This window comes from Genypterus blacodes, unplaced genomic scaffold (assembly GCF_046128005.1).
Source record: "Genypterus blacodes isolate CSIRO-AG114 ecotype Tasmania unplaced genomic scaffold, CSIRO-AGI_Gbla_v1 ptg000058l_1, whole genome shotgun sequence".
In the NCBI taxonomy this organism is placed as follows: domain Eukaryota; kingdom Metazoa; phylum Chordata; class Actinopteri; order Ophidiiformes; family Ophidiidae; genus Genypterus; species Genypterus blacodes.
Window position 1 is genome coordinate 3,493,814 of NW_027466870.1, and position 121,896 is coordinate 3,615,709.

General features: G+C 45.7%; 4 protein-coding genes across 11 annotated transcripts in view; 1 reads left to right on the forward strand and 3 right to left on the reverse strand.

Annotated features, from left to right (window-relative positions):
* Positions 1-50,591, reverse strand: part of insrb (insulin receptor b) — a 68,865-nt gene extending 18,274 nt beyond the window's left edge. The window contains exons 1-5 of the mRNA XM_076153322.1: positions 49,432-50,591; positions 49,214-49,351; positions 29,519-30,067; positions 4,331-4,539; positions 4,098-4,231 (exon numbers count right to left, since the gene is read on the reverse strand). Of these exons, the coding sequence (XP_076009437.1) occupies positions 4,098-4,231; positions 4,331-4,539; positions 29,519-30,067; positions 49,214-49,301 (980 nt within the window). The 5' untranslated portion in view covers positions 49,302-49,351; positions 49,432-50,591. The remainder of the gene's footprint in view (positions 1-4,097; positions 4,232-4,330; positions 4,540-29,518; positions 30,068-49,213; positions 49,352-49,431) is intronic.
* A 12,858-nt stretch (positions 50,592-63,449) lies between these two features.
* Positions 63,450-67,427, reverse strand: use1 (unconventional SNARE in the ER 1 homolog (S. cerevisiae)). Its single transcript, XM_076152821.1, has 8 exons — positions 67,278-67,427; positions 66,663-66,712; positions 66,453-66,531; positions 65,896-66,048; positions 65,777-65,792; positions 65,491-65,521; positions 65,213-65,375; positions 63,450-65,133 (listed from the first exon to the last, which is right to left on the reverse strand). Exons 1-8 carry the CDS (start codon positions 67,374-67,376, stop codon positions 64,951-64,953), a joined length of 774 nt encoding a protein of 257 aa, XP_076008936.1. The 5' UTR covers positions 67,377-67,427; the 3' UTR covers positions 63,450-64,950.
* Positions 67,428-68,748: 1,321 nt separating this feature from the next.
* LOC143002619 (myosin IXB) lies at positions 68,749-115,719 on the reverse strand. Of its 8 annotated transcripts, XM_076152810.1 has the most exons (45): positions 115,301-115,719; positions 98,726-98,945; positions 98,357-98,576; positions 97,661-98,170; positions 88,648-88,742; positions 86,284-86,346; positions 84,933-85,032; positions 84,682-84,782; positions 84,063-84,192; positions 83,891-83,980; positions 83,530-83,646; positions 83,160-83,294; positions 82,651-82,772; positions 82,313-82,454; positions 82,001-82,196; positions 81,355-81,430; positions 80,739-80,831; positions 79,201-79,314; positions 78,380-78,419; positions 78,141-78,263; positions 77,947-78,027; positions 77,737-77,847; positions 77,479-77,601; positions 77,226-77,375; positions 76,948-77,108; positions 75,569-76,861; positions 75,380-75,461; positions 75,130-75,248; positions 74,879-74,997; positions 74,231-74,421; positions 73,974-74,081; positions 73,721-73,891; positions 73,590-73,631; positions 73,383-73,494; positions 73,201-73,274; positions 72,899-73,091; positions 72,669-72,797; positions 72,402-72,507; positions 72,162-72,293; positions 71,939-72,062; positions 71,539-71,589; positions 70,633-70,748; positions 70,381-70,520; positions 70,206-70,259; positions 69,854-69,889 (listed from the first exon to the last, which is right to left on the reverse strand). In XM_076152810.1, exons 2-44 carry the CDS (start codon positions 98,881-98,883, stop codon positions 70,246-70,248), a joined length of 6,567 nt encoding a protein of 2,188 aa, XP_076008925.1. In that variant the 5' UTR covers positions 98,884-98,945; positions 115,301-115,719; the 3' UTR covers positions 69,854-69,889; positions 70,206-70,245. The 8 variants fall into 8 exon arrangements, with proteins under 8 accessions (XP_076008919.1, XP_076008920.1, XP_076008922.1 ...); XM_076152804.1 differs by lacking the exon at positions 70,206-70,259 and having other exon boundaries at positions 68,749-69,889; XM_076152805.1 differs by lacking the exons at positions 70,206-70,259; positions 115,301-115,719 and adding an exon at positions 113,392-113,479 and having other exon boundaries at positions 68,749-69,889.
* Positions 115,720-119,126: 3,407 nt separating this feature from the next.
* Positions 119,127-121,566, forward strand: s1pr4 (sphingosine-1-phosphate receptor 4). The gene is made up of 2 exons (XM_076152820.1): positions 119,127-119,188; positions 119,779-121,566. Exon 2 carries the CDS (start codon positions 119,896-119,898, stop codon positions 121,093-121,095), a length of 1,200 nt encoding a protein of 399 aa, XP_076008935.1. The 5' UTR covers positions 119,127-119,188; positions 119,779-119,895; the 3' UTR covers positions 121,096-121,566.
* Positions 121,567-121,896: the final 330 nt, after the last annotated feature.

Genomic DNA, 121,896 nt, shown 5'->3' on the forward strand with positions numbered 1-121,896 from the left:
TATTCACAAATGGGCCCTTTTTTGGGAAGCCTCTTGAAAGACGGTAATCCCTTCGTTTAATTCCCCTTCCAGTCTTGCATCTCTTAGCACAAAGGTCTGCATTAGATACAGATTAACACACTATCAAGACGTTCACTCCTTCACGAATGCGTCCCTTGAGTCGCTTAAATGTGTACAAAAGGAAACAAGAGAGCCGAGTCAAAAATAAACATAAATTAAGATAGTGTTTTTCCAAAGGGTGAATTGTGATCTCATCAATGAAAGGCAAGCAGACAGGTCAGTAGAGAGAGAACGCTCCTGAGAGAAATGCAATTAAAGCTATTAAGATAAAACTCTTATGGGATGTTGATGGTATGGATATATATGGATATTGATTAGGATGAATCAGATGCTGTAGTAAGCATGTATGATTTGCATGTTGCCTCCTGGTTGTGCTCGGCTCAGTCTTGAGGGCAGAATGTTGTTGGGTCCAGACTCCGAGTCGGGCCGGGCCGGGCCAGGTCGGACTCGGGCACAAATTCGTCGGACAGGCAATCAGGTTCGGCGTCAAAACATGAAGGTATGTGTCGGGATGAGACGCACTCAAGAAGGCACTCTAGGGTTACAGGTTCGGAATGGGTTCAAAACATCAGGCTGGATTCATTCATACCTGAGAACAACTAACAAAGGCCGCTGTTGTTCACTGTGGGGGCCGAGCCAGAGCTGCATGAACTGCCATTTGTTAGCTCATCCTGTTTTAATTCTATGTTTATGCAGCTCTTATTATCCCTCTCACCAGGCAGCCCAGGCACACATGTGTACATAAGCAAAGCACGGGCACATGCGCGCACACACACACTCTTAATACATTATCACAGACTCTCACACCAATCGCGCACCTGCTTCCCCACCTAACACAGACAAGTGCTGTCATAAACATTCACCACAGTTGCATACAACACTGAGTCCCAGGGGTGCTCTGGGATCTACTCGCACAGTGCCAAATGCCCCATTACATGCTCAGCGACTCCTAGTTTCCATCTTATCAAGCTCTGAATAATTTACATCAATCATAGACCAAATCATTGTTTCCCCTCTCTGACTTCTGAGTGAGTGGAAACACACTGTAATGATCTCTGCAAAACAAAAGTGAGCACCAAAACTCTCTGCCCCGTTTCTCCCACATGGAAAATCGTATATTCAGCTCCTCAAAAGTAACGCTCTAGTTGCAGCATAGAAAGGGAGAATGTTTTGGTACGTTGTATTGAAAAACACAGACACACAGGCAGACAGGCTGGGCCCAGCAGCAGCAGCAGCAGCAGCTCTTAAAGGGACAGTGTACTGTGTATCAGTCTGGATGAACTCACTGACTTGGGCCACAGGATCTGGTAGAAGCATCTAGAACAGAGGCCACAGCTGACGCCTGGGTTTGGTTTGGTTTGGGGCAGAGGCACAGCAGAACCAAACCATACACGCGCATACACAAACACACACGTTATTGGTACGTTTCATGAATGATTCGGTATGTCCTGTAGAGAAATTGAAAGTCAATGGTTTCTAATTTAGCCACTTACTTCTTTAAGGGAGGATGACAATAATACTGCAAGGATACAAAGAGATTAAGACTCTAATGGCAAAAGCACCACTGCTGCATCGCTGACCCTTACATTCAGATCACATGTAATCATCCTCTTCCTTTTTACTACCAACTGTAGCAGAATTCATAATAGAAAAGTTTGTTATCTCGCATCATGTGTGCATGCGTGCACACACACACACGATGCCATATTGACTTCCGCCTCAGGGTGTTTGACTGAGACTTAAAGCAATGTTCTTTTCTTTCTAAGCGTCTGATAATCCCTGCAGGCTGCAGCCATCAAGCTCCCCCCCCCCCGCCACTGCCCTCTCAGTATTCTGAAGGTAGGGGGACTTAATGCATTTAATGCAAGACGTACATGAAATCACACCATGCATGTGCTCATGCACATCTATTTACTAAATATATAAATGTATTTATACTGCTCTCTATCTGGACACATTGGACATTTCCTTAGTCTGCACCTCAAAAAAATGAACACGGCCAATGGCCTTACCAGGAATGGGCTAATGTAGTCACCGACACGTTCAGCACACATACACACACGTAAATGCACAAATGCAAGTACCCAGCAATACCAGAAACACACAAACACCATCAATCATTCAGCCACCTGTGGCTAAAGCCTCGCAGACATCTGCAGCACAGAACCTGCTCTTATTAGAACTCGGACAAATACACCTCACTGTCCTTCTTTTCTCCTCCCTATTCTCGCCATCTTTCCTCCTACTACACCCACATTCATCATGTTTCCATCCGTCTTTTACAAAAAGTGATCTTGCACGCAATAAAGTGAACGCACCACTCCTGCTCTGCATTCAATCACTTCAGTGAATAGGAGGCAGACATGGAAATGAATGCAACTGTCAGTAATGTACTGCACCTCTGTATGCATTTTGAAAGCATGTCAAAAGGCGTGGTTTCGAAACAATTGCATATCCACCTCATTTAGCATCATCTACTGCTGCTAAATGAGGAAGACAATGAGGTTACAGTCCACATAATGTTATGAATCCTAAGTAAGGCATTGCCCTTGCTTTTGTGCATGCAGACAAACTTGTGGATTGGAGTCTAAATGAAAAGATTTAAGGTCTAGAATGTGGTTTCAGTGGCCTATTTCATGTGTACAGTGCATTTCTAAGTCTCTCTCTCATCCTGTACATTTATACTAACTAAATGGTCAAGCGTAATGAATGAGAAGTGGGTCTTTTGCACCTAACTGTCACTATTGTATGCATCATCCATCGTGCTGTGAAGGATCTCTGGTCTGAGAAAAGTTGCACAGGACACCACTGTTGTGTTTACTGCAGCTCTGGACAGCAATGATGCTGTGCTTAAAATAATCTCATGAGAACCACTCAACCAAACTAAGTCAGACAAACAAGCCACAAACAGACTCAAGATAAGTGCAGGGTGCTACTAAGTAATCGATTCTGTGAGAAGATGCTTGGCTCCTGGTTGCATAAAGCCTGGGTCACATTGCTCTGTCCCTGTTCAACTGTTGTGTGCTGGTGAAGTAGAGGTGAACGCAGATAAGAACCTGATTTGCATATGCAACACAGTATTCAGAACACCCTCAAGTAAAACCAATGTTTGCATATCATATGCATACTAAAATGCTTACAAAGCTTTTATAAACTGCTATGAAAAATAAGTCTTCTTCAAGTCATTTGTAAGTGATGACAGCTGTGTGATCACTGGAGACTGAATAAAAACACCTGGGACACCTTTTGTGTCTGGGCTGATTTGGTTATGGAACAATGCAGTGTCTGGTGGCTGAAGTTGGAGCTGATGAATATTATATTATGAATTTGATGTTAAGCAATTGGCAGGAGTGTTATCAGACCCTGTTTTCTTCAGTTCATATAATGTATGTGCTGCAGTGACTCATAAAATGAAGAGTGGCAGTTCAATGAGATTTAAAGTAGATAGCAGGAAAGAGTCAGTCACTACTAGAGTTGGATTGACCAGCAGGTAGTTAATTGTTCCAAAACACAGTTGAGGGTCACCGCCAGTGGCAAACAGGAGCAGGTGATGTTTTGCCCTTCTCTTTGATTTTCTATTACCATGCCTACATTTGTCCTCTGAAGCCCAGCTGCTTCCACGCAGAACAGAGGAGACTTTCCATAGTGGAAAAATACCTCTGTGTGTGTGTGTGTGTTGGTGTGTGTTGGTGTGTGTGTGTGTGTGTGTGTGTGTGTGTGTGTGTGTGTGTGTGTGTGTGTGTGTGTGTGTGTTTGATCAGTTTCCAAATGCCACCATCTCACGTGTGCAATTGTTGAGTGTGTTGGGTGTTTACAACCCACTTGTTCTGCTGGGGTCACAGTTGTATTTTTCCGATCATGTCACGATGACCTTTAACACTTCTGATGGTGGCATCACTCCAGCAGTGAAGGCCGAACATTGATACTTTGTCTGATAGCTGCATGTGTGCAAATATGTCAATACTGCACATTATGGTGCATCTTTGGGATGTGTGTGGGGTTGTTTACATGTGTGTGTTTGTGTGTGCTAAACATACGTAGTGGAGTTCATGGTGGTGTATCCAGAAGGACACTCTGCGATACACTCCCCGTTGTGGATGACGTATTCATTGCAGACAGACTCCCGTCCCTGGTAAATCTTCTTCGCCTGCTTGCACTGATTGTGAAGGTCCTGGATGGGAACATTTCACTCATGTAGGTTAACATCATACAAGTCTTTATGTGTACATCCAAGATCATCATCGTAACTCAGCATCCTCCTATAACCAACCTGGCAAAAAGCGAAGCTGATGCAGCGCCAGCCCCTGAAGACATAATATCCAGCAGGACACTTGTCCACACAGATGCTCCCATGCTGAAGGTTCCTGCAGGCCACACAGCTACTGGCGTTCCCGGGCTCTGAACAGCCACCCAGACACTGGTCGTGGCAGCACTGGCCCTGGAGGCTGCACGCACTGTGCTTACAGTTGTCCAAGCACACTGGGAAAAGACAAGAGAGGGAAAGAGGCGGTTAATATCAGACTCATTCAATGTGGACAGAATCTGTACAGTTTGTGTTTTCTTCCATCTTCAGGATCAGTTAGAGGAAATTGGCATACATTCATAAACTGCATGACCTAGGTGTGTTTCTTGAAGCTTCAAGCATCCCAACAAACCATCCACACATCTGTTTACTCACAAATTAATTGGATTCAAAAGCCGTGAGCCTGTACAGCAAATAGATCACTATATGGAGCTGTATGGATTAAACTAAACAGGTTAAGCCCTCCATGCATTACCTCACCTCTACATAGGGGTTAGGGGTTTTACTGTGCAGTTGTTGACCCTTGATGGTGAACATTTTCAATTGATTTCCAGTGATTGAACACAGCAGCGCCACTGAGCAGACTAATTAGCATTCAGGAATGTAAACTGACATGAACCGGCTGTAATTGGCATTCACACCTTGGAGTGGACATGGTAATAATTGCCTATCTGGCGTCCAGTAAGTATTTGACCACAACAGCCAACAGGGGCAACCTACAGCGCCATGGAAACCTAATTGCTAATATGTTGCACATTAGATGCTATTTGCTCATGTCAGGTTTCATTTGACCTATTGAGAAACACCATTTGTTGAATGAGACGGAGGTGATGATTGGATTAGCCATCAGCTTTGACCTGTGCCCTGTAATGATATGATAAACTAATAACACACGCTCACAACTCACCAAGCTCTGCTCTTTTTTCATTTTTAACCCAAAGCATACACTTAACAACCTGCTGTCTGCAAATACAATAGGATAAAATATCAATTATTATAGATTGATCAGTGACTGGGTTCTCCTGACAACAAAGTCTGACTCGCTTTCTGATTTTGTCATTATTAAATAGACATCTAAACAAACACAATACTCAGATTGTATCTAATCCATCTGTTTCCATCAAATCTACATGGAATAGGACAAGTCTAGAGGGAAAAGACCACAGAACACAGCAGAATATACATGTACTGTATATAGGCCATGTCTGACCCCTGACTGACTCTGCTGTTAGATGCAGAAGAAAGTGGTGTGTGTAGGACTGATGTAGGTCAAATAATAAGGTATAAACAAATCAAAAAGTATGGATTACCCTGTTTAAGGTCTCTAACAGAAAGGTGTTCACTTCCATTCAGTCAGGTCTACTGCTTCATAAATGAAAACAGCACTTATGGTAATATTATAAATTCTGTTCATTACTATTCATTACACTATCTTACACATGGAAGCCTGCACTGTATTTGAGCCTTTAAGGGCTGCCAACTCGTAAAAAGACATCACATGAGCTCTCACAATCAAGAATACACACAGGGTCCCCCCTCCCTTTTTTAAACACAGCAGGGCTGCCCCTTATGCTGCCTGAGTAAAAGCAGAGGGGACAGACGGGGCTGTAGCAGGGGGAAGAGAGGGGGGGCAGAGGGGTAATCAAGATGATGGAAAGAACAATTAAGAAGGGGGTCAAAAATGCAGAGCGTAAGACTAATGTAGAGACAACATCACGTCTGAGATAGTTCATGCAGCGGTCGCTCCACTTCATTTTCCTTACTATGAGTTAGTGAAACTGCCCCTGCACAAGTGTTCTTTGACCCACAAAGAAAAATGCAGGGCTCTCCAGTCTTTTCCAGCCCTCCCCCTCTCTCCTGTCTGCTGTGTGTGTGTGTGTGTACACGCTGTGACCACGCCGTCACATAGCAGCGCAGGGAGGGCCGAGACGGATTAGCAATCCAGTTCCTGCTGAGAATCCATGCCGGAGTGCCTCTCCAGCCCCAGATCCACCCTCAGCTTCAGCCAATGTGTTTGCTGGCTGGGGGAGGCAGCCATTCAATGGCCTCCTCCATGTTGGGGAGGAGAGACGCCCAGGGTTAACCCTGGCCTTGCTGGGGCAGACTGAGGGCAGACGCAGCCAAAGAAGCAGCATGTCAGAGAAAACACTACTGCTCCTACTGATGCTGCTCTAATTCACTCAAGAATTAGAGCAATCCTGCAACTGGAGCCGGGCCAGAACAGAGAGAGATGGCAGATTGTGCTTCAGCTTTATAGCATTGAGTGTGAAGGGCACAAACTAGTGTTGTTTGGTTTAATGTTGTCACCAAATTACATTAACACAAATACACAAACAGATTCACACACTGTCCTTCCTTTCCTGTCCCCTACACTTCTTTAGGGGTGTGTTTACAGCTCTTCCTCTCCTGTTTAAACCTGATCCCAGCACAGTGTTCTCAGCAGGACTCCACAGCAGCATAATCCTAACATCGCTACTGCAGCAGCACTCTTCCTTATTCTGCTCACGCCCGAGCTGGGCTGCATGAGAGCGCCGCTTTACCAAAACACGCTCCAGTCAGCTCGCCGACTCATTCATCCCCAACTCCCACTGTCACACTGTCCTCTTCTCTCCTCCATAACCTCACTCTGACTCGCACCACTATCTATCTATCTATCTATCTCTCTCTCTCTCTCTCTCTCTGCCTGCCTTTCTAGGGCACTCAGCCACTCCCACTTTCATTCATACAACGCCTTGTTTTGTTTTCATGCTGGGTGGATGGGGGATGGACGGAAGGAGGGAGGGATGGATGGAGGGATGATTTCACTCATGCTTCAACAACAAGAGGCGGTGGAGGCGGTAGCATCCTGGAGCCCTTATCACTCATTAAGCCGAACACACACACGCATGTAAACCTCACTGTGTCATTCAATAATTCACTTGCTGCTTCCCTAAACACACACACACACACACACACACAGAGTTGCAGTAAGGGTTTTAAATGCAAAGCCTGATCAAAGGTGTGTTGTTTACCTTTCATTTGGCCACGGCAATAAAGAGCCTTGGCTGCTAAGTCCCCGAGGAAGGAACACGGGAGAAGCCGGGCAGCCAATAGCATGCAGCCACACACGACAACACTTCCTGCTCTTAACATATAAAACCGCCCCTTTAATTGGCAGTGTTGTCTACAGGCAAAGTGCTGGGAACAATAACAAACACGTTTCTACCCTAGAGCCATTTACGCAGGAGGACACACACGCCCGCACACACACACAGGCAGGATTCACATTTACTATATTTGGACACGGCGGGAGTCCTAAGCTTCAAAAGCTTCACTATAAATGCTTCAAGTGATCTGATGTAACACATTCGCCCTGAGAGAGTTGAGTAGCCTAGAGGGGGAGGGGAAGGAGTGTAAACAAAAACACACGGATTTGTGGGAGGGAGCAATGCTGTCGTCACACGCGTCACCGTGCGTGTGAGTGAGGGCACACGCGATGTGCACACGCAAACCAAGGCAAAGGTCTGTTTGTGTTTACTATGATGGCTAGGAGACGAGGGGAGAGGAGGGAGAGAGAGAGGGAGCGAGAGAGCGAGGGAGCGAGAGAGCGAGAGAGAATGGAGAGAAAGCAGGAAAGAACAAAGAGTATTTGTAATGTTATAAAGCATATCCCATTTCAAATTCCACGCTTTTCCAGAGCATTATAGTTTGTTGGTGCCCACTGCTAGAACAAAAGGAAAAGGGGGGAAAAGAGTTCCACCCCATCAGAAAGCCAAACCACTTCCTAAATAACAGGTGCATAAAGCAAAGTATTCTGTCAGCACTTAAGTCTAATTCACAAATGGCCTTTGATGAATCAATGTCAAAACAAAAGCAGCATACACACTAGTGTTGCCTCTGAAAGGAGGAATCTGAAGCTGATGCTGGAAGTCAGCAGACCAGCTCAGTCTTCCACATCCCCGCATGCCAAGAAAGTATTTTCTGAGCATCACACACATCCTCCAAGTATCAAGATATTAATGTGTGTAAGCAGTTGGCAAGTAACACATTTACACACTGAGTCATTCGCTTTCAGCTGTTGTCTCATCCACTGTTTAATACATACAAGGGTTTTCTCAAAAACAGCTAAGTGGATTTTACACTCTCTAGCAGTTCTTATCTGAACTTCAATCGTGGAAACTATTCTAGCCCTCCTGAGCTGACCTAGCATCAGTTCCTTCACAACAACAGCCTGACCAGTACTGGATTTCAGAGAGGGAGAGTTACATCTAGAGTATAGAAATTACTTCAAGTCTAATTATTTTTTACAGAGGTAGGGAGATGCTGGAATTGGATCAGTATAGAATATGCTGACACTAGCAACAAAACAGGATTGAGTTCAGCCAATATGCTTAACACACAACAAGTTACAGCAGTGTTAAAATATACAAGCATTTTTCTAATAACTTTAAACAAACATTCCGATGCACTTTATGTGCAGATCTCAAAAACCAAGAAACAATCAAATAATCAATAATCAAAACAGCCACTCTCTCTCTGTGTAACAGGCATTCCCTCTCAGGCGTATTGACAAACAGATAAACACAGGAGAGGAAGATCACTCCTGAAGTGTGAGTATGTGTCTATCCAGCAACGTTGCTTCAGTAGTAAACGCGTGAAACTTACTCAACATTATGTTTTACAACGTGGTTCTAAAGTTGTTTGGGGCTTTGACTGCACTGATCTGATGGAGAAAGCAGGAGGATCAAACAGCCTAAAGCTAATATACTGCATACGACCCATACAAGCCCTCCAGTTGGTTGTGATGAAGGCAATAACTTACTAATAAGACAAAAGCAATAACTGTGAAGGAAGTTGTTAGGAATTGTTAACCATCAGCAACTGTGCAGACGTTAATCTGTGTAGTTTACACGTGAACCTGAATGTGAAGTATTCCAACTCTCACCACATCTCCGCCCCTTCTATCGTCTCTATTTATATAAGCCTGTTGCGCTGTCACCAAGACAATGAGGATCATGACGATTTAGGCAATGATCTTTAAAGGGCGTGCGTGACTCACACACGCCGATGCCCGAATCCAAAACAGTAAATGTTTAGATAAGGCATTGATGCACGTCCACAAGGGTTCAACGCCAACAAGCTTTGGGCCGGTGCTCATCGCTGAACATAGACATGCACACGCATCGCTCTGTAATGAGATTTGGTGGGATACTACGCCCAGACGTTTACTGCTCTGTTTTATGTCACTGGGTCATTCTGAGCACACTGTAGATTCAGGCTTGTAAGACACGGATGCACATGCACACGGACAACAGTCAATGTCAACTACGTTACGTCAAACTGAATTTGAAAACTCCTGCATTCAGGTGTTTTCCTCAAGCTTGGCTGCAGTGAATGCGAGTGAAAGACAGCAGAAAGACCTCTCCTCAATGGTATGCATACTTGTGTGTACGCCGACTCCCAAATTAAAGGGTTAGTGGTTCAATAATGCAATCACCTTAACATTAAAATTATACAATTGGGAATGTGAAAGACAAGTACACCACATTGGAGCAGATGCTTGTGTGCGTCCGAGACCTGTTGGGCTAAATGACCTTGACTTTATTGGGTTACAAATGTCTGGAAGGGGTTGAAAGAACACGGGTGGTCTCTGTCATCCACACACATGATCAAAGGAGAGAAGACTCCCTGTCCCGTGGAGGAAGAGGCCCTTGTTCAAATATCACAGAATCAAAATTGAAGCAAGATTTGTACATTACATTACATTACATTACGATCATTTGGCAGACGCTTTTATCCAAAGCGACTTACATTACATTACCACCCTTCGCAGAGGGCGGAGCAATTAAGGGTTCAGTGCCTTGCTCAGGGGCACCTAGGCAGGGGCTCAAACCGGCAACCCTCCGGTTCCCAAGCGGAAGCTCTACCCACTGAGCTACTGCCTCCCATCTGTACCATCTCCATCTGTCTCACACACGCTGCGTCTGAACAATCCCACCCCCCCCCCGCCTCCACATATCTGCATACCTGCCTCAGCCTGTCTCGTTGTTGACTTACATAAACAGTAGTGTGTCAATCTTCCCCATGTGAGACAGGCGAGTCCGTTCGTGTCGGCGGGGCTCTACTATGTATAGAATCTAGACTGTAATGTAAAGTAATCTTTACCTTTGACGTTGACGTAATCATGTTGTCATATCAACTCTTAAGACTGAGTGATGCTGTCAAGGTGGTAAAACCTCATAAGTACCTGGATGGCTGTTAGGGAGCAAATTAAGCAGCAGCACGCAGCTCCAACTGAGAGACGACACTTCACCTTCAGATTCTGTTCTCTCTCAGATCAAAGAGCAACAAAATCTCTCATTACCAAACAAAGAAAAGCACTGGAAGAGTTCTTAAAGCCAAGTTAATCCTCATTAGTCAGGGTAATTGTTCAAATGATAATCAATTATAAGAGCCAATTAGCTATATATGTCCACATCAGTATGAAACTATCTTCAGTGAGATGATTGAGCGCACACACACTCTTAGTTCTTAGCTTTGCATTGACACGATTACACACACCTTCCAGGTATGACTGTGTTAGACCACTGGTCACTGAAGGCTTGATGAGGGTTTCTTGCAACGCTCAAGGACGACGCCAACGTAACAGAGAGCAGAGAGTATTCATCAGTCATGTTCCCGAGAAGTTCAAGGATTCAAGCAAACCTCTAGTAAATATAAACTTTTAACTAACTTATAGGTGCGGTTTCTGCTGTTGTATCGATGAATACAAAGTGAGCACACGCCTGCACACACACACACTTCTAAAGACATGAAGACAAACAGGTGAAATGGTGAATCTGCCTTAATGAGCATCCTTTTGCTCTCTGCTTTGTCTGTGTGTGTTCATTGATTTCCTCCTCTTGTGTCTTCCTATGTGCTGGCCGGCCCTACTGGCCCATCTTGTTGCCATGGAGATGAGTCCAGACGTAGACTGTCTGCAGTAATTAGCAGCAAACTCCCAACAGGCGTTTTCTTAGATTCCCCTCTAGTCATCATTTGTTTCTTGTCCTTTCATCCTAAAACCACACACTCTCTCTCTCTTTCTCTATCCAGCTCTCTCCTCTTCCCCCCCTTCTACCCTTCTGGCCGTCCCAGCTTCGGCTCGCCTCCTCCCCTTTTCCCCTCTACCCCCCCCGCCCTTCCTTCTCCCCCTTTTCCTTCTCCCCTTATCCCACCCAGCCACAGTGTTTAGCCCCAGGTGATGAATCTGCTCCTCGGGAAAGCCACAGCCACTAGATCTCATTACAGACTCGCACAGCCGAGCCGCACAATCGATACGCCCCTCCGTCGGTCCTCCTCTCTTCCAAAACATCCTCCCTATTCCTCCTAGCCCGTATACCTACCTATCCTATTTCCTAACTCCTCTGCTACTCCATTCCTCTGCTCGCTGTCTGCCCCCCTCCTCCTCCCCTCCCTTCCCCTCCCTCTTCTCCCGCATCTTTAATTTTGTCACACTGCCACCAGCCACAGCCACATTTGCTGCTGGCTGCACTTTTTCTGACATGTAGACACAAACATGAAAAACACACAGACAAACAAAGACGAGCCTGGATCACACATGCACTCACACACACACACAGCTGCAGTCAATACACATTCAGCGTCTTTCACACACACACATCAATCCCAAATTAAAACAATACACACACCCACAAATACAGTCAAAGACCAAAGTGTAATCAGCTTAGGTTCTCTCTTTGACAGAGGAACACACACACACGCACATGGAAGTCCGGCAGGTTTTTGCTGACTGGACAGTTCAATGACAGCGGTGGGGTGATGGAGAGGAGAGGCTGGTGAACATCCATCTGGAGGAGGAGATGCCTGCATCACCAGCCTCATGATCTCCCATCACTTCACTGCCACTGAGAATCGCTCATTCTCACACAAACACACACACAGAGACAGGTGATGGGTGCTCAGACGTTTCCATCTACCTGTCAAAAACATACACAGGCTGCCTTCACATCAGGTATTCAGTCAGTTGTTCTGGCCTTCTAGACATCAAGTTAGGAACTTAGGAGAAATTGTCAATCATCCCAACGTAGTTCAACTTCTACTGCTGCTGCCGGATTATTGGTCCTCTTCTTCTGTGTCCCTCTTAGCCAATCAAACTCAAGCCACTGACCACAGGGAATGATGGCCCAAACAAATCCCACAGTGCGCTCCAAACTGGTTGAACTTTTCCCTGAATACTTTCTTCTGAATTGTCAGTAAACCACAGATTCACCCAAACTGTTCTCCTGCTCTGTTGCAGCAGCCAAGCCAAAGAGAAATCGATTGACGGGGAAAACGCCCGACTCCTCAAGACCGCTGCAACTTCTGCCACGTCACAGAGGGAAAATTAAACTCTATTTTCTGCAGCAAACCAGCTCTACAAATACAAGAACACACGCAGACACACACACAGACAGTGATGTGACATCTTTAACTGAGCACTCATGAGTGTGTTTTCATGGAGTTGTGCGTGGAGGACAGTGCTTCATCTAAGTGGCACTAAGAAGCAGCCTCGTCTGACTAAGGTGTTTTTAAGTCTTCCCTTTCTCCCTCAATGGCCCATTATGTCCTCATATTAGTCACAGAGAGACAGAGAGAGCTCAGGTCGCCCTCTTTCCTCCGTTGACAAAGAAAATGCTTATCAAAGGGCCGATTGTCACAGATTCGGACTCTCTCTTGCCTCAAATTGTCTCTCCTTCACCTTCGTCTTCCTCTACCGTTACGTCTGTCCCTCTTTCCTGTCCTCCTTATGTTTTGGGGGATTTTGAGTTCGGTGCTTGCCAGCGAGACCAGAACAGGGATCTAATGCTGTCTAATGCTGTCAGGCTACACACTGCTTTCCCTAACAAGCTACAAACCCTGAAACGCTGCCCAGACTCTTTCTTAGGCTGGTGTCAAAACACACGTGGAAAATCTCTCTGCTCCGGGACGGAACACAAGGTGAGCAATGATTTGTGGCATTTCCACGAGCTTACACACAACAGAGAACATAAATATGGAGCAGGGACGAAACATGTGCAGCTAGATGAACTCTCTCTGACATAAACACAAATACATGGGGAGATAAAGGGACGCAGACACGAGTAAATGTAACCGTCTTCCTACACACTGGAGCTCCGTGTTTTGTGTGTGTTGTGCAGGCTGGCCAGCTGCACTGAGCAGTAGGCACAGTGTGGAGAGCAGGGAGGGATGGCTGCAGTGCAGATGCTGGCTGCCCTATTTCATATTCACAGCATAACACTAAGCAGAGTTACGGTACACGGCCAAACAAAAACACATGCACGCATTCATGCACATACAGAGGAGCAGCTGCCACTCACATAATCAGGAGTGTGGCTGCTTGACAAAAACACTGAATGGTTCAATTTCAGAGGAAAGGAGAAGTAAAAAAAGGTCTCCAGACGTCGGACGACAGCGTTCACAAAATCGGCCTCATCTGACTGATTTGTCGCACACATACCTAAGAGGTCAGGACACTTCAAACGGTGTCAGCTCCGTGTGGACGTGTCAGGGAACGACACTAAACCGTCACCTGCTTCACCGTTTCACCTTTCTCATATTTGGAAAACATTTGAACACAGCTCTGATAGAAACATGTGCATCATCGTCACAAGGGGGGGAAACGTCAGGTCCACAATGTTCCTGTGAGGTGAAAAATAGGCCAGACGATGGAAAAGTGTTGCACCGTCCCATAAATAAACTGGGGAGAGGTTTGAAGAGCCTGTGGTCATGGAGGAGTTACACCTCCATAACAAACGCTTCTATCTAACCAGGTTATCTCATTTAAATAAGATTGCAAAGATGTGTCGGTGCCAAAGGTAGGTAGGAAGGTAAGGAAAAGTGCTGCTGATCGATTCACAGACAGTCTGTCCTCACTCAGGATGATCTTTCCATCGGCAGTGAAGTCGGCCAACGAAAACAGCCATGAGGACCGGCCAGGGGTCTCCAGGGCCGGTGTGAGGGGGGGGGATTGCTTATGGAGAATGCTAGTCATGAGAAAAACAGCTTCAAGTCAGATTCAAGCTCAAATGCCTGAAAGGAATTTTGGGGGGGGGGAACATGGGATTTCTGTAAGAACAGCAACCCTGGTCCTGCTTCTGTTGGCTGTACATCTAGTCATCCATCTTCTCAGATCATGTCCCCAAGCTCCTATGCTTCTGGACGGACGCTGGGGGGACACATGTCAAACTCACAGGGGAGTCTAGAGGAGCAGTTGGTGGAAGGGCCGAGGAGTGCGTGCTCATGGCGCTAACCCACACGGTGCCGCACACTGAGCAGCAGCCGCCAGAAGCACGCGCTGCACTGAAAAGCTTGAATGTGAACACGACCAGATCGGGAGATAAATGTCTTTAACACATACCAGGTTGATCTCAATCTCTGGAACCTCTTGAGGACAACTACAAATAATGGAAGCAGACAGACACTTTCCAACTCCCACTGAGATCATATTCTAACCAGAACCAATACAGGAAATGCTGCAGCGTATTATATTTGATCATCCCAATATCTCACATGGACAACTGCCAGGTCATTCATTCATCCCTCCATCATAATCCAGATCTCTTCAGTTACTTATTCACAGTACAAAGGCTTGCCACTCCTCATGTTAACTTCCTGTCTGCAGATGTGATAACTGTAATGCAGAAATACTGTGAAAACCTCTCCACATCCATTTGAACGGTATGTTTGATAGAGGGGAATGTGAGCTCTGTATCTATTGAATATTCAGTATATTAACTGTTTGTACTGAATCAGCACCGTCTCAACCACATGAAGGTGGTAGCTTCATACTTGCGGCCCTATCAGGCATCTGGCAGTGTGTTTATAAACACAGCTCCTATCTGAAAAATGCATTTCTAACCACCAGATCCAGACGTCACCTATTGATAAACGATCACGGGTCAAATACGGCAGATTTAGTTCCATTGAGGCTGTACTAACAACAAACACACACACATCCTTGGCAGATGTAACAAATGGCACATGTGTAAAATAATGCTGCATTCGTTGAATCTTTTCATATACATTATCTCTACATCTAGTCTAAGCTGATTCTACAGGACGAGTTCAGATGATGGCTCTCTGTCTGCCTGCCAGTCCACCTCTCACACGCACACACACACACACACACACACACGTGCCTGCTGAGATGCTAATGCAGCGTGTGCAGCTCCAAAACCTCCCCTAATTAAAATCTTGGTTCCAATAACTGCCTGACTAAAGAGATTTTTTCTCTCTCTCTCTCTCACACACACATACACACACAAACACACACTTAAATAGATTAATAGTTTGAGTGTGTGTGTGTGTGTGTGTGTGTGTGTGTGTGTGTGTGTGTGTGTGTGTGTGTGAGTGAATGCATTTGAATGACACAGACAAGCACTGCATATGGCCTGGATAGGGAGGCAGTGTTCCAGAGCGTAAACAAATGAGAAATAAGTACATTGTCACCTTCCAGCATGAGGACCAGCCTGAGAGGTCAATGTAGCACAGCAGAACACAGATACATGCCATGAAATGCAGTGATACAGACAGAATGAGTGGCGGATTGAAGGAAAGTTTAGTTCCCTGTCTCCATGTGGGGCTCAGGCAGCAGCTTCAGGGGCTTGACTGACAAACCCAGGCAGAGGGATTTACACGCTGGGTGTCTGGAGCCACACAGGTGGAATCATTTGCCTCTCCGTGTGTACGCACATACGTTACACTTGTACACCGGGATACGGGACAAAGGGATGAGGAACACAACACATACATGAGGAAGGGGCGTCAGGGGGCGTCAGGGGGCTAAAGAGGCCCTGCTTATCCTTGGGGGCGCAGGTGTTGTCAACAGAGGCTCCTCTGGGGGAAAAATAACCTTTCAGTGAAACACAGGAACCAGAGGTAAACGGGGAGAGATACGGCTCCACAGACCACTGAGTCCTCACGCCTACAAAACAAAATGTCACTCAAACTCCTATCTAATACATTCAAAGTAAATTAACTGCAGAAATCCTGATTATCTACATTTTCGTTCAGCCAACAGTTAATTGCTATGACAGCCCTGAGGATGTTTGGAGGAAAAGTCTTCTCTCCTATGTAGACGCATGCAGAATCTCCAGGCCTTCCCAGACATGGATTCCACTCCAATCAAACACAAAGGTTTTTGAACATGTATGTAATCTGCTTAAATGATCAAATAAAGGCTTCATGAACACATACACACACTAATGTAAAGACAATCAAAGCTGATTTAAAGCCATCCAGTAAATATTGAGAGACAGAGCAAAAACCTTTACAAAGCTTTTGTTGCTGCCAAAATAAGAAAAGAAAAGATGCTGCCTCTAGCTCAGCTGGCTACTGCAGTGCTGTTATTCTAAGAAATGATGCTGTTCTGCAGAACCGTGTGTGTGTGTGTGTGTGTGTGTGTGTGTGTGTGTGTGTGTGTGTGTGTGTGTGTGTGTGTGTGTGTGTGTGTGTGTGTGTGTGTGTGTGTGTGTGTGTGTGTGTGTGTGTGTGTGTGTGTGTGTGTGTGTGTGTGTGTGTGAGAGAGACAGAGGCAGACAATTCACTTGTCAGTTAAGCATGCAGTGGTTTGTGGTGTTGTGGCAGTTACTGTATATTTCTTTGACGCACAATAACAGGTGCCTTCCTGAGAATCTCACCTGTGCTCAGTGTTGAAATTAATGAGGAGAAGTTATGAAGCAACCATTGCTCTCACTAGCTGAACAACATGAACAAAACAAGGCAGCTACTAGGACTCTGCCAAAGGGCTTTTGATGGTAGAGGTACGATACCTACTGCAACGCCACAACAGCTCTGCATAACAGATGGGACTCTCTGCCACAGAACCTCAGACTGGGAGAGGTAAACAGGCGCGTATGTGTGTGTGTGTGTGTGTGTGTGTGTGTGTGTGTGTGTGTGTGTGTGTGTGTGTGTGTGTGTGTGTGTGTGCGTCTAATTTGATTTGAAAAAGAACAAAAAGGGCCAAATTGGATCAGTGCAGAAGGGCGAGCCTGTGTGTCCAGGGGGGGAAGCAGTTATCAGCAGACAGTAAACAGGTATCACCTGATTGATGCCATCAGCAGCCATGGCTGAGTCCTGGAAGAAAACAAGTGTTCATACAGCAATCTGTTCACACGTGTGTGTGGAGTGATGGCACAATGGTCTCTTCACGAGTACAAACTCAGACGGCTGTGTTGTTTTGATTTGGTCACTTAACTGCTGAACCAGTATTTACAATAGAGCCGCTTATCACCATGGGGAGGGAACAGGTTAATGGACTGTACAGGTAAATGTTAATTATGTTGACAAAATTTAGGTTTTAAGTTAATTCCCTGGTGTCCAAACGTTCTAAACAGTGAATAGTTGTATCAGCTAAAGTTTGTGCCCTCTGATCAGGCTGCTGCTGAAAACAAACCAGCCATCACAGAGCGGAGCAACTTGGCCAATGAGAGCCTGGCACCGCCACACTCAGCCAATGAGCTAGCACATGGGCAAAGCACCATGTGTCATCACAGCCACTTCTCCGCAGTCCAGGAAAGCGCTATTGGCACATTCATCTCTGTCACTGGTGCGTTTGTAACGAAGAGGCTGGAGCATCTGTCTCAATCTAAACATACACATTCTGTCCACAGTATGGAGTTCTGGTGCGTTAGACAGTCCCTCCTCCAGACATACGTCCCTTCAAAGGGAACTGGGAGCTCGGTTTGTCATCCAAGCTGTTGCCTGCATCCATCCTTCCATCAACGTTCTCCATTCCTCACAGGGGGGGTGGGGGGGAGAGGGGGGTCACACGTACACATTGAACGGACACATGCACAAAGCTGAGTGTTTGCTCCGGATTGCATCTACAGAGTCGCCAAGGACACATGGAGCTGTTGAGAGGAATACTGAGAAATCTAGCACGGATTCAAATATTCACCGACTTGTCTGCTGATGCTTCTACTTAGATATCCATCCACCCATTAGAATTGTTACAAGGTACCAAAGCACAATCAGGCCCTATTTTTGGGGGGGCTGTCCCATTCCTGACAATGTGACTGAATGATGGATAGTACATTTTTAATAAGTGTCAACGGATTTAAAGAACTACGTAACTTCCCATTGTGGCCCCATCCCCTTCCGTGGCTCGCATCTCCTTTTGTGTGCGCTGACCTCCTTCGCTCGGGCCTCTTCCCCTCTCTGCTAATGTTAACCCCTTCAAACAAGGGTCGCAATCCCACCAAGACGAGCACCGCCCAGTTCAACCTGTGGTGTTCCCATTCCTGCTCAGGGAGGGACCAGGGCATAAAGACACACACACACACACACACACACGAACATACGAACCAGCTCTGGCCCACCTCCATGCATACATGTCTGTGCAGGCAACAAAACACAGATACTCACCTCTGCTCACAAACTCCCTTCCACCCTCAAGCCCTTACAACAAATTAGGCTATTTTGCTGGAAGTAGCCAGATGGAGGTCCCTCCTCTATGTGTTCTGTCTTAATTGGGCATGGCTGACAGTGGGAAGAGAGATGGTGGGTGATATGTGGCTGTACACCAGCATTGCTCCCAGGGGGCTTGGATTTTATGTGGGTGACAAGCAGTGCCGTTTGTTATCTGATGTGTCAAACTCAGAAACCTGCTAGTTCTCTTAGTTCCAACTCCAATATCAGCGTGGTGTGTGTGTGTGTGTGTGTGTGTGTGTGTGTGAAAACCCACCACAAAGTAAATCTTGTTACTACCTATGAATTATGTCGCCGGTGGCTTTTCAATGGTTTCCTGCTTCAATGGCAACGACGCCTAGAGGAGAGAAGCCGATGCAATATGGTGGTTTGTGTGCAGAGTTGGCTGGAGGCCTGTGGATGGACTGGTGTTGTTGTTGTCGTTGTTGTGTGTGCTAATGTCCACTACTGCCCATTGGGATTGAAACAGCAAGGGCCCAGAGTTGTGGCATTCAGATGTCGACTCACACAGATTATTCACCTTATTTGTCCGTGTCTGATAGAAACCACAGATGGAGTATTTTGATCGTACCTAGATACACCTTGGGCAACGCAAAAACACCAGCAAAACACAGTAGCGCGAGTGGTTCCCTTGTTGCGTAGACGTGAGAGTGTGTAGAGCAGACGGGAGAGTGCGGTACGTCAGCGAGCGGAGCACAGGAGCACAACCTTTTTTAGTTACAAACAATGTCATTACAAAGCCCGGAGCAGCAGACACTGGAGAGAGGAGGCAAACGGCCGAGGCATGCTAAGCATTAGCCGGCTCGGACGTCATCCTGCCTGGTGATACACACACAAACACATGCGTTGCGAGAGTCTAGCTCACTAGCTCATGCTCTATATCGGGGGGGACAAGCTATTCAGTGTCATATTCAATATATTCCAGTAGATACTAATAATAGACAACTATTTTGTTTTAGAAGTAGAGGCTTTTCTCTAAGTACAGTGTCTCGCTGCCACAGAGAATAACAAATCCTTTCTTTTTTCTCCCCCCGCTCTCCCGTTTCATCACATGCAGGCTTATTCCATCACATTCCGCTATACGGTGAAAACAGTCCCCAGTTAAAGCGCTCATCTACACAGATCAGCGCTAAGCAGAGTTTGGAGCCGTCACCTCCTTCATCCTAATCAACGCCCATCTTCGTCAGCTCCATATCGGTCACATACTGTATGGCTGCGTTTCCTTTTTAAGCTTAAGGACGTATTCAGACCCAGCTGGGTTGGAGAACTTGTTCCGGTTGGTCTCTGCACGCTTATTTGTGTTGATGTGGCCAACCCCATGTTCCAGGTCATTTTCAATTGATCAAGTGCCTTAATTGTCTTTCTTCCTTTTCGTCCCCTCCACTCTGTTCTCCCCTATCATTGATTAATTTTCAGATATGTGTGAGTGTCTGAGAGAATAAACATTTATAGCCAGGCATGAGCGGCGGGGGGGCAGCTGTGACGGACGTGCTCTTCTTTCACTCACATGGAAATACAAAAACAGCAGCATGGCATCACACATTCTGTTTGTCCTCAAAGCCACACACACATTAGTGAAAGCAGTAGAAAGAAGTTACAGTTACATCTTAAACAAACTGTCGGCTGAAACTCACTGTTTCGGCAGCAACATGAGCTGTGGACAAATTTGCTATGACCAATCACGTGAGGAGTAACACAGGTGTGGACCAATCACAGGCACACACTACCACAGAGGTCATCTTTAAGAACAGGAGCCAGGGCTGACAAGTTTGGTCTATCATTTTGAGGCCCAGAAATTCCTGCATGTCTGCATACCACAGCGTACAAGTGGAAGGAAGAGGGGGAGAGAGAGAGGGAGAGAGAGAGAGAGGGAGAGAGAGAGAGAGAGAGAGAGAGAGCGAGAGAGGGAGAGAGCACAAAGCAAAGGAACAGAGGGACAGAGAGGGAAAAAAAAGAGGGAGTGCAGGGGGGAGGATCTTTCACACAAGGTGGAGCAACACAAGCAGGGAAGAGAAACGGAGGGAAAAAAGAACAACACAGGGAAAACATTTCTTCTTTCTCTGCTCTGCAGACTCTTTTAGTCGCGTCTGAAGCTTTTTCCAGGTTTTTCCACACACGACCAAACGTCTCCACGTCTCGATGGAGTGTTGGTGAAACGACCGACTGTATTCATTCCTCATGAGGACAGAGGGGCGATCAAAATGTACTCAGAGGAGGAGGAGGAGTGGCAGTGAAGGAGCAGCGAGTGCATATTAGAATCATGACTGCAGGGGTGCTTTCAGGCATGCACGTTTAAAACTATTTCCTGAATCGATTCAAGTTGAGGCATCCTATCAATCAACAATCGATTACTCATTAACACCGCGGCACAACGGGGGGGGGGGGGGGGGGGGGAGGAATGCAGCAGTGAAGAAGTTTCCTATGAGGCTTTCTGTGAGGCTGAGGAGGAAATTACTAATAACATTACCAGTTAAATGCTTTTAACCAGATAACCACTTCAGCCACCAAGCAGGGAGCCCGACTGGCACAGGCCCAGAATAATAACGGGCACCATGCAAGCCATCTAAATAAAGAACTGTGGGGAACAACAAAAGAGACGAGATGAGACGATGACAGCAACATTCAGCAGAGAAAGCAGCCTATTGTTTTAAGGAGCCCGTTTTATGAGGCAACCGCCACATGTAGCCCGTTATGGCACGTAAGAGTTTTATACCTTAAGTCCTTTGAGTCTAGTGAAGTAGGTTTCATCATTCGCAGCCTCGCCTCACGTCCACCAGCTCCCCACACAAAACCAAGGATATCCTGGGTGCTGAACCGTCGCACTTAAAATGATACACATTCAAAAGGCTACCCGATGTTGCTATCGTTACTATTATGTCTGCTGCTGACGGCGTGTCACTGCTCCCATAGCTCATAGTCATATAGATACTACTCCCGCTGTTGTCTGTTCGAGAATTCTCAATCATTTTGCTTTTGCTCTGTATTTCCCTGGGTAAAGCATTCCAAACCACACCTCACAATTTTTAGGTTTTGGATCCCGGTTGTCTATTTCATCGATGCAAATGTGTGTAGCTATGCCAATAGTGTGAGGAGGGTAGAGCCATTTCTTTACTGGATAGGATTCCTTGAGATGTCCTACCAATGTGATCCCCAGTGTAACTTGTTCCAGGTGCTCATCACTGGGAGGAGGAAGAAAAGCTGCTCTCGTCAAACCTTCATGACAAATTAGTCATCAGCTAGGGCCGGCTCAAACTATGCTTGACATGGGAGAGGCATGTTCGATTCTGTTCCAGGGCTGCTAGACAGTTAGACCTGATGGGAAACCGACACTGTTTCATAGCTATCAGCTTGCACAAGATGTTAAGTCTGGATGTGTTATCAGTGGAGACATTCAGGAAAGTCCTGCAGGAGAGGCGGAAGAGGGGAGGAATAATATTTCTCTTTCTGCCGTTGTTGCTAGGGAAACACACATTGCGCAGTTGTGAGCTCTCCTGGAATCTGTTTGTACGTGTGTGTGTGTGTGTGTGTGTGTGTATACACATGTATCCATGTAAGTATGCATATCTGTGCGTCACCACACTGTAGCTATTGCCAGCAAATGGTCGGCTGGTTTCTGACCTCCCTCCTTCTCCTCCCTCCTCCTCCCCCATCCTCTACGTGCACTCCCCCGACATGGGTCACACACACGTGGTCACATTCTCCCAATAATGTGCCATTGCGTCTGTCCACTCCACCCACCCTCACCCCCAAGTCCAGTGTCACGAGTATGGCCTTAAATAGACAAAGGTTCTCTGGGCTGCACCATTACTGCATGGAGAGGGGTGGACACATCAAAGTTCTGTTTCACTGAACACTGTGCTGCTTTCAAAGACACAAAGCACATTCTAGGAAGGGCTGCACTCCCCGGAGGGGACTGTGTGAGATTTGTGTACGGGGAGAAACCTAATTTTGAAAAAAAGGTTAGAGGAAAATAGCCATTCCTTGAAAGCCAAGGACATGACATTCAGGGAAGTGAGCCGGGTCTGGACACAACTATGTGGAAAGGGTTGGGTTTGGAAGCAACTTCAAGGACAGGGCGGACAGACGAGGGTGAACAAGTTCAACTCAGGATAATTCAAGTTCAGAAACCTGAAGCCGATATTCAACATTGACTTTTGGCTTAGCTTAGCTTTGTACAGGCGGGCTTTTTAGATTTAATGTAGAAATGATTTGCCTGTTTTTTCCTCATTATGGGGGAACACTCAGCTTCTCTCAAGGTGATGACAACATTCTTGACATTTCCAAATGTCCTAACAACTCTTGCTGACCTTGTCACAGGAAAGCCATTGTATCACATCAAGGCCACCCGCGGAATTCAAAGTATTTGCTGAAGCATGAGCATTAGATATTCCAGAGACAGTACAGAGGAGGTGTGCTGAAAAACACGTGTTGTGAGATTACCTATAGGAAAACCTGAAGTGTTCTCTATAAAGTAAGATCATGATATGCTTATTAATGCAAGGACATGCCTACTATATAACTATACTAGCAACTGTACAATTACGATGGGGCGGTTGGTGGTCAGCCTGCCTCATTACAGTGTGTGTGTGTACGTGCAGAGGGCTGATGGCAGAGCTGAGACTTGGCAGTCATCTGATCCGGCCTAGCACCTGAAAACAATCCCTGTTTCTCAACCAGAGGGAGGGTCGTCTTGTTTTCTTCCCTTACACACAAACATGTTATGCAATCCTTATAGTTCACCTCTACTCTGGGCCGCCTGTATCCTTACATCACCACCAGGCTGTCAGGAGAAAATACAGTATGTTCACATTTGGTGATGGATTTGTTTCAGTCAGATTCATTGGATCAGATCCATGTTAGAGGCTGTGCATGAGGAAAGTTGTGAACTCTCAGTCCATTTGTCTAACAGTGCTCTCCTTTCATTTTCCTCCCATGTAAATAATACTCCACCACTACACTTCTTCCCCCACCAGCCTTCCCTCAGGGCCCGGTTGTAGAGCTCCGTAGTAGGAAGTTCTTCGAACAATGGCAGGAAATAATGAGGAAGTCCTTTCAGACAGCTCGGGCTGCAACAACCAACAGCCTGCCAACAAGCTTTCCTCTTCAGCTCAGCTCACAGCAGCCCTATCACATGTGTAATCAAAGAGAGACACACTTCTACGTACAGATCTACGTGCACACACCAATATATTCCTCCATGCCAACACTACCTGGCCCACATATAGACAGGGTATTGAACTATCCCTCTGATTAGGAAGAGACATCAGTCTGCCTCTCAATATTGCTTTGTCCAAAGTAGTTAAATGTGTATTATTAAAAATGCAGGAGGATCTTATCCTCAAAAGACCTCATCCTCTCCTCACTCTGAGCTCCTTAAATCTCTATTAACAGCCAATCTTCTGCTTCAGCTAGAACAGCGGGCAGCAGTGTCAGCTTTGGGTACGTCTGTGCTCCAATTGGCTCTGTGGTCCAGTATTATGAATTGTGCGAGCGTCTATTTGCATGTGCGCTTTTACACACGCATACATATACATAACTGTACGTGCAGTTTGTGTGTGTGTGTGTGTGTGTGTGTGTGCAGAAGGGTGCAGGAGTTGCCAGTCCATTGATGAGCTGGAAGAGACAGGCGAGAGTGTTCCAAATCCCCCGGGGTGCTCGGCTAGCACTGCCCGCCTGCTACTGCACTCACAGCATGAATGGACTGTGCTGAGCTCAGAGCAGCACGCACACACACACTCAAACACACAAGTACATACAGCACATAGATACATAACTGATGCCAGCTTATCAAAGTTACTTTGGATTTGTTAACAAGGATGCAAGCTGCCAGGAAGAAAAACACAAGAACATGATTACTGCCTCTCCCCCTCCATCTGTCGCTTTCTATCCTTCCTTCCTCCCTTTCCTCCTTGTTTTCTACCCCTCTCTTTCAGTTTGTCTCTTCCTCTTACTCCCTGTCCCTTATAAGATATTCATGGTAATTCAAAGACCAGTGTGTGTGTGTGTGTGTGTGTGTGTGTGTGTGTGTGTGTGTGTGTGTGTGTGTGTGTGTGTGTGTGTGTGTGTGTGTGTGTGGGTGTAAGGCAAGCCGCCAGGGAGAAGCTTTAACTATCACAAATGAACAGCATCAGAGGAGGTTGCCCGTGTCTACAGCAGTGAATGAGAGAAAGACGAGAACAAATGCGGGCAGTTCTCTTCTGTGTGTGTGTATGTGTGCGTCGTTGTGGACGAGTGTATCACTATCAGGATCACATAACTTGAGCAATACACTCGAGTCGGGAACTGGAATGGCTGCCTTCGCGACCCCGACTGGAATGTGCCGAGGAAAATGGATGAAAGGCTGGACGGACAGAAACTCCCATCAAAGAGCAGTAACACAATTTAATAATAAATAAAATGGATCAATTGATTGTGGCCTATCAATGTTACTATCAGATCCAAAACATTTGTATTAAGCAACCTCAGGGGCATGAAGATAAGAGGGGAAACTTTAATTTACATCTCATTGCGGACAACAGCAGAAACAGAATGAAGGAAAGAAGAGAAGAGGAGGGAGAGAGAGAGAGAGAGAAAGTGGGGAAGCAGCCTGAGCGGAGACACTGACGCGGCGGCTAAGAGGCTGGGCTGGAGAAGTGTTGTTGTTTGGTTATGGGCACAGGCCAGTAGCACGCTCCACTGAGCACCTCTATCCTTAATACTGTCCTTTTCTTTCTCTCTTCAGCCCGCTCCAACTTGGCCACTACACCCTGGCAAAAGTGTGTACGTGCGTGCGTGTGTACATACGTACCTGGGAGCCACACTCTAAACACCCCGCCATGTTTGTTTTGCTCTGTTTGTTTTGTTTTTGCCCAACCCTTCTCTACTCCTCCTGCCTCTTTCTGGACTCTCTCCGCCCCCCTCGTCCCCCACCAGCCCTCATTTCACCCACATACACTCTCCCCACTCGGACATCACAATAAATAATACTACAGCAGATCATTACTAACATTACAATACAAACAACAAATTCTATAAACTATAGGCGAAAGGTCAAATGAAAATATTGACTAAAAACAATCAATGCAAACAACGAAGACAAAGGTCCAGGTAACGCTACCTTTGACTTTTGATCACGCATAATCGTTATAATGACGCTGGTAATCAACACACTACGGCTTCCTTAATGCTCCTATTAAAGGGCCAGCGTCTGCAAAGATCAGCCTGCAGTGGAACAAGCTGGTGAATGGTCACGTGTGGCATATATCACGTCAGAGGAGCGAAGAATTATATTAGAAGTGTATGAATGAAGAATACAAAGATATAATGACTGCGAGAAGCAACACCACCGCTACAAATAAGGCCAGAGAGGAATGCTGGCAGATTGTGTAAATGCCTAAATTAATATGATGACCTTGTTACTCAATGCCCTCTGAATTGCCTCTCCGGGCCCCGATGCCTTACAGTATTTATAATCCTGCAATCACACCAAGGTTTGTGCGTGTGTGTACGGTCCTGTGTTTAAGGATTATATATAAAGTGTACTGAGACGTTCATGTCAAATGCACTTACATTTAAATCGTTACTGTATGTTGTTGATTGAATATCATCTGTGATAAATACCTTAAACTAAGCATTATTCTCATCATTGTTTTAGTAGCCACCCGGCAGCGTGAAATGCACAGTAAAGCGAGTGAGAAGCGTACAGACATACTGTACGCCTTCCACAGAGAATCTGTAGCCTTGGTAAAAAATATCCTTGGGGAAATCAAGCAGATTTTGCCAGCATCTAAATATCCTCACCCTGTCATCATTAGAGATCTCCCTGTCATGACTTACTGCCTTTTCATTTTGTTATTGGTCTTTAAAGTTAACAGCCTCCCTAAACAAACTGATTCAGCATGATTAGAAAATAAAACACATAGAAATAATTCCTAATCCATACCAAGGACCACACAGAAACACTGGTGTGTGTGAGTGGAATACTCCAGTGTGTGGCACAACAGCCAGTGAGCATGAAGCAGACTTACTACGTGTGATCATGTTACACTGCTGCACCGCCACTGTCCAGAAGGAAAGCAGGCAACCACCAACATTCAATCAGGCAGGAAAGCCACAGCGACTGTGACAGCTTGTAAAAGCTGAGGAAATTGCAGCATGACTGAACTTGACAAAACCTACAACTGGACTGACATCCACATCCCTATGGCGACCTACACTCAGCTGTACACACTGACACACACACACAAAAAATACAGAATATGTATACCAATGTGTATACGCCAACATACACAAGGCTGCAAGGTCACACGCACGCGCGCACACACACACACACACACACACACACACACACACACACACACACACACACACACACACACACACACACACACACACACACACACACACACACACACACACACACACACACACACACACACACACACACACACACACACACACACACAGAGCTTGTAAGGGCCATGTGTAATATCAGTGGAATGAAGGCTCTCCCCTGGCTCTTACCTAAGGCAACTGTAACCCTGTAAAAAAGCACAACAAAAACAACCCCACAGTTTCCATAAACTTTAATGCCTCCTCTAATGTTCCTCCGCCCTGTGCCTGCGCCTGTGTGCGTGCACATGTGCATCAAAGTTTCTTAACTGTGAGTTTTGATTCGCAGAAGCTCTAATTAAAGAGCCTAGAGTTCACACAAACACACACACACACACACACACACACACACACACACACACACACACACACACACACACACACACACACACACACACACACACACACACACACACACACACACACACACACACACACACACACACACACACACACACACACACACACACACACACACACACACACACACACACACAGCATATGTTCCTCTGTAGAGCTCCGCACAGGCAAGCAGAAGAAACGCATTCCTCTTCTCCTGCTTTCATTCAAGGTTGACCTGTGAGGCCGATGAATGCCATGGATTCAGATTATATTATAGAGTTCAGTTATTTTATTTTACTCCATCTAGAGAAGCACTAGTTTCATTGCAGCAGTAGGATCAGAGCCCTATCTTACACTCTGACAGTTTGACTTTGCGTGTCTGTGGCAGTGTAGAAATGGACTTCTCTTCTCTGAAGGAGACATACTAAAGTGCACACATATCAAAGATAAAGCACCACTCAAACATTTACAGCACACATATCATCTCTATGTGTGTGTGCCATACATGCTCTCACTCCCTCTGCTGCAGGGAGACAGAGAAATTGCATCATGTCCTAGAAATGGTCCCCACTTTGACACGTAGCACTTGAACTGAGCCCATCACATGACAAGGAGCGCAGCATCACACTCTTTCCCCTGGTCCTCCAAAAAGCAAAGGAGACACGCATGTACACGCACAGCTCACCGTCACTTCGCTCTATCCACTTGTACACAATTCTACATGCCTTTGCTGTAAAACGACAACCCATAGGTTCTTTACCCTTCCCCTGTTATACCAAAAAAGGCAACTCTGACCACACTGCTTTACACCTATGTGTTTAAGTCTAAACTGTAAGGCTGTGTGTGTGTGTGTGTGTGTGTGTGTGTGTGTGTGTGTGTGTGTGTTTGTGTGTGTGTGTGTGTGTGTGTGTGTGTGTGTGTGTGTGTGTGTGTGTGTGTGTGTGTGTGTGTGTGTGTGTGTGTGTGTGTGTGTGTGTGTGTGTGTGTGTGTGTGTGTGTGTGTGTGTGTGTGTGTGTGTGTGTGTGTGTGTGTGAGAGAGAGAGAGACAGAGACACAGGGAGAGCCATTTCCTGTGTTGCACTTTCCCTTCCCGACAATCAGACCTGGCAGAAAATCTAGGAGCCAACATTGTAGGCGGGCTGCAACATGGCCGAGGTCATTACGCTTTGAACGCTAGCCTCGGTCTCAGACGCCGACAGAAGAGAAGAAAACAACACAAGCTATAATCGCCTTCAAATAATAACCATTCTCTCCATGTCTTACAACTGAAGCCATCCTCTGTGTTTATGCTAGCAGAGGACTGACTGACTGACTGACTGCTTTGCTGCACTAAGCAAACCCACAGGGCTCCTTTTCATTTTTTCTAAACCACAATAAAATCTGTACAATTCATAATAAACATGCGTCCAGTGACTCAACAGCACAGCTGAGTCACTTCACACATCAAGCGTATCCCCAGCCTATAATTACAGATCGCTAGCCCACAATGCTCCAGTCAATGAAAGCTAATCAGAGGGGCGGGGCATGGCCACGACCCCTGACTTGTTGATATTAATAAGAGCATTTCTCCGCATCAAAGAAATCTTTATAAATACCACATGGAATGGAAAACATCAGTCACCTCAATTGATTTGTGCGAGGAAAAAAAATCTCTGGTGCATAATTCTCATCATGCGTCTCCAGGGGCCGCTTTGGGAACGAGCAGGGTGATGGATTCAAGAAAAGTACGCTATAGCATGTCTGCACACAACAGCCACTTCATACGGAACGGGTTTCACTACTTGATTTGAAAATGAGTAATTAATGAGTAAAAGTCAGCTTTTCTTATTTATTTGTCTGCTTAGAGGAGCAGTGTGTGTATGGACAAGCTTTCACCCAGATGTGCTCAATGTGTGAGCACGGGGAATATCCACAGTATAGTGCAATACAAAAAGCCTTCCCTCGCTTCCATTGTGCATAACATGCGGCACACACTCTCGCAGACATTCACTTACTTCTTTGACAGTGGCTCTGTGACCAGCAGCGTCCCCTGAAGTGTCCGTTGATGGTGTTCTGAGGACAGGTGGTCTGACCCTCGGCTGTGCCGGGACACACGTCTCCGCACTCTCTGTCGTTCTTATTTGCCAAAATGTTGTTGTCCTCCACCGAGTCCAGGATCTTGGACCAATCCAGGGTGGCCAGGTAGCAGAGGTCGGGATTCTTCTCGACCCTCACGGCGCCCCGCGTGATGTTCATGAGGCTGTGAAGGCCCACTTCCTTCAGCTGGAGCATCTCGTAGATCACCAGGGCATAATTGAAGAAGAGGCTGTTGCCGCGGATTACCGTGAGGTTGGGGAAGAGCTCGGTGAGGGTCTCCAGGCCGTAGACTCTGAACAGTAGCACGTAGTCGGTCACCACTCTTAGTTTGGGGTAGCTGAGGCCGCGGAAGTCTTCGGGCTTGGTCTTAAACATGAGCAAGATCTTCAGGTGGCCTTCGATGATGGTGCAGTTCTCCAAGGACTGCAGGTTGGTCACATTGTTCCGGATGTCCTTGTTCGGGCAGACTGGAAGGACGGAGAGAAAATGTGATGTATTAGAAGTCAGAATAAGTGGGTTGTAGTCTGAATTACTACACTTAATGTGTGCCATTATCACAACAGAGCTCTGCTGTGGGCCATGAATGTTTCAGGGCCCATCAGCAGTGATTAGGGACAAAGTGCTGCACATTCATTTACCTCAAAACACATTTCACCACTCAGTAGGAATTACTTGCACAGAAAAGAAGGTGGAGGACCACCAACATGTAAATGAGCTGAGATTACTTTACTAGCGATGTGTGTGTGACTGTGGCACAAAGGCCTGACAGGCATGAGTCTGCCTCTATTCACTGCTGTGTTAAAACAACTACATCCAAGCATCAACACAATCCCCTTTCTTCCTTTAAGCTATGAAACCACTTGTGATTTGCATTAAGTAGGATGATTCACAAAAGCAGCCTCATTCAGTCCCTTCTCCAATCTGATAGGGTCTCTCGCTCGCTCACATGCACACACACCCACACACACACATACTTCTCATTGGCCTCAGTAGTATTTCTCCAGAGAGGAAATGACTCTGTCACTTTCTGATTTGAATGAAGAAGACAAGTGGGGGGGTTAACAGAAATGAAAGCCTAGAAGCAAAATGCTTATCCATGCTCATTCATACCCTGCTGCTGCTGCACACTTAACACACACACACACGCACACACACACACACACACACACGCCTGCATTTAAACCGGCAACCGCGTGCACAGACGCACACCCACGCTCATATTAGAGGAGTGGAGAATTCATTAGGCGACAGTTACAGTACTTCAGACGATGTACGGAGGAAAGGAGCATGCTGCCGTTTCGACAGTGGTGAGAAGGAAAGATGACTAAAAGGAGATTACACCACACACCACTTCATTCCCTACATGGCCTTCCTTTTAAAAGTCGGGCGTAACAATGAACCCATTAGTTTTGCTGCCATGTGATTGGTCATTGAGTCACGTATTCAAATCTGGTATGAAAAATCTAAGAAGAAACAAATTCCCTCTGGCAACAAAGTGTAAGCGATGGCCCGGCGTGTTTACTTTAATTATTTGTGTAAGGTTAAGGACAGGCAAAAAGGAAGCAAATCTTAAACCAAACAATAGCGCAGATTCATCACTGCGACCTTCCCCTCCTTCAAACTCTAAAAAAGGGCCGGAGAGCGTCGGCCCGTGTGGAATGTCCCTCTGCCTCACACGCCTCCTTTCCGTGTGTTTTCAGAGACTCCTACACCATTCCTGACACCGGAGTGAAAATAAACAAATAAGAAAGCTGCATCTGTCAACACCGAGCGTTTGAATTCCACGTGTTAAATGAACAGGTATGATTTTGGCTTGACACGGTGACGCTGCGTGTTTGAACACAGTGTGCCTCGATGCAAACATGCTTTTTTTTCTATTTTAACACAAAATCTGCAGTGTCAATACACCAATTCACACTCATTACACACTGGGGGGAGGGGAGGAGAGGAGACCTTAAACAATTTGTTCAGTCCGGTAATTTTCATGTCTGGTGACAATGACTGAACATGGCTTAATCATGCACGGTCAATATCAACCACACTGTCACTCTGATGGAAAACTGATTGAATTCAAATGCAAATTGTTATTGGAACTCCATCTTACTATCACCGGGCTTTGCATCGTTACTGGAATCATCACAGCTGCGAGAGAAACTGAATGAAAGTCCTCACACACACTGGCACTGAGAGAAGAGTGATGAAACACAGACACGTTCTGACACGGCAGCAGAGTTTTTATGATAAAATAATTGTCCAAATGGGATTTTAATCTGCTGTAATTAATCATAGCCCTCAATACACGGGGAAGAGGCAGACAACCTACGTGCTGTTGATTATTCAGTTACACGTGGGCCGGCCAGTCCAGAACTGGGCTACGCAAACAGTGCACATGAGCAAAATGTGAGTTTGAGTGTGTGAGGGACAGACGACATGAGGCCATTAGTCACATCACATTATTATTATATTGTCAATGCATTTATTGTACTTCAAGTCTCCTGGTTGGTGGGTGGTCCCGCCTGAGCACAGCTAAAGGAGCGTTTCTTTCATTTCTGATGGGACCCAGTGGAGATGACATCAGTCTTTAGCTATACCATCACATGCCTATAACTAAATACCAAAGACTTCCCATCTGAAAGTGGATAACAGACAGATTCAAACCCAATTATTAACCATGAACACCATGTCCACATCATCAAAAAACACTTGGCCACCCAACAAACAAAGTGAGGAGGGAAAGCTGCAGTTTCCTCCCAGGCTTCCAGCAAAAGGAGCACAGTGCAGTCTGCTCCTATAAAATGCTAATTCTGTCTCTAAGAGGAGAATAGGAAAACAGATGAGAAATGAGCGGCTAGGGGGCCGACATTAATCTGAGGTCAGAGAGGACCAGAGACCACAATGACAGGAAATCCAAACATGCATACAAATGTAGACACACAATCGCACACACACACACATCTGTCTACAGGGTCCCGCCAGTGTGTATCACGTGGCGGGAGAACTTCCAAGGCTGAAGCGTTCTCACACATACTCCACATAGCACACTTTATTTCCTCCCCGGGGACAATCACTTATTTTAGACTGGAGGAGGTATGGATAGTCAAGGGGGGGGGAAGGAAGAGGAAATTACCTATATTGACGTCTAATAGTCTGGATGGAGGAGAAAAGCAGACGTGGGACCACCGGCCTTTTACAAATCTTCATCTTAGCGTGTTTGTCTTATTGTCAGAAGACTGGACTGTATAGATGTAAAGTAGTGGTAAAGGTATTGTTAGCGTAGGTTAGCCGGGCCTTTATGACCCTCGATCAAATCAATATTTTATACTATACGCAGTAACCTGACACAAGGCAAAATGAGGACAGCACCTGTACGTCCGATTGGCTACAGCAAAGCACCAAACAATTACACGTAGAGCTGCAGGCGACAGATCTCAGGATGTAAACGGCGTTCGTTCACCGGCGCACGGACGCGGCCTGAGACAGCTCGGCTCTGCGCAAGAGAGTGTGTAGCCAGCCTCGCTACCAGCCAAAGCAAACTCATAAAAGCATGATGAATCCAATTCCAGCTGTTGTGCAGCTCACCAGATAAACCTTTCGCTGGGCTCCACACCAGAACACTGTGTGGGTAAACACGGATGCAAATTTAAAAAAAAAAAAGAAAGAAAAGAAAACTTACGACAACAACACATTCACACAATCTGTTCACTTCCCTGGCACTGCAGTTCAAGCGTGGAAGCCCTAATGGTCCAGTACTTAGTATGATTACACTGGGTAAAGAAAACAAACGGCATGTAAGCATAGTGGGAGTGAAATCAGCATAAATGGAAGGATTGTTACTTTGTGTAACAGGTCCACACTGACCCCTGCATGTTAGCATCACAGTCTAATGCTAAATCTGCGTGTACTTCCTGAATCACAATACAGACAAACATTCACATTGTGTGTGTGTGTGCGTGTGCGTGTGTGCGTGTGCGTGTGTGTGGACGGAGCCATTATTACGCACCGGGCCAGACTCTTTTTTTGTACTCAAACCCTGTAACACAAACACACTCTTTGCTCCTCTGCTTTGTGGCAGTAGGCTTCGTTCTGTGCGATAACGGCGACCTTACGCCTCTCTGGCTCTCCGGCCTTATCTTGTGGACATATCAAGTTGGGCTACAGGCCACCCACTCGCCGCCGGCCCGCAGCGCTAATCGGACACCTATTGTGCAACGCAACACAACACAAACTTTGTTACACAACACCTGCGGGGATACGGTGCCACTTCCCCTGTGTGCACAAACCTAACTTTTACACACACACACACAACATTTTTTGCAATGCAGGTAGAGTACGTGTTGTTCAAACTAAGGCTTTCCCTCTTCATACTGCACGCAGAAATGCAAGCACATAGGTCACAAGACACAAAGACATGCCGGAGGGGAAGCATTACACACTGCTGGTGGGAGTTCCCTTCGCAAAATGGAGTCTTGTTTTCAACTGACAGGAACGGGGGAGAGAGGGAAGGAGGGAAGGAGGGATGGAGGGAGAAGCAGGGGGGTTATGGGGGAGGCAGATGGGGGAAGATGGAATGAGGAGGAGGAGGGGAGAAGGAGCAGGGGGGGTGAGGGGCGGGGCTAAACTGTTGTGCAGTCAGGGGTTGGCTGAGAGAGCCACTGTGTCTTTAAAATAATGAGACATCTCCTCCCTCTCTCCTCCCAGGTTTGGGAGCGAGGGGACACAGGGGGGGGGGCAAAGGGGAGGGGAAAGAGAGAACGGGGAGACAACAGTGGTCGGGGGGGGGGGGAAGACTGGGTCTGAGGGGGAAAGGGTTGAGGGCAAAAAGGGGGACAGACAGGGTGGTGGGACACAGAAATGTTAGGAGGGGAGTTGGGGGGGGTGAAAGTGTAACCTGAGCCCCGGCAGGAAGGAAGACTGACGTAAGGGACCTCCAGGACGGTTGGTGATCACATGCATGAATGGAGGGCCGCTATGGATCGCTGTCACATGATGGGCAACACACAAACACACAGCTCCACAGAGGGAGGGGGGAGTGCTGGCGACTTTACGGCCACAAACAACAAGAATAAAACCAGAGTGTGTGTTTACCTACAACACAGAAATCCCATAAACTCAGTCTAGGGCTGGACTCATGTGGGGACAATGTGAGAGCAAGAGAGAGAGAGAGAGAGAGAGAGAGAAAGAGGACGACATTAAGAAGAACAGTGAGAAACACCTGCTGCACAGCTGATGTCATTCTAATTCCAGTTTGCTCAGGAAGTGCTTTCAAACAGCTTTCAAAGAAAGAATGCGGCGGCTGGACCGAACGTTCACACACTCTGGACTCCTGGATCTGACCCCAGCTCCAGTCCGCAGCTTCATACGAGACGATAGAAAAAAAAGTGTCTCAACATTGTAGGCTGGGGGGATCGGCAGACAATGAGTGTGACCCCTCTATAGGCCAGCCTCCCACTGAGGACCACCCATACACGGACGGTTTGCTGGGTATACGGGAGCTCTTAATTACAATAACAACCCAATCAGCCACTAATGAGTCTGGGGGGTGGCACGGCCTGTATAGGTGCAGAACAAAGAGTGGAATATCAGAGGACGGGCTGGAATGTACTGTACCAAACTGTGGACTCCTATAGGGAGAGATGTGGGCTTCAACCGCCCTCCCAGCCTGTTTGACACTTAATTTGGCAGCAGGAATGGGAAGAGAGGGAAGAGAGGGAAGGAGGTATAAAGGGGGCTGTCACACAGACAGAAGAGGAAGCTTAGAGATGCAGAGAGGTGGATGAGTTCAAGTCTCGGCTGGGAGATTAAGCAGCTCTCATTCAAAAATACAGACTTAATCTATGTGCAGTTAGACTTATAGAAACGGCTTCAACCGCACAGTAAATCAAGGCGCTGTGCAGTGGAAGGCTATGGATCACGCTGTGTGTTCACAACAATGACCCACTCACACACACCCCCCCCCTCCCACTCAGTTTCTCAGTGGCGTTCTCTTTTATAATAATGCTACAATGAAGGAACTTTAATCCTGGGTCCTGGGCTGTTTGTGATGTTTGTCATCTTAAAGCCCCTCCTCACACCTTGGTGCTAGATAAGGGCGTCGGCTACATATCTGAAGCATGGCCGTGTGCCACCGCGACATGTCATCCACTATCACGCTCTCATCTTCCCCCCGTCTCTCCGTGTCTAATGTGAGGCGGTGCCGTCAGAGCCAAGGAAAATTAATTGGACATTTGCACGTAACACGAGGAGACACCGCAAAGTGGCCTCATGGCATTAGCTCACTATGATTACATCTCAAACATCGCTTTGGCACCATGTGTGCAACTGAGGTCATAGCAATGTAGCCGCTATCTCTTACTGAAACTGCTACCTCTGAGTCCGCGCTCACAGCTGAAGCTCCCATTCTAATGGAGATACGATGCCAGACAGATTATTGTCTTATTTTTAGAGTCGTCTTCACTGCAGGGAAATTTAATGTAATAATAAATGTAATATAAAATGTGGCAGGCTCGTACAGTGCTGCTGGGCGTAGAGGAGGTGCAGCATAGTGTCGGTGTGAGCTGGGAGCCTTCTGTGGCCTCTGATGGAGGGAGCAACATGCCTCTGCCTCTCTCTCTATTAGCTTAGCATGAAACCAGACCTGTCCAGCCTGAAACCAGGTGGCAGCTAACTCTGGACGGTGAGAAGTTTCCTCCTCTCTCTGTCGGCGTAGGCGGTCATTGACTCTGATGAGGTGATCTGCTGATTATAGATTTGTCAACAGCCCAGTTGCTGAACAAACCCCAGGAGAGAAAATGTGCAGCCGCACCGCCGTGTGGGACTGCCAGTGGGAAAAAAATGCATTTGTTTGTTAATACAGCTGTGGAAAAGTCCTGAGAAGTGAAGCCAGCTCTCTGTGTGTGTGTGCGTGTGTGTGCCGACTGCCAGGCCGTGGCTTTCTACACTGAAAAACGATGCTGAGAAAGTGCATGAGAGGCATTTTGATGAACATGTACCAACTTGTGCCTCCAAAACAAAGAAAGTCAAGGACCAAAATAACAAAAAGTGAGCCAAGGAAGCAGAGGGGGGCAATTTAAACAAAGAGACGCGGCGTAGAGTTCCAACAAAACAGGCTCGGGCTGTTCCTCACAACAAAAAGGCGCAAGTGGTCAAATGTAAACATTCGGTTTTGACAAACGGGCACCGCTGACACGCGTGTCGTGACAAACCTGTACTTCCACATTTAAGGACACCAGGAGGAGGCGGGGCGGGCGGGGGGATCGGGAAGAAAGAGGCAGGAGGAGCAGAGAGAGAGAGACAGTGTGTGGGTTGGAGCACCTGTTCCTCCATTGCCTCAGCCTCCCATTGAGGAGCATGGCAAGGGGAGCTGGCCCAGCCTATTTATATACAACGCTGGGTCCCGTTACAGCTGTGGCAGCGGGCCAGGCTGTGGCAGATTTAAGCAGGGAGAAAAGAGCAACATGCAGGGCCCGGTGCTGTCAGATGGCCGGCCAAGAGAAGAGAGAGGCCTAAATCAGAGCGCAGTGGTGACTTTGGCCAGCCTCCTTTCCCTCTACCCTCCAGCGCTGGCAAAGGGGAGAGGAGGCAGGGGGCGGAAGGAGATGGGAAGGATAGGTGCAGACGGAGGGAGACGAGGGGATGGATAGTAAACACAGAGAGGAGGAGAGGAAGAGGAAGAAAGGAGCAGGCAGAGCGGTGGGTGACATGCTGGGTCACTCGCCAATTGTTTCTTATTCTGAGGAGGAGGGTGGAGAGAAAAAAGAAGAGGAGAAACTTATTTAAGAGGAGAGATCAGAAGGAATAACAGTTAGTGTCCTGCCTCTCTAACCTTTAGCACATTGAGCCTGACGCCATATTCAGAAACAGCAAACAAAGTCCAGGAATTCAAAAGCCCCGATCCTTTCCTATAGCAGACACGACGCTCATTGTCTTTGTATCTTGAGGTTTTTCTTTACTGCCCTGTTCCTCATTCCAATCCAAGCCCTTTCTCTGCGTCCTTCCCTGGACCTCACATGCCTGTACAGCATGATCTACTCTCTGAAACCAGAGTCACATGGAGGAATTTAATGCGCACAAGCCGACGAGTTGTACGAGGTAGCTAACAAACTATCAACAACATATATTTACTTTATCTATTGTTGTATCAACACTGAGTTGCTATGACAATGCAATCGACACAATTCCCTCCTGCAGCATCTCTTTTTACTAATACTGAAATCTTAATAAGCAATACGCAACATGTTCACCGTCGGGAGAATAATTGGCCGGCACACACACACACACAAAAACCCTTCTGGCTGCGTCTTGCAACACAGCTAAACCAGGTGGTGCTCCAAACAAATAAAAAGCACGCTGGGGGAAGCAGCATTCCTGACATACTCAACGCATTTGGAACAGACAGACAACTATGGAACAGGAGCAGGTAATCAACTGCAGACTGGACTGAGCTGGAGATACTGTATGGTGCAAGACAGACAGACAGACAGACAACACACAGAGAGAGGGAGAGAGAGAGACACACACACACACACACACACACGGACACAAAGTGAGTAATACAAAAAACATCTGATGTTCTTTTCATCTTCCCACGTTAGAGAGTGGAGTGCAGTGGAGCTTCTTGGTGTGGTGAGCCTCAGCCTGAGAGGCAGGCAGTCGGGGCTCCGCTCCTCTGCTTGACTCTCAGCCACACGGCAGCAGCTGCAGGGCCCGGCCCCACCGACGCTCTGACCCACAAACCAGAGCTACGCTGGAGCTGGAGGAGCTACGCCTGCCTGATGGCTTTGCCAAATCAGTCTCTTCCATCCCCTTCTTGCAAAACCGCCCAGTCTGCCTGCTTGAGACCGCTGCTATCTAACGCCACTCTGTTTCAACAGCTACAGATCAACTCCCCGGCACAATGAGATCCCTGCTCGCTTCACTACTGTAGATTACACTATCACCATGTAGAATATGAAAGAGTGGCAGCTGTGATGTGACAAGAAAGCTTCACGATTTAAAAGAAGCTAACAGTTTATCAATTTACTCTGGTAATCAGTTTTAGTTGTGTTAACACACTGACACAGTTGTGACCTTTGGCAGTAAGAGTTCAGGGGGGTTGGAGAGATATTCCCTGAATGGATAAGTGAGCTCATCCCAAGCATGGCAAATCCTATTGATTTGCCTGGATTATAGCGAGGATGCCAGCTCCAGCACAACTGAATCCTAAACTCCAAACAAACTTAAGAGTCATACCCAGAGAGGAGGAAATAGTTTGTTCCTAAACGCCTTGAAATGTGTCTAAAGAGGAGCGAGGGGACAAAGTTAATAAGCAGAGGAGAGAGAAAAAGGGGGCAGAGTTTGAGAGGTGGGGAAAGCAAAGTGGTGAAGGAGCAAACAGGGGAGAGAAGGGGAGGATTGACAGAGGGAGAGTTTACAAACGAAGACGGAAAAGAGGCTGAAGCAGGGTGGAGGGATGGAGAGCAGAGGGGCCGGTTCAGTTTAATGGCCCGTTTGTCTGTGCTGTTAGACCACCGGCTCTCACTGGCTGCTGCGGGGAAACCTCACACACACGCGCACACACACACGCCCGCGCACACACATGCACACATCGACACACAGCCTGCCTCTCTCCCTCTCTCTGCTTCCTTCTTTCCATATCTCTCCTTCCCTCTACCTTTTCCATTGCTGGGGCCTGTACACACTCCGGTGCCTCCTGTTTACCAAAGCACCAATATATTAAATGATCAGTAGAAAGGTCTTAAACACTCTTTGCCTTATCATGTCACTATCTTCATTGTATGTTGTTGATGGTATTACATGTGTGGCAGATGAACCTTGTATCAAACCTCATGTGCACTAAAGGTTTCTGATTAAGGATGAATCCCTCCCCCCGGCCTGAGTATTTGTTTTTCCATGAAAGCCTCTGCAGATTCCTAAAGATCCCAAATGTTGCCCGCCTCTTGTTGGTTTTTCCAATAGGATATCCATGAGCGTGTTGGGTACGGCACAGAGGGAATACTGCCTTCAGTTAGGTGTTCAAAAAGGGCCCTGGACCAACAAATCACTTGCTGTTACTAGGTCTCTTCCAGAAGGGAAACCCAGAGCGGAGAGAGTCTGGGTTCCATTCATTATGCGTTCATCTCACAGGAAAGCTCTGTAGGTCACACACACGCTGGTCTCTGACTTTAACGGAGCCGTGATGAAGCAGCGACACACTGATTAGCTCAAACACAAGATTGTCTATCTAGCAAAGTTTAGGTGTGGTGATGAGATGGATCAGCATTCATGTACGTCTCCTTATTGGCTTATTGATTAATGGTCGGACTCGTGGCGTAGACTTTGCCATCAGTCATGCACACACACCTTCTGTCTTTCACACACTCCCCTTTTCCTTCAACAATGTCCATCAAACATGGTAATGAGTTAAATATAAGCTCTGTATTAACACCTGGTAACAACACTACACACACTGACTGACACCACATCCTTCAACCAGACTATGCAAATGACGCCGCCGACACAAGAGGTGCAGCTAGAAAAGAGGAGGAGCGCCGTCGCCCAGTACCGATGCAGCTACTGCCGTCACCATAGTAACCCAATTCAGGCTAGTTCATCAGGACAAAAACACACACACGCACCATCACCAGACACGTTACACACACACACACACACACAAACATGAGCGCTCAGAGAAGCAGGTCCATGTGACTGGGTGTTGTTGTTCCCGACGTGCCGGTGTACATGTTAAGCATCACTTAGACTCAGCTGGAGCGAGCGGGGCCTAATAAAAGAGCAGGAAACACAAAGCAAAGGGAGGATGGAGAGGTGTCAAATGGATGGTGTTCACACCTTTAAGAGGTTTGAAAGAGGAGGCTTTCCCACCACACACAGAGTGGGATTCACAGGTCTGTGTGTGTGTGTGTGTGTGTGTGTGTGTGTGTGTGTGTGTGTGTGTGTGTGTGTGTGTGTGTGTGTGTGTGTGTGTGTGTGTGTGTGTGTGTGTGTGTGTGTGTGTGTGTGTGTGTGTAGGCAAAAGACAGGTCTGCAGGCATTGTGCATCTGCAGTGCAAAAGAAAAACAAATCAGCGGATGAGAGTGAACCCTCTTGCCCCTCCATGAATAAGCACAGAGGAAGGGAAAGAACAAAGGATGAGAGGTGGATATGAGAGGAGACAGTTCCAGCGTGCAGAGAGACACTCCAGCACGGGGAAGGAGCTGGGCCATATATAAATACTAATTAATGGACACACTTGAATCACAGACAGTGGTTGATGTTTATCTGATGGGTGAGAATCTGGCAAAAACAGGAACACAACCAAATCCGACACGATCGTCCAAATATTTGTGGCATTTTCAATTTCAAGTGTATTGATGTTACCTTGTCAAGGCCTCTCTCTCCTTCACTCACTCACTCACTCCCTCAGTCAGTCAGTCACACACACACTCACACAGCCACAGACTATATGAGGATATTTGCATTTAAAGTACACACAAACTGGAAAGTCAAGTTCTTGGGGGAGGAAATGGATTTGATCTGCTGAGCTCCCTGTTGCCATCATCATCACTTTACACCAACAAGGGAATCCATCAAGATAACCTGACGCAGGTTAAACGCCGTCCCATTGTGAAGCAGCCGCGAGCTCCATTTCCCTCCGACTCACTCCCCGAGCTTCCAAAGCTACTAAACAAATAGTTTTTACGCCCTATGAACTGGAGCACAACTCTTCTGTAATCCAATAAGGTAAACAAACCAACCCCACCATCCGCGTCCGAGTCGAATCAGTCGATTCATTTACCGCCCAGTACATTTAAAACAATCAATTACTCTCTAGAAAAACCTAATTAAGCAGATTCGGCGTAATGCATTCTCTACTCTGCTTCTTTCCCAACGATGGCACGGCCTGCATTGAGGAAACAGGAAGTGAGGGACAGAGAGAGGAGACTATCTACTGCTGTAAATGTCACAGGCAAGATTAAGGCTCACATTATTCTGAGGCTTACATTAACTTATAGTTATTTGTCATTACTATCAATATGATTGGTATGATTACTATTATTATTGTACATCCCTTCCCGCAGCAAACTAAACAAAGGCTTGTGTCGGAGAGATGTCGTGTCAATCTATGCGACACACACTGCCGTCTAATATCTATGATGGATTTCTGTGTCATATTCATCTGCAGCTAATATAGCTTTGTTTCATAGCAGGGATCTATCAGTGTCTCTGCTCTGGAACAGGCAGGACATTAACTGGAGCTCAACACTCTGTGAGAAATGTGTCCTCGTCCTCTGAATCACAGACATGGAGAGACACAATGTATAGCCTCAATCGCACTGTAATTGAAGTTTTAAAGTGTGTGTGTAAAGATACTGAGGGTTTCACATAATGATTCAGAGTATGTGTGAGTGATTCAATGTGTGTGTGAGGTCATTAACTACTGAGAGACTGACTGGTCTGTCAAAAGGCCATTCAGTCATATGACAGTCCCTCAAAATAAATTTCAGGTTCAGTTACACACACACACACACACACACACACACACACACACACACACACACACACACACACACACACACACACACACACACACACACACACACACACACACACACACACACACACACACACACACACACACACACACACACACACACGGTTTTGCCATGCGTAGTGTCGTGTTGCTCAACTTTCTATTACACATTTTTCAGCTGCAGTGTAAACAGGAAGCTGTTTCTTCATACTTCCTTGTAAGTCCCAAACTTACAAACAAACATGCTTGCGTCAGAGAGTTCAAAGTTCACAGTGGTCAGGGAGGGCCACCCCGAGGCAGCTGGGTGGGCGGGTCAGTGTCAGACATGTTAACTATTCAAAATTTGACCTTCAAACTATCAAAGTCTTCTGAACTTCCAATTCCCATGTGGTATATAAATGATGCAGCCATTTCCACACTGACGCAGACAGAAATGCTGATTTCCTGCCCTTTCAGACAGTTAAACGGTCTGCTGTTTACACTGACACATACCCATACACGGGCCAGTGGAGCAGCCAGCTCGCCACTGTTCTGACCCATTGTTTACAAAGCAAGAGTGAAGGAAAGTGTGCCATCAAGTTATTTTAGATATGTGGCTAGAGCACGGATCATGTGACCATCAAACGTCTGAGTACACGCAACAAAGCTCAATACTGTTGTATGCCAGCTCCATCACTCCTTTAATGTCCGTTTTAATCTATCGAATGCTGTGTTCCCATCAAATTTAGTCACAAAAACCATTTGTCTTTGTTAAACCAATGGCCCTGGGCAGAAACAGCTCCACCACTGTCATGTTTCTTCTTCTTCTGTTGAGTTTTGGCGGTTGGCAGCCATACTGTTGCATTACCGCCATCTGCTGGACTGTCTATCGCCCCGTCTAACCACCCACGGCCATAGCACGTCGCGAATAAGCTCAAAAGACGCGAGGCGGTATTTACCCAGCGTGTATTTGCATTTGCAAAAAAGTGAAAATCATAAGCGGCGCCGACGGGGTGGCACAGCATTATGCCATGATATATGTGTGAAAGGGGCTTTAGTGTGGACATGGTCTCAGCCACTGTCTGGCCCTGCCTGCCACAGGGCCCCACAGGATCCCTCTGCTGATCTCTGCATTACAGGGGAGGCTCAACTTGGATTTTGCAGCGTGAAGTCACCAACAGCTAAAATAGGGCAGAACCAAACAGCAACAAGAGCCACCAAATCAGATGGTCGCGGCGTGGCGTAACAGAGCGTGGTGTGTTTGTATATGAGAGCGAGAGCGAGAGATATCCTGGGTCCTTGCACCCTTCCCACTAGACTCCATGTCTGTACAGTGAGGCAGAGGTTTATGTAAACAGCCAGAGTTCTCTATCTAGGAATGGGATAAGCTCTGTATCGAATCAAGCCCTGCCAAAACAGAACCACAATCACGTGACGTCTGGGGGAAATCTAAATGCTATGTTGTCCTAAGGGCTCGTTAATGACCAAAGCATTTAGTGGCACTTTATCAGGCAACTACACTTTGGGACATTTTCCTTTCAACTTCTGGAAATTGTAGTCACTCCTACAAAACAACATAATCAAAAATGGCCACTACATGCGTGTTTGTAATGTCAAATTCTGGGTGAATCGGAAATATTAGTAATCAATTACAACACTGATTTGTAGGCGTGTGCCAATATATGAATCTCAATACATTGCAATTCCATTTTTTAACAATGTTGTATCAATACTTTAACAGCTAGTATGGATATTTAATTCAATCTTTACATGTCCATAACATTTCCTATATCTATTTTCTTTAAAAATGCGTTAAAACAGCAAGGAACTGGACATTACCAATGCATCGAGCAAACGGAGCAAACCCACATTATGATATTCTGGAAACACAACAAACCTACGGGGCACATCTGACGAGACACCGTCCCCAGGTAAACACACAGACGCCTGCTAAACCCGTTGATCCAACGCACCTTTACACAGACAGAACTCATAGTAGTAAGCATCAGGAAAAGAGCAAGAAAGTCACTAATGTTTGTTTCCTTAGCAAAAGATATCAGCATAATATTACCATCAAATTACTTATTTAAAAACAAGTCATATTTCTAATCATTTTCTCAAATCTAAATAATTTGTGCCACTTAATTTCTAAATGGATGATTTTCCCATAAATTGATTACATTAATGAGACCCATCTACGACAACTACCTCTCCTTATCTGGCAATTATACCATAAATATAATACGGGCAATATGACTAATATTACAAAGTGATTAATACAGATATATCAACTTTTTAATCTTTGTGATGGATCTGATAAGACAACCCAGAGAGTGTGTGTGTGCCAGCTGCTGTGATGCTGTGGTGTAATGAATGAAGTCCTTAATGAAGTTTCTAATGAAACTGTTTGAATTATGAAGTGGTCCGAGTTGTTTTCCATCAGGCTGGATGGATGGATGTCTTTGAGTATTCTTGAGATGTCTTCACAAACATGTTAAGTGCTGTCAAAGAGCGCAGCAGCTTTGTGAGAACAGCAGCTTCAACCGGTGACAACTGTGATGAAACCAAGATTAAAAGAGACGCACAGATTTGGAACTGAGAAAAGTCAAGATAAGCTGATATTTATCCAATTTATTCCTTTTTGTGTGTGTGTATGAACGACCACAACCGGAATTAATTTAATAAATCGATTTTTTAATGATTTTTGAATTGATTCCGCAACTTTGTTATTTTTCAATTACCACTGCTGATGGTTTGTTTTTCCACAGTGTAATTAGTTTGAGCAGGGGAATGTAAGGGAACGTGTAGAGCTACTGTGTAGCCAAGGAAGTGCTCACACTCACTTTGAACTTTTGCAGACTAAATTAAATACCGTTTAATATGAATACAGTGAATAAAAGATTGAGTTTTATTCCATCTACTATCAATTATAATGTGCTGCGTTAAAGTGCAGCATGTTTCCCGCATATGTCAACACTGTCTCAGGGAGAAAAAACACATTAAAACTGCTGATAAATATGAATCAGTCCTCTGAGCTAAATGCCATATTAAAATGCCTCTCCTCCTCTCATTTAATGATTAGAACATGAAAACAAAGATAGCGCGGCACTGAAGCGTTTGTAGAAATCAATGTATTTGCTCATCAGACACTCAAACAGGGAATTGTGGGAGTCAAAAGGTCAGTTTGTGTTTCATCATGTGCTTGTCCTGTATTGCTGTTAGGAAACACAGCCTGGAACAGACACAGACACGAAAACAAGTGCAAACAAGATGAGAAAAAAAAAGGGTGCATTGGCAAGGTTTGAGAAGTTAAAAAGAGTCCTTGGAAAGATAAGAGCAGAGGAGGAAGCACTTATGAAAAGCACCACTACAGTAAATTTCCTTTAGCGGTACGTATTGCCTTCCTGACTAACACTTGCAACGTGTGTAGCCTCATTTCACAAGCGCTTCATTGTCTGGTGGCTCTGTGGACACGGAATATCCAAACATACAATGGGAATCTACGATAAGAAGGTAGGATTGCATTGTGAGAGCCAGGATTCTGCATAAAGGCCGTCCAACATATCATAATGACTTTGTAAAAGAGAATAGAGAGGCACCGGAACACTAGAGCAGCTCTATGCCAGGGCAAACATACAGTATGATTGAAATTGCAGGAAACAACAAGATACTGAAACAGAAAATTAACTTAAAAAAAGGATTCTCTGCCATGTTTCACCTTCATATTGGCGACAGGAGGGTTAACAAATGCCAAGACATTGACATCATTTCTACTTGCGTACTACAATTCATGGTTTGTCACTTCTTCAGACCAAACATTAGAAGGGTTTTCATTGTTTACCATCCGACCTGAAGCGTTTTGCCGTTTTTCACCACAATGACTGAGAGACAAAAACACAGGCGGAGCTAATGACATCAATAGTGGCTGCATTCCATTTGTGTCTCCATGTGACTGAACTGTTATGAGTGACTGTACACCTGATACACAAACTAATGATTAGAGATGGGAGAAAGACTTCAGGTTCTGGCTTTTCTTTCTTCCACCCCATCGTCTATTCTAATATGCAGGACTCCATTACTGGTTGACATTATGTGATGGGATGATTTAATGAAATGGGCAGTGAGAGGGCAGGCACTGGAGGGGGCACACGGGGGGCCGGTATCAGCAGGTGCCTCTCCCCTGAGTCACTCTTAAGCCTGCCACTAGGACAGTATGTTCTCATATACTGCGTGTGTGTGTCCACATACACAAATGCACAGAAAACACACAGAGCCCAAAAGAGGGCAGGACAGGAGCAGAGAGAAGAGATCCTGCAGACAACACAGGCCAGTTGGGACAGACAGACAGACAGACAGACAGACAGAGACACACACACACACACACACACACACACACACACACACACACACACACACACACACACACACACACACACACACACACACACACACACACACACACACACACACACACACACACACACACACACACACACACACACACACACACACACACACACACACAGACCTACAGGGTGGGCCACTTCAAACGCATTCCACAACATGCACAGCATTGTCGGAAAATGCCACTGTGCACTTCAGTGAAGGGTGCCTGAGGATTCCAAATGGGCCACAAAACGCTTACACACCCAAATGGAATCCATCTTTACTGGTCTATCCCTTTGCTGTAACTATGATTTTAGAAATCATCATATCCCAACTTCTCAACAGTCCCTCCTGAGTAAGGCAGACTTGTTTTGGACATTAAGTTGAGATTGTCACTGTGGAATCTTCCAGGCTTTGATCTGTGTGACAGAGACAGTTAAAGAAGCACGTAGACTGTGGGGAGCGTATATAACAACATATGTACACACTCGCATACACACTACCCCTTTCCAACAGAGCTGCACTTACAAGGCTGAGAGGAACAAGAAGGGGGCAAGGCTCCCAGTTGCACAACTTGTTTTTCGCAAGATAGTCTAGGAGAAGACAACAGCTCAGCAAACGGTTTACTGATAACCTTCACACAAAAAGCTCTCTACGACTCGCTCAATCAAACTCAACTAACTACTGACTGTCGATTCTCAAGCTTACAGTCCGCAAGTCAAAGCCACAATGTGGTCAGAGTATCAATATGCTTCCCCTTTCCCAAGACTGAGGTGAGGTCAGGCACTGTGGGTTGAACAATGAATTATTTTAAGCATTTTGGCTGTTGTCCCCCCCTCAGGCGTAAACATCTCAAAGGGCCTAATACGGTAACAAACTAAGTAAATCAGCAGGGCCAAACAAGCATTTACATGGAAGAGAGAGAGAGAGAGGGGGAGAGAGAGAGAGAGAGTACCAGCAGCCCCTTCTCACAGCGCCCCCCTTCAGGGGCCTCTGCCTCTGTCTGCATATATGACCTGTGCAAAATAGCCAAAACACTTCCTTTTAACCTGGGGGCCGTTTCTAAGTAGTATAATTCAAAGTGGGACGATCATTAATCTAACTTAGCCGAAGATAAGAAACACTCATTACTTTTATCAATGGCTTGATGAGTTCTGTTTGGCTCGTTCTGAGCTCCCTCGCTCCGTTTCACATGGAGTCGCTCCGTGTAGTCAAACACTTTGGAGTTGTGCAATGCATCATCTGAACACGCCGAACACCAAACTCAGAAGCAACAAATATAGGCCGTAGGTTAAACCACAAATAAACAAATAAATTCAGCACTTTATCATTTTGGCAGAGTTGTCGAATTCCTTCCCAAAAAAGAAAGTAACAAAGACACGACACATGCTGCTATTCATTCACTCTCACATTCATTCAGACTAAGATAGCTCTAGTAGAGTAAAGGTTTTATCACATAGTCTAATGTTTCCTCTTCTAAGAATTCTCACATTCAATCAGATCCAAATGCACGCTGGGAATCATATGCAAGATTTAAATTCATATTTTGTTGCAATGTCATTCTATTGAGCAAAGAAGTGGGCAGACTTCTTTAAGCAAAACAACAACAACAAAGTGCGTTTCTATAGATTGATCCTTCACCACGCCGTTTATAACCTCATCATTTAGAAACTCAATATCATGTTGCAATTTATAATCAAACTGATGTCAACATAAACCCGAGCTAATTTCATCATTTAGAGTGAGATCATTGTGTCTGGCGTGTGTGTGTGTGTGTGTGGCGTGCAGCGAGGCAGAGCATCACTGCATTGTTTTGAAAAGCACGTTGTTACATTATTACAATGACGATCCCGGCTCATTGATAAAAAAACAACAACACGCCGCATAGTGAAGCGACATTCCCCGGTAAGAACACCGCCCATGTCCCCGTCTGCGCCTCAGCTCCGAGGCGGCGCAGGCCAATCCGCCGCTTAGGGAGCGACGTTTGGGCATTTGTTTACGTTCGGGCTGCAGCAGCGTCGTGTGTGCGTGCGCGTGTGTGTGCGTGTGTGTGAGAGAGAGTGTGTATGTCGCCATGAGGGGCCTAGATGTGCTCACAGGGCCAATCCTGCTGCTCCCAGTTTAGACTCGCTGCAGCAGACCACCCTCGTCCAGTAACAGCAGCTAATCTGGCCCTGGGGCCTGGCGGATCCGGCACAGGCCTCGGAAATGTGTCCCTTTAAGAGGCAACACACAGGCGGAACTACTCCTCCACAACTTCACCACAATTATTAACCATCAATTATTACTGCACGGCCACGCGAGGGCCGACAGGGGAGACGTTCACGTCCTCTGCGAAACTTTGGCAACAGCCCACCATAACAAGGCCACAGGCTGCCGTGAGAGCGTTTACCATCACAATGAGTAAACAATCGGCATCTTCTTAGCTCGTAACAAAACAACACCATTCCTAAAAGATCCCACTAATGCACCGATGGCAGTGGGAAGTTAGTGAGCTATTGCAAATGGAGCATTCCGTGTTTACACTGCATCACACAGCGCCTTGTTTACACCCACACTTCAGTCATGATCGTACACAAAACTATATGATGATAGCCATAATACAACAATTCTTCCTCTATCCAATTCACTTCTATTTGTATTTTACGACACTTTCTATTATCTGTACGCGGGCATATGTGAAATGCGATGGGGACGATATGTGGCATGATACACAATAATAAATAACAAAACAATACTCACTTTCTCCGCTTATTAGTCCACACTGGCACACGATGCAGACGGCAAAAAACACAATTTGTGCTCTCTGCCTCAGCGTCCACCGCCTCATTCTGACGTGAGGGTTAAGTTGTGTTCTCCTCTTGTGTGGAAAACTCCAATCTTTCGGGAGCAAAGTTCGTTTCAAATACGCTGGAATACCAAAAGTAATAATAATAATTTAAAAAAAGAACAATCTTAACTTGTAATGTAAGAGGCTGCAGTCAACGAATTCAAGGTTGCCCCCTTAAAAAGGGGCCAGGAGGGTTATAATTTATGAAAAGCGTCCCAGCCGAGCCAAATGTCTGATGGAGGTGAGTCCTGGGAAATGCAAAACACTAAATAATGTGATCTTGGGTCCTGGCAACACACGTACGAATAAAAATCGTCATTTTCCACGCGTGAATGCGACAGTCCACGTTCATCTGATCGGTTTTAGTGTCCCAATGAACCAGGAAAAATAAGAAATAATAGCCAATATGTGACTAATATCCCAGGCAGGGGAGGTCCACCAGCCCGGGGTTCATGTCTGCGCCGCTCCGCTCCAGTGACAAACACACGGATTTCGGTAGTTCAGCCCCGCGTCCTCTAATCTCCTCTCAGTCAACTCGGGCCGAAGTTACGATCTTCCAAGGAACCGGGTTCGACTGGGTCGTCGCCTTCTCCGCCGCCAGCCAGCTCACGGGTGCCCGTGCCGCTCCTGCTCGCCTGGATGTCCCCAGCCTTTTAAGAACAGAGCGGGGCTCATCCCAGGAAAAGCTACGTGCAGGAAAAACGTGCAGCACCACAGCTTTCCCCACTACGACCTTCCTCTGAACTCCTTCACCCCCGCTGACCACCACGCCGCCGACGAATTAACACCCATAAAACGACGAAAACGGGGGAGAAAGCGCGGAGGAAAACTTGCGAAGTGAGCCGTAGTCCCTTTTAACGCACATTAAGGGGCGAATATCGACAATAACGTCGGCGTTTAAGCAGCACGTTGCCGCGAAGTGAGCAAACTCTCCACCACGCCGCCCGTTCCGTCTCTCAGATTAACGCTAGCCGATGGGGGGAAAACAGCTAACGTTAGCTAGCTAATCCAAAACAAACGAGGTTTCAGGGTCGACGGTAGCTCGAGTCGAAACAAAAAACGGGAAAAAATGGACACAAAGTGTGGAGCCCCGTCTCCGAATGTGAAAGGCGATGAGGTAAGCGAACGTAAAAGACTTAAAAAGACGGGTCAAGTGTGGAAAACTTGGATTCCCGTTCCGTTTAGCGGTTCCCCCTCTTTCCGTCTCTCTTTCTGCGAGTCTCTCTCCGCCAGTAAACAAGCCCTGCCACAGCGCTCAGCTGGGCCACGCCGGTCGGACGGAAAGCACGGAGCGGACTACCTGTCGCGTCAATGCCTGGGCTGCGGATCTGGAGTGTCTGAGAGCAGAGGCGCACTGGTGCCCTTTGTGAGGGGGGGAGAGAGCCCCCACAACATGTTTTTAATGTGGAATAAGGCAAATAACGGCTCAATATATATATAATATTTATTATTATTATTATCTATGCCTCATTATAGCTGTCCAGAAAGAAAAATATATACATTTCTTAAGCATTGTAAGGACTTAAGCCAAGAAACACGTATATTATTAAATAGTATGATTAATCAATGTACAGCCAATTTGTTGATTAATATTCTGTAAATATGTTTTGATATGTTCAGAATTGTGTTTTTATATTTTATTTCATTTTATTGTCTGTTTATTTCCCTGTCTCAACTGCACAATAAAGTCCTATTCTTCTGCAGTCTACCGGTTTAATAGTGAAGACAGAGGTGAAGCATAAAGGTCATTCCTCTTTATACTCTTCACGCATGCAAACCCATGTAAGACCTGTTGACACGACTAACATTCAACAATTCTGTAATCTTTCTCCAAAAATTTCCCCATAGTTATCTTCACCTCGTTGTGAGCTAATGAGCCTGCAAGACAAAACAGTGTGACATTGTCTCAAAGAGCAGAGCAAATATAACACTTCCTTCACCCTGCAGCTAGGAAGCAAGAGACCTGCCAAGTCAGAGAAATGTACACATACGTACAGTTTGAACATTTTGCATAACAAATATCCTAGTGATAAAACCTGTCCTATTGATGGGAGTGTGTGCAGTTTGTCTCTGCCTCTTGCCTCAGTGTGCGTCTCGTGTTTACCTGAACTAATGAAACAAATTAAATAAAGAATAGAATAGAAACAGAATAGAATAGAACAGAAGACTTGTTTCTTGTTGTTTATCCTGTAGGTATGCAGTGTGTGAGTGTGTGTGTGTGTGTGTGCCGGGATGTGTACACACAGGTCGACACTCGGCTGAGAGGTTGTGAGGTAGGCTGGTTGTTAATCTGAGGAATGTTGTTACCCAGTGAACAGAGTAAATGAGGTCTTAGTGAGATTAAATGTCACAGGTCTGAAGGACTAAGAGCAGTGGAACCTAGTCAAAACAGCAGATCTGTGTGTGTGGTGGTCACACACTCTTCTCTTCTCTTCTCTTCTCTTCTCTTCTCTTCTCTTCTCTTCTGTTCTCTTCTCTTCTCTTCTCTTCTCTTCTCTTCTCTTCTCTTCTCTTCTCTTCTGTCGTACACACAAACAGCCCATGTGCAGCAGTAATGTCTGCCTCTTCATGGCTGTACTATGATTTCAGTTCAGTAGATGGCACTAAAAATTACTTCAACAATTTCATTCACTCCTAATGTCAAATAAGGACAAAGGGATACAGAATTATGAATAAGTAGGATTAAACATGAGCAGGAGGGAAGACTGGGGAACTTTGGGTAATGCAGAATAAATTAACCTGACATCTTTCTCTCTGCAGATACAGATTTTGTGGTTGTAAAAAAAAAAAGAAAAAGAAAAAAAAAGAATTCTAATGAAAATTTTTCTGATTTTCTTGACAGTGTTAATCAGGCATGAAGAACAAATTAAAAAAAAATATTGTATCACACAGAACATGCTTTAAATGTTCCTTCAAGCTCAAATCAACCAAACTGATGCTGGGTTACAATACAGAATAAATAAAACAGCAATATTAATCAACTAAGAAAACACCAAGACTGTGCAGTTTGATCGCTGTTACCTGGATTCTACAATAAATTGTGATTTTTCAATCAAGAAATAAATCCATAAACATGAAATGACCCTTTTTCAAACAAAGAAGGAGCCAGGAACAGAGGCTCAAAGGCTCCAGATTATTGCTGGAGTTGTGGTGTTATTCACTTTATTAAACAATCTGTATAATCTATATGTCGTAAATTTAAAATTTCCCATCGGTGTAAGTAAGACTCCAGGGTCCTATAGGGCTCCGGTCCAACTAATATCTGGAATAGTCATCAATATGATCAACCTAGGAGCTCTCAGACGCATAACAGCACCTGAGGGACCCCAGCTGCCTTCACTGCAGTTTGTATTGAATAAAACACAAATAAAGTCGTTCAGATCAGCTTCGTCCTTCCTTCAAGCTTTACAGCAAAATAAACTTCTGCAGCCGAGGTAATCCCGCATTCTCTCCCCTCGTCTCACACACACAAACGCACACGCACGGGAAAACAAACTCCCGCTCGTTCCCTCCACAGTCGCCTCTGCTTCGCCCTCTAAATGGAGGGATTAATATGTTTGAATGGAGAGAGTCTCCCTCCTTTGTTGGTGTGCAAGGCTCAGTAATTAGCTGCCTGGGGAGCCAGGAAGCAGGAGCCTCTGTTCAGCCGCTGCGTGGCCGCGTATGCAATGTGAGGGCATCAGAGTGTGTGTTTTGCGTGCGTGCGTGCGCGTGTGTGTGAGACACGGTACGTCCACCAAAGAGAGGGTCATGAGCTAAACAGATAAAGCGTTCCTGGATTATCCTCTTTAAATGGCTCTCTGTTAGTGATTTACACTTTTAGCACTTGCTGTTCCGGCACTTGAGGCCCTATAGCCTGCGGCTCAGACAAACAGAACAACAACAGCCTCTCTCTCTCTCCCTCTCTCTCTTGTTCCCTCACTTTCTCCCTCAGCAACACAAGACAATGCAATCACCATTACAGTCGTTTGGAGCTGAATCGAGTTATCGTGCGATGATGAGACTGATTCCTCTTCTGGGGCGGCTTGGCGGACTCGACTGAGTGGCTATCACACACTTTCTTCACACACATGTGACTCTAGGAAAAAGCCTCACACTAATAAATATATAACAGGAGATACGGCCGCTGCACCACACGCACACACACATACACACATTCATCTGCCTCAGAGGGAAGTTCTGTGTTTCAGATTTCGGGTCCATATGCAGAACATATCTGGTAGAAATCACTGAATTTCCTTTCTTTCTGTCTCTCAGGGGCAAATGAGCTTCAGCTGCGTTTTGCACACGAAACACTGTATTATCACACACACACACACATTAGGCCCACAGTGTGAAACAGGATCAGCTCATCTTCCTGTACAGATGAAGCATGTGGGGGTTTATCAGGTATCAGTATCTGATTAAGACTTCATCATCATCATCATCATCACCTTTTTGATAAAGCAGAGGATGAGACTTGTTTCTCACGTTTTCAACATAGCAACTGTGACATCATTGGTGAGAATGTCGATGATGATGTCATTATGTGGTTGCTAGGCTACTTCCATTCATGTCTCTCACTAGTCTCATTTGGTCGTGCAAATAAGAAATAAAACTGCAAATTTTATGGAAATTAAATGAAAAGCTCCTTATGCAAATGCAGGAGGCTTCAAGAAAGGTTTGGGCGAGTTTGAGGTGATTGGAGGACTGGTGCTCGTATTTACACACACACACACACACAGGCACAAGCACACAAGCTTCTCCGTTCCAGTTTCCTCCCACTCTCCAAAGCCCTGCAGGTTAGAGGTGAACTGGCGACTCCAAACGGCCGATGGGTGTGAATCTGACATAATGATAAGTGGGACATCGTAAACGGACGAGTGGAAACGGTCCCCGATGATCTAAATTGAAGTGGAACAACAGATCGTCCGTCTGCGTGAAACGATTTAGCTGAAAGTGAAACGGTGGAGGTGATGAGCGCCGGCGGCCACTGTGTCAATAGAAATCAGATTGAGCCATCAGATTGAGCCGTTGATGAGGGCGGATAAAGCTCTTAGAAAGAACATTGCATCTGGCTCAGGACTGTGATTACGATCCCTACGTGTGTCAAATCAGCCACAGCAACCACACAAACCATAATCCATGTTGATAACTGCTGCGTTATCTGTCTGTCTCTCTGTCTGTCTGTCTGATCGGTCACCAAGGTTACAGCGTGTCGCCTATAAAGCAGCTTGCTGTGCTGTGTTACCATGGATTACTCCGGCTGTCGGGCGATGAGAGAATCAGGACTCAACTTCTACTCCCTGCACGCGGTGACTCATCGCCTCGATTCAGGCAAAGTCGTTTCCAAATTAATATTAAGAGCTTGTCTGTCTGCTGCACTTCAGCCTGCCCCACTGAATCATAACAGACGGAGACAAAGTGCCCAGAGGAGAAGGAATCCTGCAGTATGATGCAGTAGTTTGTGGTTTTGCAGCATTGTAAAGTGTTTTGTTATTCCTGCTCCTACGTATCATGATCAGGGATTAACGCCTCGATTCCCTATTGTCCTGAGATGACATCACACTAAGAACAAATTGTACTTCCTTTAATGAGCTGAGGTACGGTTTTATACGAGTGTGTGTTCAGATCTTTACCTTTCCAATTCTTTCTGTGTTTCTCCACCAAACCATTTTTTTTATCCCAGGTTGTCAAATCTGTCAATTCTTCAATTTTGTTCTCATCTGTGTGTGTTGCTGACCGTGTCTACGTCCAATCAGCGTACAGATAAAGTATAAGCCGGCGTGTTTGCTGAAGGAAAGGTCTGTCTTCCTCTCTGAGAGTGTGTTATCTCCTGCCACAGTGTCCCGAACTCCAGGACCCTGGGCTGAACCCGGCCTCCCCTTCTCTGATACGCCGCGGCCCCTGGGTGTGTGTTTCGTGTCCATACGTGTCCGCCGTGGGTCAGTGTGTGAGACACTTAACCTCGGGTCACACGCACATCCCACTGAGCCTTGTTTTCCCACACATGGACCACAACACACTTATCTGTAAACAGATTAGGCTGTCAAGGTCTCTCTCTGCTGCCCACTCCTCTCCTCTCGCCCCCTCTTTGCTTTCCGAGCACAAACATTCCAGGTTGTTTTTCCTCTTTTCACCTCCAAGGCTGAACTCTTCCTCCTTATTCCTCTTCATTTGTCACTTTTCTCCCCTCCTCTCCTCCTTCTCCTGCAGGTTTTCAGCTTCTTCTCTCCCCTCTCTCCTGCCTTCCCCCTCACCTCGGCCTGTTTGTCCCTTCTCTCACACTGATGGACTGCAGCAGGGGCCGGGGAGGGGGGCACTCGCAGGGTTAAAGGATTAGTTTTGTCATTGACCTGGGGGAGACGGATGGCAGAGGCCGGTTTGATCCCCGGCGTCCTTGAGAGGATGTGTCAGTGACAGCCTTATCTACATATTGTTGGATCAGGAGCAAAAGTGATACGCAGGGAGAAAGACGATGGAGAGGACAGTCAAGGTCAGGTCAATGTCACATGCCCGCACGCCCGTCCCCCTACCCCCCCACACACACACACACACACACACACACACACACACACACACACACACACACACACACACACACACACACACACACACAGGGGAAAGGTGTGTTGGCTTCAGGAAGAACATCAAAGTCCGGCTCTGGTACTTCCTCTCACAGTGGGAATATGAGGACACTGTTGTTTTGTTGCTTCCTTTCACAAATCGTAAATCTGCGTGCACGTGTCTCGCTCACATGCATGACAGCGGGACGGTTAGAGACAAGCTGGAGACGGCCTGGACATTCTCAGCCCTGTGAAGGAATGAGACCCAACCAAAACCTGCAGCGCGAACCTGCACACATAAGGAATCTGGTTCCATGTGCAATTCATTTGTATCAGAAATGAGAAATTAGCATGAAAAATATGTTAAATCGAAATCAATCAATAGGTTATCATTCAATCAATCAATCAATCAATCAATCAATCAATCAATCAATCAATTAATTCATGCTAGAGACACAGATGTGATGACGTGTTTCCTCAGTGGCTCATATCATCGTCATACTAATCAATGCTTTGTTTACATGTTATTCTATAAGAAATCATCTGTTTTGAAGTTTTCGTTTTTCTTGTGTCTTTGAATGCAGCAACAGTGTGTGTATGTGTGTGTGTGTGTGTGTGTGTGTGTGTGTGTGTGTGTGTGTGTGTGTGTGTGTGTGTGTGTGCGTGCGTGTGCAGATCAGAGCCAGGATAAAAATTCCCAGAATTCCTGTGACACAAACAGTGGACAATGACCTCCTGTGTCTCTGAACGGAAAGATTTCTTAAGGATTAAAATATCCATCAAAGTGCAGGGAGGCCGATGAGCAAACAGGAATACAAATGTTTTATGACTAGAAGAGACTCTGACTGAGAACCTTATCTTATCACAGAATTACACAGAATTAAAGAAACTAACATGTTTGATTTGCCATGGAGGGGAAATGTCATGATTCTGTATGAAGCAGATTTGTGCGGATTGTCTTTGAATGCATCATATACATTGATGAAATGTGCTGCTTTCTCTCAGATTCATACTCCAAATCCCATAATCCACCATTTCAAATGTAACAGGGAAGACTTTCTGCATGAACATCCAGGAGAAGACACAGGTCACAGGTCACACTGAGACTGATCACTCTTATTGCTGATGGATGCATAATTGCACATTAAAGAGGAACATCAACAAAGCTGAGAACCAATTATCCTTCCCTGATGTGTGATGTAAGCAGTGAAGTACATTATATAATAGAAACGCCTCAAATATGACCTATGATCACGTGTCAGGAAGGAGAAGAAGTCAATCAGAGCGATGATTTCCCTTCAAAACAAAAGGTCAGAGTGTAATCTTTATTACTCTGTGACACCAGGGGCGAGCCGGAGAGACGGGAAACACTTCATCACTTCCCGTGAGCCAGCCGAGCGGTGGGATACACGCAGCGGCATTGTGTGTGAGTGTTTACACAGAGGAAGGTGGCTCCGGCCTCCCCCCCCCCCCCCCCCCCCCCCCCCCCACTTCTTCCCAGAGGATGAAAGACAGATTGCAGCACCATCGATTACAGGCTGTGTGTCGGACACCCCCCCCCCCCCCCCACCTCTCATAACTAACACGGCTATCAAACAAACTGACAAAATGCTTGATGAGTTTCCTCTTCCTCTTCCTTCCTTGGCTTTTACTATTGTTGCTGACTGGTTGGAGCCGAGCCAAAGTACAGGCTGGATCCTTCACTCAGTCGAGTTGTCAATGAGGCTTAAGAGTGCGAGTGTGTTTTACGTGTGTGTGTGTGTGTGTGTGGCCTGTTCTTTTCCATCCCGGGATAAGAGGAGGAGGAGGAGGAGGAGGAGGAGGTGAAGGCATCAAAGCCAGAACCGTTCCGTATTCCCAAGACCTATTTCCAGCCGCAGCCCAAAGGCAAACGGCTACAACATCCTGCAGCTCAGGCCTGACTGACCACAGCGACGCCACCGTGCACCGCGACCCCGAGGTCACGGCTCGGCACGCTGAGGACGGGAGGAGGAGGGGGAACCAGGGTGGGGGGTGCGAGGCATATTACGTCGCCAAACTTCCCAGAATGCACAATAATAAAAGCGGCGTTTGTTTATGTTCTCACGTGGAGAGAGATGAGGAAGTTTGGAATGGAGGAAGTAGGATGGCGGTGAAAGTTGAGCGAGGGGCCCGAGAATGTCAACAAACAAACTTATGCAAGCAGAAGCAGGAGTAATTGTGATGTTGTGTCACTGGCTTGACAGCGTGTGTGTGTGTGTGTGTGTGTGTGTGTGTGTGTGTGTATATTGGCACTATAAATAATCCCCGACGTGAAAACATGAGAGAAAAGAACCCAAATTAGGTCATAAAAATTCAAAGTGCGTGTAAAAATAAACAGTCCCATCCAGCATCCAGGCTAAGATTAGAACGGTGATGATCGGGAACATGTGGCTACTGCATCAGTGGAAGACGTCCCGGTGTGTGTGTGCGTGTGTGTGTGTGAGTGTGTGGCAAGAGTGTCAACTGTGGCTGCTTCAATAATGTCAATCACTCATTCATAACTGTCTTATCTGTTTACACGTCCTGAATATGAAAACATTTGTTGTTGCCAGATCCTCCAGCAGTCTGAGCACTAAAACAACAACAACAACATCGATTGACTTATTATGAACTCATTAAAATTTACAGCTGCAGACTTGATTGATTGAAACCTTTAATAATAACCTTACAACATTTATTGCTCTACGTTTTGGTTGATTATAATAAATCCATAAATGTGTTAAAAAAGGGGAAGGACTTTCTTTTCATAGCACAGTCACATTAGCAGCTGTTGATACTGTACAACCTGGCAACACAAGGTTCATATCGTTCATATCAGTGGGTAATTCTGGATCTACTGGATATAAAGCATTAAATATAACTGATTTAGTATCAGTAGAGCCGTCATAAACAACTTAGAACTGTCAGCTGGATAAACAACTCCTGAGATTGAACTTCACAGGCTTCAGAATAGCTATAGTCTTATTATATATATTATATATAGTCTAAAGTTCAGATGCTTCCAGCGACGCCACAGCTCTTGTTTATTCTCTAAATGATCTCACCTCCTTCTGCCATGGAGGAGGCATGGAGAGGGAATCGCCCAGGAGCTCTGAGACAGGGAACAGGTCAGAACTTCTCACAGTCTCTCTCTCTCTCTCTCTCTCCCTCTCTCTCTCTCCCTCTCTCCCTCCTGTGGGCCCTCACAATGTTTTATTCAGCTGTAGCATTTCTTTGCTGCGCTCCAGTGTGAGGCCAGACACACAAAGATGGAGGAGGGGTGAACAGGTGATATTGAGGGGAGAAGGCGAGCGATGCAGCTGAATAATAGATACGAGGAGATGAGCAGATGCGTTCAGGGACAGGAGAGAGAATAGAAGAAAAAGAAGAAGCAGAAAAAGAAGAAGAAGAAGAACGCTGGAATCATCCGGGCTCCCTCAGGCCGGTGTGACATCTATACATACACACACACACACACACACACACACACACACACACACACACACACACACACACACACACACACACACACACACACACACACACACACACACACACACTTTGCTTTCCCTCTTTCATTCCCTCCGATTTCCCATTTAAAGTAAATAATCTTCCTCAATAATTCCACCTTTTACTTTTGAATTCCAAACCCTGTATCTCATTTATTATTGTTATTTCTTCCAGCACAGCTGTGGTGTAAACAGTTTGTTGTCCTTGTAGATTATCGCTCCCTTCTGTTGAGAACAATACTATGTTGTTATTTCATAGTATTTTGTTCATGTATAATTTAACAGTTTGTGTTTTCTCTCAATAAAACCGCGGTACAAGGAGCCTGCAGCTCAAACATCTTCCCTCTGCAGGAGCGGTGAGATGGTTCATTCCCTCATGAACGCTGTCAAACGGGCTACAGAAGCACAACACAGCAGCACAGCCAGCACGGGGCTGTGTATGACACAAAAACACTCCTGTAAACACACTTCACCCCCCATCCACCTCTGTCCCGCTGGCTCCCACCGCAGCCTTGAGGCTCCGACCCCCTTCTCCCCCCTCATACAAACAGGAGAGCAGCTTCCCATCCTCTTCCTCTCTCTCTCCCCCTCGAGTTAACAAGGTGGAGGAAACGGACAAAGAGTGAGGATCGATAGTGAAACACAAAGACGTGGCACCAAAACATCCAGCGTCAATATTGATCTGAACTGTTTTGAAGACAGCGGGTTGGACCGGGAAGCATCTCGCACACACACACACACACACACACACACAGACACACACACACACACACACACACACACACACGCTCAGGTGCAGAAACAGGATGTGATCACAGAACACACCAGCCTCTCTGTTATTGAGATCACAGCCGTCTGTGTTTGGGCTGAGGTCTCATATTTGGAGCAGATAGCGCTGAAAGGCCGACATATTGTTCACAACCTTGAGGAAGAATTCTGCCAAAATCCAATCCTTTTATATTTAGCAATCAATCACTGAACCATCTGGTCGGCCTCGATGTTCCGAAAGGAGTGGACACAACATCTGAGGGCTGACGTGGAAGCTACCCTTGAGAGGAACCTTGGTCTCTGCCATCCACACACACACAACAAACAGCACACAAGGATCCGGTTCTTTCATCAACACACGGCAGCAGACAGAGACGGGAGTGTTTTCATACGGAAGACAAAAGTTATTCCTCTATTTTGACTCAAATCTGTGAGTATTGGCTGTGTTTCTACCAAAGATGCTCACTTTCCTTTGGTTTATAGAAGCTGGTGCTGGTGATGACAGCAAAAATAGAACAAAAACACACGCACACTGCCAACACACACACACACACAAGCTTAATCTGTGCTACCCTGAGGAGCCTCCCTTGTTACCGTGAGGGGCCCTGCACCTGCTGTAGCAGCTTGGGGCCTCCTGGGGGAGAATGTTGAGGGGGGGAGGGGGGCCCCCCTTCGAGGTCAGACTACTGCTTCCAACAGACAACAACAACAGATCACTTTGTTAAATAGTGCATTAGCCCGGGCTGTAACTCCACCCTGTCACCATCCTCCTCTCCTCCCCCTCCTCACCTCCTCACCCCCTTGGGGAGCTGCGTCACAGTCTGGTCTCGGTCCGGCCCCCAGGCTGAGCCCGCGGCCTCGACTCTGCTGCCTGGCGCTGTTACGCCGCTCACACGCTGTTTTCACCCGCAGGGGCCTCCTCCTCCTCCTCCTCCTCCTCCTCCGCCCTCCGTCTGAGCATCGATTCCCCCGGAAACCACCTCTGAGGCACCTACAGTATCTAACTTCACCATCTAACTTCAGTCCAAACTGTAGTAACGGCCCTGCGATTCCGGCCCACCGGGGAGAGACCCTGAGCGGCTCAGAGGTGAAAGAGCAGAGAAGCAAAGAAATGAAGCCTCTCAGCGGTGCTACCTGGGCTCCATACATCAAAGGCTGAGCAGAGGCCAGCGGGGAGGTTTTTCCTTTCACTGGGGACTCTTTCAGCGCCGCTCGGCCTGACAAATAGGCTGGAAGGTTCAGTGCATTAACCCACATGTTGACACTAAGGCTGGGAAACGTGGAGGGATGGAGGGGAAACGTTGCAGCCAATGACATATAGCTCAGGTCTGTAGGGGGCAATAAACAAGCGCTCTCAGGTGAAAACACGCATGGACAGGCCTCAACACACACACACACACATACACACACAGCTCAGGAACAAAGCAGCGGCGCTACGGTTGGTGGGTCTGCGTGTGATTGTGTTTGTGATGGATAATAAGTGGCGAGGAGTTCATTCCTTGGTCTCATTCCTCAGCCGTCACAGGCGAGCGAGGGGGGAAAGTGGCCCTTCAGCTTCAACACTCCCGTCAAGAGTGCCGTCGCCGCGACACCAGTGTGTGTGTGTGTGTGTACGTGTTCCAGTAGCTTTGTTGGAGAGGAGCCCTCATTAGAGCGTCAGACTGAGGGGGAAGAGACCCAGACACAACACAACCACGCAAAGGCAGACAGAGATACTGAAACACACACACACACACAGACACACACACATCCCACAGCACCTGCGTAGACCAGAGAGATTAAGAGGCTGGTGCAACGCTGATGAGACGACAACACACACAACAGGAAGCGTGAGAACAAGAACAGCGTGGAACAATTTACAGACAGAAACAGATCAAAACCAAAATCGGGTTTATTGGTTGTTGTTATCATCAGGATGAAATTAGGAACTACAGCTCGATCCTAACAGGAGAGTGAAGAAGAAGAAGAAGACACAAATCCTCGCTATGGCTCATTGGTCGTTGCTCTCTTTTGTTTATAGAGGGATGAGACCTGTTAAACACACACACACACACACACACACACACACGAATGTACACACTGGGCTTAATGTATGGACTCGTATTTCAAGATATTGTTATTATTCAGCGGTGGAGAGGAAAACGATCCGTCACCATCCTGCAGAAGGTTCCCATGGGAAAAGAGCGCGGGGCAGGAAGTCATCCAGGTTAAGCGGGTCAGAGGTCAAAGCCTGAGTGTGGTTAAAGTGGACACAGACGACCTCACACACACAGACAGAGACGCGTGATTAACTCATTGCTACGGTGACTACTGACGTGAGGGAAAGGTTTAGAATCACGACTAGAAAAGGTTTATTTTTAAAATGATGAATCAGAAATAGCTTGGTAGGTTTGGTAGCACAGATTCAGGAGATGATGAAGTCTCTGGAGCTCCGATTGGAGATTTCCACACTTTTCCCCCGCGATTGTAGCGCGGCTCCGCTCCAGTTCTCTCAGCTTTGATGGATGTCCTCTCCCACATGCCACTTTTAGCTCCTTCCTCAGACGTTCAGGCCGGGACACACAGGCAGCAGCAGCAGCCCAACGTCTTCCTCTCGTCTCCTCTCTTCTCTGGAGGTATGTTACAGGTCCTTATTCTGCTGGAGGACGAGGACACACACTGTTCCCACACACCTTTGGCTGCAAAATGTCTGAGGCTTCTGTAGAAAGATTGAAGCTGCAGCACCAGAGGAAGCAAACCCTCAACATGAGCCTCCATGTTTCAGAATGTTGACTGAGAACAATGAGACTTGTCAGCTCCTATTAGAGACTTCTGTGTCTTAGGAAACACTCTTGGATCTTCAGATCAGCTCTATTTTGTTCCATTGCCATCAAAGACACACAGCTGAACCTTTTTCCTAGACTTCTGCTTCATTATTTGGGTGAAATCCAACGGTAGCCATGGTGTTGGCTTGTGTTTGTGTGTGTGTGTGTGTGTGTGTGTGTGTGTGTGTGTGTAGGAAAGTGTCTGGCACGCTCTTGAGCTAATATGATAATGAACATGAAACCCTACACCTGTGATGAAGTCATGTAGTTTCAGTTCAAAGGGCAGCTTCCTCCTCCTGCGCGGCACAGGGCCGATCACAGCCAGACGATCGCTGGCAGCGGCCCGGAATGGAGGCGCAAACAGCTGTGATTCAACTGAGAGATGATGATCCTCCGCTGTGACACGACCTCATTTGGTCTCCCGGTGGCCTGCGAAACCTCCGGCTCCCGGCAGGCAGAATAACTACCCCCCCTCCCCCTGCCCCTCCCCCCCAGGGATCCTAAAATACCCAGCAGCCCGGGCCCAGCCAGCCGTGAGGTGGGGCATCAGCAGCCAGGGGAGACAGGAAGGGCCAGGAGCACAGAGGCAAGCCCGGGCACGCCGAGCAGCTCCAGTCTGACTTCACACCGACAACAAAGAAATGCCATTAACCTGCTCCTTACCTGCTGCACCGCCACGTCTCCTTACCCGAGCTCGTCTGGGTGGGGAAACACACACGTTTGTTGTGTTGTGATGCTTTCAGACTCAGTTGAGGGGGGGAGGTGAGACGCATGTGAGGCTCAGTCAGGGTCACATGTGGCTGAGCTCTTATTCTGCACCAAGCCGCCTTTATTTAGCCTCATGTCAGGTCTAAATGAGCAGCGGGGTTAAATGAGGATTCATAGCTCGTTCAGTCTGGCGAGGTCATGGAGGTTAGGATCCGCTCTGTTTCCAAGGCCGCGCCTGACATCTAGTGGACAGAGGCAGTCATTACACCACAGACAGACAGAGGGCGCTGTTAGTCTCATATACTGTCTGTTCTCATTGCTAGAAGGTGGAAGTTTGAGGTTTCGATCCCAAATTGGTGTTTGAGCCCTGACTGAACACATTTAAGGGCACTAGATGCAGATCTGACCTGGATCACACCTGGTCGGTCATATCGTTACACTCAGATGTAACAGGTTCTTCGCTGGTCGACGCTCAGCAGATTTCCTGCAGCTTTTCCAGTAATCTGACAGAACCAGCAGAGATGAAACTGGAGCTCCTTGGCAGCGTTGATAACCACATTATGAGTAATAAACGTGTTCATGGTGGAAAAGAAGCTAAATGAAGTCAGCGTGCAGACGAAGTATGGATCAATGGACACACACTTATGACCCACAATGCTATTAAACAAGGAAACAGAGAAACTTCCATCTGCACACCATGTCCTGTGATTGTGTGTAGGTGTAGTCAGTCACTCGCACACACAGCTCCTCTCCTTCAATCAGCCAGCAAAAACCACAATAACAGAGGTTGAAGGTCATTTAGTGCATCCATACTTTCTGAACCGCATTGAATTCCACACACACACACACACACACACACACAAAATAGTGATCAGTTACAGGACAGATTCTTCCTTCCTTCATCATCAAAAGCCGCTACACTTCTCACCATAAATACGACAACACCTAACACACACACATACAGACTGAGCACTGTCGCCACGGGCCGACGGAGCGTCCGGGTCAGTTAGGTATTGGATGTTCGTCCCCACAGGAGAACGGTGAGGAAGAGCAGCCTACCTGAACAGAGAATCAAACAAATCAGGCTCAGTCATGGCTGCCTGGGCTTATTAAGACTAAGTTTCTCCTCTCTAAGGCTCAGGTTTCCTGTCCTACTGTGTGTGCAGAGAGAATACTGATGCTTCAGACGGCTTCATGAGCTTTTTCAGAGGAATCACGTCCATCATCAAGTCCATCAAAGCGAGTGGCTGGATTGTTGTGCAGACGGAGGAGGGCAGAGCGCTATTGGATTCTACGGGACGGTGTTACACTGTCATCATCTGAGCCTGGGGAAGATTCTGATGAAGAGGATCATGCTGATGAAGGAGAAGGAGACCAGGATGAGCATCAGCCACAGGAGCCAGTTCACCGACTTTTTGGTGTGCTGCTCCAGTCGCTCCGACTCCGTCTTCAGCTTCTCGAAGTTCAGATCGGCCTGACGCATGGAGTGGCTCAGGGTCTGAGGAGAGGAGAGGAGGATGTAAGCTTCAACACAAACTCAGAGCTCCAACCATTCACCTCTCCATCCTGGTTCTCACCTGGTTGTCCTGTTTGATGATGTTCTGAGCAGCCAGCGTGTTGTTCTTCAGGTTCCTGGCCAGGCTCAGCATGTCCTCAGCCAGCTTCTCCTGCAGGTTGTGGTGATGCTGCAGCACGGCGTCCAGCTCGGTAGCAGACTGACGCTCGTCCAGGGGCAAACCTCTGCACAGCACAGGGGCGAGGACGTCACATTAATGAACACAAAGCTGAAGAACTCTTGCTAAAACATCTGAATAAATATAAATGCATTCAAAGTTAGACAGAGAAAACACTTCACCTTCTGTTTCGCAGGTCTGTGTCCATGGTGCCTGGAGAGGAGAGGGGAGGGGAGGGGAGGAGAGGAGAGGAGAGGAGAGGAGAGGAGAGGGGAGGAGAGGAGAGGAGAGGAGAGGAGAGGAGAGGAGAGGGGAGGAGAGGAGAGGAGAGGAGAGGAGAGGAGAGGAGAGGAGAGGAGAGGGGAGGAGAGGAGAGGAGAGGAGAGGGAGTCACCTGCTTCATGCTGCAACTCCTCATGATCAGGATTTGTGAAACATGAATCCATAGAAATACAAATGAATTCTTACCATTTCTCGACGACCCCTGCAATGACACAGAAAAAGGAAATGCATCAAATCATCATCCAAACTTTCATCAAGCCCTATTTAGGTTGTAATGCTTATTTATAAATATGCTAAAGTCTCACGGTGCCGAGCAGCTCGTCCCTCATCTCTCCCGTGCAGCGAGCTTTGGTCTGCATGTGGACCGTCTTAGTGGCGGGCATCCTCTCATTGGCTATGGTGGGCGTCCGTCCAGGAGCCAGGAACTGATTGGCTAAGGACTTCTCTGTTGTTGAAGTCTGAGAACGACACAGGAGAGAGGTTAGAGCTGAGAACAAGCGAGGGAGCAGCTTGATTACATTTGGGGCAGAAGGGAAGATTCCATTAAATGTTGGTGACGATCCAGGAATGGTTTTACATGAAGCCACAACGTTGCCGGTTAGGGAGTTTTCAATGTTTGTTAACTTCAAAATGAATCCTGATCAAAGCATATTCATTACAATTTCTTATTAAACTCTTATTATCCTGTTTTTTCTCTCTCTATTTGGGCTAGTAGATAAGTAAAAGGCCTTTGTAGTCCTTTCATGTTGGTAAGAGTTACAGTTAAATAACAAATAAAGCTAAAACAATGATTTCAGCAGATGAAAAATAGTGACATCTTTAAAAATAGTAGAATTATAAAACTAAATATATTCATACTGACCAGTTTTTCTGCGTCTAGAAGTCCTTTGAGGAAATCCACTTTCCTTGTGAACTCTGTCAGCACTTCAGGCGTGGGTTTGCTGGAGGAAGAAACAGGAACTTTACAGCAGCATCGACAGTTTCCACAACACAAAAAGGTCGATTATACTGTTTTGTAAAAGCTTTTTGTTTCATATGAACTACAGAGCAGGAGTGGATTGATTCGTGTTACCTTTGACTTTTCCTCAGAGCCACCAACATCTCCTCCAGAGCTCCAACATACTGCAGAGAAAACACACAAAACACTCAGAACACACGGAATTAAAATTAAATACTACTTTAACATCAAATACAAGACGTGTTATCTGGGACTTCTGAGCTTCTCTCCACACATTTCAGTTGTTTTGTTTGTCTGCAGTCATAATGCGTCACAAGTGCCACATGTGGTACACGGGGCACTGTTTGGGAACCTCTGATTAACAGGGTGTAAATGTGACGTATGTGTTATTAAATGGAACGTTCTAATTCATAAGTGTTCCCTTCTAATTGCATAAGTAACTTAAACGTATTGTGGTTAGAATGTATTGACTTAACACAAGTTGGTTGTTAGAAATGCTTCGCAAAGTTAACACACGCTGGTTAGTTTAACTTGAATCTTATTTAGGGTTTGGATATTTTATAGATTGCAGGAAAATCCGTTTTTATCTTCGCCTAGTGAATCTGCTGCTGTCCGTTCAGTGGCGACGTGGCTAACAGTGACTAAGAGCTAACAACAATAGCATAGTGCTAACAGAAGCGCCGGGAAAAGAGCAGAGCAGCGACAGTGACGCAGCATTTAAGTTGTTACCTTTTCTAGTCTCCATTCCTCTTCTCCTCTTTTCTCCGAAGCTATCGACTCGCAGCGGGACAGCAATCGGATAAAATTGATTTCTAACCTAGTAGCCATGTCTGAAAGTGACAGGGGGTCGCGGAGATATTACGTAGCCGTCACACGCCGGCGGAGGAGGGGAACGCGGTGACGTAGAAGGATCTGCGGTTCGCCCTCAACTTTGCCATCTACTGGCAGACGTTAGATATGCATCAATTGATTTATACTTGTTTTGTCGCAAGTTGATCGTATGTTTGAAAACTGGGGCCGATCCGGGCCTGATTGATTATAAATCAATACAGTTTTATCATTATTAGGGCTATTGTTGTTAAATTGAGCTGAAGTTATTTTGTAAATATAAATCTTAAGTATGTCCTGTGGGCCCCTGGTGGACGTGCTGATTTAGGCCTGTGCCCGTAATGCCTGAGATTAAATCTGGTTTGGTAACATAAATTATTATATTAGTGAAAGTCATAGGAGTTTGTCAGTTTCAGCTTCAGAAGCACACTGGCTTTTATGATGACTCCTTTCTTGACGGTTGTTAATCACACCACTTACCTTTGTGCATAACTCCATTACGTGTGTAAATGTAGTAGCTTATTAATTGTCAGTGATTTTAATTACCCATTGTCGTGTATATTGTAATGTCAATCATTTATAGACAGGCTAACTGACAGACACTTTGATGCGTCATAGTGGCAAAGAACAGGAGAGAGAGAGAGAGCGAGAGAGAGAGCGAGAGAGCGAGAGAGAGGCAGAGATTCCCTCGTGGTGGATTCATAAAACATTGAGGATTATACACACATTAAAGGTGAATGAAGCCTGCCCGATGAAGAAACAGCCACAGACATTATAAGAATCATGTTCTGTATTGTTCAGTTAATACTAATAACCATGACAACTCACATCATTCAGTCCCAACCATGCACTCCCATGTTTAACATTACACACCAGCATATCTTCCTCAGAAACCAGACAGACGATCAGCATTCAACAACAGTCATAGAAGAACATTAGTATTACATATACAAAGTCAGCAGTGGGATCCTGCGTAAAAGAGACTTCTGACTGTAAGGTACAGTACAGCCGAGTGAAGCCAGGTTCATTTCAGAGCCAGAGAAAGAAACATCAGAGCTTTGAAGACATCTGAGCGCGGGGGGGCCGTGTATCGAGAGTTGGGTTGGCGTTTCTTTGTTCCGAAAGGGGGAAAAAGTGGCACGTGCTGCTCCCCACTTTCCCTCTGCTGTGTGAAAGCGACTTGGGTTGGTTTGTATCCGTCTCGTGTTAGACTGACGGGGCAGAGAGACGATGGTCCACTGCAGCTGCTGCTACAAGGCACCAGAAACAACAGCCACAATGTGTGTGAGTGTGCGTTTGTGTCTGAACATACTGTATCTTAGAAGGAAAGTCCCCCCCCTCCCACCCTCACCCACCCCTGCCCCCGCCCTGTCCCACCCCTACAAGCACGGTTCCATAGCGGCAACATGCAAAATGAATGAAGCGAGTTTGAACACTGAGCAATGTCAAGGCACAAGCTAACGTTTTGAGAGAGCGCGCTGGGCTCATGTGCTCGTTTTGAGAACTCTAGACATGGAAAAGTGCAACTGGAACCGGCGTTATGTCCTTGAATTAGAGCAAAATGTATTAAAACAAATCAAATGAAAGAGAACAATGCTGGTCCATCGTCACAAGGCCGCTCAAAAACACAGCCTTTATCAAAAGTAACCACAATATAGTTTTAAAAAAATGATAGAAAAGGTGCTTGGCTACATTTGATTAATTCCCACTGAGAACAGCGACTGGAGCAGCCAGCATCTGCATCTGTCTCACTCCCATTCTGCATCGTTGGCCCACTGTGGATCCTGCACACACAGTTCCATTCTCTAATCTCCGCTCATTTCCACGGCGGTCCTTAGTTCTTTCCTACAATCCATCACTGTTTGTCTGTGATACACACACACACACATATTTTCTTATAGTCGTTCCTGGGAGATTGTTGCCCATCATCCTCTTCATGTCCCCGTCTTCTTTTCCCCGTCAGACATCGTCGTCCATGTAAGGTGCGTCTGGGTCAGAAAAGCGTCTCTGACCCTTTGAGACTTGCGTCCTGTGGCGCTGGTGTTGAGGAGAGGGTGCTACCATGGCGATAGAGGAGATGGAGGAGGAAGCGGAGCCGGGGCAGGAAGAGAAGGGCAACACCAGTTCACAGTCCGAGCCGTCGATGTACAGGGACTGGGTGCTGTCCTTCCGACGGCCGGGCTGATATCTCCTGATCAGGGATTTGAACGGCTGACCTGCAGGTGGGATGAATGAGTGAGGGAGACCCGAGGCCGAAGCCTGAGCTTGGATCCCCGGCGGGAGTTTAACAGTGTCTGGGATGATGGGGTTACGGCGTCGGAGTTGATGCCTGAAGGAGGCGCTGAAGGATGCGGAGGAGGAAGACGCGCAGCTGGACATGGAGGAGGAGGAGACGGCGGGGCTGAAGTTTGGCGGGGGGACACGCCCACCTGGGGCTTTGACTCGCTGGACCAGGTCCGGTGGTTTTGGTGGGCAGGCCGGTCTGTTTCTCCTCGGCTGGGAGCAACCTGGAGCTGAAAGAGAGACAAAGAGGAAGAGTGAGAAGAGGAGGGAGAAAAACACACATTTCTGCAAGATACTCCTGCGAATCACACAGGAATCCTGAGAGGATGAAGATCAACTGAAGACCATGCAACCAAAGTTCAGCGAGGCACATTGAAGCCATTTGGATTCAGAGTGTGCCAGGAGATTAAGTGATCATCTTAGTGCAAAGTGTCAGCATGCTACTGAGCCACACATGCGTTTACCGTACATGCATTCATAGATCACACACACACACACACACCCACACACACCCACACACACACACACGGCTGCTGTTGCTCCAACCTGCTTTGTTACAGAGCAGACGACACCGCCCCCATCACCATCATTGGTCCAGACCTGCACCACAAAAGACAGGAAGGGCCCAACCCAGCGGCCCCGTGGTCCGGTCAGAATCCCACAGGTGAGTGAGACAAACACGTAGCAGGAAGCAAAGGCCAGGCTGCACGTTCACACTGACCTTCAGGCTCCGAGCTGTGGGCAGAGGAGCGCTGCTGCTCGTCCAGGAGGCTCTCTGAGCTCAGGGAGTTTTCAGAGTCCAAGTTCTCCTGGTCTGAACCAGGCTGCTCCATCTCTGGCAGTCGGTAGGCGAGGTCTTCTCTGAAGGTGAGAAATGGGACGAGGTCAGAGAAGACAGAATGAGACAGAGCACAGCAGAGACATTTGAGTGTGATGCTGATGAGTGTGTAGACGATAGGGAAGTCATCCTTACTTCTCCTGTTTGATGGACTTGATGCGTTCAACCAGGTTCTTCTCAGCCTCGGCGTCTGAGTCCAGAGGCTCGTTCTCAGGGACCACGCTCAGATCAGAGCTGACCTTCTCATGCACCTGCAGGGAGGGACAGACCATCATACACTGATTACCTCACAGGCACACTGAGCTCGAGGTGAAGACTTGAGCAGATGTTGAGGTGTCTATGAACTACAGGATGCACAGAAATTGTTCCACACATTACAAATGGTTTTGACCCAAATGTGAAACCAAATGTTAGTGAGGAAAAGGAAGCGGCAGGTAGAGGTGACGCCTTTGGCTACTCATGCAACTGCACATCAGCATTCAGCACGTCTGTGATACAAAAGAACTTAAAGGGAAGGAAGGGAAATAAATGAGGGACACATTACTAACCACCCATAAACATGACAGTGGTGTAAGCATCAGTTCATTCAGAGCTAACACACATCACCACGATCTAAAACAGCCTCATCATTCCACAGGAGACACTCTCCTAGAACAAGACTTTCAGAGCTTAGAGGTTTTCTTTAAAAGGATGTGAATGCGTGAAGGTAAATGTAATGTCAAAGTATGAAGAGCAAAGAATTTCCCTCAAGCTTTGAAAGCCACACTGTTGAAGTCAAAGCACCAACAGTTAACTCACCCCCAAACATCTCGTCCTTACATGAAGAGAACAAGAATGAGAGCAACAAGCAGAGTTTCATCCTTCACATCACAAGCATCACCTAAACCAAACTTAATACAATCATGCAACGTTCTACCAGTTAGTAAGAAAGAATAAAAGAGATTAGGTTCACCCACGTGTCACATGCCATGCACGCACACTACTGCATGGCATACACACTACATCTACTGCAGCTACGGCACCGGGGCTTCAGATACATACCACCACTCCTTTGTAAGGAGCTGAGAACCTGAGAGGTAAATGCCAGCAGAGCTAAAGAGAGACAAGGAACATCGGCCATGTTACCCATGTGACTCCCAAGAACATGAAACACTGTTGTCAGGTGGGCATCATCACATGAGACGACATTTTCTGTGTTGCGATGGCATTAAAGGACCAAATCGATTGTTCATTTGTTTCTGTTTGGTCTGTGAATAGAGTTTGTGAAGTTTGTTGACAAAAGAATCCACAGATAAGGAACTGGAACTTCCCCTGGTGTTGTGGGCGAGGATGATGGGTTTATGTGCAGAAGGGCGAGGAAAACAGTTTTGTGTAAAGTGGATTCTCTAAGATCAGACTAAACTGAACAAGGAAGCACTGAGGCAAGCGTCCTGCTCCTCACCGTGTTCTGTCTCTTGAGTTTGAGCTGATTCACAGCCAGAGCCTCGGCGAACTCCAGCTGCTCGATCTCCTCCATCCTCTCGTTGTAGCATCTGATCTGCTCGTTGATTATCATCTCTACACACCTGCACAGGGATATCAACAAAGTGGAACAGAATGAAGACCACATTAACTGGTACATCTTTAGAAAAAGTGGATTGTTGTGGTCCTTCTGCTGGTCTCACGTTGTGGTCTTGGCTACATCCTTCATGCTGAGCAGAGGGTCAGCGGTGTCAGGGCAGCGCAGGATACACGGGGCAAAGACGATCGCCAAGGAGTTTGTAGACATGCGGTTATGTGCCTCCTCTTTACACACCCTGCATGAGAAGTGGGCAAACAAACGTGTAGTTCAGAGATACAACAGAACAAAAACACAAATGGTTTTCTTTACTCTGATACACCAGGTCCAGAATCAAACACTCTACCTGACGAGATGGAAGATGAGTCTCTCCAAAGTGTTGAAATGTGCGGCAGGAAGCTCCTCCAGTACCTTGTAGATGGTGTGAAGCTGCTCCTGCTTCTCTGGCAACTCTACACAGGAGAAACACCAAAACAGAAAACCCACAGTTACACATTTACCAAATTACAAAGTCTTATTCTGGCTTTACTAAGGACTTCACTGGCTTTTCAGTAAAGAAAGACAGCCTGGTATTGTCGTAATGTCGCCTCCTAGTGGGGAACAGCCTCCTTACCCACTGCACGCAGGAAGTCATTGTAATGTATGAAGGTCATGAGCGGGTCTGGCAGCTCCCTCAGCCACTGTTTGAGCAGGCCGGTCACTGTGTGGATGGGGTAGTCATCCAGGCAGACAGAGTGGGGCTCTAAACACACACAGAGAGTGTAACATTAACAGCAGATCCACAAAGGACGGTCAGCCAAAAAGAGACAGAACATCTGTGTCAGTTGGATGTAATCAGCTGACCGTTCTCTAGTTTCTGGTGCAGCTCCTTGATGCGATTGGCCGAGCCCGACTTGCGGTAGATGCCCTCGGTGTAGAGGCCGTTCATCTCCACGTGCTCCAGCATCATTTCCAGCACCATGGGCACCGTGTTCTTACTGCCGACCAGGTGACCTACACGGACACCAAAGTGCTGACCGCCACACTCCTCATCGCTCTGCAGATTCAGCAGAACAGCAGCAATGAGAATTCAGCTCGTCCCAACACATTTATGTAATACAACAGAAATAAAGTGGCTTGGCTGTGTCTTGGTTATAAACTTGTACCTTCTTGGCACAGAAGGTGGAGCAGTCTGTGACTATTTTGCAGACGCACTTCTTGTGACAAACCATCTTGCAATCTGAGAGACAAAGAGACAAAAACCGATTGATAGGTCATCACGTGATCCGCCAGTAAGTGAATAAGAACGTTGTTGTCAGGTAGAAGAGTTGTTTGGGTGCACACTCACAGCTGCACATGTAGGCCTTCTCCATGCCCCAGATGTAGGAGTTACACTGGTCACATGACTGCATGATGTTGACCTGATAGGTGCTGAAAACGTGATCCAGCGGGCTCTCCATCTGCCAAGAGAAGACACTCCATTAGTAATCCTTGTGCACATTAATTGAAATTAAACAAAAGAAAGCAAACAAATGAATCGAGTCAGAATACTTACACTCTTATCCTTTTTCCTCCTCTTCTTTCTAGCTTTAGCAGGCTGAAACACAGACAGGGAACACAGACGTGATTAGATTCTTATTTTTAAAAAGCTATTAGAGTATTGAGAGTAAACCTGTGTTGTCTCACCTTGGCAGGCTCCGCCTCCTCCTTCTTGATCTCTCCTCTGATGAAACCATCCAGCACCGACTGGAACAGGTTCACCACAAGCTGGACTTCACCTTTCTGCTTGTCACCAGCCAGGTGTATCACTTTATTCTGGTAGCCTTTCATCAGGCCTTTGTAGCCAATAGTGGGTTTCTGAGGTGAGGAGACAGGAGAGAAAGTGAGCGAGAGGAAGCATGTGGCTCTCTGAACCTACGCTGAATATGCAGATACTCACTGGCAGAGAATACATGGCTTTGATAGTCTCTCTGAACTGCATGGTGGCCGTTACAAAGATGCCCTCTGCAGCTGAGAGCGGCTTCCCCCTGGAGCGGAAATCATTGACCTACAGAAAGAACGGCAACATGAAGGTTGATCTCTAAAACACCTGCTCTCAAAAGAACTTCACCCTCGGAAATTCAGACACTCATTGTACGCAGAGGTCACACTTTTGTCTCCATGAAATCAAATCAAGTACATTTCAATTTTATTTACCTGGTTGCCCAGAAATTCATCCAGGTGTCTCAGCTCATTGGCGTTGGTTATCTCCCGGTCCAGCGAGGCGTTCCACTGCTCAGTGACCCGTGTGGCACGACTGATCTTTATGGTGGGGTTGCGGCCTAAACCTTTACCAGCGCGGTCTGAGTGGGACGAGAGCGGCCGAGATGGGTGACCGGCTGCTGAGGCTGAAAAACAGAATGTTTGTGTTTATTGGAGGAAACGTGAGAATACGTCTCTATCTCTTTCCTTCAACCAAACTCTACTAACACAGAATCCACGAGCACCATGGTTGACACAAAAACCCCAGAGTGAAGTTACTGTGTTCGCACTGAGCCTGAGCCTGAATGGGTCACTATTGACTCAGAAAGCAAACAGCAGGATTAGTTAAGCCTTGTGAATAATAATGATAATTCTCCTGTGTTTTCTCACTCAAGTCTCACTGTGTAATGGCTTCCTGCAGGCTCCACACTGGCTAATGTGTGTCCAGAGAGCTTTAAAAATGCTTATGAAACAATTTATTGATTAAAATAGGGATGACTAAAACTCACACACCCTCCCTGTCTATGTAACATCTGACCTGTGTTAGACCTTCAGTAAACAGGTTACATGGAGACATGAGCAGTGTGTCTTTATAATATTTACCTTCTCCTCCTGCGGCCTTCTCATTAAGACCTTGAGCAAATGTCAAATCGCCATTGTCCGGGGTGTGAGCGTCTTTGTTCGTCCGCTTCTTCAAAATCTTACTGAAGAATCCGGTTGACCTACAGGTTACACAAACACAAGATATTCACACACCCACAAAAGGTGTAGTGCATTCCTATCATATCCTGTCCTCAGACTGAGCGTGGAGGCCAGAGCAGAGCAGAGCAGAGCAGCGCAGAGCAGCGTTGTACCTCTCTGGTGTGGATGGGACGGCGTGGGTTGAGTCTTGGTGACTTGTGCTGTCGGAATGTTTCCTCCTGAACGAGCCTCCCTTTGAACCGTCCAGGTGGCTTTCTGAGGGGGAGAGCATCTGCAAGAAGAAAACCATCACAAGATCAATCTTACTGTAAAGTAACAGGGGAAATGATTTGCCCGTTAGAGTTTTATATCATACAAGTTCAATAAATACTGTGTGTTTATGTGTCTAAACCCTTGTAGTACCTCTTTGCGAGAAAGGGAAATGCATGACGCTCCCTCAGAACCTGGAGACAAACTGTCAAAGGACGAGGAGGCCGTTTGACTCCTGCAGGTGGATGGGCAGAGAAAAATGGAGGCACAAAATCAATTTATATGAAAAGTTAGTTAGGAAAAGTTAAGGATATGAAAATACCACAAGAAGAGAAAACGTACATTTTTTTCTTCCTCTCTTCCCGGCTTTGGGTACGGGGAGGGCTGGTGCTCTCAGGCTGCACCTCGTCACTCCTCCTCCACTTCTCGGGCTTCTCTTTCACGTTGGCGCGACGAGGCAGGTTCACCGCTCCCGCACCGTCGCCCAGGCCGTTCCTCTCGGGCACAGAGTCAGAGGGATGCAGGGAGAGTGTAGATGGACGGACAGGACTAGTATAAGATGGAGGAGGAGATGTTTTTGCCTCCTTCTTCCCTGCTTTGTCCTCCTTCCCTTTCCAAGCCACAAAGGTGTACTGATCTAGCTCCTTGCTCTCCTTGCTGTCTGCCCGCTCCTTCACCCTGGTGACCTCTTGGTTTTTGGTCTTCGGCGGGGCGTTTTCGTCCTTGGTGGCGTGCGAGGTGGAAGAGGAGGAGGCGGCTCGTTCGGTCTCTCTCTGGTTGTGCTCCAGCCCTCGTCGCCTCCTCTGCTCCCTCTTCTCCTGGCTCTTGGATGACTGGTTCTTGTGACCAGCAGGGGGTTGGAGTTTCTTTTTCTCAGCGGAGGTAGATCTGGGTTCCTGCTCATCCGAGCTCTGACCTGGAGGCTTGGAGGAATAATCAGACAGAGCAGGTTGTGAATCAAACTGGCCTAGTGTTTGGGTGTCCAGATCCTTGTCCTCGTCTCTCTCCTCTAGCTGGGGTCCAGCCTCAGCCAGTGTACCGTTGGTCTCCAAGTCGGACTTGGAAGACGAACACTCGCCTTCCTCTTCCTCTGCTCCCAGCCATTCATCCTCCCCCTCCGCCACTTCTTCCTTGCACTGCTCCTCCTCTGTCTCTCCAACCTCTCCATCCTCCTCTGCTTTCTCCTTCTCTGTCTCCTGGACAGGGAGATTGTCCGGTTGACCTTCATCGAGAAGCTCCTCTGTAACCAACTCTATGTCAGGATCCTCTCTGGTCTGAGGCTCCACGTTGATGACGTCTACCTGCTTTAACCCCACTCCCTCCTTTTTCCTTGCATTCCTTTCCTCTTCCTCCTCCTGCCGGAGGTTCTCCTCTTCTTCCTTCTTCCTCCTCGCTGCTGCTTCTTCAGCCTCTTGTGCAGCCTGAGCTTCCTGTGCTTGTCTGGCTGCTTCTTCCTCCTCAGCCCTCCTCCTTGCTTCCTCCTCCTCTGCCCTCTTTCTTGCTTCCTCCACTTCTGCCCGCTGCCTTGCCTCTTCCTCCTCAGCCCTTCTCCTTTTTTCCTCCTCTTCTGCCCTCTTCCGAGCCTCTTTCTCCTCCTCATCCCTTCTCCTTTTCTCCTCACGAATGGACTGGCACCTACACAATGATTACAAGTTAATCTTCACCTATTTCACTTATTATACTGAACCATAGAATGTGGCTGAGTGCCTTGGAGCTCTTACCTCCTTCGTGCCGAGTGGCCTCTGACCAGGGCTTGTATTTTGGTAATCCCTTGTTTGCTGCAGTGGTACTCCTTCCTCTGCTTGTAACCTCTCCATAAAGCCTGGATCTGAGTGGCTGCTCGCCGCTGCTGCTCCTCTTTGCAGTATCTTCGCCATGAACGCTGAGGGGGAGAAAGACAGAGGGATACATTTCAATTATTTTCTAAATATAAAAACTGAATACAAGAAGCATTAATCAACCTGTTTACATTATTGCCTTGTGATATACATGTGGTTACCTGGATCAAGATAGCTGCCTGTCTCATGTCCAGGAACTCCTTTCTCTGCAGATGAGCTCTGAAGAAGCGCTGAAGAAAGATGATCTTACGCATCACGTCCTTGTGCAGCATGTCCTGCAGCTGCTGTCGCTCCAGCTCCTTCAGGAACACCTGGAGAACAAGACATTTAGAAAGTCAGCGTTGACTTTTCTATGTTGACAATTTGTTTTCTATATTTTACAGTCTCCAAACCTTCAGACGGCAGCTCCCTTACCTTAGTCTTGCCTATCTGGTATGTCGTGGGGTCCAGGCCCATCTTCTCCAGCAACGGTGAAATGTCTTTCTTTGAGGCGACAGCATTCTTTGGCAGCAAAACTCTGAACTGCTCTATGAACTCCTACAGGGACGAGACAACAAAGCCATTAAAATAGTCTGTTCATAGTAGAAACAAATCATGACAACTTAAAAGATTATTGAATGAATATTTATCAGAGGGTATAGCCAGTCCAGGGAAGCAGCAGGGAAGCCATACCTGGAAAGAGTACTTTGCTCCATAGCCAGATCTCCTAATGCGAACAGTTTCCAGCATCCCTGTGTATCTCAGCTGCTGAAGCACCAAGGCCTCATCAAGGCACATCTCCTTCTGCTCAAAGACAAAGGACACACCAAGCATTCAATTACACTCCAACCAATTATGATGCCTAAAATCAGAGACTTAGTATTACCCATGACGGTTCCTTACCTTCTCAGCGTTGGAGCGGATACAGCGGATGAAGAATGGCTCTGCTCTGTTCAGAGTCTCTAGGAGTTTAGTCAGGGACGTCTGAGGAAAACAGGTAGAAGGTTTGCTACATGTACAGGGCTGCTGCCTCAGAGCGGTTGGTGTCAAATGTGAAGCTTATGTATTTACTGGGCACACCGTTTGGTCAGTCTTACCTGGAACTGGGCGCTGATGCTGGGGGGCTTCTTCTTCTTGTGCAGGTGGAGCAAAGACTTGGTAGTGCGATCGTGCAGCGTCAGGCCCACAATGAACTTCAGAGACTGAGAGTCCAACAAATGCTGCATGACAACGATACAGTCAATTAGAAGCTCAAGAGCTTTTTAGATGACATCATGATAAAAGTACCATATAGTATTTTCTCTTGATACGCCCTTATGTCTACACTCAGGTTTACCTTGGGGATGATCTGCTTCTGTTTTGTGCTTTTGTTTTTCCTGTTGAAACAGGGGAAAGAAAAGAGGGATGATTTAGAGAAGAGGAGCGTTCCAATCCCGAGGCAGGAGGATGGAGCCGAGCGGTGGATGGATCTGGTGAAGGCGAGTTAGTCGGGGGAGACGTCTTCATGCGGTGTCAGTCACTGATGAAATCAATGGCACAAGCTGGAGGATGGGATGAATGACGATGACGGACGACGGAGAGAAGGAGAAGGTTTGATTGCGGGAGATGGGATTTAGAATCTACACGGCTCAGCAGAGGCTCCCCATACTAAGAAAGAATAAATTCCTGTCCCATGCTCTCACTTTCCTCAATAGATAAGGAGCCACAATGTTGTTTCTTCTTATTCTGTTGCCATGTCTCAGATGACAGAAACTGCTGTAAACTTACATGCTGTGAGGCCGCTCAAACGTTATTTGCAGATGATATGAAAGACCTCACATGCCACAGCATTCCTTCAAATACTACATTGTTCATGCAGCTGATGACGATGGCATTCATGAGAATCATAGCCGTAGCCTTGGAGAAGACAAGAAGAGGAGCTACAAACAGCTAAAGTTATGTCTGCTGAAGAAACAGAAGTATTGTTTTGGATTAGAGAAGAGGAAACTATACTGAATGTGTGTAACCATACTAGAAAATCTGTAGAGTACAGAAGAAGTTGCAACTATGTCTGGTTGATTTGGGAAACAGGTTCTCTTGAAGCCATGCTCAAACTACACTGATATGATCTGGAGAAGAGGGGGGACGGGGGGTTGCCAGGTCTGTCTGCAGACTCACTGGAGGACGTGCCGAGGGAAGCGGAGGCGACCCCACGACTGCAGTAGCTTGCGAGGATCCTCATCATCCAGCTGCAAGTCCTTAATAGAGCTGATGATCTGAGCATGCATGTCCCTGATCACACCACAGATGGGAGGCGGGAGAAAATGGGGAACACATTGGAAAAAAAATGAGAAAAAGGAGGTTGAAAGGAAGAAATAATAAATGGGGTGTGATAGAACACCATGATTAGGACACCTTAGAAGAAAACACACCACCAGAGTTCTTCAAGAGGAGCACACACTGCAGCATGGTTGGGGGTCTGATATCTAGACAGATTTCACTTCTGCTCATATGTGAATAAAAACCCACAAAATACATTCTCCCACCGTTCATGTCTATGTACATGGAAACCACAAGAAAGGCTAGACCACCCAACCGTGCTGCTATATCCTTTTTAAGAACAGAAAAGAGACAAACACACACACACACACACACACACACATAAATAAGGAAGAGGAACTGGGGCAAAGAGGGGTTGTTCTTCACACATCCATATCCCAGCCACCGTGGTTGTGAACATGCAGAAAATTCTGTGTGTTTCAGCCGTCAGTCTCCATGCCGGGGCCGTTACTGGTTGTGTGACTTTTTGTTGTTGTTACTGGTGAGGTTGTTGGGTTTATGGTCCTTTAACCAAGACTGGTGTTATATATTGATCACTGGGTCTGGTGGGGTTAATATGGAGGCTTCCCTTTGCCTCAGAGCTAGCCCATGCAATATTGTTCTATACTTACCAGTGACTGACCATGAAAACAGAGGAGGCCAGACAGTGAAGGAATGGGCAAAATGAAAGTAAACCTGTGTACCTCACTAATTTCAGATCTGGAAGGGACTGAATGATTTGATAGTTACAGTCCCAGTGATCACAGATCTGAAAGTAGGAGATGAGAGGCTGTGGTACGGAAGGCTAATCAATCAAAAAATATCTTCCATGGTTTGATTCCATTCTGAGAGAGCTCCCCCGATCCTCTATCTGCTTCTCTATCTGACAAGGGGCCTTTGGAAGTGTAATAATAATGCGTATGCTTCCAACACTCCGCGGCTCACGTAAGAAATCCGTGTGGCTAATCAGAGCAGGCCAGCACAAACACCTTCCTGTGCTCTATAGCAAAAATAACAAGTGTGAGGAAGGAGTGAGATTATTACAGCTATGGCTAGACTGACAGACATTACAGTGAGGGGAGACGGGGAACAGAAGTTAAAGGGCAGCTTTGTTGTACTGTATTATATCGGTGTACTGAAGTTCCCCTTAGAGAAAAACCTGTCTACTACCATATTTGCACATTTTTATAAGGCTGGTCTTCTTCCATAAAGAATACATTTAATAATTATGATAGGATAGACGTTTCACTATTCTAACTCTTCTTGTATCAAAGAAACTAAAATGGGAGCCATCACAGAAAAGAGGCAAACCAGTGTATTACCAAAAATAAAAAAAATGTCCTTCATGCTTGGCCTCATGACTTCATTCCTTTCTCCTGTACACACATTTCACTTACTTCTTACTCTCATAGCTAGCAAAGATGTCTTCAAAGGCCTCTAGAGGGCGCTCCTCTGAGTGATCAAAGTAGAAATCGAGCTTAGAAGCTCGTCTGTGGAGGGGAGAGGAGAGAACCGCACACACTTGGGTCACCAAAAGGGGGAGAGGGGACAGAGAATATGGGTGACGGGATGAGGTGAAGGAGGATTCAATCTAGGTTTCATTTGTTTTGGGCTCATTCAGCTGAATAGAGTTTAGGTGTCTGACACTGTATCCAATCCTTTCTCATCTCATCCAGTACCACAGGATAAATGTAGAGGCCCACAAGTTCACCAAGCATCTGAAACATTTCTCCAAGAAAGAAGTAAGTTCCTGTGTCTTTCATTTGGGAAAAAAAAGGCTCCAAATGTTAACATTGAATCTATTGTCCATCTATTTGTCCGTGTTATAATGCAGCACAAAGGAAAAGAGAGAACAGGAGCTGATCTGCTTTCTCATCCAGGGGTACAGTGGCACACAGAAAGTAAAACCTGCTGCAGTTTGCTCCCAGAAGAAGAGAGACTGGTTGTTAAGAGATCCAACACACACACTATGATAAGATCACATTTCATATTGGATTATTCAAATGCTCTTACTTGTAAATTCTTTCTATTGGAGCATTGGACCGCTGGAGTTCTCCTAATGGTGTTCTGGAGGTGGGACGGATAACGCCTAAAAAAAACATGAAGATCAACATTTTGAATGAATGATAAGACTAATTTTCCGTTAGGAGAAAGATTGACCAGGATCACATGACTGTATTTCTTGTTTGCCTATTGTTCAACTGTGTTTAATCTTGTTAATCCACATTAAACATGGCCCCTACGTCACTGGGCCACTTCTGAGGGAACAAAAATAGTCGGAGGGATTGAGACTTGCAGGGAAAATGCCAAAATCTCCTAAAGCCTAACATTTCTTGCCTCCATCTTGCTCTGTGTTCAGACATGAGGGGGGTAATTACAGAGCAGAGAAATGTGAGGACTGCAGACTTTGCAGACATTGTGGTCTAAGCTGCACAAGTGGACTGGAGGTTTAGGCATTTATAGTCTCTGGAGGACTGGACTGTAACATATCTAAATCAGGACTTGCAAAATCTATGTTGTGTATCAACTGTGGAACAAATGTACCTTTGTGCAACAGAAATACTGGCAATATTAGGTCAATAATATCAGCATGGGTGCTAATCTCAACACAATTGACTTAACCCAGTTTTGTGGCGACACCATCACACTGATCACATACCTGCAGTCTTTGCAGCCCAGGAGCGGCCGGCCTCGTTGAAAGCAGCCATGCCTCTGACGGTAGCACGCAGGATGCCCCACCGGAACATGGCCACCGGGTCCATGCCTATAAGCTGCCGCACGTATGCTCGGTCGCTGCTACGCAACAATGCCACGATGTCCGGACGCATGTGATCCGTGTTCTTCTCCCGGAAATCCTGGAGTTTTTCAGAACATTAGAAAACGTTAGAAAAAGGATCTTAAGCAAACAACAAAAGGCTCAATTTACATCACAAAATCAGCTCCTGTTGTGTTCTCCGTCTATCCTCTTTACCTTGATTTGATATTTGACCTTCCCAGCAAAGTGCTGAATAACAAAGGCAGGTTCCATCACTGGTGTGGAGACAAAATATTTGTTCCCTTGGTGTTGCTGCTTGAATTTGGCCAGTAGCGTGTTATCGGTGGCGTGGGGGAAGCTACAAGACAAGTACAAAGAAAAGAATGGGCAGAAACAGGAGAGAGGGGGAAGAGAAGAGAAGGTGGATTTACACACATCTTACTCTCACTTTCATTCAGGCATTAAATAGAAAACTGAAAAACACATTGACTGATTCAATTAATTGATTCTTCATCAATTAGCAACCACTGCTAAAGACTGATTAACACTCTTACTTGCTCTCTTCATCCAGCAGGTAGAGCAGGCCGGTCGGTTTCTTGCTGATGAGGTGGATGCAACCCACATTGTCTGTGTAGTCGATGTTGTGCCAGGTGATTCCCTCTGCCTGGTACTCCTCCTGGATTTGGAACAGAACGCAACATTTAGGAGACTGAGCTTGTCAGTGTGATCATTTCACCTGGAATGTCTCAGAATTTCACTGAAAAACTTACAAACCCCAGATTGTACAACTAATTCTAACATGGAGTAATCAAAACTGTGCTGTTGTCCACTTCAGGCTTATTAGGGAATAACATAGCAGGATTTGCTGTTTAACAGTATCAACTGGTGCACAATGTTTCCTCCCTTCAAAGATCAGTGCAGGCTATCTCTGTGAGTCATCCTTCATGGAGTAATTCATATAAACAGAGATAGTGGAGTCTGTGTTGGAATTGCAGGAATGTAAATCTGTAAACAGCAAAAAGTGAAAGATTTTCAGGGAGTAGGCAAAACAGAAGAAGCTCACCTGCTCCAGTTTGAAGATGTGCTGGTTGAAGTAATACTGCAGCTGCTCGTTTGCATAGTTGATACAGAACTGCTCAAAGCTGTTGTTCTCAAAGTCCTCGAAGCCAAAAATGTCCAAGACCCCAATGGACAAACACTAGAAAGACAGAGAGAGCGGTTAACAATGATGGAACGCTAATAGAGACCAGCAAGAGAACTGTAAAAAAAATGATCCACCCGATGAAAGTCATATTTATAGTAGTGTCAAAACTGTAGAGAAATTCATTTGTGACAGCCTTCATACAAACTTAGATGTTTCCAGAGAGCTAGATTCTGCTCTATCGTTATTTCTTCGATATATTTTGATGTGGGTGTTTGTGTTTGTGTCTCACCGGTACAGACTCCTCCATGTCTTTCTTGTTAAGCAGTGCATGATTGATGCGTAGGACAATCCAGTCAAACAAGGCGCTGTACAGAGATTTGGCCATGGAGTCTCTGGCTGTGATAGCCTACAAATTGGAAGAGGGAGGTAGACAGGAGGAGAGAGAATTCTTTGATCAACATGTGAGAAGAGAAGCCCTTTTAAGACTATATTTCACTTAAAACCATACAAGCACCAGGAGTTAGAAGATAATATAGGAAGAGTTGTATGTGGTATCAATAAAGAGAAGCAGGTAGATAGTGACAGGTCTGCAGTTTGACACAGTTAAAGTAATGACATGTTGCAGAGATGACTTGCGTGCTGTCGCCTACCTCATTGTGGCTGTATGAGAGGATCAGCTTATCGTTCACCGTCACCGTTTTCCTTTTCGTCAGCGCCTCGACGAGCAACTCCTCTTTAACCTGCAAACACACACAGGTTAATGTCGACAGCCACACACATCGAGATAGAGGCGACGTAGTACAGGCATCGCTCCCTCCTTACCTTCAGCAGGTCAGAAAGGGTAGCCAGGACCTCTGGGGGTCCCACTTCCAAACCTTCTTCTCGACCCGTTGACTTCTTTTTGTAGGTCACATTGCCCAGATACAGAATGGCCGACAGCACAGAGAAGATCCTGAAACACAGTGATACATACAGTCAAATTCAGAGTTTGGGGGCATAGAAACAAAAGACGGCTTCAGTGGTGTTCTGTTTAGAACATGCAGAACATCTAAGAGAAATGGAGTCGGTAGACCGCAGTGCTTTGGCAGGAGTATAAAAGGAAAGGCAATCTTTGATGTATGATGGAGTGAGGTGATTTAAGGCTCTATAGATATGTCAGAGGACTATAAAATCAATCCAAAGGACCCAGGTAACAGGTGCAGAGTAGCAGGCAGTGGTGTGATATGAGCTAGTCTCTTTTATTAGTTATCGTATAGTATCTGCAGCGTTCTGAAGGAGTTGTAGTTTTCTTATTGATTTCTCAGGATGTCAAAGTGTCTTGTAATGAAAGCATGTATCAAAGTTTCGGAATCTTTTTAATTTAAAAAGGGTCGGACTTTAGCTGGAGGAATTACAGACTGCAGCGTTACAAACTCTTTATGAAACGTGTTTGTGTTCTTACTGTTTCTTAGTGGCAGGAAGGAAGCCAACCATTTCCATTGCTTGCTGCAGCCTCTCAAAGTCATGCCGCAGGTCTTCCTCATCTTCGATCTTAAAGTTTTCCTGCAAAGAACATGGTGGAAACGGGTGTGTAGAAAAGCAAAACAAGGAGGGATGACTGTACAGGTAATGTCTAACAGGATGAACAGACTGAACAGCATGAAATAAACACAAGTGAAGCAAATGGAAAAGGTGGATGTGATGGTAAAATACCTGTTTGAGGTAGAAGTACTCTTCAGGCGATAGCAACTTAAACTCCTTCCTTTCCTCCTCTGAAGCCCCCAACAAAAGGTAGTAAAATACATGGTAGTTCCTGGAAACACACAACGCAAACTGTACTTCACACACACAGCAAACACACCAAGTCATTACCGTCATTCCCTCGGACTGATTGGGCCAGATTTGATGCCAAACACTTAAATGGATCATAGATTGATTTTTTACGACTTGATGAGCGAGTAATCAGTGTTCGTGGATATAAGCTTTATATTTATTATCGCCAATGAGGGGTATTTTGTGTGCTATAAAAAAATTGAAGAGTCAACATTGTGTAGAAAGCTAAGAGACAGAAGGCTGATATTAGCTTTCCACTCTTGCCATCAGTGGGCTGGAAGGTAGCTAGGCATTAGCGCTTTGTTGTAAGATCACACAGAAGTAATGAGTTTCCATGACAACATCCAGTAGCCTCAAACCGACATGACAGACAACAAGCGGCGTCATCAGTAACTGTGGACTTGGAGACAAGCGGTACATTGTGTGGACCGATGGCGGCCTGAAGGTTACAGAAGCAGGCTCGTCATTGGAAGGTCGCTAAATCCAAACGGGCCGGGAAAACCTGAGCAGGAAAACCCGAGCAGGAAAACACCTTTGGCACTGATGAATGAAATACAATCAGCTACTTCTAATGGAGCCGAGTAGGGAACAACATAACGGCCACACTATCTCACTGCTAGAGGCATAAATACCAGTTTGTTATGCCTACAGTTAATATGGAAATTATTAAGGAGAGTGCATTTAAGTCGGGCTTTTATTGTCTGCTTAACAGACTTAACATCTTAAAATGGAGGTAGAGAAATCTGTCATTGGACTCATTCATTAGTAATACATAGAAGACTGCAAATGAATCAACACTGACGCTTTAGGTCATCAAACTAACACTCTGTCTTTATTGCTCACTTAACAATGCCCTTATATTTGTTTTCTTATTAGTCACCCAGGCAGCAGCCGACCAGCCGCCTAGTAAGATCTGGATTTCTTTGTGAGTAACAAAGCCAAACATGAGCAACAACCCGGTAAGAGAAGCCCTCTTTCTCTGAACCTCCCCGTGTGTCTACAGTGGTTAATATATGAGTCAACCCACAGTGCTAAGTTGTTAGTATACTGTATGTGCGACATGCATCACATGGATATACATGTTTTGAGTCCAGGGAAAAACTAAATCATTCCCCTGGACTTCATTTCCAACCCTAAAAGGCTCCCAGGAGAAACTCCTCCTGTTTGTTCAGAGGGCCCCTTGAAGGTCATTTAGGGTGATGAGGTCAAGACCCCGGCTGTCCCTCCTTACCTCTCATTCTTCTCTCTGGAGACAAGGCGAGACTTCTCCAGGAGATACTTCTCCACCACAGCACTGAGAAAGAGAGGAGGAGGAGTGGATGAGAAAAAAGGCACAGGAGAAACAATAAGGATGAATCAGGGTCACCCTGCTCTGTGTGTGTATGTGTGTGTGTAACTGGCCATACGTGAAAGTGGGGTGGTAATAAAGTAAGGGGAGGAGTATAAGATGAAGGGAGGGCAGATGGTCGGAACAATCAAAGAGTGAACAAGGGAACAAAGCGTTCCGATATGGTCAGATGGATGACGCAGAACATCACACGCCACATAGCAGCACACAACAAACACACACAACAGGGCCTATAGATGAATCTATGCCTGATTTATTTATGATCTGGATTAGGACTCTGTGACAGAGGCTTGAGGGCTGTCATAAAGACTGCAGAAACAGTGGAGGAATGCTTTCAGACCTCAGCAGTGTGGAGATATGAGATTTTCAAAGCAGTGGTACTACGCACTACACAAGACCCAGGCTGTAAAGCTGTCTGAATCAAATTTTATGTCAGTGTTGTTTTCATATACCCAGGCATATAAAAAACACTGACACCAGTCTCTATCTAGCACACTAAGAACAGAGATGTGGTGTGAGCATAGATGTGTAAATCTTTAAATTCACTGCACAGCTGAAACGCACCTACATCTATTTAATTGACTTTCTCTCTTCAAGAACTGCAACATTTAGGTGAAGGGCAAGAATGGACTGTGGTGGATACTTTAAAACAAGAGGCTGATCCATAAACACAGACAGTCCTACAGAGATATGAGCCATTATTGTTTCATGCTGTATCTTCTTAAAATCCTTGAGCAGAAGCCTCTTAAAGTAGGCACTCAATCTCCTTGCAAATGATTCTGGTGTTTCCTGTGGATGTTATTGCACATGTGGGAGTCATTTCAGTCCGGTTATCCTGCTGCACTAATTCACCTGGTTCCACATCGGTTCCAGCATCTGATTTGAGCTGCCATTGGACATTTGCTTCGTTATACTGACGAGTGTGTCGCAACTGCAGATTTCTTTGTGAGGGTTCTTCGCATTAAGGGTGCGTGATGGATGAATTTGGAGGGCCACCGCATATGAAGGCTATGTAATTGTAATAACTCCCTAAAAAGTAAGAATGTGGTTTTGTTTATATGCTCTGATCTAATGGAGAACAGCGCTCATCTGCAGGAATGTGGGCAAGAACCACATTTCAATCATTTCCAGGGGAGCCAACCGACCTGCTGGCTATATATCTGTCAGCATCTACTTGAGGGAGTGCACACACACAATCACACACACACACATACAGGGTGCACAATTAAAATGACACACAAGAAACTACAGTTACACGGCGCACACAGCCACATACATAATCTTGATCAGGCACGTCTCATTCACAACAAGTCTAAAATGTGTGTCAGATTTTAGCATTCTGCTCCAGCTTGCTCTGTCCAACTAATCCTCAACCACTGGGGACAGAGAGCCGCAGAGAATGAGAGGGAGAGGGAGCGAGCGAGCGAGCGAGCATAAAAACATCCAGCGTGTCAGTTAGTCAGTCTCCTCGTAAAGCAGAGCAGAGCGGAACAGCAGCGAGTCCCGGTCTCTCTTTGTTATTCTCCTCTATTGACTGTCTGAATGGCTGCCACTGGAGATGGAGAGATAGACAGGCGGCCTTTGTTAAGCACACAGAGCAGAGACGCGACACTGGAGTCCTCTGGGTCTGATACTTCACTGATGAGACGCAGAAGGCTACACACAGCATGTATGCCGGGGAGTGTGTTTGTGTGTGTCCATCCACACTTGTCTGCATTTAGCCTTCAGCCTCTCTACTCACCTTACTGGAGTTCAGACTATTAGATGGGTCAGCCATTCAACAGAGTGTGAGGGGTTAATCAGGCAATTTGCCCATTACTTTATTTTCCTGGAATCTTAGAAATAGGACTCTGTTCAGCGTTTCAGCATAAATATTCATTCATTTCTGCTGTCGTACATCTATTGACGTCCGCAGTATTACACATGGTTTTTTTTAAGACACAGCTGTTCTCCGCTCTTCCTGGCCCGAAGAGGAAGTGAGGAAGTTGCACAGCTGACCAGACTTTGATACAGACTGCTGAGAAAAAGGAAGAACACGCTAGTGGCTGAAAGTTTCAGTGCGCACACACACACACACACACACACTAGGAGAGAGGGGGAACCACATGACCGAGAGCGAAGGCGATAGAGACACAGAAGACGATGCATGAGTGAAAAACACCCGGGCCCTATATGGAAAGTTCCTGTAATGTGTGCCGGCTCTACGTTAGGGGGTTGTTGACCTTCGCCTCAGAGTTCATTACTCACCCTCTGACGACTCCGCTCTCAAGGTAATTAACCTGGATGAATTTACCAAAGCGGCTGGAGTTGTTGTTGTGGGCTGTCTTGGCGTTTCCAAAGGCCTGGTAAAGACAACAGAGGAAGAGGAGGGGGAGAGAGAATGCAAGGATGAGTTTAGAATTACACACAAGAGATTAAGTAAAAACAACTCAAACTGTCTGAGGTACAAATGATATATAACACCATCATCTCAAGATTCATGCAATACCACAATTATCTTCATTTGTTTACATTTGCCTCGACATTTTTGTCAAATTGACAAGTGATTGATTAACATGAGACAGTAGATGCAAAACGATTCTAAACTTCTTGGCGGCCTTGCTGTTGTGGTTTTGAAACTCAACTCTGATCTGTCAACACGTCGGCCAGAAACTATATAAAAGTCAACAACAACAACGACCACACCATGACAACAAAGAAACCAAACACTACAGAGGTTAATTCAGGTTTAAAACTGAAGTTGAGGGCACAGATGGGGGTCTATATGTGTGTGTGTGTGTGTGTGTGTGTGTGTGTAAGGGAGAGTCGGGGTGAGCATCTGCAACTCGTTGTCCCCTCTTGCCCTCCACTCTATCTTTCCATCCATCTTTCTTTTCTTTCCTCTGTCCAGGTCTTTTTCCTCATGCTCTCATACACTCTTCCCCCTCTGTCTCTCTGTCTCTCTCTGTGTGTGTGTGTGTGTGTGTGTGTGTGTGTGTGTGTGTGTGTGTGTGTGTGTGTGTGTGTGTGTGTGTGTGTGTGTGTGTGTGTGTGTGTGTGTGTGTGTGTGTGTGTGTGTGTGTGTGTGTGTGTGTGTGTGTGTGTGTGTGTGTGTGTGTGTGTGTGTGTGTGTGTGTGTGTGTGTGTGTGTGTGTGTGTGTGTGTGTGTGTGTGTGTGTGTGTGTGTGTGTGTGTGTGTGTGTGTGTGTGTGTGTGTGTGTGTGTGTGTGTGTGTGTGTGTGTGTGGAGGAGGCAGTGGCTCAGTGGTAGAGCTTCCGCTTGGAAACCGGAGGGTTGCTGGTTCGAGTCCCTGCCGAGGTGCCCCTGAGCAAGGCACCGAACCCTCAATTGCTCCCCCCTCTGTAACTTACTGGGTGGTAATGTAATGTAAGTCGCTTTGGATAAAAGCGTCTGCTAAATGCTCGTAATGTAATGTAATGTAATGTAATGTGTGTGTGTGTGTGTGTGTGTGCGTGTGTGCGTGCGTGCGTGCGTGCGTGCGTGCGTGCGTGCGTGCGTGCGTGCGTGCGTGCGTGCGTGCGTGCGTGCGTGCGTGCGTCACAAAGAGACACCATAGGTCAGTGATGATAAATGAGCCTGGGCGGGTCTATCGGTCTAACAGTGTCAGGCCCAAGAGAAACACAGAGGACCCAGGGTTTCTCCTCCTGGGCCTCAGTCTTATGCTAAGGCTCAGCCAGGGGCACACAGAGCGCAGCCACCAGGCTTCAATGAGAGGCCCAGTATATTACACTAACACGGTAACAGAGGAAAACTCTTTTTCTCTCTCTCCCTCCCTCCCTCTCTCTTCGTGGCGCACATGCTCACATGGTTACAGACACACACACCAAACAAGGGGCTGCCACGGGGGAAGTTGACTCAGTGCATGTTAAATAGGAGCCACATTGTGTCCTCCAAAGCAGTTCAGGGTGAATTTGATACAGTTCTGTTATTAGGGGGGGACCGGGGCACAAACAAACACAAACCTACCCAGGGTCTGATGAAGAATGAGCTGTTGACATGTTTGCATATCTGCTGCTCTACCAGACTTACAAGTCTTACATTAATTCCCACAGCTTTCATTTCTACTATCATCATTCTGTATTTGTTTTCTTTCACTTTTAATCCTGTATCACCTCTATTTCTTCCCTTATCATCAACCGCTTAACAACAAAGCAAACGGTAACCTGCAAATAGGTAAGACACCTTAGGGAAGTATGAGGAAAGAGCTGTTGCATGTCGACGGGTGATGAAAGAGATTGTGTACAGTTCAGATGTTCCTTATCCACAAACAAAGACATCCTCAAGTACATTCTGAACTTGCTCAGACAAGCCGCCTTCTCTACTCAACAAGTCACTGGGCTCTCTCTCTCTCTTTGTTTTTCTGTGTTTATGCACAACACACACACTGTCTAAACGTCCGCTGTGTTTCTGTGTGTGCGCATGTGGTTGGATGTTATCATGCCATCATATTATGTGCTCAAAATGGTTCATTTAAGTGTGGCTTGTGTTGATCTACTCTGTAGCTCCCAGTTCAACCAGTGCACCCCCCCACTGTCATCACCACCGACCTGTATCTCCACCAGCAGACCCACGTCTAACATGTACTGTAGCAGCGTCATTCATAATGGAACATGCCGTGTGGAAAGCCCAAGCTCAGGTATGAGGAAGTGGACCAAAGCGTGGTTCATGGTCTATGAGTGAGCGTAGGTGTGCGTATAATGGCCTACATTTAGTCAGAATTTCAGGTCATACTAGATTGTCTTCATTGAGTACACACACACACACACACACACACACACACACACACACACACACACACACACACACACACACACACACACACACACACACACACACACACACACACACACACACACACACACACACACACACACACACACACACACACACACACACACACACTTCTGCTTACAAACAAAACCGTGGGAGTGTCTCTGAAACGCTGCTGTTTATGAGCCGTCTCAACAAGCATGTGGGCCTGACGCGAGAAAGTTAAAACGATACAAAATGTCCTTCCTTAAACACTTACTCAGATCTGCTAAATGAAACACACTGATGTATATAGATGTGTTAAAATTAATTCTCAACTTCCTTCCACAGTTTGAGCCAGTGTATGAGAAGTTCATTTAAATCCCCCTTATAATAGCAGAACTGAAACAAAAGCTGTAGCTCGCAGATTGAAGCCTTCTTGTCAGTAGAAGGTTAGATCTGGTGCTTGGGAACGACGACTAATTGCTATGACGCCGAGGCAGTGCTGCCTCCTTTAAAGTCTTGCGGCTCAAAAGGAGGTCCAGTTAAATGTTTCCATGAGCGGCTGCCAGGGCCCCGACACCGACACCTCGCTCCAGCACGGATACACTCACAAAAGAACTCCAAATAGTCCAACCGTCACTCTGACAGTTCCCACATTCATGAGGGTTCAACGGCTGGCTCTCATGCAAAGCCCCAATCTCATCAGACCTATGTTGACATGCCCATTCATGCAGCTGCATACAATTTTCAACCACAACAATATCAATCATGTTTTGCTTACATATAATGATACGTCCCTCAATTACAGGGTTAATGCGGAGAAATAAGAAAAAGGCTAATAATCTGGTGGGTGCATTGTTAAGGCAAAACACCAGTGGTATGACACTATAAGCACCAATCTGGGTTTCTTGAATGTGAAAATGCTTTGGTGAGATCACATGATGTTGGCAGTGATTGAATGCAACCGAGCCTGTAGACAGACAGTTCCTCCTCTATACTTTGCTCCGCTCCGAGCTGAACTATACCCCGAACACTGCACTTAAAGCCCTCAGGCTTAACTGAAACAAATAAACAAAGAACTAGTTATTTGAAGCGTAATCACAGTATCAATAGCACACAGAGGAGCTGGCAATATTTTCCAATATACTGTAGGTGGATATTCCCACTAATGCAGTTACACAGAACGGTTTCATTCATTCACTATGCAAGTACAAGACATAAGCTTTGTTTCTAATCTCTCTACATTCCTCTTTTTACACAGAGTGACATGGTGACAGTCATCAATATTAGGGGAATTAAATGTGGTTCACCAGAGTGCAGTAAGTGTGTTTCATCATGCTAAGGACAAGCATCCAACAATGGCAAAGTCATTTCTCTTTGTCTCTTTGAAAAGAACTACATGTCAGCTACACAGCCTTCACTTAAGACTATCCAAGCAGTCAGAACATTCAAATGTACTCCAATCACGTCTCCTGTGAGTAAACCATATAGACAGATCAGATGAATAGGACTGCATTGTTGATTATACACAAATATACAGTATATGACTTTTTTAAACAGTATATTCGGGGACGGCATGCCATGTAAGGAAATAGAAGCGGAGATTGGCTACTCTGAGATTATCAGATCAGAGATTATCTTTCTACTTTGTAACTAACAATGTTCATTTTGTCAGTTCTGCGTTCTGCATTGTAATCAGCCGTGTTCCCCCCTGTGCATTGACATTCTGGAGGGTAAAACAAGCAGACAAGATAGCAACACGGCACAGATGGAAGGAAATGTCTTAACAGTTAAGATGAAGTCCTCAAGCATTGGTTTTTCTCTCCTTGTAGTCTGCTGCTTTACCAGACCGGGGCCATTTCCAGCAGTCCCACCCATGCTTAGTAGAGCACCACATCAAACACCAGCCTGTGGTGTGGTCACAGAACCATGAATAGACCCTGGAGTGGCCTGCTGCATCTTGTAAGCTGTAAACTATACTTCCCCTGTAAGGAACATCATCATTACAATAAGACCTTTGTGTGCATGTATTTGAGATGCATGACACGTGTGCATGTGAAAGAGGGCACTAACGGCAACGCCAGCTTTTCCCATACTAACGCACAATCCCCCACCTATATTTAGCTGAAGGATAAAGCATTTCGGCTCATAACTAGGAGATCAACAATGGAGCCGCAGACAGAATGAACAGCTACTCCTCTGCACTTCCTGAACAACAATATAATACTATGGCCTATCACCACCCCTCAAGGCCCTGAGCTAATGGTGGAGGGATACAGCCATTACTTCCTGTGTCGTAGTCACTTCCTGTTAAAGAGGGTTCCGGACGATAGGAACTTCCTGTCTGTGGGTGGCGTGCAGGAGTCTGGAGACTTCCACAAATATGTAACAACCCGGAGGTTAAGCGACTATTTAGTCTCGCGCTAATCAATCAGCAGATAATATAACGGCGTTATGGTTCGGTATGTGCAGACCGTGACCTCTAGGCATGTTTGAGCTTCGGTGTGCCTGCTATAACATGAGAGCTTGCATAACAATGCTATTCAGCGTGTGCAACTGACTTGAAAGTGTCCGGACAAGAATTGATTAACACACAGCTGAGCAAAAACAAACTCATGCCACTGTACATCACACACACAACAGAAGGGTGAGGAATGACTCTGCCTAGGATGTTGTGTGGGATGTTTGTTGTTACAGATAGCAGACATTTGCTTTTCATTGTTTTTACAACAGCTTTAATGACATAATGCCGTTTGAAGGGTAATCTCACATGAGTCCCCATCAACTAGCCTTTAAAGGTTATTACCACAGGCATTTCAGATGAGAAGAAATTTAGCAGAGACCTGACAAAAATTAGAACAAACACCAGCAGATGCTCGCCATGCGCTGGCCAACAACGGCTGAATTTTGTGCTGTCATATGCTGGCAGCTGTACTGACCTGGGATGCCCCGAGGCTGTCTGCAGGAATGACATCGGGGCCAATCGAGGGCATTTTTGATCGATTCTAATGTGCGATGTAAAGCGTGATTTATATTTCAACAATGCAAATCACTGTGGGTTCACCAACTGCCACAAAAGTGACGCTCGCATTTTAATACTGGCAGTATATCTTTGTACCAGGAACGTACAAACCTGGGACAAATCCTGTCCAATCAGCACTTAGGCCTATGAACAATGACTTCACTGTGCAGCAGTAGGAAATGATAAATATTGGATACACCACTGCTCAGCAGAATAGCGTAGTTTATAAATGATTCAGATACCACGGTGGGAAAAGAACTCCTGATCAGGAAATGCTACTAATCACACCACGGCAGCATACTGTACTCGCATGCAACGTGTCAACAGAGGAGGGCTCTGCTGACACAAACTCCTCCAAGCCTGACAAGAGAAAAACACCCGCACCAAAAGAACCACGTCAGAGAGGATCAACCAGTTGGACCGGTTTGTGAGTGAAATACTCATTGAGAGCAGGTAAGCTGCTGTACAGGTAGAAGCCGCACACAGCATTTACAAATGGCACCTGGACAGTCTCCATGGCAGAAAAGACTGGAATACAACTTTGAAAGGTTTGATTCTACCAGCGATACACAGAATAGAATAGAAAGTGGTGCAAAGCTTGAAAGTAGGCCACTATAGTCACTAAACGTTTTCAGAGTGAAGCCATTCATTCTTCCAGCAGCTCTGCAAACAGTTCAGAGTCAAGAAACAGATATGATGATCTCATCTCCTCAAAATGTGACCCGAGCCTGGAGAGCTCCCCTATAGCTTGAGGACACACACACACACACACACACACACACACACACACACACACACACACACACACACACACACACACACACACACACACACACACACACACACACACACACACACACACACACACACACACACACACACACACACACACAGATGAGCTTCCAGCAGAACAACATTGTAAACACATCATAAAGTGTGTTCATTTTACAGAGGTGATCTAAAAATAGAATTTCAAACTCTGTATATAATCTATTTGACATGAATAGTTCTAAATGAACCACCAGAGATTGGTGATTTGTACAGAGAGCACAATTTCAGTTGAGTAATAGCTTCCTCTGTAGCGTTACTCTTGTTTCATGCGAGCTGTCTTATAACTGTGCTGCTGGGCGATGTCATAACAGGATCTCTTTCACATAACCAAACTATGATGGTCTACTTCTCGCAGGTCTTGAAATGTGTTGCTACATAGAATTAAGGCAACTGTTGTAGCTCATGCTAATCAGGGTGAAAGCATTTGAGGCGCAGTGATGCAGTTAGAGACTGATCAATAACTCAGTATGAATAATTAGTCTCGGCACAATTCCCATCTCCTTAACACACACACACACACGCACAGGCACAGGCACACAGTGGGAACGACTGAGTGGCAGCCTGTCTTGCCAAAGGGACCAGAGCTGTGCTGATGGAGGGGAAATTAACTCCACCTCTCCCCGCCCCCTTTCCTCCTCCGCCACAGAGAACCAAAGGCAGGCTGACACACATCAAGGGACCAGTGTTGCATGTAATCAGTGGCGCTTGAAAGCAGCAGCTCCTCTGCTCATGAGATGTGACGGATGAGGGATGGACTACATCCACGTCACTGTAACTGCCCACGCCGCAGTGATACAGTTAATGCTGGAGTCAAAGGCTTGTCCGCCCAGACTTCTGTTTATTCTGTTTTGTTGTCTGGGATTATGTGTGTGTTCAAGTAAACTAACTTGCAGGGAGGTTTCAGCACCATTTTGTACTTTGTGTAACCGGATTCCTCATCAGGCTTTTCTGGCTCGTCTATTTTTAACCACATTATTGAGAAATAAAATGTAAAACTATGCAGAGGTGATTTATGGACAGATCAGGACCTAGAACAATTAGTTCCCAACACTATGGAACACTGTAAGATTCATTGCAACTGAATCTGAAATGTCTTCTTTGGTGTATATTGATTTTGGGGGACAGAGAGACAGAGACGTCCCAGTCCAGGATCGATTCTGCAGCATTGGACAGAAATGCATTGTGTCTTTTTCATCCGTAGCTCCTCCATATTTAATATCCCAAACTGAAGTCCAGCACTCATGTTGCTGCACATGAAACCCTACCTGAGGTCTGACTGAAGGTAAAGTCTTCCATATGTGTGTGTGAGTGGGGGAGTCCCCGTCTCATTACAGGGGTGAAAAACAAACAAAAGTAAAGTCAACTTTATTCTGAACTACAAAACTCTGGGACTAAACTAAAGCAAACCAGAATACGACACAAAAACATTTCATTTCAAACTATGTGAAAGCTAACAGATGTCAGCATGTGTTTGTGTGTGTATGTGTGTGTGTGCCTTGTGCGTCCCTCTAATGTGCCCAAACAGAAAGCTAGGGTTTGCCACAAGGCTGGGCTTTTTGTTTGCTCGACTGTCTGCAGCAGATAGTTGCACTCCGGCTGCATGGCCTCTGTGCCGACACCCATACATAGATAACTCACGAATAAATGTTAACTACAATTACTCTTAAAGTAAAAGACTCTGGGAATCTAAAGATATTCACTCTAACAAAGATTTAAGTGTGAGAAAGGCAGCAAATCTTGAACCAATTAATGTTTTTGTATTTGTACTAGAAAAATTATCATGGATTAATTATTAAAATTGGCATTGATGTCTTGGGCAACAGCGACAGTCTAGAGTCAATACAGTACATCTCTCAGTTGGACGTTGGCCACTCTTGGCCTATCGCAAAGGCCCACCTGTATTACCAACCAGAAGCCCTTACACACATATGAAAGGATTCAGCCATACTGATGGGCCCAGAAAGTCTCACAATGCCTTCAGCATCTGTTAAGACTCCATTCAGTCGGTCTTTGTCTCCCTGTTTACAGCAAGTTAGAACAAGCAGCTACATTCTCAGGGAGCATAAAGTAGAAAGAGGAACACAGGCACATGACTGAGCCAACAACAAAACCATGACAGCCTTTAGTAAACAACTATCTAAGAGGGAATCCATGTTGTTCATATTCATATAGCCCCAAAAGATATAAAGTAACACTCAATCATTTTTTTCAATTTAGCTTTTTGAGAAGACCAAGTACTTTACTCAGCACACACACTATACTACAATAGCATTGGCATAACCTACAAACCAACACATTTGCAATAGATACTATATCAGTGCAGCATAGGATGTGATACTGATGTTGTCTCACTCTTCACCGCGGAAATGATGAATGTTATGGGTTTGTGTTTTCTTCGTGCGTGTGAGGAAATATCACCACTGTAATTGTTGGCTATGACTCCACCTCAGCATTTCACATCTCTTCAAAGACGCAGCAAACAGACACTAAACAACAAACAAGCGATTGTGAAGCAGGAAGCCTGAATCGCTGTGACAGATCACGTGTCATAATGTAACATCCCTTAATGTAGCGGCCTGAGGAGAACAGACAAGTAGCTCAGAGTTGCCAGTGCATACGTTTAACATTTGGTCCTCAGCCGTGTTCATGTCTTACCTCCAGCACCGGTCCAGCCCCCAGTATCGTCCTCTCCACCCCGCTGGCATAGCCCTTCTGGCTGAGCGCTGTCAGACAGTGGATCAGGAAGTTAGTACTCTGAGTCTTGCCAGAGCCGCTTTCTCCCGAGATGACAATGCACTGGTTGACCCTCTTCTTGAGCATGGCATAGTAGGCGACATCTGCGATAGCGAAGATATGGGGCTCCAGTTTGCCCAGCTGGTGGTTCTCATACATTTTGACATACTTAGGGTTGTAGATGGGGAGGAACTTAAAGGGGTTGATGGCAATGAGGATGCTGCCTGCATAGGTGTAGATCTTCTTCTTGTAAAAGCGTGTTCTCAGGTTGTTTAATATGCTGTCCTCATTGAGGACGGGGAGATTACACAGGTCTGCAAAGTCATCCTGTGGCGGGGGAAGGAATCCCCTGGCGGCTAGCTGCCTTGCCTCCTGTTCCCTAGACAGTGGTGGGAGGTGGACATAATGGATAGAGCCGTCGTGGTTTCTCTCCTAAAACAACAAAAAGAATCAATGTCATTCTTTCAATGCTTAACAACAACACCAGTCTAATACCACTGAATTTCATTGTTATGTTTAGAGAGCTTTATGACTGTGAGACAGGCAAACTGGGAGACTGTAGGTGAATTCAAATCCAAACCACCACTCTGTGAACAATAACTGCAAACTCTCTTCTACCTGCAGTAAGAAGTAGAAGCCCAGGCTCCGAGAGTGTTGCTCCTGGGCTTTTCGGGGCCACAGTAGAAACCTCTGCACGGGCAGGTCCCCAGCCTCCAGCACCCATTCTTCACCGCCACATTCCTTCACCTCTGCTAGCACGTACAGGCGGCCAGGGTCCAGCCCCAGTTCCAAAGCAGCATCAGAGATCACAGAGGCTGCCGTTGCATCTTTCTGCACTCTGGAGAAAAGAGTGGATGAAAGAAATGATTACTTTTATCCAATGCTTCTCTTCTTACAGTTAATACAGAAAACCTGGTTTGAATCAACAACAGCTATTAAATATTTCACACAACTTGCACTGCTATTTTTACACTGTGGCACACCAACCTCAGGCTACAGCAGGCAGAGGACTGGGTCGTTAGCCGTGGGTAAATCTGGAGCAGGTAAGACTGGTTATCGTGATCATGGGGGCTAGCTGATCCACCTCCCCCTCCCCCTCCACCTGCGTTCGTTGCCATGGTGGCACCGCCATCTCTGACACTCATCCTGAGCCAGGGGGAGTGGTCTCAGCATGCCGCATCCACTGCTCCCACTCACCAGCGAGCACCTGGAAAAGAAATACATTGATCGATCAGGGACAATGATATCCACATTCTGGTGACTAATAATATCATTTTGACAGTTGTATCATAAAAGAAGAACACAAGGCTGTTTATAGTGGAAACATTCAGGCTGAATCAGTGACTCTTACACCAAAATTGCCTATTGTATTGATATAAATGCTGATCATTGGAGTCACCCACAGGGAAATACAGCTTTGTCAGATCCTAAACAAATGAGTCACTCCAGAGATGAGCCAGCATTTCAACATGGAAACAAAAGAGTTTATTCTAAGTCAAAGTCTTATAAACAAAAAGGAAAGCTCATCCTTGGTATTTGACCTTAACTTCACATTCTGAACACATGCAACTTACTGCATGTAGCCCAACTGACGTGTGTGTAGGATTGGCTCTGAAAGAGGCCTAAGAGAGTAAATGTTCCTTGCTTGGTGAGATAAAGTCCCAATAAATAAGATACGGAGTTGAAAACAATGTTTTATCATGAAAAGATGGCAAAAATCAATAGACTAAGATGAGCATAAACTCTTTCCTTAACCAACAAAATGCTCCAGATGCATTCGATGACATCTCATACGAACAGTGCCTCATGCAAGCCCGCTAACTGCTAGATTGATGTTTCGATGATGGTAGACCATAATCACAGGACTGTTACCAGTAGACAGCTGTGAGTGTCTCTTATTATATTCCATGAAGGGGCAAAAGTTGGTCTCAATCTGTCACTTTACTCCTCTCAACCTTCATGCATCAGGGATATTTGATCACAGCCCAACTTTAATGACAGAATTGACTGGCTTTTTACTCAGAATAGGATTGTTGATCCGTCCACTTTAATTTAATCACAAATGAAATGCCCATGATGCAAGACTGATCCAAAGATCCATCCATAATGTCTGGTGGTAGAGGTGGTAGGTAATATCTTTTATTAATAGGTCACCCCCGCTCATCTCTCCATTCACAGATACCTCTATATTCTCTGTTTGGCAGAATCCCAACACAATGAGGCGGCCAACAACAGAGCCCTGAGCAGATCATTGACTGAAAACAAAAGAGAGGCTTGTTCAGGCCCCGCTAAGGATATCACTGATTTCCTCACTGCCACAACGACGTACCGTGAGCCTTTACGAACTGAAACCACTCAATAATTGAGGGGAGGGATAAAGCTATTGATGAACACATGATTGGCAACCACGCCATAAACACACACTGGAGTTAGCTATGGTGCCCACTAATTCTTACAGTGCCCTTTCAAAGCTGGAACGCTGCTTCAAAAACACTAATGGGCAATAAAGTTCAATGAGAGCCATTTACTTTACAGACTTCATCTACTGACTGGTTCCTCTTTTCTAGTTAAATGTATATCAAAGTCAATGAAATCATCCAAATTAGTTGTTGGTTTGAAGAAACACTTGCAGCTTTTTGTGATTGAGCAGCCACACAACAGATCTCTCTCTCTCTCTCTCTCTCTACCTGTTAGTCTCACTTCATACGTTAGCAGACGCTGGGTCGGTCCTACTTTTCCCAAACATGCAGGGTATCAGCTCCCCAAATCACCGGCTGATAAGAGAGCCTGGCCAACTCTCCTGATCAGTTCAGAAGGTAAATCATTGAGGGACCCTGAGGTATTTGGGGCTGGTTCAGGTTCACACTCACACGGGCCACAGCTAAAGGAATCCTTTCTAGGTAACGGTGTCTGTAAGCAGAATAAATGTTAAATAAATGATCTATAGTTCAGAGTGAACTATACAGACGGCAGCCGGGTAAAGTTCAGTGTAATAATGGATCATATAGCTTGGGATTGCATCAGTAATGCATACTGTGTAAACTGTAAGCCCCCCACGGGGAAACAGGACCCTGGTCTAAATCACTGTGTGGCAGACAGACTGCACTGCTTTAGTAACCTGACCCAGGGGGGCCAGGCCCTGTGAGCACCAAGGCCAATAGTTTATCACTTTTATCATTCAAGCAGAGATGGTTTATTTTAGCAATGTGAAAAACAAGAGATTTTATAGTTTGACATATGCCTTAAGTAAGCAGACAGAGGGGAAGATCTTTGCACTTCACAGATGTTAGTTTTATATGAATTTTGACAGCGAGTTCTCCATTTCTCCGATGTAAGGTTAGTTTTCAGTGCAATCTCCCAACACTTAATATGAACAATTAGACTTCTGCCCCTCAACCAAATAGTAGGCAATTTAACAAAAAATCATTTTAGCTCAGATTTTGACTCAATCAGCCACTGGTGACGGAGATCACAAGTTCCCATCCACTATATACCCATGTTGCTGTCAGATAAAAACGCCTCTGGTAGGTGCCGGACATTTATTTTCTATTCTTACTTAGTTAGCGTGTCATCCATGTCAAATCTTACACATGTTTCCTTCTAAGAGCTGAACAGAACAAGCAACAGCTGAGATTCCCCTATCAGATAGTGTAGACAGAGCATAGAGCAGCACACAGATGACCTCATTCCGCGAGTAAAAACAAGCAACAAGAACAGAGTCGGCTTACACTGGAATCATTTTGGTCACATTTTAAAATTAATGGGGAAAAATAGTCTCTGCCCAGCCTGACTGCAGGCCCAAAAAACACACAAGCCTATAAAACGCCAAGGCATGCAAAACTGTAGAGACCACAAAAGACAGCATCATCATTATCCTCTATCATGAGCTCTGTCTGGTTTAAATCTGTCACTGTGACTCCGGGGCTGCTGATGCTCTTTACATCCACTTCAAACGGACAAACAGAGAGAAATGATGTGTGTGTACGTCTGAATATTTGTATTCGTGTGCGAGTGTTTGCCTGTGTGTTCAGCGACGGAACTAAACAGGAAACAGGAGGTGGCGAAAGAGAGAAACCCGGACAGAAAAGCAGGGAGGGAGAAGGAAAGAGGGACAGATATAGAAAACGTGATAAAGAGAGAGAGAGAAGTAACAAGACAATCAAAAAAGAGAGACGGAGCCTTTGAGATAATCTAGCTTCCTCCCTGCTGAGGTGATCCTCTGAGGATGCTCAGCATTCCACAGATAAGACCCAGGGTTGTCTGGTGTGTGTGTGTGTGTGTGTGTGGGGGGGACAAGACTTTTGCTGAAGATTGAGAGGGACAGTTTGAGTTCTGTGAGCAGGAAGCAGTATGAAAATCCAACAATCCCGTTAACCAAGGAGGTCCCGATCTTCTCTTTGGACCCACAAACCTCACCACCCAGTGACCTGGTGTCTAATATATTCAGTCAACTATTAGAATGGGCTTGTTATTAATGAATTCCATAAAAAAGTTTGGCTGTTTACTCCAATTTATCCACATCAAAGACGCCCAACTTAGACAACTCCGTTTAACCATAGCTTTCCATTAGTGTTTTACTAGCAGAGCTAATTAAGAGTGCAGAGACTGAACTCCTCTGGTAATTCTCTCGGACCACACATGTTCACGCCTGGACTGCTGCGCTGATTTTGCCTTCCTTCTCCGGAGAACTATTACAGCCACTATTAAAGCCACCTGGGAGTCAATATTTCACGGAGCAATGTTGTTAACGCTGATAGTTATGGCTCAGTTTATGGCATCATACTGACAAACACAATTCAAACCAGCAATTATACACACACACACACACACACACACACACACACACACACAGTCACATGCATGCACGCAGCAACAGGAAAAACGCGTAACTTAAATGCTCCATTGCCAAACTGGAAATAAATAAACGGCATTGTTTTAGCAGGAGAATCCACTTTGTTATAGCTGGAGCTGAAGTTGGCAGAGGGAGAAGGAGGCGTGGCCTTATGAGCAGTTGACGGGTTTCACACTCACTGGCAAAAGTGAAATATGGCCACTAGGTCTTACTCACTCTCTCCTTTCTCACAGTGCTCTTCGTCCATCTTTAAATAAACAAGACTAAGCTCCACCTTCAGAAGAAAGAGGAGGAGCACTGGAGAGTCTTGAATGCCATTAAGTTGAGACAGAAGAGGAATATTTTGCCTCTATATGGTAGAAGTTATAGCCTCACTGTGTGAAAGTGATAAAGATAAGCTTTTATCTTAGTGAGCCTCCCTCTGTAGACAGGCCTGTACTCACAAATAGACTCACACACATAAGTCAGCGCTGAGACACCACACAGTGACTCTGTGGTCTGGCAGGAAGTGAATGACACACAGAGGCCTGATGACCTTGAATCGAATGCATTCGGCTGTTTTATTGCTTAACAATGCAAACTCTCATTCTTGTGATGCCGCCTCTCACACGCTGTATATCTCTCACACACACACACACACACACAGAGGTTAATCCACAGGAAACACCTTATGATGTCAGCTGTGTGTCTGGACCTATGATAGACCGACTCCCAGCATTCCACATCAGTGTCACATGTGGCTGGCTGATAAATCCTGAGTCAGCACTCCAAGCAGCTCCCATCAAGAATTTCCCCCTTTTTAGACATGACAGTAGCAACAGTTCGGTTCAGAAACAATGTAAGTTACTAGGTCAAAGACCAACAGTTTGGTAAACAGTCTTCATCTGTGAAGGCCAGTATGAGCACGGTACATCTATATTTATATTCCACCAGCACGTTTACTTGTGTTAAAATCCCATTCAGTTAAGAAGAGATTAAAAGCAATCCCTTCCACTAGATTCTCAAGGAAAAGGGTCCTGGTCTTAAGTTCAGCCCTGCGGTGAGCTGGATAGTGAGTGACTGCTCGACTTGACTCCCCAGCATGGGTGACGTAAGGGAGAGGACCTTCGCCCGGAATTGTTGATGATGAGTAAGTTAAGTGTCTGAGGAAGGATCACTGATCGTCACTGCCACCTAACAAGATGTTCACCTACAAAAGTAACTGCTTGCTCAAGCGTTTTACTACAGCTACATCTCTATCAACATCTAAATAAAGCTTTGCGGATGTGGGCTTTTTTCTTCACACACCATCAAAACTTGTGGTACAAGAGAATGCAATCTTTTTAACACTATGAATAATTTAAATTCCCTAAGACAACCTTTTAAGGTTTGCCACTGTAGTGCTACAATGCAGTCAATCAAGCCTCTTTCCACTCCCCAAAGAAAGTGAAGCGGTGCCCACTGAGGCATCCATCACCACTACAACTGGCTCTACGTGACCTCATGGACATGAGAGGGGCTGGGCCTTTGCCAAGTCCAGGCTGCATTGTCCTCTGGGCACAATGATAGACAGAGGAAAGTACAGATTCACAGCGTGGGCCTGTGCGTCTGTTTGTGAGTATTCCATGTGGCACTTGGCTTTGTGTGTGTAAGGGGAGGGGTTCTTTGGGATTCATAAATGTACACAGGTCTTACGTGAAAGAGAAGGTTCCTGTTGCTGCCGAGTGGTGGTAAATCAGCCTTAGGGCTACAGTTCTATAGGAAGTGCAGATGCAGCTGAGATGGCTGTAAATGGATCAGAGGCCTCCCACTGGGGCCATGTGGCCTATTCAGAGATGCAGCCTTTTGTTTAACAGGACCAATGCCTCAATCTGGGAATTAACTCATCCAGCAGACACCAACTCTCAGTCAAGAGAGTGGGAGAAGAGAAGAAGAAAGCCGCTCTAAATGCTCATCTCCTCCCCCAGTCTTTAAGTCAGCTCCAGGCTGGCCAGCAGTGAACAATAAAACCAGAACTGCAGAGCATCTGCTGCCTCCGTCTAAAGGGAATAATGGAGAGAAGAGCTGCAGGGATTCAACCCGACTTGTTGATATTACCCAGCTTCTTCAAAATGGAGCCCAAGCTCATGGCCAAAAGCCTATTCAACCACAACAAACCAGAGGAGGAGAAGCTACACATAAACGCACAGCAACAAGTTTTGAATGTACAGAAGAATAAAATGCGTCTCCATCAGTGTGACTGATGTTTTCCCCATCAAAACCGTCTGTACATCTGTCACAAGAGATCAGCATCATCCATCACAGTGACCAGAATCAATTATGACACGGAGATTTGAGTGCACCACATTGATTTTGCAGCCCCAATATCATGGGTGTGAGTCATGTATTGACAAGCTGAAGCAGGCAGGCCGCTGCTCATTTCACATCCCTCCAAGGTATGGATGACCCCATGTATTAGCTCTGGGCCTGCATGTATCAGCCCACTCTGCTATCTCTTCAGACAATCCAGTTTTATCTGCATCCCCTTTCCTGCACCTCTGTCTTCTCCTGTCACACCAGTCTTTGACAGGAACTGCTCCAAGCACTACCCTGGAAGGCCATGGCTGCTCCTCCACAGCCCCCCCTTCGACCCCCCACTGCCAGCCCCCCTCTCCTCCCCACCGCATAACATTTGGCACTTTGCTTTAACTCAGTCCAGATGCCAGTCTGCACTGAGGAGGGGAGAGAGGAAGATAAAGCACAAACACTGAATGAACTCTGCTTACTATAAAAACACATGCCCTGTTTTTCTTAATCTTAATATATTGATCCTATATTATTCTGTCATTCAGTCCACAATCACACTGAAGGGGTAGATCCCAAACAGTTTTGATTGGACTACTCCAAACCAGTTGCAACAACACAGCAATGTGAGTGCTGCATGCAAACATCAATTGTCCCCAAATATGACAGTCCTGAATTGCTGCAATGCAAACAGACTCAATGTCGCATTTTTCATCTAACGCTGGGATTAGAGGATGCAAAACAACCACCACGGTGTAGAGATATTTATGTTTTCAATCAATGCGATGAGGTGAATTTCATGCGGACGCTGCTGCTTTGAATCTCAAGTTTCCAGACCAGGGAGGCCATAGCATGTTTGCCTTAATGGAATCCAGAAGGCTCTGCTTTATCCGATTGGTTGTTTTTAGGATTCCAGACTGGTTAGTGGTGACAGGGGGATCCGGGACCAGTCCACTCAGTGTAGTTTGGGAGCCCTGTGATTTTGGACTAATACACCACATTTGTTTAGCCCGGTTGTGGACAAAGCTGGAAGAGGGAACACATGCAAGGAAAGGAAACTGTCTAGCACTTCCTGCCGTCATAAATATACATGAGTGCATACAATGAATAACTTTATAAGATGTTTGTATGTATTCCAAAATATTATTCAACAGGCCAATAACTGATCCTTCAAATGGGACAAAATCTCTACACTCTTAAACAATAGTCTGCAACAGTCTATCTATCTTCACACCTACACGGGCCTGCCAGGTAGGGCTTTGGTTTTGGCAGCTTTCATTCAAAAACATCTTAAGGATTGATACTGTTTTGGGTTTCATTGTGATTTGTCCACAGCTGTTTATGCTTTAAGATCACCCTGAACCAATAGTTGGACAACCAGTTGATTTGATTCTGGTGCAAATACTGTGCCGTCTTACAGTTGTCCAGGGTGGTCCCAGGTTACGGAAACACACATTTCTCATTAAGCACAGTCAAACACACGCTTATACGCATGCAAACATACGTATTCTGAAAATGTGGGGCTGCCATGGGCGGAAATATTAGGAAGACAGGAGGAGGAAGTGAAGGGAAGACGGTAGACAGAGGGGATTATTGTACATGCTCACTCATGTGGGTTCCTTTGCTGTAAAAAACACCAAACTACTCCCCTACCCCATTGTGGCAGGGGAGTAGTTATTGCAATGCAGCAAATTCATACCTAGTAAGCCTGAAAATCTGCTGCCACACATCCAAGTCACACAAAGAGGCAGATGTGCACTGTTCTTTGTTCGCCAAACACAAACGTCCAGACTACAGTGCGTAATGCCAATCTGTTGAACTCATGGCATCCAGCTGATCCCTTTGGTCACAATTGCAACACACACACACAGCAGGAAAAAGGATATTCAATCTATTTTTAGGAGTAGAAAAGTCAGCAGATCTACATAAAAGCTCTAACCCTAACCCTGACTAATAAACAGTTTAGAATGATTACTCACTGTGCTCATGTCCTGTTCTTATATCCTGTTTCATCAGGAATAGGCCTATATCACATTTAGACAGCACAGTTGCCATTTCATAGGACCTTTAAAAGGACCAGTCTGTAATTGGTTTGGCCACAAGAATTTAGGCTATGTTCAAGCAGTTAATGCCATCAGAAAAAATGACTTTAACCAGCTGTGTTGAACTATGGACTATGAACTACTTCTTGAAATGAAGGCTGTGTAATAAAGGGAAGGGAATAGTAAAGGGGAATTCCATAATCTCTGACTAACACATAGCCGTTTATGTCAAGGGTACTTACGTAGATATGTTCAGGCGGTGTAACAGATTCAGAACCCCATGAGTGGATGGAGAGTAAAGTGGATGAATAGTAAAGTACCATCATGATGCATTATAGCTTTTCCCCCAAAAGGATAATAAGCTTAACACTGGCACTGTCTATATCAAACTATGCCCCTGATTACTCCATTCCTCCTACCTGGCCCAGACATTCTGAATGATTCCGTCTGATGAAATGCAAGTTACATATGGCGCCATTCAACAGTGTCAGACTACATGGTAAAAATAGAGCAAAAACAAACAGAACAGAGTGGATTCCAGCCAAATGAGAGCACACAGCCAAGGTCTTCCATCTTTGCTGCCTCTCTGTCCTTCTATCGCTTCAGCTTGTCTCTCTTTCCATCTCTTCCCCTGTGTGTGCCCCTCTTGTATAGACTTACAGTCCCTTTCTCTCGTCACTCTCCATAACCCTGCAGGCATCCACTGGTGAGACTCAGCTGCAGTCAGCAGACTGGGACACAAACAAAGTCCAAACAGAGCACAGAACATAAAAGTGCACTTATATGAATGTTTGTTCCCCTCTGGCATGTCCCCATATTGTTCTATTTTATGTGGAATATGACGTACATCTAAATTAATGCATACAAAAATATGGCTCATTTCAAAAATTTACAAAGCAAACTGTTTTGGTCCAGGATTCAATGGAAAGACATCCAAAAGAAATATAGAGCCAAAGCTGTTAGGTTTTGGCTAGAGCTGAGCCATAAGGAAGAGACACCAAATGACAGACATGATAATCCCAGACGTCTTCCTGAGTAGCTGGACGAGTAAAGTACAAATAATAAGTGGTATATTGAATGGATTATTGTTATCATTTCCAAGGTGATAATAATATTACCCTGAAAATTCCCTTCCTTCTTTCCAAGCGGTGCAATATAAATTCATGCTCGGTGTCTGTGGGGGGATCGTCTGGCTTTATAAATCATAAATGTATTGGCCCAATGTTCTACAGCAGTAAATGTAGTGATTTGTTTGCAGAATAAAGAAATGTCAGTATAACAGTTGACCTGATCCATTCAATATGATTAAATGGGCATTTAACCGAATTACCATTAAACCCACTGTGTCTATTAAAGCAGACTTTTGCAGCACACCAAAACTTTCTGACCTCAGGTGGTGCTTGGTGGAAGACATCTTTGCAAAGTTCTTTCTAAAGTTACCTTAAATAGAACACAATGTTCACACAATGATGGTCACAAAGGTGTACCATGGCAGCATCACAGAGAAAGTAGGTTTGAGAATTACTCCTGTGGGGAAAATCTAACACAAGGATTCATATGAAGGGGTCAGCATCAGCCATAACTCAATACATAATATCAATATGCTCAATAGAACGGGAGCAAAAATGTGAAGGGGAAGTTGCTTTAAGAAATCTGTGAAAACACTATGATCAAAGCAAGAAATGACTGAAAAGATTTTTGGACATGACTAGTTTCATGTTTCATGGTTTTAACATCAACAGTGCAGCAAAAGATGCATTCATTCACCCAACACCATGTCTTCACATCTCTCCCAGTGTCTGCTCCAGCCTGGAACATTTGGAATGAGGATGGTTTGTGATCTGTGCATCTTTGTCTTCCTGAATATATTATTGCCCCCCTCCCTGCTCACACCCCTCCCATTGCCGCTGGGCAAGACAGAGCATTTGACAGAAATGAAGCCAAACTGAAGTTCCTCCCTCCCACTGCATCCCCCCTGGTGTGTTTCTACCCCGTGATGACAACTGAGGAGCCATCTATGCTCAACACATTTGTGGAATTTAAATATACAAGACCACCACTTATCATTTCCTTACCAGATTCATGGTTAATCAAAAAAGAAAAAAAACAGACAATTGATTGATATCAACAACAACAATAATAATCATATACACTTGGTGCATCTGGGCCGCTCATTAGTCATGCTTCCTGACAAGCCTTTGACAGATTTCCTCATCTGAGCTGAAGTATGATGTATGAGCACACAGAGCCAGGGCTGCCTCAGGGTGCGCCCGCTCTCTGCCCATAATCCAGGGCCAAGGGACGGGATCACTAACAGCACAGAGGATGGAGGGGGAGGTAACCAGGATTCACCACAACCACCAGCCAGTCACTCTGTGTCTACACACACACGCAAGCACACCCAGTCCTCTTCCTGAAGCCTGCCACTCCAGATCCACTCAGGAGGGGGTGGGGAGGGAGTGACACACAGAATGGAAACAACCATTGATCCAACACAATATGCTACCCTCGTCAGAATGACATCGGAATGGGTCGTTTAGGACAAACAAAGCATTTCTAAGATATTTTGAGGTTGGAGGCGGAGAATGCAAAAGTGGAATTACACAAAAATATACACTGTTGTGAAGATTCTGATTTTCTGCATTGTATTACGGCTTGAAAGCTTTTTTCTCCCTGTGGGACTGCTGCTCATTTCTGGCTGGCAGGGTCCAGCTCAGTGGGAGACCTCAGACCACAGGACTCGCTGCCTCGCCTAACTACATTTGAGGGCTCCTTGACAGAAATTGTTTATGTTAGGGCATATGTGTTTATTTAAAGCTAATATCAGCCAGTAAATCGCCAAAGCATTTCTGTCATTGATATTAGTTATTTAACAAAAGTCCATCAGCTGGGACTGCAAGTTATTAAAAAAAAACTCTGAAAACTTACAATAAACAACTGCTTTTTACTCCCCGAGGCATATGGTAGGTAAAGAGCAGACTACAGTATGGTGACATCATTGGCTTCTTCTTCTGCAGTCAGACTGATGTTTCTTACTTGTACAGTCTAGTAAGTAGAAATACTTCCAAACTATCTGAGAGGGGGTTCCAGTTTGTATTCCACTGACAGTGAAAAACCGCTTTGCACTTCACTGTGGAAAATTCCTGAGTGGAATATTTTGGTTGGACCTTCTGGCTTTAAACTCTGCCTGTAATCAGATTGTAAACATGCAGATTTGGTATAATCATAATCATCACAATCAAGCTTTGATCACAATCATCCTGACTTCATATGTTTGGACGCTGCAATGGAGCCTGAACGAAGTATGAGACGCCACAAACAAATGCGCTGTAAGTAGGCCATCCCTAAACATTTGGTCTGCCTTTTCCTCACTTACACCCCATCATTACAGCTGGGTCTATTTATAAAGCCCATAAATTCAGCTTGCCACACTGAACCAAGTTACCAAGGAGTTTGTGGACATTATGACTCTCGAAGCTTACCACTCTCCCTTTCTTTGCCGGTCTACTCACACAGGCCGTCTTGCTTGCTCTCTTTTGTTCACTTTCTGCATCTTGCCCCGTCTGCACGTCCCTACGAAACGCAGGTCGCTGCAAATCCGAGCTGCAACGCTTTGTTAGCAGCTTTCTGCAGGACGCAAATCTATTTTCTCCCCGTTTCTTGCCACAGAAAGGCACACCCCAGAGAATTCCTGTCACGTTACTGGACTGAGCTCACAAAAGCACACACGCACACATGCATAAGTACCGGTGTCCTATTTCCCCTTACTGACCTCTTTCTTTCCATTCATCTGTTCATACACTTACCCCGTCTGCCTTGCCAGAGATTCAGTGGCCAACACTACTTGGATTTCCACCGACTGAGACGAGGAAACACTCAATTTAAAAACAAAAGTTTTGATTTTTGTCGGGACTTGCTTTAGAACTAATGCGCAAAACTGTGATGAAACGAGACTTTGCAGAGCCGTGCTGACGTAGGAATGAATGAGCAGTCATTTCCAGGTTGCGGGTGAGGGATGTTTACAAAAGCACAGCATGTTTTGTGTGGATCTAAGAAGAGAATCTGATTTTCTTAAATTGAATCAGAGAAAGGGAACACGTAGTTTCCAGACGGAAAGCAAAAAAGCAACAAAAGAGTTAAATCAGGAGTTGGAGGAGGATATACATGTGTTGCAAAGGGAGCTGTGCAGCAGCCGCGCAGGAAGCAAATAGAGGATGCTTCCTTTTATTACCAGAAAGAGAAATATTTGGGCAATGACCTACAGTTACTACACACATCAATCTTGTCAAAGGTTGAGGTAGTGTTGACATAATTAATGAACTGTTAATTAATATTAATTGACTGTGGGTGAATGGCCATTTCTGTAACTATAGCCTAAGCATGTGGTGGTGGCCAATGCTTTGTGTTAAACTGGAATGGAAGCGCGGCTACCGATAGCCATCACCTTGTTTTTGTTCATGGAGGGGCATTGAAATCAGCTCTTTCAATGGCTGAGTGGCATGCAAACTTGGATCCTGTTCTCTTGAAATAATAATACTATGACCTTTAACTACCCGGAGCTTCACAAAAGGCAGCGTGACACCTATCCCGGCCCATCCCAGTGTTCTCAAGCGGCACTGTAACAGTGCGATACAGACTGTATCACACTGATGAGCAGATGGGTAAATAGTCACACAGGCCTCGACATGTCTGCCATTCTTGGCAAGCCCTTCACGAGGAACCCTTCACCACACCTTGTGTAATAGTAGGCTCCACTTCAACATGGTGGCTTCTTTCAGCTACAAGACACTGAATTTTAGTTCAATGCAGCATAAAAACAAGTCATCTATTCTTTCATAACTTAATCAGCTTCCTATCGCTTGAAGTCCATACACAAAAATGACCATAATAATATGTTGGTCTAGTCTATCTGCCACATAGAGAAGACAATCAGGTATTGTCCCCGCCCCGTGCACCAGCTGCACACAGAGACACTGCATGCTGTTAGGGGACTAATTATGAGTGACTGTGATGCTGCAGCACACCACAGCTCAACGTTTGCACCCGTCCTCCTTCTGTCAATCGCAAAGCTCAAACACTAAAAATCAACCAAACTACAACTACATTTTGTTTTAACCTGAAGTTATTCAGAGCTTTAACACTTGAAGAGGAACTTGCTTGCTTGCTACATACATTCACACAACAATTAAAGGCTGAAAAGTAATTGGTGATAAGAAAGCTGTGATATTATCCAGTATGATTGCAATGCATACACATAATCTACAAACATCAATTCCAACTGATTTTGCACACTAATCATAAATCATCAGTTCTGAGAAACCAGACAGTTTCCAGGTAGTTTTAGAAACCTGGAAAACCCTAAAAACACACGAGATAAGAGATGTGAACAGATACACTGCAACTAAAATAGTTACTATCTGCGGCACAGACAATGCCCCACACACACACACAGAGACACACAGAGACACACAGACACTGCACAAGTCTTCGTGTGATTTGATGATCCGGCCTAGCTGAAATTATGACTTATAGTGTTACCGATGAGATAATTAATAACACCACTGTGATTATGTGAGATTGTGAGAGAAACTTACAATAGAAGTGGAAGATGAGCGCTTGTCTCAGGCCACCGTGGATTCTGTGGCTCTTGAGATCTGAGAAATATTGGCACAGAATTGATTGTGGCGACTGTGTTTTCACCCGCAGCTTCACACATGTGCATCGGCCAGGATGTGTGGGCCAATTACAATTCAAGGCCGAGCTCGACCAGTGAGTGGTCCTCGTCCCCTCCCCCTCTCTCTCTCTCTCTTCTTCAGCCTCACTCGCCTCTGTCAGGCTGCAGCATACAGTCTGTTAGCAGACGACCATATGGCGCTTTGCTTTTAAAGATGCCAGAAGCGTTCTGTCCACTGTTTACAAGTGCTTTGAGAAGGTTTATGACAAGTCTGGGGGGGAAAACGTAAAAAAAATTATCCCTTTCTTCATGTGTGGCATTTATATGCATAATGCAGAAATGCATCTATGATCACTGCAGAGATTTAAACAGTGAGACAGGGAGCATTTCAATAAAAGGAGAGAGTCTCTTCCTCTGGAGGCTTGGAATGTGAACCAGATTTAGAATATCAATGATGGGGCTCTTGACTGTACTGTACTGTGCTGCAGCGTGAGTGACAACACAGTGAGCAGAGCCCCACAGAGAGCAGGCCGTGTGTCTGAGTGCACCGACACGTCTGCCTCACATGAGCAACACACGCCAAAAACAGCTCCATGCACAGACGATACGCCAGTGACACTTAACCCATTAACAAACAACACGACATGGAAAATATTTATGACTGCCAATTGCTTACATCACATAGAGCCGTTACTTTGATTTCTATTCCATTAAGATGCTTTTACCATCCAAGGAACAATGTGTTTGTGGAAAGAAAAGCTAGATTGATTATTTGGATTGAAATGGAAAATAAATCTTTTTTTCTTCATTCTTTCCCTCCTACCTTGTTTCCCACAGAAACGTCGGAGCAGACAGGTTGGCATCGTTGCCGACAATATTTCTTGAATTGATGTTGTCTGGTCTGCCATGTTAGCCTGTGTGAAACACCTTGAAAAAGTGGAACTAAAATAACCTTGGTTGTCGCTGTAATACTCCCTTCCCCTTGCTGTTCTGTCGTTTCCCATTTTCCAAGCAGCCAAACAACCCATACCCAAGTATAACGACCAATAAGTATTACCACCAGGCCATCAAATGCATTTCCAGAGACACACAGCCCACGCTTGAACTGTATCCTACTTCGCAGGTACCTTTACACCCCTGAACCCTCATGTGGGACACGTTTCTACTTCTCCTCTCTCTTCTCTCAGTCTCACATCAGCTGGGTGGTAACATGTGGCTAACAGGGGCATGGAGCTGTCCAGAAGAAAGCGTAAATACATGATTTGACCGAGAGGAAATGCCTCGCCACATGTGGCCGCTGGCACAGCACAAACAGCATTTAGACCGACGCAAATTGAAGAAATGGAAAGAGGAAAACAGACTGGGTGAGGAACTTCCAAGAGAAGTCCATGTGCACATCATTCTACTGTTCCAATGAGCGATACGTTTTTTCCACCACTCAGACATTAGTCACAAACCAAGCGCTTTGCTCCAACAGTGGCTGTGGAATATTTTTACATCTCTGTAAGGAAACGCAGCCAGATCCCTGCCGGTACCTTCCATGATTTAACTACAGTTAAGCTCAAGCATTTGCATAGGCTGAAGCACACGAGCACCTTTACTACTAAAGGCATAACGGCAAGGTGACAGTTAAATACTCACTCTGTAATGGCGTAAGTAAATATGGAGGAGGGGACTACTCCCAATTTCCACTGAAGACAAAACCCCACAATATGAATCCAATGGTGTTGCAGCAGGTTGACTTCCAGCTGGGCGCTACTGGCAGACCTTTGGGTTTCCCTTTTAACACAGTAGGGCTGTAAGTACTGATTATACTGATCTACTTATCTTTTATTCCAGTGGTTTCAAACGCCACCCCCTCGCTCTAATCACACTTAATCATTACTGGTTTTGTTCTTTTGATTAAGAGTTGGTGCCTCAGATATTGATTGATTGGCTAGACCACTACTTGAGCCTCTATGAAAAGGGGGTCAAACGCCTGTTGCATGTTGATGACCTAAGTACATGCGAGAGATGTCATTTTGCAGCATACAACATCACTGGTTCTCATAGTACAAATAAACAGAGTATTTAATTGGACAGTAGCGCATTTCACATTTTCTCTCCATTTTCCTCGTCAAGTTCTTATTCGAGTACAGAATCTCTCTCCAAGTTCATTCACTGCGGTATGTGAGCTCATACCCTCTGTGTAACTTTGACCTCCAGTCAACATAATAACAGTGTGAGAGACTGCAGTAGGTCAACACTGCTGACTTGTCCTACCGCCTTTCTGTCACCATAGAGCCCCACTGACACGAAGGTTAGTCCCACTGTGAATCAGGCCTGAGGACACTGCAACAAGTCAGACTTCATTCTCTGTCCAGTCACTCACACCAACCACATGTAAATGGACATAAGTGAGCAAACAGGACACACGCTGTTGTCTTGTTTTTGCCCTAATGTAAACTGGTTTGAGAGAGAGAGAGAGAGAGAGAGAGAGAGAGAGAGAGAGAGAGAGAGAGAGAACTGTTTCTGACACACTTTCCACTGAAAATGAGCGTTTACAGACTGCGCCCCATTAACTTCCTATAGCAGCGCTGTCAATGGAAGCTTGGTAGGAATGAAAATGAGAACAACGGGTGAAACAGCAGCTCAGATATTTAGACAAATTCGTGTTTACTGTAAACTTTGACTGTAAAGACCAGTTCGAAGCTAGCTATTCAAGCATACAAGCAGTAGGCAGTAGCATTTACCTTTGCCGGCTGTCTTTGTCATCGTCTCCGTGTAATTCCTCAGCTGTATTCCCTCTCAAATTCAATGATCCGATTATTTAAAAAAAAAAAGTCTCAAAATTGTCGGTCCCCTTTGATGAGAAGAAAGACTTCGGCGTTGGAGCAAGCAGGCTAACAACGGCGGCGGCACAGGCAGACAAAGCTGAGTGTCGGTTCGGTTTGGAGGCTGGAACCGGTACGGAGAGACCGATAAATGGCTGTGGACAAAGTGTAGCCTACTTCGTTTCCATTCTCGTGTTGAAATGAAATAAAGAAAAGCAGTCTCTGAGATGAAAGAGCCTCAGGAGTCCATGTTTTCCCGGAGGACTGCGAGGTTTGAGAGCGGCTAACAGCAGCTAGCCGGGGCGCTACTTCCTTTCTCTCGCCTAAATAACAGCAGCAGACTGAGGCGCCTGAAAAAAAAAGTTGGAAGAAAAAGACACGAGCCAGATTCGACACAATGATTCATCCTGTTGATCTGAGCGGCTTGTTGGGGAGCAGCGCCCCCTGCTGCACCGCAGCGGCGACGCACCATATGTGTGCAGAGCAGAAATGTACAACTACTGTATATTAGACGTGTTGACGTCACTTCGCAATGCGTGGAATATAATGTTTAGGTTTATGGATTTAACTCTACGAAACTCTAAAAAGTGATCAGACGGTGATCAGGACTTTTAGTGGTTATTTATCTGGCTTAAAGCGTAGAGTAAGGAGTTGAGGAGTAACGTTGGGCATTTATCTGTTTTCTTTTTCTTACCACCAGCCTGCCAAGAGAAATCTCGAAAATAATTATATTTATAACTTTATTGAATACAAATGTTCATTAATATGCCTCGTCCCCATTATGTAAATAATCATTCAATTGTAAATATATACTATTCTAAAAGGACAAGACGGCTTTGAAGCCTTTCAGCGTGCTATTAGCGCCTCTCAGTGGTGAAAGAGTGATGTAGCATTTTCATTGACTGAACATAATTATTATTATTATTACTTACTACTTTTTGGCCACCAGGGGTCCCTGCTTCACACATGTCCCTGGTTTCGGCCTTCAATTTTTAAGCATAAATATATTTCTACATAATGGTAGTTTTTACCGCTATTTTTCTGGAATTTTTCTGCATCATTCACTGCTGTGAACAAAGCTCGATGGTCAGATGATGCAAAGATGTGAAGCGTGAAGGAATGATTAAAGCCAAATCAACCTTGTACACATTATTTTTATTCTATTTTGCAACGATTTCTTCATTTCCTCATTTCAACTATTTGCCCCAACATTTTAGAATTATATCACGTCTGTCCATGACACACAATATAGAATATGATGACAGAAAGATCCTTGAGGTTAATGAATGACCCATTTATCTGCTCTTACACTGCACAGGATGGTAATATCCCACAGGTTGCACTTTTGACCACACCCCAAATCAGTTACATTACATTACATTACGATCATTTAGCAGACGCTTTTATCCAAAGCGACTTACAATAAGTGTGTTCAACAAAGGTAGATAAAAGAACTTCAGGTCACAAGAAATCGTTAGCGCATTTCCTTCCTAAACCAACAGCTAAGAGCATAACTAGAGCTAGAGTAGAAGTGCAATAAGTTAGGTACTATGATGAATGAGAAAAAAGGACAGATTAGAAATGAAAGATTAGAAAACAAGAGCATCAGAAGAGCTAGGACAGTTATGATCAGTTTTTCCTTTTGGCTGTTGGAGACCAAACACCTGCACCTGTTACATTTCTACTCTGGGTGTGGTTACAAGCGACGCATGGTTGGGTGTTTGATCCGACAGAGCAGCCTCCCTGACTCAGTTTCCATTCAGCTGCGAATGGCCTACTTCTTCATGTGCATCACACCTTGTAGCAACACCAAAAGGATGAATTGGTGTTGGCAGCAAAATGTTCTGTCTTTGAGAAACTTTCCATCACGTTCTTCTCTCTGTGGGAACTAAGATGATGTAAAAGCTGCATTTCTTATTATTGCATAATTACTATTAGTATTACCATTCATATTATCAGCTGTGTCGATAATGCTGCATTGGGTGATTAAGTTGCACTCATTTAGCAATCTATTTTAAGGCCTAAACTAATAGTGAAGGGCTTGCTATGCTCATTTGAGAAACACAGGTGGTTTGGCTTGTAAGCACTTTGTGGTTACAGCGATGTTTGATGTCAAATATTCAGAGTAAGGGCGTTTTCAACAGTTATGGGTGTTGTTGACACCTCAGGATGCAATACGTTAGACGTGTGTTTGCTTTATGTTGCTTATCTTTCACCTCATTTCACCTAGTGCATCATCACAGTGTCAATTCATTTAGATAGAAGATTGTCCAACATGTTTACAGTATGATTTATTCATGCATGTGTGCATTTTTGCAGAAAAAGAAGAAGTGGTCGAAATTCACGGCTTCGGTTTCCTGGTGAAGCCCACGGATGTTATGCCTTATTACTTTTATATGTGGGTCATATGCATCACAGCTCTATGAACGTGTGCTGTTTCTGCCTTTCCAGCATTCTTCAGACACATTCTTACTCTTACTCACCATAGAGAGTTGCAGAGCTGTACTTTATGATTCAAAACACAGAGTCATAGGTCTGATGGTCCTACAGCAGATGGAAGATGACAGACAATAATATCTCACTTACTTATTAGTGAAGAACTATGGAATGGAAAACAGTATTTGCTAAGAGGCAATGTTCTTTTGGTCTTGGCATAAACTTCTTTCACTAAAGGTTTCATCTGACCTTTTTTCAGACTGCATCAGCATGCTTTTGAAGCATTTGATAAATGATAATTACAGCTCTGTGATACAATTAGAGACCAGTTTGCTTAGAATCTGAAATATATAATCATAGCTCTTTGGAAACTCTCCACTCTGGTCTAGAAGTTCAGTGAGTTTGGCCACGTGTTCTGGTTTTTGCTCATATTTCAAACGTGGTCTTGTGCTTCTTATTTCTGGCTTGGCATCATGTACTCATGCTGTAGAGGGGCTTTGACCTTGTGTGCTGCTCTGCTCTGCGTATTATGGAATCAAAGTTGAATTTAAATGCCTTCTGCTTCATTGCCACTGTGGTCGGGTGCCACTGGTGCTAGGTTAGAGGTTTTGTGATTACAACTCTGCCATGCATAGTGACAATGAGAGCAGGCAGTGAACAGTGTCACTGTGGCCCGTCAACCCAAACCAACAACCACAGCTGGGTGAGGAGCGGAATGAAACCTCTCTATCTGCTGGGAGGGGTGCCTGTGTGATTGTGATTTCCTGTTTTTTAAAATTCTTGAGAATTGCGAAGAAAAATGACGTCTTATTTTAGAAATGTGAAATATGGCCCAGAGAGTGGGATGGCAGCGTAAGTGTAAGTGAGTGTTTTGCAACATTTGCTACCCAAACACACATGAGTCACCTAACTTTACAACACTTTACAACTAAGGGTTTGTGTGCACATGTTGTTTTGAAATAGTCTTTCCCGTATATGTTATAGTAGCTTGAGCAATAGGATCGGATTTCTGGACATTGCAGTGGCAGTGAAAGTCACATAATGTCCTGGGAAAACATGGTTGATCCACCAGAAGAGTCAGTTTCCCCCTAAAAGATAAACACAATCTTAAATAAGCATTTTCAAATCTGCTTTAGTAGACGTTTCTTGTCTAGGTGATGGAGTAAAAGTGGTTGCAATTTCTGAGTGTGTGTGTGTGTGTGTGTGTGTGTGTGTGTGTGTGTGTGTGTGCACGTGCGGGTGCACATTTGGGTGTGGTTTACACCACTAAACTTCTTTGGCTTACTTCCCCATCAAAAGCTTTGCCTACAATACCCTCAGACACATACACACACACACTCAGCATCTTCATCAGCAGCAGCAGCAGCAGCAGTGAGTACTCAGCACATTCTGCAGAACTTTGCTGTCACACAAGCCACCTTACAATTCTAATAATTCATGCACTTGTGACAAATTCAATCATTTAATCATTTGAAAAATATAGAAATTGTTAAAATAGGTTAGAAATTATGAAATGAACTGGTTTGGGGCTGCATGCACTTCATGAGAGAGTTATTACATTTTTCAAGCTTTAAAGGATTTTATTTTAAAATCATTCTTTTCTTAATAGTATGCATTTTTTTTTTTAACTAATGAGTCACCATTGTTCATTGTCATTTTTAAAAATCCTTTTCGATCATTCTTTTCTGAAACTTGTGTGTGTTTCCTTTATGTGGTGATTTAAATGCCCTTTGCAGGTGTTCACTTATCCTGTGTTAACCACAATGATGTGGTGTATGTGTGTGTGTGTGTGTGTGTGTGTGTGTGCGCGTGTGTCTGTGTGTGTGTCTGTGTGTGTGGCACCTGACCGAGCCCTTTAAAGTTATGAAAGACTCTGTGGAGATTATTTTTACGTGGTGATATTTGCATCATTCCTTTTGATTGCTGTACATTGACATTTCTCCTGTGTTCTCATATTTCAGGTGTGTTGTGCACAAGCGGTGCTTCAGTGGTAATACTGTGTTGATAGCCTGTTTGCTCACAGGAGTGTCACACTTATTCCTAGTGAAGCTCGTTGCAGCCTGTGACTTGGATCAACCATGGATGTCTTCTCCTCCCTCACCTCTCCCTCCTCCTGTCCTCACCTTTATCTCATTCCTGACCCATCAAACGCCACAATCACCGGTATCAACCATGTGATCCTGCGGCACTACAACTACACTGGCCGCCTGCAGAAAAGAACCATCTCCAGCAGCCAGAGCCGCATCGGTGTCACCACGGCCATCTTCCTCTTGTTCAGCGTTTTCATCATCCTGGAGAATCTGCTGGTGTTGATAGCCGTCATCTCCCGCATACGCCACAGCCGCCGCTGGGTTTATGTCTGCATTGCCAACATCACACTCAGCGACCTCCTCACTGGTGTTGCCTACGTGGTCAACATCTGTATGTCTGGCAGCCAAACGTTCCGTCTCAGCCCGGCTCTCTGGCTCTTTAGGGAAGGCACGCTGTTCGTGGCCCTGGCAGCGTCCATATTCAGTTTGCTGCTGATTGCGGTGGAGCGTTACACCACCATGATGAAGCCTCTGCACCAGAAGCCGGCCAGGACGACATACTGCCGCATCTATGGCCTGGTGATGCTGTGCTGGATTCTAGCCCTGGTGGTGGGCTTCCTCCCCTTGCTGGGCTGGAACTGTGTGTGCAGCCTGGACGAATGCTCCACCCTCCTCCCTCTTTACTCCAAGACCTACATCTTCTTCTCTCTCATCATCTTCTTCATCATCCTCCTGGCTATTGGCGTGCTCTACGGGGCCATCTACTGCCATGTTAACAGGAGTGTACAGGTGGGACCCCAGCGGAGTCGCAAGCGCTCCTTGGGCTTGCTCAAGACCGTGATGACCATAGTTGGGGTCTTCATAGTGTGCTGGGGCCCCCTTTTCCTTTTCTTACTGGTGGATTTCTTCTGTGACTCCCGTCAGTGTCCACTGCTGTTTAGCGCTGACTATTGCATTTGCCTGGCTGTCCTCAACTCTGGCCTGAACCCCATCATCTACGCCCTTGGCAGTGGTGAAATGAGAAAGGCCATAGCTGAGCTCCTGTGTTGCTGTCGGCTAGAAGCATTCAGGTCCAAGGATACCAGCAGCACCTCAGAGACCAGGAGGGACAGTCTGAGGAACAGTTTCAATAAGATCAGGAATCTGAGCGTGGCTTCACCACCGTCAACGCCAAACAAGTCTCGCAAAGCGCCCAAGAAATACAGACTGAGCTCCACCACCACCTGCCTGTCAGTTTCAAGTGGTTAGACCACAATACGGTCCCCACCCATGTAAACAGGACCTGTGAGCAATGATACACATCTAACCGTTTCCTCTGAGTTGTAGTTTGAATAATTCCCTGCTACGACGTGCTTGCACTGACTATAATATCCAGAATATATAAGAAAATATATAATAATAAAAATATAATAATAAAAACAAACAAAATGCACATGCGTTTCTTAAATTCTGCAATAATGACATTGACTGTTTTCATCTGACAGGCATTATGTATTCCTTCTAGAAATGTATTGTGTTTTTGTTTACTCTTAGAACATTTAAGTAAAATAAATGTATGTATGTTTTTTTAAGTCATGTTGTTGAAATTATATCATATATGTTAACAGAGATGTATAATGTAAACATTGGACTAATACTGAATGTAAATGTTTATTCAATTGTTTTGCAATGTTTTGCACTAATGCTGTGAAAGTATAAAAAAAATAAATAAAGTTTATTTTGCCGTTCATGGAGTAAATGTTTTATTCAGTACCGCTGCTCTCCTGTAGAGGGAGACGTGCCATAGGAACCTTGACGGGCTCGTGTGTTAGAATCAGACGGCTCTACCTGCTTTTAAAGAACAAAAGGGATAGAATGCAGATTAGATCTCTACACTGAGCTGAGCCTTTAGGTGTGGGTTACCTTAAATAACCTCTTACATTATTTTACAGTAACTTACATCAAACTATCTGCTTAAAAAAATGTCATATTTCTCATTTCTTGGTTTGGTCCATGTTTTGCAAACTGAACAACAGAGAAAATATGTATTTGTTTTGAATGTTTGAAGGT

Excerpts from the sequence above, each read along its gene's own strand:
- use1 (XM_076152821.1), bottom strand. The coding sequence starts at position 67,376 with ATGGCTACTAGGTTAGAAATCAATTTTATCCGATTGCTGTCCCGCTGC. Across the intron at positions 65,376-65,490 it reads ACAGACCTGCGAAACAGAAG|AGGTTTGCCCCTGGACGAGC; the intron begins GTGAAGTGTTTT and ends TGTGCTGTGCAG. Across the intron at positions 65,134-65,212 it reads TCATCAAACAGGACAACCAG|ACCCTGAGCCACTCCATGCG; the intron begins GTGAGAACCAGG and ends TCCTCTCCTCAG.
- LOC143002619 (XM_076152804.1), bottom strand. The coding sequence starts at position 98,883 with ATGAGTGTCAGAGATGGCGGTGCCACCATGGCAACGAACGCAGGTGGA. Across the intron at positions 72,508-72,668 it reads TGACTTCCTGCGTGCAGTGG|AGTTGCCAGAGAAGCAGGAG; the intron begins GTAAGGAGGCTG and ends TCTCCTGTGTAG. Across the intron at positions 70,521-70,632 it reads AAGTCCATCAAACAGGAGAA|AGAAGACCTCGCCTACCGAC; the intron begins GTAAGGATGACT and ends TCTCACCTTCAG.
- s1pr4 (XM_076152820.1), top strand. The coding sequence starts at position 119,896 with ATGGATGTCTTCTCCTCCCTCACCTCTCCCTCCTCCTGTCCTCACCTT.